This window comes from Gobio gobio (genome assembly GCF_949357685.1).
Source record: "Gobio gobio genome assembly, chromosome: 4".
Lineage (NCBI taxonomy): Eukaryota > Metazoa > Chordata > Actinopteri > Cypriniformes > Gobionidae > Gobio > Gobio gobio.
Window position 1 is genome coordinate 6304404 of NC_137100.1, and position 144179 is coordinate 6448582.

The 144179-nt window shown below is 38.2% G+C and overlaps 2 protein-coding genes across 3 annotated transcripts; one reads left to right on the forward strand and one right to left on the reverse strand.

The window, feature by feature from the left end:
* The first annotated feature begins 12452 nt into the window (after window positions 1-12452).
* ephb4a (eph receptor B4a) lies at window positions 12453-75689 on the forward strand. 2 transcript variants are annotated; one of them, XM_079815477.1, is made up of 17 exons: window positions 12453-13359; window positions 42234-42304; window positions 42404-42685; window positions 44099-44489; window positions 54053-54208; window positions 56659-56994; window positions 57116-57240; window positions 59457-59625; window positions 59813-59912; window positions 65771-65835; window positions 65929-66042; window positions 67261-67508; window positions 68791-69006; window positions 69135-69284; window positions 70330-70523; window positions 71879-72037; window positions 74514-75689. In XM_079815477.1, exons 1-17 carry the CDS (start codon window positions 13281-13283, stop codon window positions 74620-74622), a joined length of 2964 nt encoding a protein of 987 aa, XP_079671603.1. In that variant the 5' UTR covers window positions 12453-13280; the 3' UTR covers window positions 74623-75689. The 2 variants fall into 2 exon arrangements, with proteins under 2 accessions (XP_079671603.1, XP_079671604.1); XM_079815478.1 differs by having other exon boundaries at window positions 59816-59912.
* Window positions 75690-93863: 18174 nt separating this feature from the next.
* On the reverse strand, window positions 93864-97625 carry h1m (linker histone H1M; the record flags this gene model as incomplete). Its single annotated transcript, XM_079814761.1, has 5 exons — window positions 93864-94136; window positions 94236-94282; window positions 96965-97082; window positions 97175-97455; window positions 97547-97625. 5 exons carry the CDS (start codon window positions 97623-97625, stop codon window positions 93864-93866), a joined length of 798 nt encoding a protein of 265 aa, XP_079670887.1.
* Between the last annotated feature and the right edge of the window lie 46554 nt (window positions 97626-144179).

The window sequence follows — 144179 nt, forward strand, 5'->3', positions numbered from 1 at the left end:
ATACACTTTTGAATGTTGTTGTTGTAGTTGTGGGCTCCCTATATTATTATTGACATTAATAATTATTGTGATTTAGTTTGATTATTAAGATTCTTGGTATGGATTTAATGCAATTCAACACACCTGCAAAAAAACTACATAAAAACAATGAAAACAGTTAATAGTAACCATTGTAAATAACAAGCAGTTCAAAGCAATATTATAACATATTATAACAAAAACACATTACAAAAATAAAACAACAGAAATATGATAAATAAAACGATTTAACAAATATTTTAACATTTTATCATTGTATTTAAGTTTATAGGCCTACTATATAAATTACTTCTTTTTTTTTACTTCAAATGTTTTATGTTTGTGCTTGAAAATAACTCTTACTAGCTTTAATTGGTCTAGTTATTTTGCGTTTTAGGCTTATTTTAAGCATGTGTTTAAGTATGTGTATTCTGCACATTATTTGTTGCAAGTGTAATCGTAGGTTGCCTTTGTATTTATAGTTCAGATGTGGTAATCGCTGCGTTGCGGAACTTTTGGGGATAAAACAATCTCCCTGTTGAGGCTCTGTTATAAAGCACATGCAAGCAGTATTACTTTAATGTAACATGAATAGTTAGTATGTTACTACCTTGAAAGTGATAAAGATGTTTCTTTTGATATTTGACGATAATGGCGCTCTGCGTTCTTCATGAAGTAGTAGCGGCGCGCGCACGACCAAGTAGAGTCAGCGTATCTCACAGCGCCATCTGCTGGTGAAAATAATCACTACACAATTGCTCCTATATTGTCTTTTTTGCGATGTATAAGCGGGTTGTTTTGAACGAGCTGTAAAACGGGGACATTTCCAGGGACAGCTCCAGTCGGGGACAGAACACCAAAAACCGGGACTGTCCCCGGAAAACGAGGACATCTGGTCACCCTATGTTATACGGTAGGGGGTGCTGTTACACATCTGAAAGAATACTGAATCTCCGACTCCGGTTCAAAACACAGGCGAAGAAGAAGCAAAAAGCAGTAAAAGCATTGCTTATGCTCGTTGTCTTTGAAAAAAAACAACAACACAATTTTCTTAGCTTTTTGTTCAAAATGTTTTTTGTGAGCTTTTTTATGAAACCCACATTCAAGTGTTGATAAAAAAAAAGAATGCATGATGCTAGAATAAATCGTGTTTGTAGTCTAAAAGCAGAGGCTCTGTTCTTTCTTTTGATATTTGCATGTTCAGATATTCATACGACAAAATATTCTGGGGGCCATAAAAGTTTTGTGAAAATTATCAAAAAATGATCTGGCGGTGTCTGGCAACTTAAAAAAAAAATTAGTTGGCAGGGAAGGAGTTAAAGAAGAACACTTTTAAAGTATTTAAGGCCTTTGTATTTGAATTTAATTTAATTTTCCATCCATTTGGATTTCAGTTTTTACTTAAACGAATAAACCTAAAATTGTGCATATTTGTCAGTCTGTTATATAAATGAAACAAATAAGAATTAGATTTATGTGTTTTAAATACACATTAACCATGTTTGTAATAGAATTATCAATAACAATCTTGTTTGTTCCATAGCCACTGTTGAACCATCAGACTTTCTTAACTGTATGGATTTAATTGTTTTCACAATTTACAGATTAATGCAGATCCTAAGGAATCTCAAAATAGGCTATACATTTTGAAAATATGAATTAAAAAATTAAAATAGACGCAAATACTTTTATGCTTTAATATGCGCGTGTGTGTGTGGTTGTTTTTGTAAATGTGGCATTCTGATATTGGAAACAAATGCATGGCATCACCCAACTCTAGTTTGTGAGTAATTCCTAATGGTCTCTGAGGTCGAGGGGAACCTTCCCACACACACATTCTCACAAACACAGTTTCCAGTGCCATCTGATTGGGTCATCTGCCCATTGTTTGAAACAGGAAATAGGTCATGCAGTGTGAACAGCAGGGGGTGGACGGTGGTAAACGTGTGTGTTTGAGTGTGTGTGTGTGGGAAGGAGCTGCTCCATTGCCCTTTCTCTAGACGGTGTCACAATTGGGCTTGTAAAAAAACAAAGGTTCTTCAATGGTTCTTTGCAGACTCAAGAACCGTTCTCTTTTATCAAGAACCATTTTATATTGTTCTTGATTTGGCTATTTGATTCTTTGCAGATTAAAAAAGTTCTTAGGGGTGAAATATGCAATTTTTCCAAAGTTAAAATACGTAATTGAACTATTCCGTTCTCTCTTTCTCTGTTTGAGGACCAACTAAATATTTCTCAGGTTTCAGGTTATTCTTTCTGCTCTTGAGGTGTTTGTAGTCAGAATGGGGTCAGTCTAGCCCAGCAGTGTGTTCTGGGTAATCCTGCCGGGAGAGAGAAACACACACAGACTTTTTTTTCTTTTCGGTATGCCATCAAACAGGTGATACCGATACATTGCCCTGATACCTGTCACCAGATCAGGTTAAAACACGTGTTTTGACATTGTGTATGTATGCATGTGTGTGTGTTTGTCCCACACACACACACGCACAGAATATTCCCCTCACTACACCTCTCGTTCCTGGCCGGTCACCATGGCAACAGAGCATTTTCATGTGTCGTCTCCATTCCGACGTCCCTGATTAAAATGGGTCTGGTTGGGTGTAAGCCCGTGTGTACATTTTGCGCAGACATGCACGCCCGAGTATGCAGATGTGTAAAGGCCACTAAGGAAAAGCATATGTGGCGAGTTCGCTGCAGTAAATCTGCATACTCAAATGGACAGAAACATTTACATAACATTCCTGAGGACTGCTACTGGTGTAAAGCACCAATCACACGTTGGGCTCTCCCTCAGGCACAAGTGACCATCTACACCTTTAATGTGTGCAATCCATCCATTTGAAATAAATGCATAAATAACTTTCATTTTAATTGCATCTAAAATTTGCAATCATAAATATATTTTCACATTGAATCTCAATGCCTTAACTGCAAATTATGTAAGAACATTTGTACTGTTCTATGTGGGTTGTAGTCTTGCATGATCCAGTGTTTACCCCAAATACTAGCGATCCTAAGAGGACGCTCAGAGACTTTGGATAAAATAATTAAGGGCCTGAGTTCACTAATTATTGAGGCAATTACCCTGGAGTAATCAAGGGCGCAGTGACAACGGCTCATGGTTTGTTTCTCGCAGGGATCGCTGCAAACGTTCCAATATGCCACGTCCGATGTCACTGCCGTCAAACCTGCCACGATGCATCTTGACATGCAGATTTACATTTACGCAAATGCACATGAGATTGAGATTACACATTTTTAGAGAACAGTAAATGTGGGCAAGCTATCCTATGACTTTAGAAACCAGAGAAAAAGTGACATCACCTTTTATGTATTGTGAGAAACCAGTTCAATTTGAGGCATTTTCACTGGCATTGTATGTAAAAGAGTGATTTAGACAGTCTAGTTCTGCTCCTCAAATTTGATTTGATTTTCTCAGACGCATGCACAGGTTGTTTCTTCTTTGGAGCAAAAGTAGGCAAAGGCTGAATTCAGAATAGCATATTACCATTCTGCTCGAGAGTAGTGTGCGATTCCGAATTCAGCTAAAGTAACTGGCTAGTAGCGGATTGGACCCGGTTTTGCCTTCAGAACTGCCTTAAAGGGTTAGTTCACCCAAAAATGAAAATTCTGTCATTAATTACTCACCTTCATGTCGTTCGACACCCGTAAGACCTCCGTTCATCTTCGGAATACAAATGAAGATATTTGAGTTGAAAGCTGATGGCTGAGAAAGGCTTCAGATAGGCCTCCATTGGCATTCAGTACATTCACACTTCCAAGATCCATAAAAGGCACTATTTACTTTAATTCTTTGTGGCAGAGATTCCTCCGAGGCTTTAGTCCATATTGTCATGATAGCATCACTGCAGATTTGTCGGCCGCACATCCACGATGTGAATCTCCCGTTCCAGCACATCCCAAAGCTGCTCTATTGGATTGAGATCTGGAGACTGTTGTAGCCGTTTGAGTTTAGTGAACTCACTGTCATGTACAAGAAACCAGTTTGAGATGATTTGAGCTTTGCAGGAATAGCCATCACAAGCTGGTCATAAAGGGATGGACATGGTCAGCAACAATACTCAGGTCGGCTGTGGCGTTTAAATGATGCTCATTTGGTACTTAGAGCCCCAAAGAGTGCCAATATCTCACACACCATTACACCACCAGCAGCCTGAACCGCTGATACAAGGCCGGACGGATCCATGCGATTATGCTGTTTACGCCCAATTCTGACCCAGCCATCTGAAAGTCACAGCAGAAATCCAGACTCATTAGATCAAGCAATGTTTTCCAGTCTTCTATTGTTGGTGAGCGTGTGTAAACTGTAGCCTCAGTTTGCTGTTCTCAGCTGACAGGAGTGGCACCGGTGTGTCTTCTGCTGCTGTAGCTCACGTGTTGTGCGTTCAGAGATGCTCTTCTGAGGACCTCGGTTGTAACAAGTGCTTATTTGAGTTACTGTTGCCTTTCTATCAGCTGAACCAGTCTGGCCATTCTCCTCTGACCTCTGACATCAACAAGGCATTTTCACCCACAGAACTGCCACTCACTGGATTTTTTCTCTTTTTCAGACCATTCTCTGTAAACCCTAGAGACGGTTGTGCGTGAAAATCCCAGTAGATCAGCAGTTTCTGAAATACCAACCCATTCTCACTCCCAAGGCGTCAAAATCCGAAGCATGGTCAAGTGCCTTCCACGTCACAACGAAGACATTTCAGTTGTTTACCCAATGCGTCAGATCAAGACGCATTTAATTCTTTGCATTTGTAAAAGCATGATTTTATGAATATTTTATGAATATTTAAAGGTTACTTTTATATTTTGGAGCAGCTAACCCAACTCCTACCCTAAACCTACCCACTTCTAAACAATATAAAACACGTAACAGGCAAATACAAGTACAGTCACATCTATTTATTGCAAAAATTTACTTAAAACAGTATAGAAGTATTAACTCATGTTGCATTCCAAGGCTTCTGAAGTCACAAGTCTTCATGTGAACAGAGTTGATCTTAATGTTTTAATCGTTGAAATGATGATCCGTGTACACCCTCATTCATGTCTCATTCAAATAATACACATGACTCTTTAGCATGACGCGATCGGTCACGAGACATTCGAGAGCCAATGACATTTCACTATGAAAACTGACGTAACGGGCGGCAATATTTGAAATTTAATGTGTTTATGATCTTCGGCGGATGGAGACGCTGATCGCTTTTGGGGATTTCCTTCACACAAATCAATCGCTTGGACTCTGAATATTTGTACTTTTTGAATAAATTGTGAATGCAGTCGTATCTGCCTGTTATATCTGTGTTTTATATACCGCACAAATGGGTAAGTTTAGGGCTGGAATGAGGTTGGGTTACATGTTAAAACGTGTCTAGATAGCGTAAATAAAATTATGCTGGCTGATTAAATTGAGAATCACACTCCAACATGTCCTAATGGCAAAATCATAACCCAATATATGATCATCATGACGATAACGTTCCCATGCCCAACGCCTCTGTGTCTGACGCCAAAGGTTTCTCATTGAAATGAATGGAGCACCCAGTGCATCGATATAGTGACGCCTAGGGGTGACTTTATTGTGACGCGGAAAGCACTTGACCATGCTTCGGATTTTGACGCCTTGGGAGTGAGAACGGGTTGCAACCACTCAGACCAGCAACAACCACGCCACGTTCAAAGTCACTTAAATCACCTTTCTTCCCCGATCTGATGCTCAGTTTGAACTTCAGCAGGTCGCCTTGACTGTGTCTACATGCATAAATGCATTGAGTTGCTGCATGTGATTTGCGTTATGAGCAGTTGAACAGATGTACTTAATAAAGTGGCCGGTGAGTATAAAACGATGACAATTGTTGCATTCCAATTCTTATACTATCCATTCTAAATTGTATTCAAAAATAGAATTAGTGTGTCCCAAATCGTAGTGTGTTGAAATGAGAATTCCAAAGATAACCGGATGGTTAACTTCTTCCGGTTAGAATCCGAAGTGCAGATCCGTGCACACTCTAACGGCTGATATTGCCCACAACCCATTGCGAGTTGGACGAGGATTCGATTAGAACTACAAACGTGGATAAATAAAAGAGTTTAAAAAACCCTACAAATATGGCGGATGTGGGAGTCCGACGATTAACTATAGAGATTTAGATCAAGGGGTTCTAACCTGACAAAAAGATATTTATTCAATGTTATCCATTTACAATAATACGTTTGGTCATTACCTTTTAAATGCATAATTATATTCAAATTGCAAACATATCAGGAGAGTCTCCGCAAGAAGGACCCATGACTCGCAGATCAACGTGCTACATTTTTCTCCGAAACGGTAGGAAATTAAATTAAATGTGTGCTGATGATTGACAGGGCAGTTTAAATGGTGATAGGATGCCCGTAACTAAGTGACAGCTGTCTGTTAAAGAGGCAGGTATGACAAAGTATTTGTCCCAAAGCTTGCCTACTATGCTACACATTCAAAAATATGTACGTTTTCTTCACAAGAAGAGTGCATACTTTTAGGGCGTAGTATAAGTAGGTGAATTGGGATGCAGCAATGGTTTACTTTTGGGTGAATTATCTGTTAAAAATGCAGTTTCACCATTTAGAAAAAAGTTATCAAACTGTTAGCAAATACTACAATTAGTGATATGATGTTTATTATATCAGTGAGGAAAAAAGCCTGAAGTCAGAGTGAGGGTAGTTTCATTAGATCTGATGGAAATTGCTCACAAAATAGCAAGCATTTTTATAAAACAAACAGCAATCAATGATCTGATTGGCTGGCAATTTTCGATCAGGAATTGGGTTCACTTTTTATCAGTCAAACAAGTTGTAGTTAAGGTTAAGCATGGGAGGTATATGGTAGAAATAGTTTTGTTTGAGACTATCTGTGGCTGTATATTCCATGATCATATCAATTTCATATTTCTTTTCCTCTAAACATTCCACAAAACCAACAAACTGTGGTTGTCGGTTAAAAAGGCTTGTCTTCCTGTCTGTGTGGGCCGTTCTTGATTAGAAAATGTGGACCAGACTTTATGTGAGACGAGAATGAGAATAACATACACTGTTAGTGTACGGCAATGCCGTCATATGAGATGCAACTGTAGCTGCATCCCAGAGGAAACAGTAGCTGCGAGCAGAACTCAAAAGTTTTAGGGTGTGATCAGTGCTAACCGGTATAACCGGTCATTCCACTTGAACTGTAGTTGAGTGTCGTGGGGTGCTATTACATGCATGTGAAATATCGTACATTTTTTAAATCACAGAATATGTCACCCCTGGAATCTGTAAAGAAAACTATAACAATGCAGGTTTCTATCCGTCTTGTCCCTTGCCTCACACACACTGTAGTTGAACTAGTCCATTCACGCTTTCCTCTCGCACCTCTCTCCTTGCGACTCCCAAGTCTTCACACTGGGTTTCTCCTCACGCACGTTAGTCATTATCCCGCTTTTCACACTTACTGGAGTCACCACACACTCCAGAGAGCCAGAGAAACTTCCATTGAGAATTCACTCAAGAGCTGACCACAGACTGATACTAGTTTGATCTTTACACTCTAAAAAATGCTGGGTTAAAAAACAACCCAAGTTGGGTTGAAAATGGACTAACCCAGCAATTGGGTTGTTTTAACCCAGCGGTTGGGTTAAATGTTTGCTTAAAACAACCCAATTGCTGGGTTAGTCCATTTTCAACCCAACTGGGTTGTTTTCAACCCAGCAGTTTTTTAGAGTGTATGATCGGTGCATTGATATTAAAGTCAATATGAAACAAAGCTGCTAGATGGCGTAACATACTCAATGGTTGAGGGAATGTCAGCCATTATGAGTTAGTCCCAACACACACTCTAAAAAATGCTGGGTTAAAAATAACCCAAGTTGGGTTGAAAATGGACTAACCCAGCAATTGGGCTGTTTTAACTCAGCGGTTGGATTAAATATTTGCTTAAAACAAATTAACGCTGGGTTAAAACAACCCAATTGCTGGGTTAGTCCATTTTCAACCCAACTTGGGTTATTTTTAACCCAGCATTTTTTAGAGTGCAGTCTCATGGAAAATCTGTGACCAATTTGTATGAATTGTGCGATCCCAATCATACAATCTGCTTATGTACTTATGAATCAATAAAATAAAACAAAAATGAAACTGGATCAATTTTGATTCTATGTTGACTCTAAGGGCAGAGCTCTAGCAAACCTCAAATATTGGAAATGTCTCAGTCACAATAATTTCTGTCCTCCCCCCCTGTAATATTTGCATTAACTACAGTTATATGTGATGGTGACACCAGATAAAGTGAATGGAGGAAGCGGTTAAAACAAGTTTGAATATGCTGCATGGAGATGGAAAGTCATTTTCATTAAAGATTATGAAGACAAAACTATTGAATAGAATAACATGCACCAATGAATTAGAAAAGTATCATATATTTTGTTTTCATGTTGACTAAGTTTTGCGAATGCATCTCTGGGATAAGGTCTGGATTCACATCATCTACTGGTTTCGACCCATATACTCACCAAAACCAAGGAGGACATTACCTCAAAAGAAGAACCTCATGCACATTACATGAGGTAACCTCAAATTTCTCACACTTAATATTGCCCTCATCTGCATTTAAAACTTGTTAAACATCAAATAAAACGTGTCACGGCATGATTTCGCTTCCTTTTCCAGTAGCTCTTCTCTCAAAGGTCCTCACACTTTCTCTCTGCAAGCTTTTTGAGTCTCACACTTTTCCTTTATGCCCTTCCTGCAGTGTCTAATGATTTACAGCGAGAAGACAAGTGCTTGAATTAGCATGACAAGAACCCGAGTCAATGTGCAATCCTTGAGCCAAATAACACGCCAATCCGCATAGGTGTGATGAAGAGGGCTCCAGAGATGCATTAGCATCGGAATTAAAAGGGGGGGGGGGGGGGGGACTCACTATGTGTGGTTTCATCCTTACTTTTGAAAGAAAAAAGGTTGTGACAGCTTATTTGAAGATGTTATGCTCTAAAGTCAGTGGTTGCTGTGGTCTGGGTTTTCAACAGAAGAGCTGATGTAAGTGCTGATAAGAGTTACGACCAGGGTTTGACCAGCCACTGTGGCTAGTGGTTTTCAGCCTTTTCACTGGCCACCAATTTTGACTCTGTTGACTTTTGGCTCAACAACAACAAAAATTAACGCAGCAGTTTGCAACAATTTTTTTGAGTTATACCAACTTTAAATTAATTTACGTTCAACCAACAAGCTACACTGAGTTAGTGGAACTTCATCATTTTCTAGCATAAACACAATTTTTTTAAGTTGATTACTCAAAAAAATGAAGTCGCTCCAACTACCAGAGTTGTACCCTGGAACCAATTTATCTTATCTATTTGAGTTCAAATCAACAGCTAGCACATGTTAATACAACTTATTTTACATGTATATTTAATGAACAAGTAAGATATTACTTGTCACTGGCATTAGTGCAGTCATTGCTAGTAGTCAATGTTTACCTGCATGTATCTCTTCAGCACAATAGTAACCACGCTGTAAAAAAATCTCACCGTGGTTTTACTAAAAAAAAATATTGAGGCAACTATTTGCATCAGACTTCTAAGTATTTTGAGCTCATCTAATTTGTGTTTGACCATATAGACTTTACATGTTTTCAACAAGCACCCTTAAGTAATTTCAAACACATCTCAAATACTTTGTGTAGCAGAAACATAATTCAACTGAGTGAGCTAGATGTGAAAAATAACGAAAGCGAATACACTTACGTCATACATTACTATGAACCACAATACTGGTATAGACGGTTTTCTCATTGAGCAAAGCAATTGATATGCTGCACTGCGCCTACCTGTCGTCAGCCTAACGTCAGGCTCCACTCGTCACCATGATGGTAACTCCCAAAACTCCAGCATGACAAAAACCTTTCTAAATCCCAACTTAAAAGAACATTAAACAATAATAACAAGACTTCTACTTCATTTATTTTGCCTAAAAACACATGAAGATAAATAAATTCAACATTTTCTCTTCCAATTAAATCTCACGCAAAGCATTCTGGGAACTAGAAATCTCATTACCCCCAGTAAGTAGATTGTACACAGTAAAATTAAGTTGTGACAAAATGTTAATTTAAATATAATATTGATCAAGCAGCAAACATCCTCGAAAAAACAACAGTCACGCTGTTGTAAAATGACCCTAAAATATGAAATATGAGAAAAATTGCTAGATTTATGTTGCAATATGGAAAAATATGTCGTCATCGTGTGAAAAGGGTTCATTGCATCAGGCAAATCCAGCAGTAAATATTTTAGGTAAATGTAACTTAAATAGTATGTTGGAAATGGACATGTCTACAAAGCCTTGTCTAGATTACTCAGGATAAAAAGTGTGATATATAATTATACAAAATATGTTTTTTGCTACAAATCCAAATTAAGTGAGCTATTCAAATTGTCCAAGTAAAGTGACAAACAAAGATTTATTTGTAAAAAATAAGGATTTTTTTTTTATGTTACGCTTACAGCCTCAATGATTCATTTGTATCAGTGCACAAAAACTTCAACATTAAACAGAATTAAACACTGACAGGTCTTTCCCTTCACTAAAAACATAATAAATGAACACTTCATTTCAACATTTATTCTCTGTATCCTATGTGAAGCATGCTGGGAACTAGAAATCCACGTCCTAATTTCCGAACTTAGCAAGAAAATTACGTTAAGGTACTACAACCTAATTAAAAAAAAGAAAAGCCAATTAACACAGAATGTTTAGTTTAAATTACAGAAGATATTAAGTTTATTTAATGGTCAACATTATTATGTCAACAGAACTTAAAACTTTTAAATAAAACAAATTCGAATTTTTAACTGTTCAACCATGCATTTATTTAAGTTGTGGTAACAGTTCCCCTAAATTACTTTTTATAGTGTTGATAGGGAAAAACTGCCAAATAGATATTTTTAACATTATTTCATAATTTGGCAAGAGGTATATTAGGCTGCTGTCACTTTAAGACCTGATGCACGGATCCATTATACTGTTACACATGCGTTTTATTTCTCAACTGACTGTTGAACACTCGCCGAAACCGACATTTGACATTATTTTGTGTGTATTTGACTGTTTAAGTGCAATACGCAGCGAAAAATAACTCAATTTAGTACTGAGAGGCGGCTTTATGTGCATGAGCACAAAATCTGCGGGATTGAGTAAAATCCTGCGCAATCCCATGCCGAAATTCAAGCCCTGTTACACCAACAATATTCATCCGGAGCAAAGGAAGCGAGTGAGTGAGGGGAGACGGGTTGCGATGAAAGAGCGAGAAAGCACAGCTGGTATCGTGTATCTGCAGAAAATGAGTATTGGCAACCCGATCTCACGGCAATCCGTACATATTTTACGAGGTGGCTAATTTTTGCTAATTCGTATACGTATTTGACAAGTTGCCAAGAGTTGACAAATTCGTATGAATTCGTACGAATGACCTACCTCAAACCCTCACTGGGGTTTAGACAAAACGTACAAATTCGTACATGTAAAGTTGTACAAATTCGTACGAATTAGCCACCTCGTAAAATACGTACGAATTGGTTGTGAGATAGCGTTGGTATTGGAAGCATTTCAGATATTTCTGTATCGATATGTATTGAAAAATCAATATTTTTGACAACACAAAATTGCTCTGTTTATTATTTCAGATGCCTTTTAAAAGACTACTACAAATGAAAATTGTATATTATATATAAAATTGGCCGGTGTTAATGTCAAGCCCTGGATACTACTATTGTGTAGGCTATAAAAGTAGGCTACAGTAGTGTTTCCATGGTACAGTGATAATATCAGTAATAGTCTGATATGATAATGCTATTTACTCCAAGGCACTTGTAATAGACTATGCTTTTCCAATTTTTATAGAGAATGATTTTTGTAGAGATATATTCCATAATTTGCATGATTTCCCCAGCCTTAGACAATGGACAGCACAATTTTAAAAATGTCCCTGAAATTTCTAAATTGTCCATGAAGGGGAACCCTGTAAGTAGACTACATAGGCTAGCTATCATGCAAAATGCCCAAAACAGCTAGAAAAAGCAAGGAAGAAATGTATTTCAACATTAAACTTTCTTAAAAACACCAACACTATTGATTTTGTCAAAAGGAAAAAAGTCAATTTAAAGAGTGGTCTAAACAGTTCGGTATTAATTACGGAGCATAACTTCAGAACAAAATGTGCAGTTACACACCGTAAAAACTAACTTGCCAGAGAAGACAGACAAAATATTATTGTAAACATCTATTTTTCGTCCTAGAGATTGGCTTTTTTTCGACCGGCATGGTGAATTGTCCTATAGTGGAGGGGTGCTCGTGGAGGAGGTGCTTTGAGAGGAGGAGACTGCTCCTCCAGTCGCATTGACCACCTCACATCTGCTGCGAGCGGCTGAAGACTGAACGCCTCGTACTAACTTCTTGGATTTGCCGAGATTTTCTTTCTCATCTCGAACGCGCTCGCAGCCGGTTTCGCTATTATTTTGACGAACTACTGCGCGATTTTCCTGCATTCGCCATCGGATAAGCAGCACGATGTTCGCTCGTTGAGTTGGCATATGGTTGCATTCAAGCGTCGCTTTTATTTCGCAGGATATTCGTGTTTTTTTTAAAGATACAAAGGTCGTGGTGGATTCACTGACGGAAACATTGGACGAGGACGTCGATGTGATTCAAACCCCAGACGAAAACGAACATTTATTTTCACACTGGCATATCGGATTTGTTTTATTAGGTGGATTTTTAAAAAGCCATCCCATTTCGGAGGGGAAAATTAGGACAAGTCGACCTACACCCCTCACAAAGGGGCTCCACGAACGGCATGTTGTTCCTCCGTATGTTTTTGGCAAAACTAGCACATGTTTGCGTGTAGATAAAGAGGTCGTTTTGTGTTCTTTAAAAAACATGGACATTGTTTTGCCATTCGCTTAGCTTAGAAAGATTTTTAAACTAATTTTCGCTTTAAATTTGTATTTCTATAACCAACTTCATTGACACAGTTCTCCATATGATTCAACTGTTTTAGTCTGAAGTTAAAAGTTTTTTCCCCACTCATGACTCGGTGGCTTTTCTCTGATCTGTGACGACTCCCACCGCGCGATTGTTCATCCCTGATGGGTACAAGACCCAGCTGACGATTCTTGAACCTTCACACTGTTTGCCCATCTTTAAACGTTCACCAGTAAAACACTCGTGATTCCACGATGGAGCTCTTCTCCAGGAATGTGGCCGTGCTCTGGATTATCCTGCTGGAGTTCCTGCTCAAATCAGTGGCGGAGGAAGGTAAATCTTTTATTAAACGCAACTACCTGTTGGCTCCTTAAAGATAAAGACGGATTGCTCCATATAAAAGTGTTATAACATTGGCTGTTATCCCATATCTATAAAACAAGAGCACTTTTATTTTATTCACGGTGCATAGCGTGTATCTGGCCATCCCTGATCGCACACTAGACGTCTATTCGATGGAATGTATTATTTTATTTGTTCATCTGCAATACGTCTCTATACGACGTCTTGGGGACGTGGGTGTTTTATCTGGGATATGTTTTATAAGCTCAGCGAGAAAGCATGAAGGTATGCGATTAGCACTGGGTTATAAAGACTGAATTTATGGTCTGGTTCATTAGGCTACTTTGTTACGAGAGGCACTGTGAGATTGAGAGTTATTAAACGCACTTGTTTGTTGTAGTTGGCGTGGAACAATGGAATAGATTGGATTTGTTATTGTTTTTTTCTTTCCGTAAACGAATCCGTTTTACAAAGGGACTTCCAAATGGGTTGGTTCGGGGTGTCACTTTAAAAGTAATAGGCTAATTATCTCTTAGAAAAAGCGAATATAACGTGGAGACAACGTAGAAGTGCACTTATACCAGTCGCTACACCCTGCTTTCACATCTACCCGTTTAAAGTGCTCTTTAATAATCAATATAATTACTATACTCCTGTAATCACTATAGACTATGCACGTAATAACATTGATTTCATTCTTAAGCCATTCCTTTGTCTTTCCACTCTGAAAATTGCCGTTGGGTGGATCAAACAGAGTGCAGCTCAAGTAACACACGCAATGTTAAATTACAAAGAGGATGGGCGATATATGGACGTCTTGGGTCGATAGAAATTTGAGTCCTGTATTGTCAGGGGACATTCCATCCAGTAACCTCAATAAGTAGTCGTTTGATCAATAGAATGATGAATGGATGTTCATGGAGGTTTCAACGCCTGCAATGGAAAAATGTGGTGGATTTGAGGAGATGTGGTAAAGGTGAATGCATAGATAGATAGGCTAGATACCTGTTGTAAGTCTTTCAATTTGCCGCGGGCTGCTTAATCGATGGCGGACGGACGATTCGGATTAGTTCCGCGTTACATGGCGGTGTGCACACACCTGCTCCCCGCATGCCGAAATCAATTAACCGACCCGTGTGACAGACACACGCAGGTGATGCTCCTCCAACATCAATTAACGAGTTATTGACGCATTTCTGTCGCGGTAATTTGCTGATGAGTGTCAGAAATACCGCTCTCAAGTGAGCAAAGTTTTCAAATCCGGAACGGAGACGCTGTCTGGGCCTGCAGAAGAGATCTGTTTGTTATTTGGGTTAAGAAGAACTTTAAAGGACTGCCAGTATTTTGCATTACTTGAAGTGCTATATTTTTCATGTAGGGGGAAACTTTGACGTTTTAGCACCTAGGTCAGGCCTTTTTCGCGGTAAAATGAATCGTTTATTTAGTTATTCAAATGGAAACGGTTGGTTTCCATTGAACAACTCTTTTATTACTTACTGTATTGGTGTCTGTTTACAGTTCTCACATTTTTTGTTGTTGTTGTTTTACACAGGGAGCTTTCTCTGGTAAATTCTCTCTTTTTCTTAACCTAAAGAAAAAGTTAAAAACTTCCTAAAAGTAGTTTGAAGACGAGCATTTAGATTAGTTTATTTAAAAAAAGAAAACCAACTATTACCCCCCCCCCCCCTTTTTTGTTGTTGTTGTTGTCATTTTTAAAGGGATAGGGGAGAGCAGGGACGAAAGTAATTTTAAAAGATAATATTTTAGACCAAGATATTTTTGTTGTGGTCAATAACTCACAAGTATGGTATATCAATAGCAGGTGGTATTTTGTACAAATGTAGAATGACTACAGTATATTTTCACTTTGAACATAAGCTGCACATTGTTACTTTTGACCCCATCAGGTGGGACGAAAGTAACACAACAATACAAGCTAGATTTTTTTGTGTTACTCTTGTTTTTATTTAACATACCTGACTATGACCTTGTTAATATGTAACTGCAAACATATTTTGTCCTTTATCTTTGCAAAAAAAACTATTTTCATTTTAAATGTTAAAGTTCATTAAATGTTTCAAATGTAACCTGACAGTACAAACATGAATTGTTTAGAATATTGTTTTATTTGCAATGTAAATCAACAGTATGAACAATATAAAAATTAAATTAAATTAAATTAGCATAATATGCATTGTATATATAATTGCGGGGCAAAAGCAACAAGTGTTACTTTCGTCCCGACAGGATGTCCTGACATTTAAACACAATTTACTTTTATTCTGAAAAACTCTGAAAAGACAAACCTTCAGGGTGTGTAACAGCACTAAATAACCTGTAGATCATTACTGTGACACATGAAACAAGAAACACAACTTGTTATTAGAAAAAAAGTACCGATTCATTAATTTACTTGCCGTACTTGAAAACTGCATTTCGGACCTAACCGCGGAAAACGATGACGGAATCATGTGATATTTGGCAGATCCGTCAAGGGTTGTGTGCTGAACGTGCTGTCATAGCTTGGAATGCAAATGTAGTCAAGGGCTCTGAGAAAATCGCTTTGTTACTTTCGCCCCGGTTCTCCCTTACCTAAAATTTAAAGTTCCAAAAATTAAAATTCTGTCATCATTTACTCACCCTTAAGTTGTTCCAAACCTGTATTTCGTTGATCTGCTGTACACAAATGAAGTTATTTGGAAGAATGTTTGTAACCGAGAAGATGTAGTACTATGGTAGTCAATGGGGTCCGAGATCTGCTTGGTTACAAACATTATTAATTTAGGCCCTGGTTTCACACCAGACTTTTGCTATAATGAATGTGTCCGACTCGCTAACTGTACTCAATAATTCGCTGAGGTTGGGAAGGGGGTTGCTTTGGCTGTTGTAAAGACTAATATGGTGAAGTCAGTAACAGAAGCAGCAGGGGGGAGATTGGATTTGATTCTGTAGTAACTCAAACCCCTGCGTGAGATTAAACTAATGCCAGATCTGTGAGGATCACTGCACTGATCTCTAATTCCCTTTGTGAGGAAATATCAGCTAAAAAGAGAGAGAGGTAACAATGGCTTTCATGTGAGGTCAGAGCTCAGGAACTCTTCTGTCTTCCGTCTTCTGTTACCCTGGAGCAAAAAAGAGCTTATCCATTTCACCTTATGCCACTTATTTCTCACTGTCTTACTCATTTCATCTGTGTCTCCTCTGTCTGTTATACGCACACGCATTCATCATACTCATGGATCTGCTATGTTTGGAATGGAATGCTAGTGTGCTATATAGCCTACTGTCTTTTTTTTTTTTGCTTGTGAAGTGGCATACAGTGAACTTTTCAAGCAGCTACACTCTTATCACATGGCCACACTACAAGCAACAGTTGATTTCCTTTTTTAATCCAATTTCAACAGTCCCATCATGTGATTTAGTTTCAGTTTTACAAATATCAGGTCAACTATGTAATAAATGCATACAAGAAACTTGTTTAATGTGCATTATTGTCATGTGCCCTTCTCAACATACATGTTAAAGGGATAGTTCACCCAAGAAAGGAACATTTTTAGTTTTTACAAGCCTGTATGGTTTTCTTTCTTCTGTTGAACACAACAGATATTATGAAGAATGTTTGTATTTTTTTTTTCTACTGTGGAAGTCAACTGTCTGGTTACCAACACTCTTCAAAAGATCTTCTTTTGTGTTCGACAGAAGAAAGAAACTCGTACAGGTTTCCAACAACTTGAGGGCGAGTAAATTTATGACACAATTTTTATTTTTGGGTGAAGTATCCCTTTAAGAGGCATTTATGTGTGTGTTACACAACGCGCGGCCAGCAGATACGGTAAAACGCATTTTAGAAAGAAGTAGTATATAAAACTTTATGATTATTGGTGTGCGTTTTATTTATTTTCTACTTTAGAATTTCATGTTTAATTCAAAGTGTTACTTGCCGCTTCATTTTAGCAATTTATGAGTGAAAATAGTTTCTATACCAATTAATTTTTTTATGTGTAGTGACGTAAAAAATTCTCTTTTTGTGGTTTTGGCCGTGGTGAAAGTTCCTCTACTTCTCTCCCGCTGCAGAAATGCACATCCCTCCCTAGAAATCCTATTAAATGGAACTGATTTTTATAAGACAGGGATTTGCATTTAAAGCAGCGCTCTCCTCTCTCCCCCGCTCCTCTCTCTCTCTTTGGTTGTTAATCCTGTGATTAGCCGCTTGAAGATTTAAACTGCAGCTCTGCGTCTCATCTCTAATCATCAATCCCGCACCTTTACTCTCTACAGAGTTTCAACAGTACGTTTGTCTCGAACCCAGAGAGCTTCCTGTGTGTGTGTATGCATGGCGGATCTCATGTGGAAGGAATCCTTTTTCAACTTTCATTCTTTCATGTGTGTTTTTTGGTGTTTGAGTGTGTGGTTGGCATTGCCCCGGTTGTTGATCCACACACTGTGCAGATTGATAGGATGATAACAGCGCTCAAGCAGCTCTTGTTGGGATTGGACGCTCTCTCTCTCTCTCTCTCTCTCTCTTGCTTTCATGTCTCTTCAGCCAGTGCATCAGTGTCAATACCGCCCTGATGGATGAGGGGCTGACAGCATAAGAGTCTCTCTTTTTATCCCTTTTCTCTCTGTCGCCATTATTCCCTCCTACACGCCTCTACAAGCGGTTGAGAATCATCATTTAGCATGAGAGAAGACCTTTGACCCTTCACAATCAGTGCAGAAGGAAGAGAACCGATCAGGTGATGGAGGAACTCTAATAATGTAGTGGATCATTTCTGTAAGTGGACAGGCATTTGTGTGGTGACACATTTCACGGTAGAGTCGCAAAGAAAGGTTTAGCAGGATCATGGTCATGTAATCCAACCAATTACAACTTGTCACACTCTTCCAACAATTGTCCAGGATTGATTTAAACCATCCTATAGAGCCGATTAAAGACAGTTTATTGGATTCTTGGCAACCCTCACACACTGCATGTCCTTAAAAGAAGATATTTTGAAGAATGTGTGTAACCAAGCAGATAGAGCAACCACCATAGTAGGAAAATAAATACTATGGTAGTCAATGGTTGCTCGATCTGCTTTGTTGCAAACATTCTTCAAAATATCTTCTTTTGTGTTCAGCAGAACAAAGAAACTCATACAGGTTTGGAACAACGTGAGGGTGAGTAAATGATGACAGAAGTTTCATTTTTGGGTGAACTATCCCTTTAAAATGTTTTGACTAAATGACTAAATATCCTCAAAGCAAGATAACTTTAGCTGAGTTGCAGAATTATGTAACATAATCAAATTTGCTTTCAGAGAATCTTGAATTAAGTTTTTCTTGCCTCACTGGCAAATTATTGTATCTTGTTTTATGTACGATATTTGTAGTGGCAAATAATATTTGTTGAAGTTAGGGGTTCTGACGCTGATTATTTCTGCCTCTAGTCAACATGTCAGGTCTAGTTGTAAAACCGAAATCAGCTTGTGCCAGACTTAAAAGGTTAGTTCACTCCAATCATTCTGTAATCATTTACTCACCCTATGAGTTTTGTCATCTTTGAAACGCAAATAAAGACATTTGAATGAAACCTGAGAGATTGAAATATATCGAGCAGTTTAATCCAAGCATTGATCAAGCCGCATACATAGAGCTCATTAAATATGGTCTGTATACATTTTGAAGAAAGTTGAACCAAGCAATTTTGCATTTAAAAGATGTCTAATAGCGTCCAAACACAGCCCTGACGTCTAGGCTAAAACAAAATTTGGGCTGTCAGTGGAAATGTAATAGTTGTCTAACCAAAGCCAAATAATAGAGTCATCTAGAACATGAACATGTCAAAGAAATGAAACCAAACACTTTGTAATCACTGTTGACTTTGCTTACATGATGGGATATCATACATCTCACAAGTTATTGCGACGTAACCAAATCAAAGGTTATTTTGGCTAGAAATGGGTTACTCATAGCCGGACTGTATCGGGTCTATAACCGAGATGCTGAAATGACGGCTATTGCTTGCTGGGAAAGTCTTATGGGTTTGAAACAAGACTAGAGTGTGTAACAGTGATGACAGAAAATGTTCACTTTAACACCAGTTGGTCAAGTATATGATAGCATCATTGTCAGTCCTGGAACATCATTCTAATCAACCAGGGATTTTGGTTTCAGACTTACAGCTGCCTCTAAGGTTTGTGGTATGGCTAGGGTCATGGTTAGAGTTGAAACTGATTGTTTGAAATTAATGTTGTTCCTGAAACCACATGTTCCCTTTGCCAGAGAGTCAGATGCTGCGCTGTTAGTCTTTTTCGCCCTTAGGAGTGCCTGAAAATAACCCCTTCGCTTCCATTTTCAGTCTGTCAGATACTTCATAGCAATTTACTGTTGGTTCTAGTATTAGAGCAGCTCAGACAGCTTTGCTGCTCCTGCAATATATCTGCGCCAAACGCTTGGCTTGTGTGACTTAATATTTGACACCAAAATGAGTTTGTCAAAGACATCAGTACTCTGAATTTGTTCTCTCCAAAAACAAAACCTAGCATTTAGCTTGATTGGCAAACACTTTTCTTCTTACATCAAACTCATATTGTGAAAATCCTATATACACTGCCCAGCCCCCCAAAAGGTCTCAAATGTTTAAGAGTCTAAGACAGGATTATAGCAGTGATTATTGTGTTTCTAGCATGTGGCAACAGTTCTTCTAACCCTAATTGATGGAGCTTTTCACATCATGGCCATATTTCAGGATCACAATGTCCAGATTCATCAGGCTCAAACTGTGAAAGAAAGAAGAATCATTTCCACACTAGAATTGGTTCCTGGTCCTCTGAGTCCAGACCTTAAACTCACTGAACGTCTTTGTGCTGTGCTGGAGGAGACTTTACAGAGTGCTGGTCTCTTGTCCAAAAATGGAAATAACATCACAACATTTATTTCCATCAAGAGGTGCATCAATTTTTGGTCAAGATCTTGCAATAACTGCAATAATGATCCAATCATTGACACTTAAGCATTTGCCTATTTAAATCCAAACAGCAATTTTGTTTGGCCGGCCAGTGTATATCCACAGCAGATTTACTATAAGACACATTTACCTTGCTACTCCAGTATTTTGTTTAGTATCCGTTAAACACTGGCCATGTCCTATTGCAAGCGCTCTAAAGAGTTCTTGACATTTTTCAACCTTTTTCAATTCATTACAACTCAATGTATCTCTTAGTTTCAACACATTCGTGTTGCACAATTTTCTCCAAGTATTGTATCATGTACATCAACAAATCTGCAAACCATTAACGCTTTGGAGGAAGTTTCATAAGAAGATAAACAATGTATTTCCAAGTAAGGAAAATGAACCTTTCCACTAATCTTGTCATACATCACATTCTACTTTCCAAACACAGCATAGGCTTTCTTGTCTGAACCATGTGTTAGTTCTCCCATTAGTGCCCAGTGTGGGATCTCGGTTATCCCTAAAAAATGAGCCTCATTCTGGTCTTCTCCCGAGCTTGCACTCCCCCACTCGCCCCCCGTCGGTGACTGCACATTCAAAGCCATTCGTCTTCTCTGCAGTTCACAGCACGTGCCTCCTGCTTCTGCGCTCTCCTTCTCTTCTCTCTCCATCCTGTATACCTGTGCGACCCCCTCCCATTTCCTTCCCGATGCATCCTTACTGGATGCGTTTTGTGAATTGTGTATGATAAGAATGATAAATCAAGGCAAGACGCTACAGGCAAAGCCATTGTTTTTTTTTCATGCACTGGTCAATTTTGTGCCAATTTGCTTCCATAACTTCTTCTTTTAGACTAGCGGAAAGAAAACATCTAAAATACACATTTAAGTGTTTATTTTATTGCACTTTATCTATTTGCATCTGCAGATTCAATTAGAATACATATATTTAAAGGCCATTTTCTCAAAGTGAGTTTTTTTTCTCCTGCACTGAGCCAGAAATCTCCACTTCAGCAGCACTTTACAATTCACACCATACAGTTTTATTCCTATCCATATTCTGAAGGTTTTTATAGAGGTTTTTTTTTCATATAACACTCACCTGATTCATGTAACGCTTACTATTATAATAATAGTAATAAGAGATATCCAAAATCCTCCTTGTAAACACCTTTAACTCTATTTGTCGTCAACCTGGCTTTATCCAATGTTCATATTTCTGTTCTGGAAGTTTATGCAAATTAGTGCATATTTAACTCTTTCCCCACCAGCGCTTAAAAAAAAAAGTGGCCAGCCACCGCCAGCATTTTTGATCATTTTCACAAAAATGTCATGGTACCCAGAATATTTTGTTGTATGAATAACTGAACATGCAATATAACAAAATAAAGCAAACAAAAACTTGCAAGCTTCATGCTTCATGCATTTTTTTCATGCATTTTTCAATTGACTTGAAGGGAAAGTTTCATAAAAAAAAAGCAAAATGCAAACAAAATTCAAGAGAAAATAATTTTTTTTGTCAAAGATTACAACTTGCATTAGCAATGCTTGTATTGCTTTTTCTGCTTCTTCTTCACCTGTGTTTTGATCCAGAGATTTTATTCTAGAAGATGTGTAATAGCGCCCCCTACACTATAACAGTCTATAAAAGACGGAAAGAGTTCATTAGAAATGCATAATTTGCTAATTTAAACAACATTTCAGAAAGCTTGTAAAACAAAGACATGTCTTAATGTACTGTGATTTATCTACTGGGGAAAGTTTTTTTTTCAAACCCTATTCACATGTTCTGTCTTGCCTTAAATCCCTAGCGGCCCTATAATCGTAATGTAAAAATCTGATTGGTTGATGTAAATGTTGTACACATCCTATTTTGGTAAATCACATTAAACACCATGAACATGGGCCTTTGTGAATTAATAACACTGATTAATGCATTCACAGATAAACCGCGCGCATAATTTAATCATGAAGACCCTTTGTTTAGTTAGATAATGAAAAACAGAGATGAGACACATTACTAAAAGATCTGCACTGAGGTCTCTGGGTGCTCTTAAAGCAGGTCAGGTGTGTGTGTGTGTGCGTGTGTGTGTGCGTGTGTGTGTGTGTGTGTGTGTGTGTGTGTGTGTGTGTGTGTGTGGAGCAGATAAAGTGTGGGCATTGACAAAAACATGGAGGCTTGTGTTTCCATACACAGAGTCATGTAAAAAGGAATTGTTGAGAGAACACAAAAAATCAACGCAACAAGATGCATTCAGGTTTTTAGGTTCTCTCTCTCTGTCTTAAAAATGCTCCGAAGTAGCACTACTTTTATTGTCAATTTCAATTTGTCCGGAAACTAAATGCAAAATGCCTCATTTATACAATAAATTCATTAAGGCAGCTACAGATTTCTTGTTAAGGAAATGTTCAATTAGTAACAGTTGATGCACACACACACACACACACACACACACACACACACACACACACACACACACACACACACACACACACACACACACACACACACACACACACACACACACACACACACACACACACACACACACACACACACACACACACACACACACACACACACACACTCTACAATGCTCTACAAAAGTATTGGGACACCCCTCCAAATCATTGAATTCAGGTGTTGCAATCACTTCCATGGCCACAGGTGTTTAAAATCAAGCACTAGGCATGCAGACGCTTCTACAAACATTAGTGAAAGAATGGGTCGCTCTCAGGAGCTCAGTGAACTCAAGCGTGGTACTGTGATAGGTTTCCACTTGTGGAATAAATCCATTCGTGAAATTTCCTCACTACTAAATATTCCACGGTCAACTGTTAGTGGTGTTATAACAAAGTGGAACAGCAACTCAGCCCTGAAGTGGTAGGCCACGTAAAATCACAGAGCGGGGTCAGCGCATGCTGAGGTGCGCAGAAGTCACCAACTTTCTGCAGTCAATAGCTACAGACCTCCAAACTTTGTGTGGCCTTCAGATTAGCTCAAGTGCGTAGAGCTTCATGGAATGGGTTTCCATGGCCGAGCAGCTCATCCAAGCCTTACATCACAAAATGCAATGCAAAGCGTCGGATGCAGTGGGGTAAAGCACGCCGCCACTGGACTCTAGAGCAGTGGAGACGTGTTCTCTGGAGTGACCAATCATGCTTCTCTGTCTGGCAATCCGATGGACGAGTCTGGGTTTTGCGGTTGCCAGGAGAACGTGCACTTGCCTGACTGCATTGTGCCATGTGTAAAGTTTGGTGGAGGGGGGATTATGGTGTGGGGGTTGTTTTTCTGAGGTTGGGTTTGGCCCTTTAGTTCCAGTGAAAGGAACTCTTAATGCTTCAGCATACAAGACATTTTTGACAATTTCAGTCCCGACTTTGTGGGAACAGTTTGGGGACGGCCCCTTTGTGTTCCAGCATGACTGCGCTCCAGTGCACAAAGCAGGTCCATAAAGACATGGATGAGTGAGTTTGGTGTGGAGGAACTTGACTGGCCTGCACAGAGTCCTGACCTCAACCCGATAGAACACCTTTGGGATGAATTAGAGCGGAGACTGAGAGCCAGGCCTTCTCGTCCAACATCAGTGCCTGACCTCACAAATGCGCTTCTAGAAGAATGGTCAAAAATTCCCATAAACACACTCCTAAACCTTGTGGAAAGCCTTCCCAGAACAGTTGAAGCTGTTATAGCTACAAAGGGTGGGCCAACTCCTTATTAAACCCTACAGATTAAGAATGGGATGTCATTAAAGTAAATGTGCATGTAAAGGCAGGCGTCCCCAAGCGTTCTTAATAGTCGTGACTCAATAGGTTCCATAAAACTTTATATAGTTCAGAAAAGCTAACACTTTGACTTGTATACACATTTATTTAGCTGAATGAGGACATGTAAGATTTGTTTTATATAAAGTTAATTATAAATTCTTCACAATAACTTACACCATAAGTATATCCCATTTTCATTTAATTAAAAGAAAAGCATTGTTTTTACAAAGTAGCAGGACATTCCCAAAGGGGGAGGTTTTGTCATATTTAGTTCACTTCTTGGTACAAATGTGTCCCCAATGAATAGCTAAATAAACACATACACATGACTTGAAGAGGCAAATATTAAGTCATAATGCGTAAAATGTTTGTATGAGCGTGAGATTATAGATTTGTTCTGTGTAAGCACACATGTTGTCTTCATGCTCCCTCTCTCTGATCTTTAGTGAAAGCTGGGTAAGAAATTGAGGGATCAGGAAAGAAAGGAGATGGAGGAAACAAAAGATTGAAAGAGGAGAGTCATGCAGAGAGTGTATTATGTATCAGATATCTGCTGGGGTTATGCCAGGCCAGTGTGTGTGTGCGTGTGTGCAATAGACAGGAACAGTCTGCTTTCTCTATTCACACACTGATCAAACCAGCACGGCTTCTGGCTCCCACTGACACTTACTCAATGAGTGTGTGTGTGTGTGTGTGTTGGAGTGGATATGATTAAGGGTCAGTTGTGTGTGTGTGTGTGTGTGTTCATAATGTACCGTGTGAGCAGCCATATGGGGATGTAATGATAATGAAAGCTGTGATGGTAGCTGATGGCCTGCACATCAATAGAGCTCAAGAGTTCAACAGATTGCAAAGGAAGTCCTTGGCTATGCTGGGAATTAAATATTAGCTTACAGCATACTTTGCATTATATACTGCCTGGTGTGTTTTTTTAATAGTTTTTGCAATTTTATCAAATTTTGTGTAAAAAAACTTTGCTTAAACAGCTTATCGATGAATAAATCAAGAAATAGGTGTTAGAAGTATTCAATGTTGCTTCTGGTTCATTCGTCACACAGGAAATGGAAGGTCAAGCTCAGTGCATTGCCGTTTTATATACAGTTATGCACATTTAAGTGAATGTAGATGGTTATACAGATACTTTATGCCAACAGATGCTGTGCACAGTGAATATATTCTCTACAATAATAGAGTAATATGATCAGGGCTTGACATTAACACGCCAAATGCGTGTGGATTTCAACACAGTCATTCCTACTAGCCACTTTGGCGGGTTGAATTGTATATATAATATAAGTATTTCTCAATTGTTGTCTTTTAAAAAGGCATCAATGTAGTGTTGTCAAATATATAGATTTTTCGATACATACTGAAATATCTGAAACCACAGAATAGATACACAATACCAGCTGCTCTTTCTCTCTCTTTCAAATGATCTCTCCGACAGCGAGCGACACACAAACCCGCCTCCCCTCACTTGCTCGCATCATTTGTTCCAGATGAATATTGTTGGTGTTCCAGGCATTGAATTTCAGCGTGGGATTGCGCGTATTGCACATAGTTTTACCCATTCCCGCAGATTTTGTGTTCAAACCCAAAGTGCACACACATAAAGCCGCCTCTCAGGACTAAATGTAGGTATTTTTCGCTGCTTATTGCTCTTAAACAGTCAAATACACACAAAATAAATGTCAAAATGAAACACTGTCAGTTCTGTTTTAAATGAACGTAAACAGTTGAGAAAGAAAACGCATGTGTAACAGTATAATGGATCCGTGCGTCATGTCTTAAAGTCACAGCAGCCTAATATACCTGCTGCCAAATTATGAAATAATATAAAAAATATCTATATGGCAGTTTTTCCCCATGGTATCGATGTCAAAATTGTGGCTAGAGAAAATACTGAGTGGCTAGTAACTTTGGAAAACCACTAGCCACAGTGACTGGTGAGCAAAAAACGTAATGTCAAGCCCTGAGTATGATGATCTGTTTTTGGACATGATTGCTGTTTCAGATAAGAAAAACATTTAAGCCCTAAAAAATGCTATATTTAGGTCTGTGAACTCAAACCATCCTAGCTACCCAAGCTTGATTTCAAGCATCTTCCTTCCGAATGAAATTCTTAATGCAACGGAAGTATACTCAATAGCAGAGATTCTTCTTCAACAGTCGGTTTTCTCTTTCAGGTCATATTACTATCATACAAACATTTGAAGCAAACTCGTATATTGTGCTGCAGGGATGACGTATTTTTGTAAGGCAAAACCCGAGTTTAGCACATCCGGTTCCTTCGTCCTGAAGTCAATGTGTGTTTGGTTAAACGTCTGAAATAAGGTCTATGGTGAATCAAATCTCACAATATTTTTCACGTTTTATTCTACAACATAAAATACATCAGTAATACCACTTTTTTACTTGTCTTGAAAAACAGTGGCTCACAGACCCAGAGAGTGATATATATCCAAAAACTATAAAATTGATTCATCATCATTATTATTATTATTATTAATAATAATAATAATAACAATATTGTTATTTTGTATTGCTGTTATTGTTATTATTACTACTAATACTGCTGCTGCAACTACCATTGCTACTATTATTATTATTACTATTATTATAACTACTTTTACTACAATTATTATTATTTGGATTGTTCTAAATTGTTTCGAAATTGATTTCTCAGTCAGTAACCCCATATTCATAAAAATAATTCAATAAATAAATAGTGAAGTCACTAATAACAACTCACACTAAATTAACCTACTGCCTAAACTTATAAAGTACCTGTATAAAATATATTATCTATACATCTATATATTGTGCTGTTTTTCTTTCTTATTATTTTTATGTATATATATATATATATATGCATATATATATTTTTTGTTTTAATTTTTAATTTTTTATGTTTTTAATTTTTTATTTATTTTTTGTTTTCTCCCCCAAACTGTGTGTATATGTTTGTGCCTTGTCTCTCACTTTGGATAAGCAGCTGTGTGGTGTTAATAATAAAAAAAAAACTTGTCTTAGAATCCTGTGTAGGTGTAGTTCACCTGTAGCCTAAGTTTATTTAGGCTTTAAAATTCATAAAAATTGTGTTCATTTGTGAAGATTATCATGATGGACAAAACGTGTAAGAATTCTAAACTTAACACAGAGCTTCTTTTCTGCAGTAATCCAAAAGCCAAAGGAAAAATCCTGTTGGGTTTTTTCTCGAGGGAACCAGGGTGATCCTAACTTCCTGGTCGGCCTACAAAAATAGGTCATCACTGCAGGGCTCTATTGCCCCTTAAGTACTGAAGTTTGCCACTGCCACAGTAACGCAACAACGCAAGTTAAATATGAACAACAGGGACATACGCTTTCAATGCACTTGGCAAACATTTGCATTCGCATGCATACATAGAGGCAATTTTTTGTGTGTCAAAAGGCAAACAATTTCTGCATTTTTTTTTTCTCTTTTATTTTCTCCCAACAGCAATACAAGTGCAAACACTGTCTAGTGTGTGTTTGCTCATAGGCTGACTGCTAGGAAACGAATCCACATGCAAAGATGCGTCAGCCCAAATGAAGTATGTAAACAAGTTGAGACGAGAGAAGTATTGTTCATTTGTTTAGCGTGGACTTAGGAGCGGTCCTCTACTCCTCTTTCCTTTCACATGTCCCTGTCCAACAACGCTATAGTGACAGAGGCAGATCATTTCTAATGGTGGTCTCTCTCAGAGACAAAGCCTTGTTTGCATAAGAGAAGTTGGATTTTGTCTTTGCAAGTTGCAGATGTCTCATGGCTTTCAGTGAGTTAGGCAGGTCGGCTTATCTAGGTTGTATGTTTTGATAAGGTTTTTTTTTCAAAAGCTCACAGGTTGCTTTTTCATAGCTCAGTAACCCATTCAAAATAAATATTTCTTAGGGGTGTAGAAGCTAATAATCACATGGTCAACGTTCTGTCCAATACATGGCTAAATGATTAGTGAAGTCGACTAGTGCGATTATCTATTAATTATATTGACTGTGCTAAAACCTCTGTAAAAGGTTTTATATTTTCTATATTATCTTAACACACTTAAGTACAGTTTTAAAAGTGCACTCTGTAATTGTCAAATTCAAAGTTTTCTTTAAAGTATACATTTTAAATCACCGTTTTAATAATCTTTTGTCGTGCTTTAAAGAAGTGCACTTATTTTGATGTGTCGAATAACTGTCATTTTAGCTGTAATGTGTTATTCAGTATGACATTTAAAGTTAATATTTTTTAAATATACTGAATTGCAAGAAATGCCAGGAAAGACATGACATTTAAAGTATATTTCAGTTTACCATAAATGCTTTAACCATATTTCTAAGACAATAGAAGCAATTATGAAATTATTTCAGATGTCCAACTTTAGTAGGTCAAAAAATCTGGATAATTGCATTTAATATAATGCGTCTGAAAATATTTACATTCAGCTCATACTTGAGTATTATTATTATTTGTCTTCTATTATTATTTGTGAAATTGCTTAATCGCGATTAATTGCATCTAACATAAACGTTTTTGTTTATAATGTGTGTATATGTGTGTAATATATGTGTGTGCACACACACATATATATATGTATATGTGTATATATATATATATATATATATATATATATATATATATATATATATATATATATATATGTGTATGTATATATGTATGTATATATATATATATAATATATATATATATATATATACACACACACACACACACACACACACATATATTATAGAAACAAAAACTTAAGATGCAATTAATCGCGATTAATTGTGATTAATCGATTTTTCGAGTATTTTATATAATATTCTTTTTAATAATAAGTATTCTTCTTAAAAGTATGCTGAAGTGTAGATCTTTTTCACAAAGGTATTTGTGTTATCTGACGTATAGATCTGATTATAGACTTGATTTGATTAGGCATTGAAATGTGAAAAATGGATGTTACATATGAAAGTAGCCTGGTGGTTGGAGCGATTGAAAAATGAAAGAGTTTGATTATGTTAGCCGGAAAGCAAAGTCATTTGAGAGGCTGAATAAGTTATCGCACTTGATGAAAGATTACAAGGACAAACTACTGTTTTCTTTGGAATAACGTGAGCTGATGAATTGTTCACAATAAGAGGAGGAATGCTTACTGAGAAAGTAAATACGATCCATTTTGATCTCCTGTCGACTTTATCACGACTAATCGTTTAGACAGCGATTTTGCAAAGGTGTAGTTTTGTGCATCTGTAGTCCAGGTGTGCTTCAGTAATAAACGATTAGACACACAAACATGCTGTCACGCTACAGTACTCATATTAAATGCTCATCTCTCTTCACTATCTGTTCATCTCCATCCATCTATCTCTCCCTAATCCCCGTTTTCCCTTTCATCTCCCCTCTGACACTCTTTCTCCTTGGCCTCTTTTTTTCACTCCCTTTCCACTTTTACATCCCTCCCCCTCCTTTCACTTTCTCCCCTCTCTCTCTCTTTCAGTAATTGGCACTGTCTCTCTTCCTTAATTAATGTGAAAGACTAATTGTAGCCCGGTGCTGGTCTTCTGTCATTTACCTTTGCGAGAAAGTGAGGATGTGTCTATAATTAAAGAGGTTTGGAGTGCAGACAGGAAACACTCAAGGCATGATATCCAGTTCAAGGTCACTCAACACAGTGTTTTACAAAAAAAAAAAAAAAAATCCTGTAAGAAAAAACCTTTACATTTCTCTAAGATAGAGAGCGTAGATAGAGGGTTTTTGCTTAACTGTTGGGAAAAATATCCTAGTAATTTCACAAGTAAGTTCATCTCAATAATGTCGGATCTCACAAAATACCAAGGTCTGGAGACTTTGGATTTAAATGGTGGAGAAATTTCTCATCAGAATCTCCCAGGATTTAATGGGCTTGTTCTCTTGCTTTATGTCAGCAGCTTTATACTTCTTCTGTATATCAACAATTGTTTGATTCTGAAAGATTTTGAGAGCTCCTGGGCGGTGAAAAGCAACCTCTGAGCAATAGTTTCCCATATGTTTTCTAGACACACACTCATATATAAAACAGTCATGAACTAGACAGACAAACACTCATACTTAAGTGCAGAGGTGAGAAACAAACAAGTCACACATACACGCGTCTTAACATGCCAACATGCTCAGGAGATATCAGATTATTCAAACACACACACACTACTGTTCCAAATGGGTTTTGTGTGTATTAGAAAGAAATTCATACTTTTAATCAACATTAATGCATTAAATTAGGGGTGTAACGGTACATGTATTCTAGGGTGGCCGGACAGTCCGGATTTTAAGCCCTCTCAGCCTCAAGCCGGACACTCATTTGTCCTCCATTTTGGAGTTGCGCTGAAAAGTTGTTAAAAAACCCCGCTCTAGAGTCTTTATTGGGAAGCAGCAGCATAGCGTCTAATGCCGTAAGATCTCTGGTCAAACAAATGATTGGCTGAAAGCAGTGTCAAATAAATATCTGATATATCATTGGTTAAAAACGTAAACAAGCCTCCACGACATGCTTGCTACGTCATATCATAACGTTAACATGCCGAAACGCCAGACCTCTTTTAGTCCGGAATGGACAAAAGAACACAAATTTTATATCAAAAAGCAGTAGAGATGCTTTTCATGGATTTGGCACTGTGCCAGATTATTTGTTTATTTATGTATTTATTTTATTCCCAGAAAGTCTAGAAATGTTATGTTTTCAGGCACTTAAACAAAAAATAACAACAACACAGAGAATTTTGCCAAAATGCCAAATGTTTTCGTCTCGGCATGTTTTGTCGAGTATTCTCATATTAGGAGTCTTAAATTAGTTACATAACATCTTAATGAACTTGTGAGAAAATGAGATTTGCGTGACAGCGCGTCATATCCGCGTCTTAAAGTGACAGCAGCACTGATGATGCCTGTCATTCATGTTCATCAAAGAACAACGGGAACAGAAAAAATGGTATTTCATTTATTATTTATGCAGTTAAGAAAGGTGTTGATAACTTTATTCAATTTCTGTGTAGACTATGTCTGACAGGGAAGGCCATGGGTAAATATACCATTTATTATAATGGGTTTATGTAAAGATTGTTTTAAGTTCAATTAAATTAAAAGTTGTTGTTTTTTAAAGCCTAATAAATGTTGAAATTGGCAGCTTTCAGTTATACTGTAATGTAACGCCATTAATGTTTCATAGAGACATTAGTAGCGGTCATAAAAAGATGCCATTACAACAAATATTTAAAATATGCTGTCTTTAAATTGTTTCTACGTTAATTTGGAGAGTAACTGAAATTATTACAATATCAAAATATTAAAAATATTTTTTAATTGCGATTAATCATGATTAATTACAGACTTTGTTTGATTAATTAGTTAATTTTTTTTAATCGATTCACAGCACTAATAATTTTATAATTAGATTTAGAAGTTAATGCAAAATCTGCCTTATGTGAAGTTTAAATGTTTGCATACAATGTGTTGTTCGAGTGTTGATTATTATATCTAAAAATAAATAGCTACTGGATTTAGGCTAGTTTGGGCTCTGTTATTATATTATAGTAATGTGCAAGCAAGGGCTCACTATATAGTTCACACTTTACAGCATTAGCAATAATTGAATTCATTAAAGGACAGACACAAATTGGTTCAGTAAACCACTGTTTAATAAAAAAATTCAACAGTACCGAACCGTCAGTTTTGTGTACCGTTACACCCCTACATTAAATGTATCGAAAGTGACAGTAAAGACATTTATAATGTTACAAAATATTTATATTTACAGAAATAATCAGAAATGTCAGAAATGTTTCTTGAGCATATTGAAGCAGGATCATGTGACACTGAAGACTGGAGAAATTATGCTGAAAATTCAGCTTTGATCACAGGAATAAATTACATTATACAATATATTCACGTAGAAAACAGTTATTTTAAATTGTACAAATATTTCACAATATTACTGTTTTTACTGTATTTTTGATAAATAAATGCAGTCTTGGTGAGCAGATAGACCAATATATTGCAGACTTTGGTATGTTGGCAAATTTGAGTGTAGTTTTAGACATTTAACGGCTCTGAAACTCCAGCGTGATGAAACATGTGAGATTATTGGGGTCTTTTTCCTCAAAAATTGACTTTAAGTCACCATTGGCCCTCCATTTAATCTCATTGCTTTCTAGGAGACACAATTGAGATGTGAAAGTGAATTTGCTGCAGGTTTATCACTAAAGCAGTTTAAGGTGGGATTGAGTGTTAGAGCCACGCGGTACAGTGTGTCTAAATGGGACCACTGCATTAAACAGGTTAAAAAAACAAAACAAGCTCGGACAGAAATTGCCCACCGGGAGCTTAATCCATCAGAACAGCATCCGGTGCTGATGATATCAGGCCAAAGACTCACTGACAGATGGGCAGGTGTGTGTGTGTGTGTCAGGTGAATGATAATCCTCGTGTCAACTTTGGAGTCTCGATGTGTCTAACCTATTTTTTTTAAGCGAACCATAAGGGGAAACACACGCATACACTTTTCCTGCCCCATTACAAGTAATGATAGAGTAGACAGCAGGATGTAGACCACTGTAATTACATACAGGTGAAACAGACCATAATCTATCACATCACACACCGTAGTCCTCACTAACCTGGTGTTCATGCACACAAACTTCATGGGTGAATGTCCAGGTCATATTTCACACCAACAAGAAAAGAAAAGAAAAAGCCCCTATTATGAAAAAATGCCCCTATTATGCGATTTTAAAGGCTCCTAATCTTATTTTGGAGATCTCCTACAACAGGTTTACATGCGTCCAAGGTCAAAAAACACTTTATTTTTCTCATAATATACAATGAAGCATCACCTCTATATTCCCACAGTGTCTGAAACGGTTCATTAAAGGATTCAGGTTCTCTATCCCCCCCCCCCCCCCCCCCTCATCCTCCTCCATTCTCTGCTGTGATTGGCCCAGTCTATTCTGAGTGGCCTACTCTGCTCTGATTGGTCAGATGATCCAGTCTGTTTTTATTGGCCTACTGTGCTCTGATTGGTCAGATGATCCAGTCTGTTGTTATTGGCCTACTGTGCACTGATTGGTCAGATGATCCAGTCTGTTGTTATTGGCCTACTGTGCTCTGATTGGTCAGATGTCCCAGTCTGTTGTTATTGATTTACTCTGCTCTGATTGGTTAGATGGAACAGTCTATTGTTATTGATTTACTCTGCTCTGATTAGTCAGATGATCCAGTCTGTTGTTATTGGCCTACTCTGCTCTGATTGGTCAGATGGCCCAGTTTGTTGTTAATGATTTACTCTGATCTGATTGGTCAGACGGCCCAGTCTGTTGTTATTGATTTACTCTGATCTGATTGGTCAGATGGCCCATCCTGTTGTGATTGGTCCACTGCTTACAGCGCATGTCGGAAAACAAACACCCATAACCACATCTGAATTTCTGCTCCTCACACTTGATACACAGTGATACGAACAGATCTTTTAGATTCACAAACAGCTATATTACAGAAAATATCCAAAAATAATAATAGGGGCTCTTTAAGAAAACTCTTTAGGACTATTACGATTAGTATATCTCTTGATTTGTGGGGTGAAATATGACCTGGGCATGTTGTGGACAGGTTTCATGAGATTCATTTTTCAATTATGTTTTGTTTTTTTGTTTTTTTCTGTGATGGGTAGGTTTAGGATTAGGGGACATAATATACAATTTGTACAGTATAAAAATGATTGTGTCTATGGAAAGTCCCCATAAAACATGAAATCTCAACTTGTGTTTGTGTGTGTGTGTGTGTGTGTGCGCATTTTAATTTAGATGAGTCTGTAATTAGTTTTCCTTCTGAACTCGGAGCAAAACTCACAGTGGGAAAACACCGTCAGATTTCCGTCCTGTCTCATCCCTCTCTCTCTTTCCCTCTTTTTTGCCCTCTTCTCCAAAAGCTCCCGCCCTGTGTCCACCTCGCCCGGCACTCTTCTCCTCTCATCCCTCTTTCATCCTCCCCTCCGGCCTCCCGGGCGTCGCTCGCTTTGATTCTCAGAGCTGGACGGCGGTTATCAGCCGTCCACAGCCTCTCGACATCAGAGGGAGAAAGAGACGGGCGGGAGGAGGATAGAGGGAAGAGCGGAGAGAAAAAGAGTGTGACGGAGACATATGGAGTTATTGAGAAGAGAAATGAAAACGGACGGATGGCAAGAAAGGAATGTGAAATCTGAAAGCAGGAAAAGCAAAAGTGATGGGGAAAATAATGAAAGAGAGAGGGAGACATGTCTGGAAGATGGATGGCGTTAGGGAGGAGTGTGTGTAGGTGTTACTGAGTGAGAGAAAGCACATGCCGGTGTTCTCCCCGAGGCCATACTGGCTTAAATAACAGTTTTTGATTTTGATTTTTAATATTGATGCGATTCTAAGGGTGAATACCAACAGCAGGAAGTTTCCAGTCCCCAAGACAAGTTCCGACCCAGATACATACAGATAGAGGCACATCGGGTGTGTGGAGTGGCGTACTACTACACTACTCAGACTAGTTATGCAGCATGTCAACTTTGTGCAGTATTTGAAAAAGTGTGTGAACGGCGCCATCTGAACCCTGGTGTGCACCAAACAAGCAAAAATATGGGTCTTGGTCTGCTTCCAAACAAATTCTGGTGCGGTTCGAATGAAATATGAACGCAACACGAACCAAAGACATGTAAACGGAACAAAAACAGGACGTGATGTCACAAGATGCGACCCTAAAAAGCCAGTTTTTTCTCGTCATAGTCGTGATGTTGCCCATCACAGTTCGGTACAGGCGCCAGAACCGCGTCTCCTCGCAGCAGATCTTGGTTTGTGTGTGTGACGGAGGGATTCCTGCCGCTGTTTGACTACTTTACACATTTTATAAGCTCTTCACGAGTTCCCAGCTGGTCAAAATACTACCATATGTAGCTACACACATACAACGAGCACATTTAGTCGAACACACAGCATTGTTTAGGATGTTCCATCACGAAATACGTAATAAAAGCCGACCAATTAGGTTGTGAACACATCCCTATGCCTTTAGGTTCGGTATGTTTGGATACGGAGTTAAAATGCCAATGTGAACGCTAAGCGAACCGAACTACAAGTGTGAACACAACCTTAGTTAATAACAATCCTCTACAATGCGAGTATAACACTCGCATATGTGAGTAAATCGTCACTCTGGGCGATTAAATAATATCTATCATTAGCCATTGGCTAATACATTCTCAGATTTTACTCGCCAGTGTGTGTGTTAGATGCTAAGAATAAGTTTAGCATAAATATATTTTTACTCGCTGAACACTCTGAATGAACGCTTGAGAGTTTCGCTCTTGTCAAGCGATCTACACAATTTCAAATCAGCTCATCTGTACCGTGAACTCTAGTGTGAAGAACTCTGCCGCTTTGCTGAGTGCGTTTCTCTCTCACACACACACACACACACACACACACGAGCGTGCGAGAGAGTCTTTAATACCACGAAAAGTCGACGCGCTACATGTTAACAATATTCTTTGTTGTATTTTCCTGTCAAAATAACGGCGTTCATTTGGAATTATTCAGCTTTTAAGAACAAGCAGAAGATGTGCCGGTTTTTTTTCGGTAGTGGGCGGAACTAATGCGCAAACGGCAATCTCATTGGCTGGCGCTCATCTTTTCCTGTCCCTGTTTTGATTTCAGCAAATCAGTTTGAGCGAATGCTGTCAATGTGATTAATATTCATGAACCCAGCAGCTCATCAATCCTTAGTGCTTTAATATTGTTATTAGTAGTAGAATTAGTAGTAGTAGTATTATCTTTTAATAATATAATATAATTACTATTATCTATTTTTTTTGGCAGAAACACCAACAATATCTTAAGCACCACCACCAGTCCAAAGTTCAGTTAAATGACAAATATGCATTAATACATGCTTTCCATAAGTTTTAGTTCTAATTACTAAAGTTCTATCATTATATAGTGCTTGATTATCATAATATCAGAACATAGTCTAATGCTGACTGATGTTATGTGTGTACGTTCAGATATTTAAAAAGCTGTGCCACCATTTTACAAAGATATTGATACATTTGGTGATACATATATATATGTAGTATAATATAATAAAGTATATCAGTCTGGCGATTAAAAAAAAAATGTACTAGCCAAAGGCGATTCTATTGCCAAGGTGTGCGTAGAGTGTTGAATAACCCTAACCGTTGAATACTGTGTCCCACAATGCAATACACATTACTCTATATTAAACTATATTTTTCAGGGTGACAAATAAGACAGAAGCAATTTTTACATAAATCTGGATTTAAATAATCGATTTTCTAATTGCATCCCATTGGAATTATGAATGACTCATCCATGCACGTGTTTGATTTTTATAAATTTTTTGACCTCGTAATTTTGAATCAAAATGTCATAACTTGATCTTCATTCTTACTGTTGACGTTGCCGGGCATCTCCAATTATTTAGTCCTCTTAATCCCCGCCCCTTTCTTACAATCCACTGCGTTCAGATGCCTCCATCTACTCAACAACCGATTGAACCACGTCCCTATTCTAAATTTTTTAATTTTCAATAATCTGTTTCACTCTGATGTACAGCACAATGCGAAAAATGTCTGAATGAAACATTCAACGTAGTGAAGTCATGTAACGATAGCGTAGCATACTAAAGTTAGATTTTTACATACAATATCTCAATATCATAAAGTATACTGCACAGTATGTAATATCCATTCTGAACACTTCTCCCTGAGGCCATCTGGGCTTAAACGTCATCTTTTTGTTCTTGTCATTGATGCTTTTCTGAGGTCTAAACCAACAGAAAGCTTCCAGTCCCCAAGACAAGTCTCGACCCAGATACATACAGACAGAGACACATTGATTCCATCTCTGTATGCTAAACGCCAGCACTCGTGGGAAAAGCACATGCAAAAAAAAAAAAAAAAAGAGCAATAAAGGTGTTTCTCCTTAGAGACAAGAATAAGAAAGGAGTTTGAACAAATAACAGAAGAGAGAGGGAGAAATTTATTCTGTGCTGGTATTTTTAGATCAAAGAATCTTTGTGATTGGAGCCGGTTTGAACCGTGTGGTGGCTTCGGGTGGTCACATGACCAGCGCAGCTCCCATGGCAAGAACCCTGGGGCCAGATACGTGCGCCGAAGCCTGGAGGGGGTGACTGAATGAATGCCTGATTAAAACCCATCACCACCATCAATAAGTAATGACCAACAGCCAGTTCAAGCAAAAACGCAATCAAGAGCAGAGAGAGAGAGTGGAAATGGATAGGAAGGATGTTAACTGGTAATTAAATGACCACCATTCACCGCCGAGTTGAAACGCTGTATAGTGATTTTGTATTGTCACTGTATATGTGTGCGAGTGTACAATTAGGCTTGTTCCCATGTCCTTTGGTTTTCCCTGGAGCTATGCAAGTCAGTATGAGAAAAAAAAATCACCCATAGTTTCTTGTTGTTTTTGCTAAAGCTTCTGTTGGCCATGATTCGATAACCAAACCATCAAACCTCAGGGAACTTCCCTTGCCCTGTTTGTGCTCGGAGGAGAAATGTTATTGCTCAGATGTTGCTCTGTCATACCGTGCTGAAAAAAAAATAGATCTGCATGAATTCCGATGGGTTATGATGTTTTCTGCTGTTTTAGTATAGTTATGCGAAAACAAATGGTGAAGCTGGTTGACTAAAACCCTATTCGGACGGTAATTGTTTCTCGTGGGGTTGTAAGGTATTTTCATCATTGACATTGGACAGTCAGTGATTTTATTGCTGTCCAAATCCAGAATGTCAGTTTTTTTCTCCCACCACCCACGTAAAAATCCCTGGCCGAATTACCTACTGTTTTTAGACAGTGGTAATTTAATTGCCGTCCGAATCCACATCTCTGAGTTTTCAAGAATATATCACTTCAAAATTCACTGTTTATATCCTTTTTGACCCTTGCAGAGCACCGTACGGCTGCCCTTCGCTGTAATTTGGATGGATTTTACAGATCTAGACTTTTATGACTGAAATGCTGGCAGGTATTTATAAGAGTAATATATTTCATCACCGCTCAAAAAATAAAAATAAAAGCACTTAAACATTTGAAATGGGCCGTTATTACGGCAGCAATTATATAACCGCAGCATTATGTTTACCTTGTATAAATAAGAGGCTGTTTTCACTTATTTCTGCTCATTTCCATGTGGAATAAAATGACATCCTTTATTTTGACCATTTGAACCATTTGGACTATAATGTACGTCTATATATCTTCCTATTTTTAAACAGATTTAAATAATTAAATAATAATTAGGATATGATTTTCCTGTTATTAAATTAAATATGCATTTATTATTTTTATAGCTACCGAGCATATGACATTTTATTACAGTAGAGAATCATGTTATTGACCACGTGAGCAGGTTCCCAGGTGCGCAGGATCACAAAACTCGCTCCTCCACCGTGGCATCCCAATGCAAGAGTTTTATCACTGAGGTGGCATGCAAATGCATTTCTACGGATGTCCACATGAATAACAATTACCTACTGTTAACTACTGTTATAATTATAATCAAGTACTTTACATGTGCTTTAGTATGTTTGTAAACACATCAAAATAAGTGCACTTCTTTTAAAGCACGATAAAAGAGCAATAAAACAATGATTTAAAATGTACTTTAAAGTAAAACGTAGAGCCCGACCGATAAAGGATTTTTAAGGCCGATACCGATACAAATATTTGGTCACTTAAAAATCCGATATTCCGATATATCAGCCGATATATAAAAAAAATAAAAAAATAAAATAACAGAAACGCGTAAAAACACACAAACAGATTTCCCTTATACATCAGTTATTTGTAGTTATTCATGATCCCCAGCCTCTCTAAAATAATATGATAATGCAGTTTAAAAATAAACTTGTTTGTTTTATTGTTACAACAGAACAGAGGAACATAAAATATATTAAAGTTCTGATAAATAAAATGTATAAAAATGCAAACTTAAGATATGAAACTTAAAGTCGTTTGGACGAAAACACAATAGGCTAACAAAAACAAAAAATCAAAGTTACCAGTATTAATAGATGTGGTAAGCTTTATAAATATAACTTTTAGCAAGACTGGAAAAAAAAATATTCAGTTAAGTTCTAGAAGTTCTGATAAATAACAACAACAGCAAAACATAAACTATATACAGTATAAATATGAGCCACCTTATAATTACAATGTCAACTTGCTTATCCCTTTACATGCACTTTTAATTCTATCCATCAAGCTACCACAAACCATTTTCAATCATCATTTGCTGCCTGCCTTCTAAAATCTACTAACGTTACTGATGATGACTCGTGTAATCCATTATTTGACTCGTTAATGCGGCGTCTGAACGAAGTCACGCACTTTCGTTCACTCTTCACGAGCCTAACTTACGATTTACAATGCAGAGACTGGAACTACAAATATACTAGTTATAAATACAGTAATCATTACTTTATTTAGGCAGAATAAGTTTGTTGTGTTTTTCAAGGCGCATTAATGTTAGCGGTCTCCCACTGATAGCCATGGCATTAGCTAGCTTTGTGGTTAGCGTCTATGATAAGTTATAATTTAGAAATATGTATACTTTTTCAAAATACCGGGCAGGGGAGAGATGATACGTCTCATGATGTCAAACTGTCAGACTATTAAAGAAATACATTTTATTCAGTCACATTGTCCGAGGTAAAATAAGTCAGTCAACTGTAACCTAGCGTAATTACCAGCTCTCTTGGCTTACATGTAACAGCAAAACTGGACTTGGCAGTTACAAATTGTGTCATGTTATTTGAGTTAAGAGAACTGATGGGGATGTTCTTTTAATTGTTATTCAATTCAAGCAATGTATGTCTCGTTGCCAACTTACATGCATTTCGCGGATGATCTGTGTTGTGAATGCAGCGCTCAGAGCGCTGCAGCTCAGCATGACTCTGCTGGATCAGCTGGTGGTGTTGCCAGCCGGCACGTTGTAGAGCGCCCTCTGGTGGACAAACTATGAAACGCCAACACTCAATGTGTTAGAGAGGTGTTTCGTCCGGTTTTTTTATTTTTTAAAAAATATTCATTTATCGGCCATCATAAATGCCGATACCGATAGTTTGGAAAAAGCCTAATATCGGCCGATAATATCGGCCCGCCGATATATCGGTCGGGCTCTAGTAAAACGTTTAAAGGGTTAGTTCACCCAAAAATGAAAATGATGTCATTAATTACTCGCCCTCATGTCGTTCGACACCCGTAAGACCTCCGTTCATATTCGGAACACAAATTAAGATATTTTTGTTGAAAGCTGATGGCTGAGAAAGGCTTCAGATAGGCCTCCATTGGCATTCAGTACATTTACACTCCCAAGACCCACAAAAGGCACTTAAAACGTCGTTACAAAGTCCATCTCACCACAGTGATTCTACAATAATTTTACGAAGCGACGGCAATAGTTTTTGTGCGCAAAAAAAAATCTAAATAACGCATTTATCCAACTTGTTCTTGTCTTCCGTGTGTGACTCCACGACGCATGCGCGAGAATATGACGTAGCGCCGGGGTTCGGACACATGACCCAGAAGCGATTTGTTTACAAGCAGAGGAAGACGGGCGTATCTAAGCTGTTGAATTCTACATTGATCGTGCTTTAGGTCTCGGCGTAGTGCTCAAAATCGGACTAAAGTGTGCATTTCATAGATTCCCGAACCCCGGCGCTACGTCATATTCTCGCGCATGCGTCGAGGAGGCACACACGGAAGACAAGAACAAGTTGGATAAAGTCATTTTTGGGTGAACTAACCCTTTAAGTGCACTTTTTGAAAACGACTTAAACATTGTCATGATTGTGTACTCTCTTTAAGTACACTTAAGTGGCCTTTAATAAAGATCTGAAGTACATTGAGAGTGCACATTCAATACAATTAAGTGCACTTCTTTATTACAACAGTAATAAAGTACAGAGAGAGAGAGCGTTTATTTATAACATGAATATGATAGCAGCAGCACATCATTTGGGCTTGGGAAACTTTACTTATTTGAGCGGATCTCTGTACAGTTTGAGATATTGTTGAGTCCTCTGCAAGTCTTTAGTTCTGTCTGTTTAAAGATAAAGAGTGCACATTGAACACAGCTTCTTTTTCAAGGGGGGATATTTATGGAAGTGGGTTTCTGCTACAGAATAAAACGTTTTAAAAGATAATTGCAACTTTCTATCTCACAATTGTGAGTTTACATCTCGCAATTCTGACTTATTTTCTATAAACTCGCAATTCTTATCTAGTTATCTCACAATTCGGACTTTATATCTCGCAGTTGTGTGTTATAAAGTAGGGCTGCACAATATATCGAAATGAACGAAATATCGCAAATGTTCATATCGGGATGTATATTGCATATCGCAACAGCACGCAATATCTGAATGATTTTAATAGGCTTCTTCAACATTGTGAAAAGTGTAAGTTTTAGGTCAACGGATATAGAGAATAGACTGGGCACACGACTGTTACTTATGTGACTTGTTTGTTATTTTTAATAACAAAGAAAGATAAATTAAAAAACAAAAATAATCGTCCACCCCTAGTTCAGGTGTCTTTGTTTACCTGGATGTTCTTGATGTTTTAGGTTGATATAACTATATATTACCAAGTCAAGCAAAGAGTTTTTGGTATTTACATTTTGGCATTACATTTTTTGTTTGTTTACATTGATGTTAAAATTATATTGTCTGATTCGTGACATTAATTTTTGCTAAAACACTGCTGGTCACTTTCAGAAGTTGACATTTTTGCCCAAAACTGATAACTGATGATTCTTTATAATTGAAAGCCGATAACCGATATATTATACTGAGATACTATTTTTTCCTTTCCAATCATATTTCGAGCAATTCGAAACCATCATGACGAACTGGGCGCAACTGAAGTGTCTCAGCTGAAGGAAATAATCCATTATTTATCGGTTTTAATATATCGGCCAAACGTTCTTATCGGACCGATAACAATAAAATTAACATACATCAGCTGATACTGATATGGTGGCCGATATATCATGCATCCCTAGGAGATATTAAAGCTTGTGGACTCATTTATGTATTCATTTTTTTTTTTGTGTTCGACAGAGGTCCTGATGAATACAAAGACTGAGACATCAGATCTGAAGTGGACGACATACTCTCGAGCTAAACCTGAGGTGAGACCTGCGGCTCCATCATTTGACCCTACATGTAGTGCAAATGCTCAGTGCAAACTGTAAATGATTACACAACTGATCTCCCTCGTCTGTGTGCAGTGGGAGGAGGTCAGTGGCCTGGATGAGGAGAACAACAGCGTGAGGACCTATCAGATCTGCCAGGCTGACGGTGCGTCCAGTCATTGGCTGCGCAGCAAGCTCATTGAGCGGCGAGGGGCTTCGCAGGTGTACGTGGAGCTGCTTTTCACCATGATCGAATGTTCATCGCGGAGCACACATCACCGCTCCTGCAAAGAGACCTTTAACCTTTACTACTACCAGAGTGACACGGATGACGCCACGGCAAGCCACCCCGCATGGATGGAGAACCCCTACACCAAGGTGCTCGCATGCAGACTATCACACACTATACAACTGCTTAAACAGACAAGGGGTTATTAACGTTACTGAAAGGAAATTAGATTTCATATCAGTTTTAGACTTCTGAAAAAGTACACTTTGGCATATTTTAAAAAGAGTACTTTTTACAGAAAATTATATACTTTGAAAGAATATATGAACTGAATGTAATGTTTACGGACACTTAATTGCGTGTTAGTTGCAATTAGATGAAAATGTTCTAGATTAAATGTATAGTAAATGCAATTAAATAACTTTTTTGACCCTATTAATTAGTACATCTTAGTAAGTAATTTTATAATTGCTTCTATTGTCTTTGATCTTATTGTCTCTAATATAATAACTTTTATTGTCTTAAATATGGCAGACAAGCATTTATAGTAAACTGAAATACACTTAACTTTTATTTCATCTATTTATGTTATGTGACATTATGTGAAGTTGCAATTTAGTACATTTAAAATATATTAACTTGAAATATTAAATAAAACACTACAATTAATATTATAATCAAGTACTTTACATGTGCTTTAGTATGTTTGTCAACACATCAAAATAAGTGCACTTCTTTAAAGCATGAAAAAATATTATAATGATTTAAAATGTACTTTTAAAGTGAAAATGTTCATTTGCCATTATTTCAAAGTTAAGTGTCCTTAAGTGTGTTAGGAAACAGTCATGAAAGTGTACTTTAAGTGGCCTTTAATTCAATAATATTGTTATCTGCAAGTATATTTAAAAAAATATATACTGTTAAGATTTAAAGTACACTACAAGTGCACATTCAATACATTGAAGTGCACTTGTTTGGGTTTGGGAGACTTTGATGAGAAATGTTTGAGTTCATACTGAGACCTCTGACTTTGGTATCTTGGCAAATCTCTGTACAGTTTGAAGTATTGTTGAACTCTTTAAAGACCAATGAAGGTCATGTTATAGAGCAATGAGCAATTGTTCTCAAGTGCAAATGAATGACAGTTGAGTTAATGACAGATTCTTAGGGATAGTTCACCCAAAAAGGAAAATTCTGTCATTAATTACTCACTCTCATGTCTTTCCAAACCCGTAAGACTTTCGTTCTTCAACACAACCCGTAAGACTAGATCTTCAACACAAATGAAGATCTTTTTGATGAAATCTGTCCCTCCATTGACCGCTTCACAACTACCACTTTGACGCTTCAAAAAGTTCATAATGAGATCGTAAAACTAATCCACATGAATTGAGCGATTTACTCCAAATGTATGCGTAATTAATGACAGAATTAATATTTTTGGGTGAACTATCCCTTTAATGAATTAATGAAAGTTTGAGGAGAAAAATCGAGATGTAATATTCGTGATATTTCTCTTCTATGCATCTCACCAGTCTTTGCCGTATCTCCGTTTCCGTTAGGTCGACACGGTGGCCGCAGACTTCCTGCTCCGTAAAGGTGGAGAGAAGAAGTTTAACGTCAAAACGCTGCGTTTGGGCCCATTGACCAAGCGTGGATTCTACTTGGCGTTCCAGGCCCAGGGAGCGTGCATGGCCCTTCTATCCGTGCGCGTCTTCTTTAAGAAGTGTCCGGCTCTCACGCGCTCACTATCCGTCTTCCCGGAGACAGTTCCACGCTCGCTGGTGCAGGAGGCAGTTGGCCAGTGTGTGGCCAACGCAGTGCAGGCTGGACCAAATCCCAGACCGCCCAAGATGTTCTGTGGAGAAGATGGACAGTGGGTGGACCAGCCCACCACCACCTGCACTTGCCTGCCGGGCTTTGAGTCCAGCCATGGAGATCTGGAGTGTAGAGGTGAGTGAGAGGGAATACAACAGTTTTCTTTGACGCTAATTTGAGCTCTACGTGAAGACGATGAGCTGTAGGCCAAAACATAGCACATTTCAGTTAAACTAAACTACACAAAAAAATGCAGCTTGCATTATGTGCACAGTACGGGACAGAAAGCAGTATGTCATTCTGAACATATACTCCCATCCAGGGCTTGACGTTAAATCCCGCAAAACGCGAGTGGATGGCAACATATCGACACTGAAATATCTGCTTCATTTGCTCCGGATGAATATTGTTGGAGTTATAGCTCCGGAGGTTGACGTCATGCTATCTAAACTCAGGCAATCAAGGGATCGCTAGAGCGGCTGTAGCATTGGTATCTGTAGTGGTCGAACAATCATTTAAAACCAGACTGTTTAAACCTTACTATTTCAACATGGTGGACAGCTGCTGTGCGGAAAAGCAAAGAGGATATCATTTTATCTTAGTAAATTGTTGAAATGCCGTGATTTTCAGTTTATTCTTCATTTGTAACTACTTTTGCCTCACGTAACTAATGATAAAAATAAGTTCCCATTAAATACGATACTTAAGTATCGTACCAACAGCCATATCACCCTGCAGCCCAAGACTGGTTTCACACTGAAGCTAAGCAGGGCTGAGCCTGGTTAGTACCTGGATGGGAGACCAACTGGGAAAACCAGGTAGCTGCTGGTAGAGGTGTTAGTGAGGCCAGCAGGGGGCGCTCACCCTGTGGTCTGTGTGGGTCCTAACACCCCAGTATAGTGATTGGGACACTATACTGTAACAAGCACCGTCCTTCAGATGAGACGTTAAACCGAGGTCCTGACTCTCTGTGGTCATTAAAAATCCCAGGATGTCCTTCGATAAAGAGTAGGGGTGTAACCCCGGCATCTTGGCCAAATTTGCCCATTGGCCCCTCTCCATCATGGCCTCCAAATCATCCCCATACACAGATTGGCTTCATCACTCTGTTTCCTCTCCACCAATCAGCTGGTGTGTGGTGGGCGTTCTGGCGCAAAATGGCTGCCGTCGCATCATCCAGGTGGTGCTGCACATTGGTGGTGGTTGAGGAGATTCCCCCTTCTATATGTAAAGCGCTTTGAGTGCCTTGAAAACCGCTATATAAATGTAACAAATTATTAAGTACTTTTATGTATAAATCACATTCAGAAACTAAACGAAATTAAGGGTCAATAGATAAGTCCTGAAACAAACAAAAAAAGAAATTACATCTATTGATTATGACTGATTTTATTTGACATGCACAACACGGACCGATGGGACAGATGCACACAGCGGGCGCGCTGCTTTGGATGGGTTTGTGTTAATCGTTAACATAGTAACGTTAATCTATTCACATAATGGTTTCTCTCTTAAAATGTAAGCGCATATATATGTTAGCATTATCATATACGTGTAAAGAATTGAAGTCTGTCATGTAAAACAAGAGCGTATTGATGCAGTTCTACCTGCTATTCTATCTGTTAATGTTACTCCTGATCGGAGGCTTCCGTAAATATTTAGTTTATACGTAGATTTAAGCTTCAGCTAAGTTTAATGGTGCAACGCAAAAATATTTAGTAATGCAAAAGTTGTAACTTAGTGGCCATTTACGTCAAAACTAGGCTAGTTGTAACTTGCGCACAGCTGGTGCAACCGGCCCCAGGATACTGCAGGTCAGGAAAGCTATCCGTTCCTTTATCGATACACATGAGAAACACACCCGGGGTTATGTTTAATCTATTAAGTTTTGCTATGTTCAGGTCTATATGTTTTGAATTAAAGTGCGCAGTGAACTCTGTTGCCTTGAAACTCAAGCCGACTGTCCCTGCCTGTCAATATGGCATTGTAAACAGAATGGGTCACGTGACGTCCACAGCTCTACAGGGCTTGAATTTCGGCGTGGGATTGCACATATTGCGCATAATTTTACTCATTCCCCTAGATTTTGTGCTCAAACCCAAAGTGTACGCACATAAACCTGCTTCTCAGTACTAAATGTAGTTGTTTTTCGCTGCTTATTACGCTTCGACAGTAAAATCCACACAAAATAATGTCAAAATGCCGGTCCCCCTAAACAGTTGAGAAAGAAAACGCATGTGTAACAGTATAATGGATCCGTGCGTCAGGTCTTAAAGTGCCTAATATACCTGCCGCCAAATTATGAAATAATATTAAAATCTATCTAAATGGCAGTTTTCCCCATGGTATCGATGTCACAATTGCGGCTAGAGAAAATGCTCAGTGGCTAGTAACTTTAGAAAACCACTAGCCACAGTGACTGGTGAGCAAAAAACTTAATGTCAAGCCCATCTATATACTATCAAAAATGTATGAAACTGAGTCAGTTTTGAGTATATTTATATGTCTTGTGGTTAAGAATAAGTGTTGAGGAAGTTTATATTGACAATGGCTGCAACTTCAGCACTGATAAGAGGTCACGGATGGAGAGAGAGAGAGACAGGAAAGGACAGATGGGACTGAATTAGACAAAGTCTGTGACACGGAGAAGGAGAGAAAACAGTGACTGAGCGAGGTGAGATGAAGGTCTTGCTTTAAACTAGAGAAAAGAGGCAGGAAGTTGAGAGATCAGGAGAGGATTACTGTGAATTTCATCAGTGTCCTACGGCTGGACACATTTTCATTACAGTGCTGTGCACATCTTGGGTGCATTTACATTTCTGCATTTGACAGACACTTTTATCCAAAAGCTACTGTACAAGTTTCATGGTGAAATTGCAAAAGATTTCTTTCATCGTAGGGCAAAATCACCATTCTTTGATCGCTTAATGTGACATGCTCACAAATGGCAGATTAGTTGTCTTTCTGATCAATTTTAGTCTCCAATGTGTCCAAAAATGTGGGTCACAGTCTTGCAGTGTGATTGCAAGACCACAGCAACATATATGAGACATAAACTACATTCAAAAGATGTTTTTGAAAGAACACCTGCACACCAAGGCTGCATTTATTTGATCAAAAATACTGTAAAAACTGAAATATTGTGAAATATTACCAAAACAGCTGTTTTCTAGGTGAATATATTGTAAAAATATATACTCTCAGAAAATAGGTACAAAAGCTGTCACCGGGGGGTACCTTTTCACGTTTGTACTTAAAGGGTGCATACTGGAACCTTAAAGGTACATATTAGTACCTAAAGGAACAAAAGTGTACCTTTTGAAAAGGTACCGCCCCAGTGACAGCTTTTGGACCTTTTTTTCCTGAGATTGTATATATGCTTTTAATTATGCATCAATTTGTGGGGGAAAAAGTTATGCATTTGCAATGGAAGCCCCCTAGTAGGCAATTGTGAAGCACTAGTATAAATATACATGAAGTATTTCATTGTCATTTGCTGCTCAAGAAACATTTCTGATTATCAATGTTGAAAACGGTTCATATTTTTGTGGAAACCGAAGTCTTTGATGAATAGAAAGTAAAAAAAAAAACAGCATTTATGTGAAATAGAAATATTTTGTAGCATTATAACTGTCACTTTTGATCAATGTAATGCATCCTTGCTGAATAAAGTATTAATTTCTTATATATATATATTACTGACCCCAAACTTTTTGAACAGTAGTGTACATGTTACTCCAAGATATGTCAAAGAAAACCATGTTACAATGACCAATATTCGATTGGTACACACACATTGGTGACCACATTGGTTTCAGCCAATTAGCACAGTTTTTAGGTAACATTTTATTATAAGTTGACAGTTGCGTGTACTTAATATAGTACCTAAAAGGAACAAACGTGTACCTTTTGAAAAGGTACTGCCCCAGTGACAGCTTTTGGACCTTTTTTCTGAGAGTGTATATATGCTTTTAATTATGCAAAAAAAAGTATGCATTTGCAACGAAAGCCTAGTAGGCAATCGTGAAGCACTAGTATAAATATACATTCCTTATTTCATTGTCATTTTTTCCGATATAGAATCATAACATAAATATTGCACGCATTAAACACTAACAGGAATTATTGCAATGCACAACTCGTATGCCACTCATAAAGCAAACGGTTTTTATTAAGTGCATGAACGAAACGACACACTTCACATCTCTAGAAATAGACTTCCATTGTAAGTTCATTTTTACAAAGTTCAGCAATGATTTTCTGTGGTAATCGACAGCATATGTTGCATGCGTGTAGGTTTAGCTCAAGTTGACCGGGAAAACGATTTAGCCCCGGAAAATTCATTTAAGAACATGACTGATCTACTTTAATTCAAGTAATCGCCGTCTCTCCGTGGAGTGGATCAGTCCAAATCCTCCCCGTTTTCAAATATGACTTCAGCTCTTTAATGATGTTCCTTGGGCTGGGTGGGGAGAGCGAGTGTTAAAGGCCGTGCTTGTCTGTTAAACACTGCAGCTGTGCTTTCTGTGGGCGTGAACCCCTGGAGTTCACACACACACTCAATGACTTACTCAGCATTCAGCCACTCAAACACACTACATCTGCTGTTCATCCCTTTCTTTCACACACCCAAACACACAAAGGCAGCGCAAAGCCATAATAGTGGCGCCTGCGGGCAGGGTTGTGTCCACTACAAAGCCGCTCTAATGACATGACCAATTAGGTATGGGCAGAGAGAAAAAGAGAGAGACAGAAAAAGAGAATACTGAAGTCTATTGGGCAGGTGAAAGGCCGAATGGAGAGTGTGTGGTCACGGGGTCACAGGTGAAGGGCTGAAAGAGCAGAAAAGATGTGCGTGTGTGTGTGTGTGGGTGGGTAGGGTTAATGGTACTAATGACTGTAATTAGCCGCATTCGGATGCATACATGTACAATCTCTTTACTGTGTGATGGTGTGACATGGCATACAGCAAAATATTGTGAAATATTTTTACAATTTAAAATAACAGTTTTCTATTGTAAAATGTAATGTATTCCTGTGATCAAAGCTGAATTTTTAGCATCATTACGCCAGTCTTCAGTGTCACATGACCCTTCAGAATTTGCTGCTCAAGAAACATTTCTGATTATCAATGTTGAAAACGGTTCATATTTTTGCGGAAACCGAATTCTTTGATGAATAGAAAGTTCAAAAGAACATAGAAATATTTTGTAACATTATAACTGTCACTTTTGATCATAAAAGTATTAATTTCTTATATATATATATATATATTACTGACCCCAAACGCTTTGAACAGTAGTGTACATGTTACTCCAAGATACGTCAAAGAAAACCATGTTACAATGACCAATATTCGATTAGTACACACACATTGGTGACCATATTGGTTTCGGCCAATTAGCACAGTTTTTAGGTAACACTTTATTATAAGTTGACAGTTGCGTGTACTTAATATAGTAATAACAGTAAATTGTGCATAATTACAAGTAACTAATCCTAGCCATAACCCTTTAGTAAGTACATTTAGTTAATTAATATTACTCAGTGCTTATTTGCGTGATTACACTGTAAAAATGTCAGGTTGACAATTGAATTGAATAAAATAAGACTTTATATTTAATATGAGACCTTTTCTATAGCTCTGTTTGGACTGGATTCATTTTCCTGATGTTCAGATTTGGAATATTTGCGGTTGTTATTAAGATGGGAGTGTCTGTAGTTTCAGAAGATCATGTGCTCTGGATGTGTGCATCACTAACCCAATGAATTAATTCTATAATTATATCATTATGTATATAATTAAGGGAAGGAGTGGATTAAGATAATGATCACACCTGACACTGCTGGTACAGTTTCTGAGATCAGACTCGCCATGTTAATGTAATTGTCTTTGTACGTCGGATGAAATGCCATCAGCACTAGCAGTACCACTAACTCAGAAAGTTGGCAAAAATGGCTCCCCAGGCAGTTTAACAAGAAAATTAGCTTTAGTTATATTGTCCAACGAGGGTTTGTATAAACGAGGAGAAGAGTTACAATAACACACCGCAATCACTGATTCCTATCTGGACAAGATTAGTTTTCTCGAAGGACCCTCTGGTATGAAAAAAAGAACCATAAGTAATTTGCTCCGTAATTCTTTCCTGAGGTTGTGCGAGAAAAACAGACATGTTCAATTTAAATGGGATTCAACTCACAGTGTGTGTCTATGAAACAAATTAAGGCAAAAGTACTTGAGTCCTAAACTGAACACCACCGTTCAAAAGTTTGAGGTCAGTTAAAGAGAGAGTTAAATTAGTATTTTATTCAGCAAGGACACATTCAATTGATAAAAAGCTAAATTTAGGACATTTATAATGTTACAAAAGACTTCTGTTTCAAATAAATGCTGTATTTTTGAATGTCCTATTCGTCAAAGAATCCCAAGGGGAAAAAATGATCATGGTTTCCACATGAAAACGTGGAACTGCACAACTGTTTTCAACATTAATAATAATCATATAGAATTCTTGAGCAGCCAATCATCTATTAGAATGATTTATGAAGGATCATGTGACACTGAAGACTGAAATTGTAATAATATTTCACAATATTCCTGTTTTTACTGTATTTTTGATCAAATAAATGCAATGCTTTTCAAAAACATTCTGTCGTGTATACTTATGTTTTGGTTACTCTGTTTTTGTTTGACTGTAGGTTCAAACATTTAGTTAAATGGTATAGATTCATAATTTAATAATTTTTTTTTTAATCTATCCATCTCTAGTACACTTATATGAATGTCAAAGGATGTCCGTATTGGCATCTTCATGTCTGTAAAACCAGAGCGCTGAAGTTAGAAAGATCTTTATCCTTCAGCTAATAAATTCAGAGACATTCATTATGGAAATGTTTCAAATGACACACACACACACACACACACACACACACACACACACACACCCCAGTGTAAAGCTGCTTTAACTAGGAGGATAATTCAGACCATATGTTTTGGTCTGAGTGAAACTGATGTTAATCAAATCCAGATGTGTTTCCATCAATACAGGGGTTGTGAAGAACTGATTATAAAATGAAACTGGTCTGTAAGCCTGTCTTTTCCTGTCTCTTGAGACTCCGCATTGCTCATTTATACATGTGTGTGTGTGTGTGTCTGTGTGTGTGTATCGATGTGAGTACATGTCACGTTGGAGAAAAAGACTTGAGTTTCTTGTGCAAGCTGAATGTGTGTGGGTTTTATCTGCTGTGTCAGTCGGGCGGCTATAAATCAAGTGATTGAGTAGCTAAACATGTAGAAGAACATGATCATTTTCCATATCATACATACAGCAGACTTTGCCACACAGAGATTCAGAAGAAGCGCTTTAAATCCTAAATTACACCAGCGTCAACTGAAATAGACACCGGCACTTGTTTGGATTGTTGTCTAAATGATTGTTCAATGTTGACACATAAGGACAAACGAGGTTTGTGCTTAAGGCAGCAAGTTCTTGAGAGTGTGTGTTTATTTGCTGGGAAAGTATGTTTGTTTAATGATAATTTAGTGCTTATTCTCTCAAAACATGTTGTGTTTTTCTCTGCTTTACTGAAAAGTGTCCCAGACAGTGGGACATGCTGGTTTGTGCTGGTTTTGCTAGCAAAGCAACATAGCCATGTGAAAAATTTTCAGTAAAATATCCAAAAACCACTAGGCCAGTGTTATATATTTTGTTCAGTTGAGTACTTACAATATCCCAAATGTTTCCAACTATTTGTAAATCATGAGAAAATTGCTATTTAACCAAGGAACCGGGACGTGTGAGGGAGTCGCCTGTCAATGGCGTCATTTCTGCGTTTCCCTCGGTTTCCGGTTTTATTTTGCAGAAACGCTTTACTCTCACTGCAGTGTGAACAAGTGTCGTATCAGCCGCCGAGAGAACGCACAGATTAACGTCATAACATAATTTTCAACACACTCAGATGTGTCTAATTTGATAAACAGAGCTGCGTTACCTCACACTCATGACCGGAAAAGCGGAAATGGCGACTGTGTCATAATAAAAGTCCTGCTGCTTGTGAGGCGTGTGTTGCGTTCATCTTATTACCAATCGCTCCAGCGGTTCCTCAGCTCCACAACACTCAGTCCTGCTCTGCTTCATACTACAGTAACGTTAATAATCACATCCATGAACATGATTTCTGCCCGAGTCCTATCCCGATTCTTTTCCACCGGCTGTGAGGTGAAGACCACATGTCCCAAGATTCTGCGCTCAAACGTGGCATTATCAAACTACGCCTTTAGCCCTATTCGCATGTCTTTGATCTTAATCCCGTGCGAATCGGCCATGTCTGTAATATGTAAAGTAAAAATTCCCCCGCAAATTACCTACCATATTTCGCCAAACACCGAGGTCCTGTGATAATATTAGTCCCGTGCGAATCTGCATCTCTGTGATTTGGCCGGGATTAGGCGGATCGTATATAATTTTTGCAAGGTTTTTGTTTCCTGTGCGAATTTTTATCTTTATCTTTCACGAAGAATGGAACTAGGCTGCATATAATGCGCACCATTATGAATTCTCGTGCGGCCGCGCAGATTATACTTTAACTTTAGAATGAGCACCAATTTGGGAGTAAATTGCTTGAATGGTGTTTAATATTATTCTTAATGAAAAACACAAAAACAGAAAAGGACAATGACAAACTCACTTAAATGGGCACTTTTACATTTAGGTTTGAAACTGAATCTTCCGCCGTATATTGTTATATTGCTCAGTTCAGTTTTTAATTGTAGCATCTGTTCTCTAACTGAACTAAATTATTTTTATTACTATAAAACAATCAAAATGATATCGATATGACTGTTTATAATTTCATACAGCTATATCTATAACGAAAAAAACATTTACAAGTCTTGACATCATATCTGGGAGATAAGTCAGTAAATTCGAGTAAAATCACAGGCTTGCTTATCCCGTGCGAATGCGCCATGCAAAATTCAGATGTGGGGGAGTAATTTCTAAATCACACGAGGTCCCCAGATAGCCTACTTATCCCGTGCGAATAGGGCTTTTGTTTTGAACAGGCGACCTCTAGCGGACGGAAAAGTTACATAGTGCACCTTTAAGCTCACTGACTAAAGTCCAAATCACACCACTGTTAAAAAGTTTGGCTTATATTCTAAAAAAAGGATGCATTAAATTGATCAAAAGTGACAGTAAAGACATTTGTAATGTTACATAAATGCTATATTTTTGAACTTTCTCTGTTCATCAAAGAATCCTGAGGGGGTTTTCACAAAAACAAACAAAACTATTTTTTCAGCATTGATAATAATCATACAGTTTCTTGAGCAGCAAATCATCATATTAGAATGATTTCCGAAGGATCATGTGACACTGAAGACTGGAGTAATGATGCTGAAAATTCAGCTTTGATCACAGAAATGAATTACATTTTACAATATACTCACATAGAAAACAGTTATTTTAAATTGAAAAAATACATCACAATATTACTGTTTTTACTGTATTTGTTTTTGATCAAATAAATGCAGCTTTGGTGAGCAGAAGAGACTTTTGCAGGTGACCATACTGAACTGTTCAAACTAAAGCAAACCAAATGTGATGTTTTGATGTGTAAATGTGTGTGTGTATTCCTTTCCTGTAAAGGCTAACAGTTACTGATTATAAAAACGTTGTGTCTCTGTCTCTGTCCAGCGTGTCCTGCGGGTCATTTTAAGATGGGTTCGGGTACTGGCCCGTGTTCTGCGTGTCCTGACTCCAGTCACACGGGAGAGACGGGCTCTGCCTCGTGTGTGTGTCGCCCCGGTTTCCACCGCGCTCCCACCGACAGTCCAGATACACCCTGCACACGTGAGTACAGCTCTTTTCATGGCTCCTCACATCTCTTAAATGGATAGTTCACCAATAAATGACTCACCCGTAAATTGTTCCAAACCTGTATGAGTTTCTTTCTTCTGCTGAAGACAAAAGAAGAACAAAATACTATGGAAGTCAATGGGACCATCAACGGTCTGGTTATTGACATTCTTCAAAATATCTTCTTTTATGTTCAGCAGAAGAAAGAAACTCATACAGGTTTGGAACATCTTGAGGGCGAGTAGATGTTGACAATTGAGTGGGTGACTATCCCTTTAAGTACCCTATAAATCCAATTGTATAAAATGTTATATGCAGCTTTCTGAGGCCTTTCATTATCAACATGATCATAACTGCTGGAAAAACCTGTTGCACACAATCTACTACATGCCTTTTGGCGTCTGATTGATAGCTCGCACTTTTTTTGCAAGTAAAAGGCCTTTTAGTATAATTGTTCAAACGTCCACCTTCAGGTATCTTTTTGCTGTAAAACAAAGTAACAGTAAGAATAACTATTATTAGCGATATTTCAGGAGGAACGCTTACTCTGCTGAACAGCTTAGATTTACATGATTATCCATTCATAATTTATTAGAAAAATCATGTTATAATGTCAGTATCAAATATGATCCATCAGGCTTTTGAGGAAGGTTTATTTGTTCGTCTCTCAGTCATCATTGTATTGCATTACATTATACACTCACCTAAAGGATTATTAGGAACACCTGTTCAATTTCTCATTAATGCAATTATCTAATCAACCAATCACATGGCAGTTGCTTCAATGCATTTAGGGGTGTGGTCCTGGTCAAGACAATCTCCTGAACTCCAAACTGAATGTCAGAATGGGAAAGAAAGGTGATTTAAGCAATTTTGAGCGTGGCATGGTTGTTGGTGCCAGACGGGCCGGAGTATTTCACAATCTGCTCAGTTACTGGGATTTTCACACACAACCATTTCTAGGGTTTACAAAGAATGGTGTGAAAAGAGAAAAACATCCAGTATGCGGCAGTCCTGTGGGCGAAAAATGCCTTGTTGATGCTAGAGGTCAGAGGAGAATGGGCTGACTGATTCAAGATGATAGAAGAGCAACTTTGACTGAAATAACCACTCGTTACAACCGAGGTATGCAGCAAAGCATTTGTGAAGCCACAACACACACAACCTTGAGGCGGATGGGCTACAACAGCAGAAGACCCCACCGGGTACCACTCATCTCCACTACAAATAGGAATAAGAGGCTACAATTTGCACAAGCTCACCAAAATTGGACAGTTGAAGACTGGAAAAATGTTGCCTGGTCTGATGAGTCTCGATTTCTGTTGAGACATTCAGATGGTAGAGTCAGAATTTGGCGTAAACAGAATGAGAACATGGATCCATCATGCCTTGTTACCACTGTGCAGGCTGGTGGTGGTGGTGTAAGTGTGTGGGGGATGTTTTCTTGGCACACTTTCAGCCCCTTACTGCCAATTGGGCATCGTTTAAATGCCACGGCCTACCTGAGCATTGTTTCTGACCATGTCCGTCCCTTTATGACCACCATGTCCCCATCCTCTGATGGCTACTTCCAGCAGGATAATGCACCATGTCACAAAGCTCGAATCATTTCAAATTGGTTTCTTGAACATGACAATGAGTTCACTGTACTAAAATGGCCCCCACAGTCACCAGATCTCAACCCAATAGAGCATCTTTGGGATGTGGTGGAACGGGAGCTTCGTGCCCTGGATGTGCATCCCACAAATCTCCATCAACTGCAAGATGCTCTCCTATCAATATGGGCCAACATTTCTAAAGAATGCTTTCAGCACCTTGTTGAATCAATGCCACGTAGAATTAAGGCAGTTCTGAAGGCGAAAGGGGGTCAAACACAGTATTAGTATGGTGTTCCTAATAATCCTTTAGGTGAGTGTATTTTGCAGTGCTTTACCAATTGAGCTACGCAAAACCCGAAATATGGTGCAAATAAAAGGGAACAATGCATTAAAAAGAAAGTGTCCTGTTGTCGATAGGGGTACAAGTAAATTAGTAAACGCTCCCATGGGTCGTATTTCAGGGAAGGGACAAACGACCTATATAGGCGTATTGGTTGGAGGACATGTTGCTCATTGCGTCTGCCTCCGAATGCAACATGGACACATTTATTGCCCTTCGTCTGTATGCTCCCTTGACACGGTTACTTGCAGCAACTTCCGTTTTTGTGACAGATATTTGCACCAATTTTCCAGGACGTGGCGATTTCGTTCTCTTGAACACATGGGAGGAAAACAGTGCTTTATTTGCAAATGTTTTATGCGATATTTCAAAGCTAAATTGCCAACTTTGGATGGAAACATAGCTATTCTGGCTTTAACGTTGCATTCTGGGTATTGCAGACATTTCAAACAGATGTATGAACTGTAGCTGTAATTCAAGCACCCTGTATTTGTTGTCTTGTTCAGGTCCGCCCTCGTCCCCTCGCAGCCCAGTTCCTCAGGTCAATGACACTTCTCTCACGCTGGAATGGAGCGAACCGTTAGACAGCGGGGGCCGCTCGGACCTCACCTATAGCGTGGAGTGTCGAATGTGCCTGACCCCCAGGAGCCCCTGCGCGCCGTGCGGGGACGGTGTGAATTATCGGCCCTCTCAGACTGGGATCCAGGGTCGCCGCGTGAGCATTTGGGGACTCCGGCCTCACACCACCTACAGCTTTACCGTGATGGCCCTCAGCGGGGTCTCTCCTCTGAGTCTGCAGGGGCCCGCGGGGGAGACCATAAACATCACCACCAGCCCTAACGGTGAGACACAGAGACACTGCAGCTGCATATGAATGAGGCTTGATATCAGTGAATGTTTTCAGTGCTCATGTGTATGTGTGTGTGTGTGTGTGTGTGTGTGTGTGTGTGTGTGTGTGAGCAGTTCCAGTACTGGTGTCGGGTTTGAGGAAGAACACAGCCACAGAATCCAGCCTGACGCTGCACTGGAACACACCGACCCAATCGCACTACAGGATCCTACAGTACCAGCTACGCTACTGTGAGAAGGTAAACTATACTACACTACACTATAAATGCTATAACACTTTAAAACTAGAACACTATAAAATGCTATACTGCATAGATAACTGCACTGTTCTATACTAAACAACACTTGATTGTATTGAATGTGCTCCTGTAGTTCACTTCAAATCTTATTTTACTTGCAGTTAATATAATATAAATTATAAAAGGCCACTTAAAGGGGCTATATGCGTTTTTCTGAAATTTAAACTCGCGACTGACACCTGTGGCCAAAAAACAGAACTGCTCTCATTTTCTGCTCGCTCTCGCAGCGGTGGTGACGTCACATCCGCAGACAGCGCGGGAAAAGACGACCCGCCAGAAAATAGGAAAAATAGGATACAGGCTTATAGGTGCACCCACTGTGAGCGGACAAGGTGTCAGTATGCTCATCAGGAGATGTTTGAGTCATAAATGGTCAAATAAAAAGGCAATTGTTACGTTTATTTTGGGGAAAAAGTTGCATATAGCCCCTTTAAGTGTACTTAAAGAGAGTAAACTTTCATTTATTAACAGAGTTAATTACACTTAAAAAAGCATTTTAAATCTTTTTTTAATAATCAATGCAATACTCGTTTGTCATGCTTTAAAGAAGTACACTTATTTTACATACTAAAGCACATGTAAAATCATTTGAAATGTGTAATTACAAATATATTTAAATACATGACATAGGCTACAAGTTTCAATAGAAACTAGATTAGTAGTTAAGTTTGATGATGAACTTTGAAGTTGACTTGAGGAAGCCAGAAAGTTTTAAAAGCTTGAAGTTTGAAGTAGTTTGAAGTTTAAAGTTTATATGTTTTGAAGGCAATAACGTCTATCAGTTGTACGCATGAATTAGCATGTTGCTAAAATGTTTTAACATGTTGTAGGCATGAATTAGCGTGTTGCTTGCATGATTATCATATCGCTAGCATGTTTTAACATGAATTATGTTGTTAACATGATTTAGCAAATTGCTAGCACGTTTAAACGTGTTGCTAGCATGAATTAACATGTTGCTAGCATTTTTTAACATGTTGCAATCATGATTTAACATGTTGCTAGAATGTTTTAACATAAATTGTTATTATCATGATTTAGCAAATTGCTAGCATGTTTAAACTTATTGCTAGCATTGCTAACATGTTTTAACATGTTGTAATCATGAATTAGCATTTTGCTTGCATGTTTTAACGAATTAGCATGTTATTAACATGTTGCTAGCATGTTTTAGCACATTGTTAGCTTGAATTAGCATGTTGATAACATGTTTTAACATGTGAGCATGAATTAGCATGTTTCTAGCATGATTTCACGAATTATCATGTTGTTAACATGTTTTAGCAAGTTCGTAACATTATTTATCATTTTGCTAGCATGAATTAGCATATTGCTAACATGTTTTAACATGTTGTAATCATGATTTAACATGTTGCTATAATGTTTTAGCATCTTGCTAGAACGAATTAGGATGTTGCTAGCATGATTTAGCCTTTTCCTAGCATGTTTTAGCACACATTGCGAGCATTAATTAGCATTTTGCTAACATGTTTTAATATGTCCGCATGAATTTGCGTGTTGCTTGCATGATTAGCATGTTAAGCCAACTTAATGACTAAAGAATATTTTAGTTAAATGCTTCTCAGTATATTCATACATTCAAGACAATAGGATGATTATGAAATTACATATCCAGATGCACTACCTAAGTGGGTCAAAAAGCACTAATTTAATGCAATACAATTTGAACTACAATTTTCATTTATTTGAAGTTAACGTGCATTTATGTGTCTGAAAACATTATATTCAGTTTCCACTTGAGCATATTCTTTAGAAGAATATTATTTCTGTAATACACTAAAGCTTACCTGTTTTGCTTGCACTGCATTGGTTACAGTAAATAAGCCCGTGCGGCGTTTACTCGGGAAAATGTGAATTCTCTCATAATTCAGTATTTTTTTTATACCTCCATTTCCTCTGCTCTCCTCAGACAGTCTATTTATATGACCTCTCCCTATTTCTCTTTCTCCGTCCTCCCCACTTGCTCCATTTTTCTCACCGCTTGTGTTTTATTGATCGCTCTCCGTGGCGCAGCTGTTCACTGTTTACACTGCAAACCTGCCAGACTAATTAACAATTAATATATTCAAACAGCTCAGAAATGGTACGTGAAGAATCAACTAAATGGAAGATATTGGTGTGTGTTCTTTTGAAAGGAGCGTGGCTTTGAGGAGAACTCCTGTCATTATATGGAGAGCAATGTCAACGAGGTCGTGCTGAGCGACCTGCGCCGGGCGACCCAGTACGAGGTTCAGGTCCGCGCCCGCACTTTGGCCGGCTATGGCAGCTTCGGTCAAGCTACCGTCTTTCGAACCCTGCCAGACGGTAAGAAAAGGCTAGCTCAATATTAGTGGCCAACTTTTTGTGCCCTAGAGTGTTGTTTGAGAAGGCACTTTATAGATTTTTTTCTCTCCTTGTGCAGATTTTTTTTTTTGAGATTGTATCACACCTTTTGCCGTTTTTAAACCCTCTTTCTCTCACTTTGGCCGTCTGCCTCTCTCTGTTTCCCCAGAAGATGATTCCTCGTCTCCGCTGCTTGTTACTGGGATCCTCATAGCCATGGGCATGCTGCTCCTCATCATCGTCATCGCTGCTGCAATCTACTGCATAAGGTAAAACAAGAGACCAACAAGCAAAAGAGAGTGTGAGGTTGTTATAATTGGGCCTGCGTGCCCGCAGAAAGCTCCTGAGACTTCCACACAATTCAAACAGCCGTCATTCACACATTCCCTGTCCCTTGCATTCTTGCTAATTAAATAAATTGGCTATTTTTAATAATGCTTCCAATCAGCAAGCAATGAAACTGTAGGAATCTCAGCACTGTGTAACACATTTGACTATGTTATGATAGGGCAACTGTAAGTAAATGTTAAGTAAGTAAGCTCTTTGTAGGTTAATTGGTTGTTGGTTCAAACAACATTTATTTTATGTCATCTGGTTCAATCTATAGTATGAGTTTAGGACTACTTGTTTTATTGAGTAAGGAATAAGGAGGGAAACCTGTCCGGAAACATTCATTATGCTTGCACTGAAACTATTAAAATAATTTTCAATAATTGAAATAAAGTTAAAATAAAATATAAATATTAGATTAAAAAACGACTTAAATGATTAATTAAATTAGAACTAAAATGAAATAATTTTAAGCAGAAGTACTACAATTCTTAAAACCAAAACTGAAATAAAAATAAAGAAAAGCTAAATCAAAATTTGAACATAAACTGAAAATATAGAAAATAAACGCTAATTCAAAATATGAACAAAAAAGTGAATCAATGATACTAAAATAACACTGACTAAAGTTAACATTTTCAGTGACTAAAATAAAGCTGAAATAAAATAAGTAATTAAATATAATAAATAGAAATTTTGCAACTAACTGAAATAAAATAATTTTAAGCAGTACTACAATTACTAAAACTACATCTGAAATACAAATAAATGAAAGCTAAATCGAAATTTGAACATAAAATGAATACTGAAAATATAAATAATAAACACTAATTCAAAATATATTCAAAAAAAATAAAATCAATGAACTCAATTAAACTAAAATAATTAAATTAAAATGTTCAGTAGCTAAAATAAAATAAATAATTTAATATAATAATTTAATTAAATACTTAAACTTAAAAAAACATAGAAATTTTGCCTTGGCAACTAACTGAAATAAAATCATTTTAAGTAGAAGTACTACAATTACTAAAACTACATCTGAAATAAACATACATTCAAATGATCAATAAATACTATAATTGTACATAAATAATACTAAAATAACGCTTTACAATAAGGTTCCATTCGTTAAGGTTAGTTAATGCATTAACTAATATTAACTAACAATTAGCAATACAGTCGTTACAGTACTTAATTATTAATCTTTGTTAACATTAATTATTAAAAATACAGCTGTTCATTGTTAGTTCATGTTAGTTCACCTTCATTCACTGATGTTAGGAGATGCAAGATTTGATTTTAATCATCTATTAGTAAATATTGAGATTGACTAAATGTAGATTTAATAAATGCTTTAGGAATATTTTTCATGCTAGCAAATGAAACTTATTGTAAAGCGTTACCAAAATAACACACCTTTACATCACTTATGCAGAACTGCATAGATTATTCCACACAACCATTGCAGAAAAAGTGGTAACAAGTCATTTTCTCTGTACCTAATTATATGGATTTTCTGGAAGTGACAATAAAAAAAGTGATTTAATGTGCCTATAGCTTTACATACTTTACAGCCTGTTTGAGCCAAAAGACCTGGTGTACCTTTCCAAAGTGATCGGACTCTCTTAACAGTAATTTCAGATGCATGAATTTGTGGGAACTATGAGAGAGAGAGAGCGCGAGAGAGAGAGAGAGAGAGAGAGAGAGAGCGCGAGAGAGAGAGAGAAAGGGGAAGTGGAGACAGGATACAGTTGTCCCACCCCAGTCTCCACAGGCCAAATCAGCAGAACAATAGTCGTGACCCTGGGGTAGCACACACACACTTCTTTAAGCGCAAGTGTATTTACACAATGAACATACACTCCAGTGTACATGCAAACGCAGATATTGCTGATAAATAGGCTGTATATATGCCCACGTATGTACAGCTAAGATTACAGGAGCGTGCGTGTTTGGAGATTTACACATATTGTTCGCACACAGTACATACACACATTTTCACACCCGGTTAAATGGAGAGTCCCTACAATCAATCTCACACACACACACACACACACACACACACACACACACACACACACACACACACACACACACACACACACACACACACACACACACACACACACTGGGAGCCTCCGGTCCAGACCTGCCATCAGCCACTGGGAGGGACAAACGTGGCTATTTTAGTCCTGGGAAATCGGGGAGAAAGATGGACGACGTGGAAAAATTTCCAAGCGATGAAGTTCTCAGTTATGTTTTTTATCTAGGTATTAACTTTTGTTTCAGATGTTTCTCCTAATATAGGTATAAAATGAAGATATAGCTCAGATCTTTTGGTCATGAAAGACTCTAAACTTAAGAATACAGACCTGAGGGTAAAAAAAACAAACTGAATTATTTGAATCTTGTGCAGTTGTACTTTACTTTGAATGATAACTTTTAAGCAAAGTCTCCATTCATTCCTCTGTTAACCTTAAGTCGCAAACCAATGAGTGTCTCTGAATGCAGTTTTGAGCCGTTAGCGCGCGTCCACAAGTGCAAAACACAAAGAAGGAATGAGAAGGACATATGCTGAGAAAGAGTGAAGAAAATAACAAGAATAACAAGGAGAACGGCTATGTAATTTAAAACTGCATTCGAGTATAATACACTATGAAACTGAATAAGGAGCCAGGGGTAAGAGACAAAGACAGAGGAAGCGGAAGAATGGGGCGGAGAGCGGGATTTAATGTGCATTCAGTTCATTCTTTTCTCAGAGTAATATGACAACAGAAAACGAATAACAAAAACATGAAATGCAAAAGCACAAAGCCTCACACCAAACCCAAACCTAGCATGACGCAACAAGTATTTTAATATCTCAGCTGACTCATCGATACAAACTGACATTAGCACATTGCTACGCTAACAACACACGAGCATAAATACATGGCACGCACAATTATTGGATGCTGCATTTTAGTATTGAATGAAATATTATGTTTATTCAACATTTCTCTCAACTCAACTAATTAGCATTTTTCACTGTGCATTCAGGGATTTGGTTTTCCAATCTTAGAATTTGTCCAATAGAAGGTACGTTTGGAACAGCCTTCATGCTGGAAGTGTGCTTGCGATCCCTTAATCTACACCAATCAGGCATAACATTATGACAGGTGAAGTGAATAACGCTGATTATTGCACCTGTTAGTGGGTGGGATATATTAGGCAGCAAGTGACGGTCTAGCTGGGACATTCCCAAAATATAGTTGTAAAATGCTTACTTGAAGTATCCTCTGAGATTTTAAGTTAATATTTCTATAATTTAACGACACGTTCTCTGACGATGGTTGCTGACATGCAAGTAAAATGTTTTTATTTAAAAAAAAAAATTAAATAAAATGATTATTAGTAGTAGTTTTAACTCTAAAAATTAACCTGAAATAATATATTACTGTAAAGTAAAAAAAATATATATGTGATGATTATAAACCCTACTTTTATTTTACACTACAAGTACTAATATTTGTGTCTTAAATTCTTCACTTGCAAAAATTCTAACCCTTGAAATGATTAGATTTGCTTGATTAAATTGCAGACTGATTTATAGCACAATTACTGATTTATTTTGATTTATTTACATATCCCTTCGCCAGATAGTGTGCTAAACAGCTTTTTTAGCACACTATCTGGCCACAGAGCAAGAGAACTCAAAAGAACTATTCACTCACCTAAAGGATTATTAGGAACACATACTAATACTGTGTTTGACCCCCTTTCGCCTTCAGAACTGCCTTAATTCTACGTGGCATTGATTCAACAAGGTGCTGAAAGCATTCTTTAGAAATGTTGGCCCATATTGATAGGAGAGCATCTTGCAGTTGATGGAGATTTGTGGGATGCACATCCAGGGCACGAAGCTCCCGTTACACCACATCCCAAAGATGCTCTATTGGGTTGAGATCTGGTGACTGTGGGGGCCATTTTAGTACAGTGAACTCATTGTCATGTTCAAGAAACCAATTTGAAATGATTCGAGCTTTGTGACATGGTGCATTATCCTGCTGGAAGTAGCCATCAGAGGATGCGGACATGGTGGTCATAAAGGGATGGACATGGTCAGAAACAATGCTCAGGTAGGCCGTGGCATTTAAACGATGCCCAATTGGCACTAAGGGGCCTAAAGTGTGCCAAGAAAACATCCCCCACACCATTACACCACCACCACCAGCCTGCACAGTGGTAACAAGGCATGATGGATCCATGTTCTCATTCTGTTTACGCCAAATTCTGACTCTACCATCTGAATGTCTCAACAGAAATCGAGACTCATCAGACCAGGCAACATTTTTCCAGTCTTCAACTGTCCAATTTTGGTGAGCTTGTGCAAATTGTAGCCTCTTTTTCCTATTTGTAGTGGAGATGAGTGGTACCCGGTGGGGTCTTCTGCTGTTGTAGCCCATCTACCTCAAGGTTGTGCGTGTTGTGGCTTCACAAATGCTTTGCTGCATACCTCGGTTGTAACGAGTGGTTATTTCAGTCAAAGTTGCTCTTCTATCAGCTTGAATCAGTCGGCCCATTCTCCTCTGACCTCTAGCATCAACAAGGCATTTTCACCCACAGGACTGCCGCATACTGGATGTTTTTCCCTTTTCACACCATTCTTTGTAAACCCTAGAAATGGTTGTGCGTGGAAATCCCAGTAACTGAGCAGATTGTGAAATACTCAGACCGGCCCGTCTGGCACCAACAACCATGCCACGCTCAAAATTGCTTAAATCACCTTTCTTTCCCATTCTGACATTCAGTTTGGAGTTCAGGAGATTGTCTTGACCAGGACCACACCCCTAAATGCATTGAAGCAACTGCCATGTGATTGGTTGATTAGATAATTGCATTAATGAGAAATTGAACAAGTGTTCCTAATAATCCTTTAGGTGAGTGTATATACGTTTTAAAAGAAGCCATTTTCGGCTTCAGTTTCGGTTTTCGGCCAAGTGCATCCTACATTTTCGGTTTCGGCCCAGAATTTTCATTTCGGTGCATCACTAGTAAGTACATTTAGTTACTTAATATTACTTAGTACTCAAATGTGTAATTACACTTTAACAATGACACCTTAAAATAAAGTGTAACCATCTAGTTTAATGTTACATTTCATTTGATTAATTATTGGCTGTTCATCAACTCATGAACCCATTTGGGAAACCGTGAGCTAGACAATAAAGTACCAATAATGTACTTTTGGCGGCCATTGAATGAATACAGCACCCCTAAAATGTCAGTGAGACCCAAAAGCAGTTTATTGGGCTTGCCTGTTCCTGTATGTGTAAAGGCATGAAGCAAAATGCCATCTTAGACAGTGACCGTCCAACATCATTTCCAAGATACATGATGCACTTATTTGCTGAAGAGACAAGCATATTTTTCGGTGGTCAAGCAGCCAAAAAGACCTTTCTAAGTGGCCAAGATCAGCTAAACTAGCACCAAACCAGCAGTTAACATGCAGCGTTAGGTGACTTGGGATGTGGAGAAAGACGGATTGAACTGAAAAGCTAAACACTTTAAGTCAAACTTTAACTCGCTCAGCTGTGAAATGACTAATAGCTTGAAGCGTCATGCTGCCATGGGATTTTCCACAATCCTTGAAAATGTCATTACAGTTTTGCTGGGTATTAATGTCTAAAAACCTAAAACAAGTTTTGTTGTTTGTGCATATTACACTGTTCACCAGTGCTTACCATTGAAAGAAGACCTACATAATTGTGAATGTTATGTTTACTCTAACAAGATGTCCCTTTTGTGTTCACAGGAAGCAAAATCATTTCAAAGATCCAGAAATGAGTGACAAAAATGGCCAATATCTCATGGGTCATGGTGAGCACTGCAACATCTTCTCATAATGATGCATTCTGGTTAAGTTGTGGCTTTTTTGATTAATGGAAGAACTGACATTATTTTCTTTCCAAGGAGTGAAAGTTTACATTGATCCATTCACTTACGAGGACCCTAATGAGGCCGTGAGAGAGTTTGCTAAAGAGATTGATGTCTCATTCGTCAAAATCGAAGAGGTTATCGGGGCAGGTAAGTCTTCCTCCCTCACAACATTCATTTCTTTTGGACACATCATTTATTTTCAGACGGTGCGGTCACGGATTCGGTTTCAGTCATTTGCAAGATATAACAAAGGCGTATAGATATTTTTTCTGTCCGCACAGAAAGCTTTGATATTTAAAGTCCCCCTGTGATGATGATGTTTAAATGTCTATGTGTTGTTTTTAATATGCTTTAAGACAAACCATGTGCAATTGAATGTACCATTGCTGAGTATTTTCTTCGTAAAGGAACACGCCGACTTTTTGGGACTTTAGCTTGTTCACCGTATCCCCCAGAGTTAGATAAGTCCATACATACCATTCTCATCTCCATGCGTGCCATAACTCTGTCTGACGCACCCACCACTAGCCTAGCTTAGCACAAAGACTGGAGGTAAATGGCTCCAGCTAGCCTACTGCTCAATAAGTGACAAAATAACGCCAACATTTTCCTATATACATGTTGTGATGTGTATAGAATGGTATGTATGGACTTATCTAACTCTGGAGGATACGGTAAATAAGCTAAAGTCCCAAAAAGTCGGCGTGTTCCTTTAAAACTGAGGGTGTTTCTGACATCACAAACTACCTTGTAATCAATCACGTCAGTGCGTGGGCGGGGCTTTAGCATATCATTAGCTTCTCAAGAGAAGCCAGTTTATCCCGTTTTTCTGTTGATATGAAAAACTGTGTTTATTTAGCAATATAGCGGGTGAATTATGTATATGATGTAAATCACAATGTTATGATGAACTATATGCCTTTCTCCACTTTCCAGTACTAAGTTGTTCAAAGCGTTTGTAAGGATTTGAGCATTATTAGCTGTTTGAAAACATAGTCAAGCCAAAAGGCTTATCATTTGAATTACCGTTATGTGTCCGTCGTTGTAGATAGCGATACATAAAACGCGAAATACCATTCTGATACATGGACTTGTAGACGAGCCTGTATGAGTGAGTGGAGGCGGGGCTCATTTGCATATTCATAGATCCACGTATACTAAATGAAGCAAGGGTGTAGAGTTACATTTTTCACAGGAAAAAACGTTTAAATATGTCATTTTTGTGATCAATGATGTGTTTTAAGGGATAAAATGATCAACTCCAGGGGGACTTTAACATGCACCTAAGAGATTTCATGAAAAATGTTTTTTCTTATTACAGCTGAAAAATTATAAAAAATTGGATGCTTTGTTTTGCCATTTCAGGCGAATTTGGTGAAGTCTGTCGGGGACGGCTGAGAATTCCTGGGAAGAAGGAGAACTATGTTGCCATTAAGACCCTTAAGGGTGGATACACAGACAAGCAAAGGCGGGACTTCCTGTCTGAGGCCTCGATCATGGGCCAGTTCCAGCACCCCAACATTATACACCTGGAAGGCATAATAACAGCCAGCTGCCCCGTCATGATCCTCACAGAGTTCATGGAGAACGGAGCTCTGGACTCCTTCCTGAGAGTAAGTATGCGAAGGATCTAGCGATACATGTTTGTTGACGTAACCATCTCAATGGCCCGGTTTACATGCGTTTTGGTTGATCGGATCACAATTAGACGAGGGAGACACATTCCCGTTTACACCTTGTGTTTTAATCTGTCTCTTGTGTCCACTTTTGACCCCTTCTGTCCTGATTTCTTCGAGGGGAGGGTCTATGGGCGGGTAAATGTATGGTTTTTTCAAATCTTTCGATCTAATGGACGAAATAAGCTTGCACAATTTACATAACGCACCGGAGATGACGGAAAAACACACGGAGAGCATCAGCTTTAGTTTCTGCTACGACAGCCTCAAGACCCGCCGAACGCTGTGAGTGTGTGTTACAAATGAGGAATGGTGAGAGAACATTGTGCTTGGTGTGTTTCTCATCTTCAAACCTTCAAACTTGGATCTCCAGACATATTTTAAATCTCGTCTGGCTAGCGTGCTTCCCATAATGTTTGGTGAGTAGGCGGAGAGTAGACAGTCTTTTGCGGCTGTTCGAACACATTCGACCACATGAGCGTTCACACTACGAAAGCAATCCAGTCTGATGTGTTTTCAACAAGCAGCAACCTCCCGCAGTTTCTCTTGAAGCCAATACGGAAGTGACTTAAACTGCAATTCATCGACTGGCCACTAGGGCTCCAGAAGGGAGCAGAATCTCATTGAGCCCCATGTTAAAATGCCCATTTTTTTCAGCAGAAGAACACATTTTTACAGCCTGGTACAAATTGTGGTTTTAGTCTAAACGGCAAATTTTACCCTTCATGACAACTGTGAGGGGGGTGAATTTTTTTTATAACTCATTTGTTTACATTATATAAAGCCTCAAAGTTCTACATAATTAACCCACTTTGAGTGACAGATGGATAGCCGTTTCTCTGCTGTCTGTTAGTCATCGCGTCACCTCAGCTCCGCCCACGTCCCGCCTCTTTGCCCATTATCTTGGAGGGACGCGCGATGACGCTCTGCCAAAATGGCAACGGCCAGCTCGACCCTACTTTACGCTTCAAAACTGCTCTTCAGAATCCTATGGGTGACGACACGGACACTACGTTCCTTTTTTTTTTACAGTCTATGGTTTTCAACTACCTATGGAAGTGGTCGAAAGTGGACAAGCTCAAAACGTTTTAGACCCCGTTCACACCCGTCATCCACTTGTGATCCGATCGACCAAAATGCTTCTTAATACCAGGTGTGAACAGGGCCAATGACTCTCATACACCAGGACTCTCTGACATAGATCTTTCTTTCTCTGCAGCTCAATGATGGCCAGTTTACTCCAATTCAGTTAGTCGGTATGCTGCGCGGCATCGCATCGGGCATGAAATATCTCTCCGAAATGAGTTACGTACATCGGGATCTTGCTGCACGGAACATTCTTGTCAACAGTAACCTGGTTTGCAAGGTGTCCGACTTCGGTCTGTCGAGATTCCTGCAAGAGAATTCGTCTGATCCTACATACACCAGCTCACTGGTAAGAGCAAATGCTTAGGCAACGTTACGCACTTTTTCACACGGGCTCAGTATTTTTAGGGGAGGAAATGCAACCAAGCATTACTAGCAACATGTGCATCATGAACAAAACTGATCTGCTTGTGTCAGGGTGGGAAAATTCCAATCCGTTGGACGGCACCCGAGGCGATCGCATTCCGTAAATTCACCTCCGCATCAGATGTATGGAGTTACGGAATTGTCATGTGGGAAGTGATGTCGTTTGGAGAGCGACCATACTGGGACATGAGCAACCAGGATGTAAGTGTTTTGTATTTTAATGAGATTACATTTACATTGGATTGAAGCAGATGCAGTGATATAGAAAAGTATCCAATTATTTTTGTGATGCCAATAGTCATAATGTTTGCAGATATTGCTTTTAGTTACACTACTGTTCAAAAGTTTTTTTTTAAAGAAATGAATACTTTTGTTTAACAAGGATGCTTTAAAATGATCAAAAGTGACAGTAAAGACATTAATAATGTTAATGTTAACTATACATATTTCAAATAAATGCTGTTCTTTTGCTCTTTTGTTCAATAAAAACAAATAATCACAGAAGCAACCGCTTTCAACATTAATAATAATTTATTGAGCATCAAATCATCATATTAGAATGATTTCTGAAGGATCATGTGACACTGAAGACTGGAGGAATGATGCTGAAAATTCAGCTTTGATCACATGAATAAATTACAATATATTAACAAAGAAAACAGTTATTTTAAATTGTAATAATATTTCACTGTTTTGTATATTGTTTTTAGTGTGTTTTTGATTGAATAAATGCAGCATCGGTGAGCATATTTTTTTTAGACCCCAAACTTTGGAATGGTAGTGAACATTACAAAAGATGTTTCCAATATCAGCCTAATCTGACTGAAATTTAAAATAACATCTTAAAAGTGCTAATATTGACATGTATACATTTAAACATATATTTTCACGGGCACACTTTAGATTAGGGTCCAATTCTCACTATTAACTATGACTTTTCCCTCAATAAACTCATAATTACTGCTTATTAATAGTTAGTAAGGCAGTTGTTAAGTTTAGGTATTGGGTAGGATTAAGGGATGTTGAATATGGTCATGCAGAATAAGGCATTCATATGTGCTTTATAAGTGCTAATAAACAGACAATGTCCTAGTAATATGCATTAAAATAAGCAACTAGTGAGAATTATTCCCTAAACTAAAGTGTTACTTTTTTCACTAATACATCCTTCGTCCCTACAGCTTTTTCAATTAACTTCCTGACTTTCATCCTCCCCTCATTAACACAATCTGTCTCACCCAATCAGGTGATCAATGCCATCGAGCAGGATTACCGGCTGCCGCCTCCCCCCGACTGTCCCACATACCTGCACCAGCTGATGTTGGATTGCTGGCAGAAGGAGCGGACGGCACGGCCACGCTTTTCCAACATTGTCTCAGCTCTCGACAAGCTAATTCGCAACCCTGCCTCGCTTAAAATCACCGCCCAAGAGGGGGCAGGGTAAGTTTCACGTCCATTACACTTCCATATCGTCGCATATGCAAGCAGATGCTTATGTGAAATTACATTAAACACCATATAAATCAAAACTACAGTCAAAACACAATTTATTCAGACACCATTTTCTCACATTCTCACAGTTTATTCGCTATGGTTTAAAAAATGATAATAAAATATGACAAGAACTCAGAGTTAAACTGAACAAATTCAAATTGATAATGTCAGATAGAAAGGGATGTAATGGATTACAATCAACCAATCAGCTGTTAAATATAAGTACACAATCAGATAATACCAATTTAGCTCAACCAATGACCAAGCAAGGCTTCATTTAGTTCAGTCTGTGGTGTCAAAGATCATATTAGCAATTAAAGAAAAAACACTGAAGCAAAACATGATCAGGTCAAAGTGTCGGAATCATTTTGCTCCCAAATTTTACTGGTTGTCACTGTATGAAGAATTTTTGGGTATAATATGTCACAGTTTGCTTTAGTTTGCACTCCTCACTTACATGAATGAACAATAGTGTCCTGCACACACTAGTAAACAATTATATCTGGTGTCTGAATCATTTTTGGTTTGACTGTGCCTAATATTACTGAAAGAAATGTCAACGCTATAGGACTATGAAGCTTTGGGGAGTGTTTATGTGTTCATCTCTGTTTTGATCATCGTTCTGGATGCAATTTCTCTCAGCTTTTTGCTCAAAATGTTGCTTTTTGATGAAACTTACCCTCATGGTGTTAATGTGTTGATAAAAAAGAATGCATTACACTAGGCAGAAGGTCTGTTTTTTCTTTTGAGATAATCATACAACAAAATATCCTGTGGGCCATGAACATTTTGTGAAATCCTGGCGTTGGCTGGCAACTATTAAAAAAAAACGCTGGCGGGAAAGAGTTAATGTGGTGCAGTAACAGGATTACTGAAAAATAGTTTTCAGACATTACGTGGTCACAGGAGAAGTAATGTGATTACAGTAATGCATTTACCCCAACAATGCCTGTCAATCAAGAACATGGCAGTTTCTGTTTTAGCTTCAGTCACATCTCATTCCGTCCATCATTTCATTAGCTTGGCTCTCATCCACACAGTGTGGCATCTTGTATGTTAGTCTTGCCCCTCCCCTCTCGGCATGTTGGCCTGTCAGCCTGTCAATCAAGACCCAGTATGAGCGCATATATCTGTCCGTCACATTTTGGTGTCTCCCCTCCCCCTCCCCTCAAGGGAAAGCTGTTAGATTCTTCCTCTCTTTGGCAGCCTTTCTTGATTTGTGTTGCTGCAGGCTGACTCGAGACGTCATCTTAATATGGGAAATGACATGCATTTGAACACTTTCCTCTCTTCCTCCTCAGACCCTCTCACCCTCTGTTGGACCAGCGGTCCCCGCTGACGCCCTCATCCTGTGGGACAGTGGGTGACTGGCTCAGGGCCATTAAGATGGAGCGTTACGAGGAGAGTTTTCTACAGGCCGGTTACACGTCCATGCAGCTACTCGCCCACATCAACACAGAGTGAGTACAGATAACATCACCTTCATTCAACAACATGCTAGACAGCAAATTCTGACATACAACCGAATTACAAGGAAGAATAAAATCGTGTCTTCCTTGGTGAAGAGTAAATCATTGAATTCACAATCAAATTTGTGTTACTAAACAGAAACAAAGAAATGACATAAAAAGGACTAATTATATATTATTATATTTACAATAAGGTTTCATTAGTTTACTTTAGGTAACTAAGAATGAACAAAGTATTTATTAATCCTAGTTAATTTTAAATTAAACATTTACTAATACATTATTTTAATCAAAAGTTGTCTTTGTTAACATTAGTTAATGCAGCGTGAACTAACATAAACAATGAATGACTGTATTTTTACAGACAAAGATGAATAAATACTGTAACAAATGTATCGCTCATTGTTAGTTCATGTTAGTTAATACATTAACTAATGTTAACAAATGAAACCTTATTGTAAAGTGTTACCATATATTATATGACATATTGTATTATATTATATTATACCGATCAAAAGCTTGAAGTTGGTACAAAGTCTCTTATGCTTACCAAGGCTGCATTTGATAAAAAATACAGCAAAAGCAGTAATATTGTACAATGTAATTACAATTTAAAACACATGATCCTTCAGAAATCATTCTAATATGCTGCTTTGCTGCTCAAGAAATATTTATTATTATTATCAATGTTGAAAACAGATGTGCTGTTTTTTTTGGTCAGGATTCTTTGCTGGATAGAAAGTTCTAAAGAACAGATTTTTTTATTTATATATATATATATATATATATATATATATATATATATATATATATATATATATATATATATATATATATATATATATATATATATATATATATATATATATATATATATATATATATATATATATATATATATATATATATGTGTTGTAACAATGTAGTTATAACAATTTGTCACTTTTGATCAATGTAATGCATCCTTGCTGAATAAAGTTTTAAATTAATTTCTTTAAAAAAAAAAAACTTTTGAACTGCAGTGTATATTTATAATTTTTACTTATGCAAACAACATAATATAAGCCTGGTTTCACAGACAGGGCTTAGATTAGGCCAGGATTAGTTACTTAAGATATTACTGATAACAATGGCACTGACATATTTTAAGATATCTCAGTGCAAGTTGCTTTCAGTTAAAACAGCTCAAACATGCGTTTTAGTCTTAAGCTTTGTCTGTGAAACCAGTGGCCTGTTGCACAAAGCTGGTTTCAGTTGTTCGAGATTAGTTTGAGCAAACTCTGGTTTTACGGGCTCAAGAAGGTGGATATAATTCTGTGGCTGGGCCTCAGTTGTGGAACAATTTGCCTCCAGAAATTAGGTTAGCCCCTGCCCTGACCATTTTTAAGTCTCTTCTCAAAACGCACCTGTTTTCCATAGCCTATAATACATATTTTTTTGTGTTTTATGTTTAAATGTCTCTATCTTGCTTTCTTTGGTTTCTTCTTTATATTCATTTAGTTTGTTTAAACTGGGGTCTGACTCCGTTTTATTGTGTTTTAGCTGTTTATCGTTTTATACTGTTTTTGTTTTTTTTCTGATCATGTGTACAGCACTTTGGTCAGTCGTGTGGCTGTTTTATAAGCGCTTTACAAATAAACGGAACTTGAACTTGATTGGTTTTTAGCAGTGTTTATCACCATAGTAACTTACACCTCACGGCTAACCTGCTCTGTAGCAGGTTTTATTCTGGGTTAGAGATCGCAAACCCAAACTGGACCAATCAGCTGCAAGTAAAGAAGCAATAAAGCCACACCCGCTGTATCTCTCGTTTCAAACGAAACCAGTTTATAGTGAGAAAACTTTAGAGACAAAATTGCTCATCTTTTGGTGCTAATTATTTATTATATGAATTATAATTACTTTTAATTCATATAATATATTCATATAATTATTATATTAATTGACAAGTAGCCACATTTTAATATAAATATAATACGTGCATTCTTTTAAACAACGTGTATTCATTTGAGCTCTTTGTGAACCTATAATTATTGGACATATGATCTTTGATTCACATCATGCGCTGATATAGTCAGACATTCTTTCAGCTTCCTTCTCAAACTTTCGCAGCAGCAGCCGCAGTGTGTATTCCAGCTTTGTAAACGATCTCACAATCTTCAGAAGAGAAGTGACTCAAACGGACACTGTGATTGGCTGTTCGCCGCACGTGACACACTTTCAGGTGCATGCGCTTCCACAAACTCTGGATTAAACCTGAGTTGACCGAGAACGTTTATATCAAGCTTTGAGAGACCGTTGAACTTGATCTAAACCAGGTTGGATTTGTCAACTCTAAACCTACTCTGAAACTCCGAGTTTGTTCAGCTAGCTTCATGCAACAGGCCTCAGGGGATACTCTTTTCTGTGTTAATGCTGTCATTTTATAAACTAAGGTCTAATTCTGTTTTTTATTTCTCTCTCTCAGGGATCTGCTGCGTTTGGGAATAACTCTGGCTGGTCATCAGAAGAAGATTCTGTCCAGCATTGAGGCTCTTGGGATTCAAAACAAAACTCCAGGGAATGTGCTCTACTGAGTGTGCCGTACACACTCACACACACGCAAACGCTTGTCGTGTTTGAACCTTCATGTAACCTACCCACTCACAATCAGGAACCTATTTCGAATTCCTTTTTATCGGGTCACTTAAGGATCAGGATTGTTTACTTGCTTCCAAGAAAGACTACCTAAAGGGGACCCGTCCAGGAACCTGTCGGAACTGTCACTGTAATACCACTAATATTACAAAGCTTCATTTGTGATATCAAACGGGTCTCATACGGGATGTTACCTCACCATTTCGGGGAGCTACATGATGTAATCCAAAAGGAAAGACTTGCTCTGACATCATAATGCAATGAAGTATTTCCATTTTTGCTGAGTATTTTTCTAAAGGAGACTTTCGTACTGAAGAGACTGAAGGAGGATAAGACGAGGCAAATGACATGAACGTGGACACAAGACTTCTTCATCCTTCGTTTTAAGGATGTGTTGTGTGCGAACGGTCACATACACAGATACACACTACGTGGCTAAAGTGCTAAAAAAATGATATTTTTTATTAAATGATGCACTGTGTGTGTGTATGAGAGCAGCAATAAGAAAAATTAGCACAAAAGTCTTAGCACTTTTATCAGAGGAGAAAGACATTGGTGAACAAAATATGCGAAACATACGTTCTTATACAAACACACACATAAGTAGAGATCTGCAACACTTGACTGGCACTAAAAAGAGACCAAATAAAAGACTGTCTGTTGTTTTATGAGTGGCTGAGAGACTCGAAACAACCTTTGAACGTGTGCCATATTGTTTTGTTTATTACGGGAATGTTGTGCTGGTTTGACTCACCAACTTGAAGCTGGTGTTCATCATCAACTAACCACATGATTCAAAACCACCCTTTCGTACCACGCGTGGGTTCATGGGTAGGAGGATTTGGTCTTCACATTGGAGATCCGCAAGAACAAACCAGGGACTTTTATTCTGTTGCCTCTTTTTTTTTGTATAAATATATCTTGATTTATGTAAAAAGATTCACTTTCTTTGTCAGTGTAATCTGTGTTTCCGTTACAATAAAAAGTATACATTTAGTCTAGTTTTAAAAATTATTTCTTGCTTGCTTCTATTAGCCTGGATGCCCACGCACAACATTTGAGGTCGGGAAGTTCGGTCTGGACTTGACCCGTTGTGGAGCAACTATGCTGGAACCAGAGCTGTTCGGACCAATCAAATTGTCAGGGCGGGCTTTATACGATGATGGACAGATGATCAACAGTAATGTAATCATCCACGTCACCAAAGAGCGTTTGGGTTGAATTCGTTCTAATCCTAAACGGAGAACTAGTTATTATATGCATTCACCTTAACTATTTCTCTCAAAAATGATGATCGAATTGGTTAGTACTCCGTGTATCCTTAAATTCTTTTTACAACACAGGCAAAGATCGTTTTCACTCATCTTCTTCTTCTACTTCTTCCAATGTGCGTGCAGTTGAGTTCTGTTGACAACTATGCTCTGATTGGTTGTAGGTCTATCCAATTGAGTGCAGAGGCATTTTCTTTCCTGGTTCGGTTGAAACACGCCCCATAATCACAGCCCAATGAAGCAGCATCAGACTCTGACTAGAATCTGAGTATGACGACGTCAGGCTATGCTTCTATTTTAATAACACAAGGAATTGAATTGCGCCTTATTATAAAGAGTTCATTAAGGCTCTGTTTACACCTGGTATTAAGATGCGTTTTGGTGGATGACGGGTGTAAACGTGGTCTAAAAACGGGGTTTTGAGCTTGTCCACTTTCAAACACTTCCAGAGGTAGTTGAAAACACATTCAACCGGATTGCTTTCGTAGTGTAAACGCTCATGTGGTCAAATGTGTTCGAATAGCCATAAAAGACGCCGCTCTCCGCCTACTGACCTAACATAGACATTATGGGAAGCGCGCTAGCCAGACGGGATTTAAAGGTGTCATGAACTGGCTTTTAAAAAAAATTTTATACTGTTGTCTGAGGTCAACTTATGACGTTTGTGTGGGTTTTACATTCAGAAACATCATAATGAAAAAGTAATAGGCTATTTTCTGCCTTGGTTTTGAGGCTCTCTGAAAAACACTCGGATTTGATGGGCGTGCCGCACTGAACACTTGGAAGTAAACGCCCACGGCTAGGATTGGATAAGATTTGCATATTTAATGAGCTTCAGCTACCGGCAGTCCACATGGGTATCGTCTGGGGAAATGCTCAGAGGACTCGCAAAAGAGTCGGTGGGCGGGGCTACAGAAGCATATTTATCTGTAGAGGCGGCGTCTAGGTCCTGTTACGTAAGAGATCCGCATATTCTGAGAGCTCTCGTTTTCTGGGCCTGGTGTCAATAAAAGCTTTTCTTTGACTAACAAGGACGTTTTCAGCTCTGAAACTTACAGGATATTCTTATATTACCATGACCTTTTATATATCAAAAGCTCAAGGGAAAGTTGATTTCTCAGTTCATCACCCCTTTAAACTTTGTCAGCTGAAGACTCAAGTTTGGTTTGAAGAAGAAAAACGCACCAAGCACAATGTTCTCTCACCATTCCTGATTTCTAACACACACGCACAGCGTTCAGCGTGATCTTGCGTCTGTCAGAGCAGAAACAGAAGTGGGTGAAAGTGGACAAAAGAGACGGATTAAAACATCAGGTGTAAAATGGGAACGTGTCTCCCTCGTCTACTTGTGATCCGATCGCCAAAACGCATCTTAATACCAGGTGTAAACAGGGCATTAGATACTGTAATGTAAAAAAAAAAAAGAATTTGTTGAAACTAAAGTGACATGGTAAATTTCAAAACGGTCCATTGTTCATTATGAATAGTGTAGCGATGTATGAAGCACAGCTCTCACAGAAGTCACTTTCAAACCAATCAGCTTTTGCATTTTTGAGCTTTTTTTTTTTTTTGGTCAATCAACTTGAACCCACTGCAAAATCTGCATGGGGAAATCTTGGTTACACTTTTTTTCGATAGTCCATTTTAAAAATTCTACTAACTATAAGTAACTTTGCAACTACATGTCAAATAACTGTCATTAGAGTATTATATGACTGTGAGTAGACTGGTAGGTTATGCTTAGGTGTTAGGGTTCGGGTTAGTAGAATAAGTTGAAATTGTAGTTGCCAAGTTACTTATAGTCAGTAGAATGTCTGTTGGGGGACCAACAAAATAAAGTTTTAGTAAATATTATTCAGACAGTCTACAAATACTCTAATGACAGTTAGTTGACATGTAGTTGCAAAGTTACTTATAGTTAGTAGAATGACTAAAGTGGACTATCAAAATAAAGTGTTACCGAAATCTTTTGCTCTCTGAAAAATTCCCAATCACGTGATTTCCTTTTGAAATGATTGGATTTCATCAGCAAAAATTCATCTAACAATGGTAAATGTTACTCAACCTTTGAAGTAAGCAGGAAGTATGATTTTTCTATTAGAGTAAAGTGTATTAAAGTCTGTCAGAGCTTGTGATTTTCCTGTGTGCAGTGCCTTGTGCTTTGCAGAACCTTTTGAGGGATATAAAATGTTCGAAATGATCATTTCGGTTTGATCTCAACCACTTAAGAGGACCATTTTGGATTGTTTTGTGAACATTTTCCCTATGTATTGCAGATTTGCAAAGAGGATGTTATTGAAGGATGGGGCTAACATTATTTGTGACTCGGCAGCAAACTCAAATTTGCATACTGTATGTAGTCAAGGCACAGCAGAAATATAATCTTGAATTAGGAAGCCCGTTTAATTCTGAGGTTCAGAGAGAGGGTGGAAAATGGTCATGACGAACTAAATATGTTTTTGGCACATAAATCTCTCACAAACATTACAAGCCGGCCTCGAAGAAAAATCTAAATTAATACAACATTTATACGACCCTTTTAATTCTTGCTCTCTTCCCGTTCTCCCGGGTTCCTCCTTCATCCTTTTATCTGTGACTGACTGTGTTTCTGTCTGCACACACGCACACCTGCTGGATGCATATTTCCATAATTGTTTTGGGGTTATCCGATTTCTTGGACATTCTTGTTTTAAGCATTCCTCCCTGAAGATACAATGACCTTCTCTGCTCGGCTGAGGTACAAGTGAGATTTGGGAATGGGGCTTAGAGTTCCCCTCCCCCATCTGTGTCTCTTCACCAATGGATCTCTTGTCCCCAATCCCTTCAGAAGAAAGAGCCAGTTTCATTCCCAAGACTCCTTGAAGATGTCCTTGACTTAAACCTCCGTTTGACTTCGCCTCCTCTCTCTTTTTTCCACATGTTTCAGTTTCCTTGCGTGTCTGTTTGTAAGTTTATCCATCATATCTTTGCAAACACGTCTGGGACGCAGTGTTATTTGGTACATCTCATTAAAATGTGTCCAGGTACACTTTCAATCCTAGAATCAAAAGATGATCATTTATATTTTGCATAGACACAAAATCATTTAGAACAGTTATAATTGTTGACGTCTTTTAGAGACAATTATAAGCAACTCCCCCAGGAATTCTAACGTAATGCACCTTGATGTTTTACTTTTAAATGTTATTTCATAAGTAATTATCTATGTTCTCAAAGATAATTATCCTCAGACTCTCATTACTGGAATAATGAAAATCATTGTGTCCTGACTAAAGATACAAAGATGACAAAATACTTTTCTAATCAATCAGTTATAACTTTCTTTGAAACTGTGTAAAAGTGTAAACATAGCCCAGAACAAATAATATAGTCATATAAATATAATAACAAATGCAGCAAAAACAATAATCATAACAATTATAGCCGCAAGCAACAATACCGGGGCCAAGCGCAAATAAGATGACAAGACATGCCAACGTGGCTAAGAGTGTCAGACCAACTGCAACAATGAACAATTATACAGTTTAAGATGATTTTAGGCAAAATTGCTGAAATATCATATATAGAGTCACTTATAATATGATGTAATGGTTTATCACTTTTGACCAATAGGTGGCACAGTAAATTGATGTGGTGTGGTCAGAATAAGGGAAGAATGACATGCAAAGTTTGGTGTCAATATGTCAAAGCATTGCAGAGATACAGCCTCAAGAGTCATTTTGGCATCATGCCTCAACTTTGTTGCTGTGGTATACAAACAGTGTGGTAAACAGTTTCATCTATCGACGCAAAATCCATAACTTTTTGTCGGCACGGTCGGAAGGTGATATGATTAGATTTAGGTGAAAATCGGACAAACGGTCTAGGAAGAGTTTGAAAAAGACAATTTTCAAATAAGATGGAGGACAGGAAGTTTGGCCAAATATGGCAAAACTGGTATCTATGTTCCCGGCACGACCCAAGGAATGTATTATGACCCGTTTCATTAAAATAGGCAAATTTAATCAAAAGTTATTAGCATTTTTGTAAATTGTTATAACTTTTGACCACAAGGTGACGCTGCTTCGAAACTTTTTGAGTACCTTCAGGGCATGGTCCCGAAGACACATACCTTGTTTCGTAATGACACACCAAAGCGTTATTAAAACAAAGGCCTAGAATTTTTTTTTTAATCATAATACTATATTGAAGTCAATGGCAATTTCATGTTTTTTTCTCTTATAGCGCCACCAAGAGGCACAATCCCACCATTTTTTTTGGTGTGAGCCCATACATATGTGTGTCGATTTTGGTGAAAATATCTCATTTTGTTTTGGAGTTATAGACATTCACATAAAAAAAAAAGTTACAAATGACTGACACCTGAATTTGATTGGATTTTACTCCCTTACTATCAATATTTTGACATTTAAGTTGAGAAATATAGCTATCGACCTATGTTTACGAACTTCTTTTAGCACATAATTCAAAATAGCAGACAGCCAAAATGGCCGATATGGTAAAATTGGATATCATGAATCTAACAAGACCACATTTATGCAAACCCAACAGAAGTTATAAGCAAAAATAGCTGCGCCGAAACGCAGCATACAACCTCAGGTTATGCTTTTGACAACATGTACCGAATTTGGTCTGAATACGATAAAGCGTTACAGAAATATAGCCTAATGTGTATTTTTGCAACCGCTACGTAAAATTTGTTCGCGTGTTATTCAAAAACAGTTTGAATTTTGGTTGGCATTGTCTGAAGATGATCTGGTTAAATAATTGTGCAAATCGGTTAAACCGTCTAGGAGGAGTTTGAAAAAGTAGGTTTTGCGGAAAATTCAAAATGGCTGGAAAAGGAATCAGAGGAAAAAGGAATTTTGTTTCTAGCCTTTAAGGTTCAAAAGTTATTAGCATAAACATGAGTGGAACTTTGGATAGTTGGTGGCGCTAGAGGGATTGAGTTAGAGACACTAAATTTGCTATGATGACAGTTCAGACTGTCCTCTATCAGTGTGCCAAATTTTACAACTTTCCCCACAAGCGGTTAAATGGGTTGCCATAGACTCCCATGGCGGAATAATAAGAAATCTATTTATTTACAAGTCATTTACCAATATTTTGCTACAAATTGTCTATTAATCTATTAGTCTGCCTTTACATTGCTTTAATGCGTTACTGGTATTTTAACATGTCATCTTCCTGGGAGCCAGAAAAAGTGAATTGTTTTTTATTTATTTTTTATTCCTATGTTATTGGCTACGCTATATCCTCTGCTCTGTAGAGCAAAATTAATGAATAGACAAACAATGGGATTTTTTTTTGTCATTCACCAAACAATTTTTATGCTTCAAGCTTTTTTTTTAATCCAAACTTTGTATAAAGATGATTCTCAATGTTATGAAAGATACAGAATCATTTGATATACCATTTTACTTTATGCAATATGTGTGTAAACATGGCCATAAATGCCATTCCCATTCTATAGGCAATGCATCTATACACTGTATCTAATTTGCATATTAATGTGTTGTAATGTAAAAAGACGTGTAATAATATTTTCATAAGAATGTCTTGTATTTCATAAGAATATCCAGACTTAAAACTGTGTATGTTGTCAGAGAAATTCGTTAAATAATGTCTCTAATCTGGGTCTCAGGAGGATATTTCTGTCTCGTGCAGAGTGGCATTCATAAATAAATATTTATATAGTATAATAATAGTTTATTCAATGAATGACTGTAGCCTCGAAAGTGAGCCAAGATCGCTACGATCACTAAAATGCTGTTTCTTTGTCAGTTCATCGCGATCTCACAAAGTTCCTTTATAAAAATGAAGTCGTCTCATCAACAATACTTACATCGTGTCTTGACTTTGTTTGTTAGAGATTTAACACAGCACTGAATAAAAACTCTGAGCGGTGAGATTCTGATCGAGTTCGAGAGATCAACAACTATATCTGTGATTGGCAACATCACTCACCGCTGCAAAAAGTCGCTGTAAATAGATGCATTTGACGCTCTCCAGAACTCGGACATAAATGTGCCCAATCTGTTTGGCCTATATTATTACAGTATCAACTGAGGGTGCTTTTGCTTGCATTTGAGGGTGCTTAGCACCGGGCCTGTAGATATTCATAATGCATATTGTTTATTAGAATTAAAAAAATTGCATTATGAGAGTTGCATCACAGTAATATGATGGGGGTTGGGGAGTTGTTTTTGATTTTGGAATGAAATATGACTCCTGACAGCCTTTTTGAGGCTTCATTTGAAACCTATGTGGCCCAAGTGGTTCATCTGTTAGAAACTGAATCAAGGAGCCAACATTAGAAGCTATTGTCAAATACGAATAGTTTTAATGCTGTGTCCGTATTATTAGGGCGGGAGAGTGGTTAAGAGATTATGATTGTCCTTATTGTGCTAAGATCCTCTGAATGCTTCAGTAAATTACATGTTGCTGTGCTGAGTTTTTGGGGTCTGTGATTGTCTGTCTGAGTTGCGTGTCTGTTTGCTCCAGGAGCCTTTATCTTTTGAGGAAGAACACAAAGCACATTCCTCAAGTGTCCCACCCCACCCCCTACTCCAATCTTTGTCTCTAAACAATGCCTGCCAGCCTCTCTCCTCTTACCATGCATCCCTTTGCAGGACAAAAGACAGAAGTCAGCACACTCCTCTCTTCCTTCGCATATGGACTTGTCATCTTCCTCGGTCATTACTCAAGCCAAAAAGCTGAACATCCCATCTTTAACAAGCAGTCCAGATTAAGTGTATAAGGTTGCCTTCTCAACTCTCATGCTAAAGCAATAAGCAATTAAGTATGTTTTATGTGCCAAACGACGTTTAAAAAGGGACAGTAATCCATTGACAATTTCAGTTCAGATACTGTGGGCTAGGAAAAAACATGAAGCCAGCATAGCCTTCAAAATTAAAAATGCTTTTGTGGCTTTAGTCATTTATTAGTTATAACTCCGTAGATGTGTTTGATAGTTCGATTATGAAACCGAAGGATATGATTTAAGTTTAAAATGAATGATTAAGTGTTCAAGGTCAATATGTTTGCTGAGATGATGAGAGCAGGGTTCATATAGGTATGCTTTGCAGTCTTCAGCTTTAATCGTATGGGATTCGTTTTACATGGGTAGATGGAGTAATATCATTTTACAACGGGACGTCTGTAATATTAATGGCCAATTCGTACAGGATAAGAAATCTCAGTAAAACTAGCAGAAGTGGGAGGGTAACTCGATTTATGCACTGCCGGAGGTGTCCCTGTCGTCATGTGCTTATTAAGTTGCTTCCTGATATCATGTGCGCAAACATATATAATCTATAACCTATAACAGGTAGGTCCAGTCAAACTATTTATTATTTAGAATAATTCAATTCTGATTGAATTCAATTCTGATTGAATTATGTTGGTAACAGGCACTCACCTAAAGCTAAAAGAAGTTTTGTGCCTCCGACAAGTGCTTTCGACCTTTTAAAAAAAAGATCTTTATGGATCTTTAATTTGCCACTGACTTGTCCCACTGCCTAGAACTCAACTAAATGCTTTTTCAAGCGCCTCCATACCTGAAAAACCGTGGAAAACTCATATTAGCATACATATTTACGGCGGGTCAATTTGTACAGGATTAGTATTACCTGAGGTCATTCAGTCACTTTAGAGGGGTGGAGTTATGAGGTTTACTGATCAGTTTGAGGGTCCAACAAGATTTGGTCACAAGCCCTTTTTAACCTCTTAAGCTCTGGGACCATTTTTGGGATTTCCTGGATTTGGCCAACCCAAATTGACAAGCTTCCCATACCCACATTAAGTGGTCTCTAAATACACAATTTTGGTGTCATTCTAAAGTAAAACCTTTGACGTTTCTGCTAAAAATGATAAACATGTAAGTATATGTTGTCTGAGCTTTAATAACCCACCCAAAAAATAAAAACTTTTGGTTATAAATTCAGTTTTGAAAGTGTGTAACTCAGTGAGCTCTAGCACCCTGCAGACAGTTTGGGCTGTTTCCACTGGAAAATACTGGAAAAAAAAAAAAGAATTTTGGCTGTATCATGTATGCAATATTTATACAAATGGATCTGAAGGGAGGACCCCCCCCACCCCCACCTCAGCCCCCATACCAATATACAGTGGTATAAATGCGTGCTGGGGGTGCTTTACATAAAAAAGGTCATATTCCTCCATTTAGATCCATTTGAATAAATCTTGCATACATGATCCAGACAAATCTTTTTTCCAGTATCTTCTGGAATCTAGTGGAAACAGCCCAAACTGTCTGCAGGGTGCTAGAGCACACAGGGCCTGAGTTACACACTTTCAAAAATTAATTTATAACCAAAAAAATAAAAAAGCGTCTCTTTTTGGGGGGGTTATTACAGCTCAGACAACATATAATCACATGTTTATCACTTTTAGCAGTGGTTTATGAAACTTCAAAGGGTTTCCTGTAAAATGACACCAACATTGTGTATTTAGAGACGACTGTATGTGGGTATGGGAAGCTTTTCAATTTGGGTAGGACAAATCCATGCAGGCGGAAATGGTACCAGAATAATTTAGTGTAAATAAGTTACTTTGTGTAAAAAAAATGCCAAAGTGATGCCAGTCTCCAGAAAGTAGAGACTCTAAGCTTTCAAATGGTACCACATATGAGGTCAGAGGTCCTCCACAGACATTTAAAATTGAAAGTATATACATGATGATGTCATTCCAGACCCTGTTCGTAAAGGATGACCAATAGCACTGATTTATAGAAGAAGAAGACAAAAAAACATCACCACCACCAAAAAAAGGGCACTTCGCAGTGTAAGGGCAAAAAGGGCATGTGCTCTGTACAGGTTGAGCCCTAACTGTACACGTGCCTGCCTGAGGTAATTTTTCCTGACCTTTTTACTGAAGGTAAAAGTCACCATAATCTTTACTGACATTGTCCGTAATGATTACTGAGATGGCACATTCGGACAGGACTAAAATCACTGAGAAGCTCTGGTAATAATTACTTTATCCCATCTCTCCATCCCATCCAAATATGGCTTTACTGGTGGATGGCAGCGGTTTGTTATTCACAAAGTCATTTTATGATCAATGACAATGACATGAAAATATGACAATATTTTGAATAAAAAGCCTTATATCTTTGGAACTCTAGGTGGGGCTGATATTGAACTACTCAGATACCTTCAGGTCATGCTGTGGATGATTCCTACCAAATTTCGTGCCAGTATCTCAAAAGAAATGAATATTTGCATCAGATGTTTGAATGGTGGATGGATTGACTAATTCTGGCAAAATTGGTATCAACAGATTCAGCATGACCCAAGGAATTCATATTTTCTGACAAACATTTTCCATGCTACAAGCAAAAATAGCCATTTTTCAGATTTCATGACCTGTAGGTGGCTCTGGCATCAAATTTGGCATGTACACTCAAGTTATGGTACTAATGAAGCATACAAAATGTTCAATTTGAGGACAAATGGTTGAAGAAGAAAAGTGAATATTTAAACTGATGGTGGTTCTATAGAGTAGGAAAATGAGCCTATTTTCAAAAAAAGTGGAGAGTTCCTTTAAGGTCCCGTTTACATCTGGTATTAAGATGCGTTTTGGTCGATCAGATCACAAGTAGACGATTAATCTGTCTCTTTTGTTCTGTTCTGATTTCTTCAAGGGGAGGGTCTATGAGAGAACATTGTGCTTGGTACGTTTTTATTGTTCAAACCAAACTTGGCTAGTACTCTTACCATAATGTTTCCGCATTAGTAGACGGTCTTTTAGTGGCTGTTTGGACGCATTCGACCACATGAGCGTTTACACTATGAAAGCAGTCCCGGTCGAAATGTGTTTTTTTTTCGATTACCTTTGGAAGTGGCCGAAAGTGGACAAGCTCAAAACTTTTCTCAAAACTTGTATTTAGTGTTGTCCACTTATGATTCGATCGACCAAAACACATCCTAATGCCAGCTGTAAACAGGGCCTCAAGCTAGAAAGCTAATGGAAAGGAAATCATTCTCAAAAATGCCTTGCTCAAACACAAAAATAATGTAGAACACTTTTGTAAATCGAGCAGGATACTTTTTATATAACATCACTAAATTATGGGTATTTTAAAACAAAGTTGTTTCACAAAATTCAACAAACTCCATGCTCTTTACATAATGACAGATATCTCTTGAAGTCTTGCAGTTTTAAGCCTTTTATGTCGTTATTCCAAATATAGTGAAAGGAAAGTAATGACATCGTTTTGTGGCTGAAAAAGCATTCTCGTTGACCAACAAACTGAAGCGCTGTAATTTTGTTTTACTGGTCTGTTTTATAGGAGGTCATTGTCTTGTGCTTTAGCGTGCGTTTAGTGTATACTTCTGTGTGTGACACACTTGTCAGAGGGACGTCTCTGGTGCCTGAGTGTTGACAGAGTGTGTATGTGACCTTTGTGTGAATGGCCATCCATTATAGAATGACGGGGAAGATAAGGACAGAGGTCTGTCCTATTAGAGAGCTGTGTGTGTGTGTGAACACTCGGCTCTTTATGTCTAGTTCATTCTTGTGTGCAGTGAAGCATAGGGTAGACCTGACTGAGAGGGGACGCAGATAAGAGTGATATAAAACCAGACACTCCATGTGTGTGTGTGTGTGTGTGTGTGTGTGTGTGTTTGAATGGTCTGTGCATTATTAACATTCCATGCTTTAGGGGTATTTGCTGGTCATTATAAGGGTTAAAATAATGTTCCGGGTTAAATACAAGTTGAGCTTTGTGGACAGCACCTGTGACACTGCTGATTAACATAGAAACAATTAGGACTTGTGCAAAATGTTGCTATTTAATACAGAGAACAATCCACCATGTTGCTAATGTACAGTCACAAATGAATCTGCCTAGAAAAGAAGTCCTACTTTAGCATACTAGTTGATGAGATCTAGAGGAGGAAGGCAAGTAAAACATATGAAAGCTTGGCCCGAAGCTAACCGTCCTAACTGTCCTAAAAATTGGTTTGTTTTGGCCTCCAAACCTTCAATAGCTCTCATTATTATCTGGTACACATTATTAACGTACAAGCTGCACATTTCAGCTTTTAAACTCTCCTGTGCACTTGCCTGATAAGACATCCATTGAAAGTGCATTATTGTGACATCTTTAGTTCGTTTTCACAGACAGAAAGTCGAGTTGAAATAATTTTCACCGCTATATTAAGTCATTCACAAATCAAAGCCATAAGCACGACCAAAACTAGTTTTTATTTTAAAATATGCACACGTTCACTCTTAAGACCCGTTTAAAACGAGAACAATAACTATAAAGATAACTATATAGTGTCCAACGATGATTCCAACGATGTCGTTATCATTATATTTGTGGTGTGAACTGATATTCTTTAATGATTTTTAGAACTATATGTTTATCGTTATCTTTATAGTTATCATCCTTGGTGTGAACGGGCCTTTACTCGTATGCCTTACATGACGAAAAAGAGGAAAAAATAGCCTGTCAAGAGACTGAGATGACCAATGTAATCAATGACATAGTAGCCTAGTGTTTTAAATGTACATTACTTTTTTTTAAATGAAAATGTAAAGAAACTTTGCTAGATTTACAATATTAATGACTGTGGAAACGTATCATCAGTCTGGGAATTGGGTCCATTAAAAAAGGCGAAATTTGAGAAAAAATATAATAGTTGGAATTTCTGGATATTACTGTCAGCCATTTAACAATTCTTTGATGATTCTGGTGAAGTAAATACTACAGAAAAAAAACAAATGGAATTTCTACATGAAAAAGTTAGTTCAGGCAAGAATTAAGTAGAGTTAAGTAAATTCTATATTCAGTTCAAGCTTGTAGAAATTAATGCATAAATAGCAATGTTATAAAATTAAGTAAAGCTAATAAACATTTCTGATACCGGTGTTCCCATCATGCACTGGGGCTTAAATAATAAAGTTTTTTTGTTGTTGCTGTTTTCCAGCTGTATTCACACAGTTTTATCATTGCTTTTGTTGTTAGGTTTAGAACTTGCCATTTTGTAACATCTGGAGTTAATTTTCTACTCAAAATGGTACATTCATACTGAAAAAACGATCCGTTGAATGTTACCGTCATTGTGTATTGTGTAACAAGTATTAAGATCTCTGTATTCAGTTAATTATATTATGTTGATATGATGTCTACAATACCTATTGTATTATTTACTTAGATGTTTCTATGTAAAGCGTACACTTTAAAAGTGTGGTTTAATTCAGGGTTATATTGTTTGAGTAAAACGTATTGCAAAGGAAACTTCAACTAAGTAGAAATTAGACTACTCAACCTCTTACTGTTTCAGTTAAAATGACTTATTTTCTTTGCTAATTTTGCTTAACTTAGTTAAGTACATTTTACTTAATTCCATAAGTGAAATGTACTTAAAAAAATCTGTGTGCAAAAGAAAGTACATTTTACTTATTGTTTTTTTTTTGTGTGTGTGTAATACTAAATGTTTAGCTATTTACATTTTACCTTGCACTCTTTCACCATTAAAACTGAAGTGTCATGCTGGCATTCAACGTTAGCTTCTGTGAACAGTAGGCCCCGCCCTCTTTGATTTGATTGGCCATCTCAGTCAGTTTGACATTGACAAGTGCTGTTAGACCACACTGAGTCCATTCTAAAACGTTATTTTGTCATCCTAACAACAAGTAGAGTTTTGCATAATTTCATGCAGCAAAGCACAATCAAGAACATCATATATTGGGGGGGACAATTTGTCCCCATCTGACTAATGTTGGGATCTTGTCCCCCTCAGTGTCTATGGTGGTTAAGGCCCTGCCAAATCTCACAGTAGCCCATCATACACACAGGAAGAGTCAAAACCCCTTCAACATCGCTTGCATTTCAAGAACAGCAGACTCGCTTCACTCTCAGCCTGAGGTTATCTTTCCTTCTCTCCATCAATCTGTCCATGCCTCCCTCAGTCTGTGTACGGTTTAGTGTTTGCCCACCTCTATCATTCTTTCAATCAGTCTGTCTTAACTTTAAAGCCCAGTCTATTTGTCCTCTTTCATATCACTCCATTTGTTTTCACTTCCTCAATCCGTCTTCCTTGTCCACACATCCACCTCATCAATCTGTTTTCCTGTCCTCCCTCTGTCCACCTGTGGTCATTTAGTCTGTTTTCCCTCTACTTCCACACCTTCCCACTCTTTCACCTGAGTGGGAGCCGTACACTAATGAGAGGGTAATCAGATTTCGGGGATTTCGGGTGCCCTGCTGCCTGAATTGGCCCCAGGCTTTTGCAGGCCCTCGGGGACCCGAGTGTGGTGGAAACTGCAGAGTCTTATTCAGAGTCTTATTAAACTTCCCTCAAGGGGCCAAACGTTCACAAACAGTCTCAGTCCCAGAGTGAAGAATTCCATTGTCAGCCGACCTCTGATCCGGGGCGTCTTTCCTGTGGATCAGCAAGTCTTAATGTGATTGTCTTGACTGCTCAGGCTCGGCCCAGAGGCCTGCCCTCCCTTAACCTGGGTGGGGGGGTTGGCTTTAAACTCTGATACGGGATCAGCTTTAGCTAGCCTAAATACTTTTTATCCTTGTAAAGATAGCATAGAGATATCAACATACATCCCTGTTGAGTGAAAACCCACACTAGTCATGCAGAAGCCTGTTTTATGAAGGAGCTATTGAGTTGATAAAACCAAATGAATCAAATCCGGTTTAGATCGGGTTCAGTACCTCACAACGCTTGCTCTAAACTACCTCAGGATTTAATTTGTAAGTAAAGTGCAACATGTGCACCGGAAAGTGCAACCTGAATGGCGAACTGCCAATTGACCTTGATCGGTAAGCCCCTCCCCTTGGACGCAGATGAGCCAATGGCAGTTGAGTATCAGTTGCATGGGGACTGGAACTCGGACATCTTTAGGTTTCAGCGCTATTGAGAAACATTGGAAGATCCGAAGCTCATTTTGATGGTGTTTATGCTACAAAAATGGTAAAAGGGGGTACTGCAATACTGATTGTATGGTTGTCATTCTCTCATTAAAGGACAACTCCGGTGAAAAATGAACCTAGGGGTAATTAACACATGGTTACCGAGTAGATCGTTCTCTGGGATGCGTTTTCATGAAAATCGAATGTAAAGAGCTTTATCTCTAAAAACAGATTAGCTTATAACGCTAGTATATGGGGCACAGAATAAGTCAAATTAAATCGCTAGTTAATACCACTAACAAGGCTCAAAATAGCCTCACACTAACACGGTAGCATAATGAGGGCCCCTACATGCAAACCGAAGCATTGAGAACTTTGTAAGTGTACAAACAGTTTGATAAGAAGATACTTTATAAAGACAGTACATTACGCGTATACAGACAGGAGCCATCTTGGAAAACAAGACAAGTCGAGCCACGAACGCTGTGCTAAGTGATGAACTGTGACTTGGAATCTCATATGGTCCGTTGTTTCCGGAGGAAAGCACTGAACGCAACAGAGAAAATAAATAAATAAAAATACAAAAAAAAAGAACTGAACACAACAGAGACTAGTGCTTCCAAAGGATACACACTAAAGAGATGGCGGATTATTCAACCGTGGCTCGACTTGTCGAGACTGTTTTCCAAGATGGCTCCTGTCTGTATACGCGTAATGTACTGTCTTTATAAAGTATCTTCTTATTAAACTGTTTGTACACTTACAAAGTTCTCAATGCTTCGGTTTGCATGTAGGGTCCCTTATTAGGCTACCGTGTTAGTGTGAGGCTATTTTGAGCCTTGTTAGTGGTATTAACTAGCGACTTATTCTATGCCCCATATACTAGCGTTATAAGCTAATCTGTGTTTAGAGATAAAACTCTTTAGATTCGATTTTCATGAAAACGCATCGCAGAGAACGATCTACTCGGTAACCATGTGTTAATTACCCCTAGGTTCATTTTTCACCGGAGTTGTCCTTTAAGTACATTTCAATTTAGTGAGTCCATGCTACAAACCGAAATAACGAACTGTTCTCACGTCATGTACAGTGCAGGTCAAAAACACATAAACGAAGGTCTACATTTCAGTGCCTCTCCATATTAAACTGGTTAAATGTACATGAATTTAATCTCACCCTACGGTACATGAACAGTGTTGATCCTGGATGTTGTGCGATCGGGACGAGCGTAACCTGAGGCTTCTCCCGCTTGCATTGTGATCTGTAAACCCTAGCTTTCAAATTAATCTTGTTACCCACCATATTTATTTTAAAATCTTTGATATGTCCCTCCACATCGTATTCAAGTCCCACTTGAATGTTCCTCGACGGGAGGTGGTCCTTTTGTGTCCAAAAACATGTTGGGACAAGGTTTTCACACTGACAGCTGTCATTGTAAGACAGTTAGCAACTCTGTTTGTTTGTCCGAGTTAGCAACAGTAACTAAGGGCCGGGGGGCAGGGCTTACTGATATAGGTCAACTGCGTCAAACATGAAGGGAATCAGTGTGTTTCACTAAGCGCCCTCAAATGAACTCAATTAAAACTATAGATGCAATGGTGACGTATTTTGTTGGCAACAACAGAAGTTAGCATCACCCTGGTTTTCTCAACAAAAAACCAATAGGATTTTTCCATTGACTTCTGGATTATTGCAGACTAACACACGGCAGAAGTAACAAAGAGCACCACGGTCACATGAAAACATCACCACCATTACGCTTCAGTCAACAATTTCAGTATTAAAAAAAAATGATTATAGCCTAAACAATGAGGCTGTGAAAGCGACTAGCGAGTAGATGAGTTTACCTGTTAGGTGCGACAACCTCTGGGGTCCCATTTAGCCACTTGTTAGAAACTGCCTTTTTCAAGACACAGCACAATGGAGTATTACTGATGTATTTTATGTTGTAGAAAAAAACGTAAATATATACATAGAGACCTTAATTCAGGCATTTAACCAAAAACCCATTTAAAAAGCCAACTGACTTCAGGACGATTGAAACCAGAAGTGCTAAAATGTGAACTCTGTGATTATAAAGAGTGTTTGTTGCTTGCTTTCTATTTAAACAGAGGTTGTTTTTCCATGGCAGATCCAATGCAAAGCGTCAGGGACCAGTTGTTCAAAAGTAATCTAATCGGATTTTGCCGGATCAGATTGGATCAAATGGGTTGTTCAAAAGAAAAAAAAAAGGATTCTGAATTCGAATTGGAGCACAAAATCCAACCTTGCTTTTGATCTGGATCAACTAGTCAGTCTGTGCTGTTACATTTTTTTTAGTATGATCGGGATACCTTTGATCAAAAAAAAAATTGGATTATGTGTGGATTTCAGGGGCCAGTTGTTCAAAAAGTTGAATCTGGATCGGAATGATCTGGATTTGGAAATCCCATGTTTTGCTATCCAGGATCAGGTAATCCATCTTTTGTACCTGTTTTTCCGAAGAAAAGCCTAATCCCTACAGAGTACCTAAAGGGACATGGTGATGGAAAAAATATGAGATGGGGAAAAAAGTTTTGCGTAGCGTTCACCAGAGATACCTTGTGTTCGCTCACAAATAACTTTTGTCTGGTTCATCTCGTATTAACAGTGATAATAAAACACACTTTAAATTAAATGTAACATTTTTGTTTGATATTTACAGCTGTTAGGGATTATTTTATATCACTAAAAAAAACAACTGACCTGGTTGCCTTAAAATTTTGAGTTCATTGAAATTAAAAAATTTAGTTAATACAAAGAACATTTGAGAATCAACATCACCCTTTATTCAAAGATAAAATTTTGAAAGCATATTGCGTAATTGTGTTTTATTTGTAATAATGCAGTGAAACTGCAAAATTGTGCTATTTTCATGATTTATCAAATTGTTTTTGTTTATGTGGTTCAGATACAATAATATTTTAAGTTTCTATTTATTAAACCAATTTCCTTCATTGAATTAACTTAAATTTTGAATTTCAATGAACTAAATTTTAAGGATATCAGGTTACTTACAAGTTAAACCAACAATATTTTTTACAGTGTGTAGACTACAGAATGGCTTAATAAGTAGCTTAATGTTTACTTCTAATCTAGTACTTTAACAGTTAAACTAACCAAGAGCAAAATAAAAAAAAATGTGTATACTGTATATTACATGATACACATGTATTTTTTGAACAGTTTTAAAGTTTACACGTTCCTGAAATCCACCGTTCTGCTGGGGTCCTGATATTTTTGGATCAAAGGTATCCCAATCTTACTAAAAAAATTTGGACAACACAAACTGATGATTTGATCCAGATCACAACCAAGATAGGATTGTGATCTAATCTGATTTCAGAATCATTTTTTTGAACAACCAATTTTCAAAATTTGATCCAATCCGATCCAGATGATATATCCTGCCCCCCGAGATATACCCACACATTTTTTACTTTGCTCTTGATTAGTTTAACTGTTCAAGTAATAATTTAGTAGTCATTAGGCTTCATATTAAGCCTTTCAGTGCCATAAGAGATTTCAATGCCATGATTCAATGATGAACCAGTCAAAAGTAGTTTCTATAACAACTGCATGCCTTATTGCATGTATATTTGTTTTTATTTGTTGTGGGTCAGATGAAAGGCATGATGGGAACGCCAGTATCAAAGTTGAGTAGGTTTTAAATTATTGTATAAGAGATTTACACCATTTTGAGAAGCTTAGAGTATTAATTTACTTGCCTGAACTAACAGGCAGAAAGAAATTACATTTGTCCTGTAATCAGGGTACCTACTCCGAGCAGGTGATTTTGGACACAGCCAGTGTAACACTGAGGAACTGGTTAACCATCAGCCATTACCTGAGCCCTAACCACTCAGTCACCAAACTGCTCAATGAGAGCCAAGGGCACACATTTCTTGAACATACGTAAAATGCTTTATTTGGTATACAAGTGCTTGAATAAAAGTCACTACACAAGAGTAAAAACAGTAAAAAGGTCCTGCAATCACTTCTTTCCTCGTTTCCCCGGGGCTTTTGCAGCGGCTACAGCACCTTTCTCTCCCGATTCACCCTCTTCTGCCTTTGCTGCAGTTCTCTTTCCTCCCTTCTTAACTGCTGGCTCCTCAACTCCCTCTTTTGATGCTTTAGAGGCTTTTTTAGCTTTGCTCGGTTTGGGCTCTGTTCCACCCTCCCCTGCAGCATTCTTCACCTTTGGCTTCTTAGCAGGGGCCACCTTTGAGGCGGTGGCATCGCTCTCAGGAGTCTTAGGCTTAGCATCCTAAGAGAAAGGGAGGAAAGATGGAAAGGGGGTGGATGTGCATTCAGACTTCACAGCTTTGAGTGTCTGCATGCAGGAAGTGAAAATGAGACAACTCACATCTGCAGCCTCCTTTTTCTTTGTGGTCTTCTTTTCTTTGCTCGTCCCTTGAATGGAAAGGGGGGGGGGGGTCCATTAAAATCAAGGACTGAAGCAGTCTTGACATTAAAAATAGTTATTCTATAGAAACAAGGGCAGAATTTTTTTTTTTTTATTAAATAGAAAGCCCTCTATACCCTCAAATAGGGCACTATTTGTATAAAATAGGGCACTATTTGAGGGGACAGCCATTTGTAATAGTGTCCGAAACCATAGTGGACGTTATTGAGTGCCACATTCGATCCCACAATGCACCGCAATAACGGGTGCAACCGATGTACACGCAATGGCTGTCCAAATTCACTCACTCGTTTTATTTCACTCCTTCAAGTGAACTGTATTAGTGCACTAACATAGGGAATAGTGAATGAGGGTTTAGGGAGCGATTTCGGATTCAGCCATGGCTACACAAATGGCTTTGAGTTCCAAGACCTGTTCACCAAGAACAAACTAAATATCATAACCAGCTACACCAATGATTGGTTTATTCAAAGCACAACCAGCAGTGATGTCAACATAACCGCAGCACTGTGGTTACTTTACCCCCCAATCAGCTTGAAGAAAAGAGGAGTGTCTATTTACACAAAGTGCAATAAGTCTGCATGTTGGCAGAGGCTAGTCACACCAACTCCACCCACTGAGGTCTGATTGGGCCAGAAATTAGAGTTAACAGTAGCGATAGTTTAGGAGAAGAGGCATGTGGCAGAAAGTTTAATAAAAATAAAAAGGAATTTGCCTTTTGCCGAACTCTCTACTCCCTTATACCAGCACATAAGAGCGGAAAGGCGTTTATTGTCAAAACTATTCTCTTAACTAGAACAATTCTTAAAGGAACACTCCACTTTTTTGGGACTTTAGCTTATTCACTGTATTCCCCAGAGTTAGACAAGTCCATACATACCAGTCTCATCTCCGTACATCCCATAACTCTGTCTGACGCACACACCGTTAGCCTAGCTTGGCACAAAGACTGGAGGTAAATGGCTCCAGCTAGCCTACTGCTCAATAAGTGACAAAATAACACCAACATTTTCCTGTTTACGTGTTGTGATGTGTATAGTCACAGTGTGTACAAATAACAAGGTTACATGAGACACAGCCATATTATAAACGTATACACACTGGGGACTATATTCTCAGAAGGCGCAGCACTGCTCTACTTCTGCGGAGTGCGGAGTGCTTTGCCTTGCAGGACCGGAGAAGCCCTGCGGTTACGTCTGTCAACAAAACCAACGTGACTAGGAAGATAGTAGCGAACAGGGGCAGTTCTAGACCCTTTTTAGGGGGGCTTAGCCTTTAAACCTTTAAAGCATATAAAACTGGCGGGAGGCTTCGGCTTCGTCCCGTCTTTTAGTCTGCGTGTTCTTCAATCCGCTGTGACGGCGAATATAGCGCACGTCAGAAGCAGAAGTGTGTGCGTTGATCTGAGCCTCATTGGTCTGTCGTCACTGGTCAATGTCAAAATATTCAAGAAAACCAATCAAATCAGAGTAGGCGGGCCTTATGCCCTCACAGAACCTGCTGAGGCTAGATGCGAATTTTAGCAGCACGACTCGACGTCAAGTGAGAAATGCAAGCTAAGACTCGGCTTCTTTAAGTCAGAAATGTTAAAGACAAAAATATTCAGGCAAATAAATAGCTGACGCTTGTCTAATTTCGCCAATTTGAATTGAAAGTAGGCCAATGTGATTCATAATGTAATTAACAAACAAGACATATTAAAAAACCGCTCTCTTCAGATTAGGCATAAGATTAATAATGAATGTACATATTGTAAATTAATTTTATTCCATTTGTAGCCTTCAGTAAATAAATAAAAAGCCTCAGCTCTTTCAGCCTGTATTGGGCATAAGATTAGTAATGATTGTGTTTATTTTGTGAATTAAATTTAATAAACATGTCTAAGAAAAGTATTCATAAAACATAAATGTCAGTATGTTAATATGTAAACCATATTTACTTTCCTCTGACGAAAATGGAAAAACTATATCAGTTAAAAGCTCAGCGTTAGGAGGGGAAGAGACTGGGCAAGAAAAACAGAAAAAAAAAAAATTTGTGGAGATAAGACAAATAATCTACTGCCCAGTGACATGGTTTAAAAGCTACTGTTATTTAATTTTTTGGCCTTCAGAACATCTTAAAATGCACATATGTAGATCAGAAAAAAAAAAAACATTTTCTCGGGGGAGCTTTATAAGTATTAATAAACAGCCATCCTATGGATATGCATGTTAGTAAGCTACTAGTTAGTGCAATTTGGACCCTAAAATACCCTCACTGGGGGCTAAGCCCCCCTAAAAAAAAAAAAAAAAAAAAATTCCTAGAACCGCCCCTGGTAGCGAACGTGACTGTTGATCATGGGGAACTTTGAGGAATGGTCAGAGGATTTTTTTACTTTGTATCAAACCAAAATTCAGAACCATATCGTTGAGCCAGAATACACAGACAAGGGGTTACAAACTTTGGAAGCTGAGACAAGACGCCGAATTACCTCTAGCACTGCTCATTTATTACGGTGACAGTCAGAGCGCGTTCATGACAACACAATACTAACATCACAGGGGGATACATGGAGCACGGGAACAACTGCAATACAGTAGTGACCACCCTATTCATGTAATAGTGTCACTTTAGTCTAAACATGCCTTGAAAGACAAGTTTAAAACTTGAATAGCCTACTTAAACTTTACCTTCTCCCTTAGCTTTAGTTGCCTTGGCCTTCTTAGGTTTGGATGCTTTTTGTACATTGGGATCAGCATTTTCCTTTGACTGCGCCTTGGGCTCCTTTGCTTTGGTCTTGGTAGCAATCTGAAAGAGGAAATGGTGACCATTCAGGCGTTTTGTTATATTGAAATTCCTAACAATGATTCATAGAATGGTGCAAGAAACATGGAAGTTACCCGAAAGCGCCCTTGAGCACCGGTTGTCGTTGTCCCAGAATTTGCAGGTCTCACAAACACACTCGTCTCGATGCCTTTGTTCAGAGCTCGCCGCACCATGAACTTCAGCCGGGTCTCATCGACAGTCTTGTACTTCTCCTTGATGTAGCCACGGATTGCTTGAGCTGAAACACCCTTTCTGGAGTCCAGCTCTTTCAGAGCTTCCTTCACCATCTCCATGGCGGATGGGTGTGGAGAAACCTTCCGTACAGTCGTCTTACTGCTAGAGCTTTCAGATGCATCTTAAAACAACATTTAAACAAGTCATATTCAAACAAATCCTGATAGGCTCATTCTAGAATTTGACACACGTCACAAAACTTGCTTACAAACCTGGTTTTGTGTCAGTTTCATTCGCAGAATCCTTTGGGATTGTGGCAGTTGGCTCTGCAGAAGCTTTTTTGGGAGGCATTTCAAAATCAAATGAAAAGACAATAAAGATAAAACCCACTGAGATCACAGTAACATGAGTCCAAGCAGCGTGTGTCTCTGTTTTATCCACAGAAAGCATGCTTTGCTGTCAGCTGTCACCTGTTCATCATCAAGTCGTTTGTCCCCGATTAATTAGCCAGGTTAACGTGATTGGCCAAGTTGCCAGATAAATAATTAGCTCAAAATGAATGTAAATATGTCTATCTTTCTTTTCGAAGTGTTTTGTTTGTATACCTGGGACTATTTGAAACTTATTCAGTATTCTAATGAGACTGTTTTCCTCTGGAATGTGAATATTAGTTTAGATTAACATGAATTAATGAACAATGCTCCTACAGCATTTATTGGTTTTTAGTTAATGTTAATTTTACCATTTACTCATTTAAAAAAGAAAAACATGTTAACATTAGTTAATTCACTGTGAACTATACAGGCAAGTGTTTGTCTTGCAATTAACAAAGATGAATAAATGCTGTAAAACATAATTATTTCTTATTGTCATGATAGCTAATGCATAAATGTTAACAAATGAAACCTTATTCTGTTACCTCGGGAATTCTTACATACACAGAAATTAAACATTTGATAATAAATAGCAGTACAATCTTCTTGCATCCTCATTTAATCCCATTATGACCGTTTTAGGTTAATTAAAAAAATTATGATTAATAGACAAACAACACAATTCCTTTATGAATGCGTGCAGTTTGTAGGATTTCATAAAGCATACACGCTGCTCTATATGTAACTTTTGGCCCTTTTCTAGCTTTTAAAAAATAAAACTGAATTTGTCTCGCGGAAGAACATTGTTTTGGTTATGTTCGGCTCTGCTCCTCTGCGCGGATGAATGAGGTTCGAGGCAACGATGGAAACAGGATCTTATCAGAGCGGGTGGACACATAAATAACTGTTTCAGTGTTTTTACAACTGGTAAGTTTTGCCGTTTTAAATGATCCATGGTCCATTTTTCTTGTTCGTTGTGACAACAAACTTTTCACTTCAAAATATCCACAGCCAGAGCTACTTCTCTGTCTACAGATATGACGTGACACGCACGTGTGAATGACGTATGTATGCAATTTCCCGTCCTCGACAGCTCTAAAACATTATATTAAATCCATATCTACCTCTTGTAACAAAAAGGCTACTAAAACTCTGAATGTATGCTCAAATTTTGGCGTTTTTGTTTAATTAATGTATTGGTAATTAATATAATGTTGTTGTTTCTTTCTGTTTTTTTTTTGTTTTTTTTTTCTTATTTCATTATTATTATTTTTTGTGGGAAGACTTGTGTTTAATTGATGCTTCCTCATCTGTTTATTTATTTTCATTTTTATTTATTTATTTTTCTCCGAACTCAAATTATGTTATGTTTCTCCGTCCCTGAACCTCTGCCTATGTTTTCTGGTTTATGGCTTCACCTTTGCATATTGTAAGTGAATTTTTAATAATAATTTTAAAAAAAAATTAAAAAAAAAAGCTCTAAAACATAAATCGCTATTCAATTTTTATCAAATTTTATTTCGGTAAAGCCGTAGGTTTGAATGAAACGTGTATTTTTGCACTCTCTCATTCATAATATTATTTTTTATATAACCTATAAAAAGTTACATGTAGATTTTCACTTAGTTTTTTTTTTTTCATTTTCAAAAATGCACTTCCTGTAAAGTTTGTAATGTTATGATTCACACTGGAGCGGCTGATTTATTTCAAGGCTCTTTTGTTGAAGAATTGTTAGAAATCCCTTTGGAGAAAATGGAAAAAGACAATATTTCTGGAACCAAGTCTGCTGAAAAAAAAAAGCCACTGCTACCTTCTGATCTCTCTTTTTTCTGTAACACCTCATCTTTTCAGTTCTTCGTTTACCATTATTCTTGTCAGAAAGTAGTTTACCATAAATTCTTAAACCTCCTCAACACTGACCGCAAGTTGACCAAACGCCTAAACTTCTCTTTGAAAACCCAACCCTTGTGCAAATAACTGCCATACACCCAGAACGTCTTATTAAAGTTGATTTACTACCTTGTTTTGGTCCTTTAAATTGACTTCAGCAAAGACAAATTGACAAAATCCCATGTGAAGAAAGAAAGAAAGAAAGAAAGAAAGAAAGAGAAAATGTTGTTTCATTTGGAATTAAGCTAGGAAATTAACCATAACTTAATATACATAGCCACTCTGATGCAATTACAAACAGCGGATTGGGTTTAGTGATAAGATGAGTAATCAGAGAAACCCTGATTAATATTATAATGAGCTGAAATGTACTGGCCTTAGTCTCATGAGTTAAATTGATCTGTCTGTCTGTTTATTATTCCATTTCTGTTCAGTGGCAACACATGCTAACTCATAACTGAGGACATGTAGAGCTTGTGTATGTGTGAGTTTCCATAAGTTTGTGCACACACACGTTCAAGGACGGATCATTTGGTTTAGATTTTTCCCAACATCTGGATACAATATGACTGTTTGTCCTTCAGTGAGTGCCGTTTGTGTGTGTGTTTGTGCAGAGAGCGAGTTCAGTGCTTGAGTGTGTGCATACACATGTTGGGCAGATCACAGGGATTGCGAGCTTACGTGTGTTTATGTTGCTGGTTTTTTTAACCCATTTATACGAGAGCCATGTCACACTCCCAATGAGATGCGATTACTGATTACTGTTTACTGTTGCTCTACGATATTTTGTGGTAGTCATTCCAGTAAGAGTCTGTGTGACTCACTCATAAATACTTCACTTGTTTCATTACTGGATGAATCAGCGTTTTTGAACGAATCGATTGAATGAATGATTCAATGACTCACTCATAAAGGCTACACTTGTTTCATTAATGGGTGAATTAGTGTTTATGAACGAATCTCTTGAATTAATGATTCAATGACTCACTTATAAAGGCTTCACTTGTTTCATTACTAGATGAACAGCTTTTTGGAAGAAATCTCTTGAATGAATGATTCAATGACTCACTCATAAAGGCTTTGCTTGTTTAATTAATGGATGAATCAGAATTCTTGAACAAATCTCTCAAATGAATGATTCAATGTCTCATAAATACTTCACTTGTTTCATTAATGGATGAATCAGCATTTTTGAATGAATCTCTTGAGTGAATGATTCAATGCCTCACTCATAAATACTTCACTTGTTTCATTACTGGATGAACAGCTTTTTTAATGAATCTGTTGAATTAATGATTCAATGACTCACCTGTTTCATTATTGGATGAACAACGTTTTTTAACAAATCTCTTGAATTAATGATTTAATGACTCACTCATAAATACTTCACTTGTTTCATTAATGGATGAATCAGCGTTTTTGAACAAATCTCTCAAATTAATGATTCAATGCCTCATTCATAAATACTTCACTTGTTTCATTACTGGCTGAACAGCGTTTTTGAAAGAATCTCTTGAATTAATGATTCAATGACTCACTCATAAAGGCTTCTCTTGTTTCAATAATGGATGAATCAATGTTTTTGAACAAATCTCTCAAATTAATGATTCAATGACTCATAAATACTTCACTTGTTTCGTTAATGGATAAATCAGTGTTTTACATTCTTTAACAGTCAATTTTACTTTCTCAAGGTGATTTGTTGTATTTTGATCGTTACCACATCAGTGTTTAGATCTGGACTATAAACTTTTATCCCAGTGGTTCTGTGATAATATGAATATTTGCAACACAGAAATAATGATAGTGTGATGTTGAAAAGACTGTTTGTGAAGCTGTTTCAAACCTATACATGACAACTGCTCTCTCTGGCTCACAACAGCGACAACATTTTACATTTTGAATGTTCTGGTATGATTTTGTCAAATGTTTAATAGAGAGGCAAATCGCTTTCATTTATGAATCAGATCGCATGGGTGTTTGAATCAAGATCACAATCTTTTAACGATTAATCGTGCAGCTGTGTTCAAATTAGTCACATGAATTTGCTGTGGTTTGAAAGTGACTCTGTGTGAGCAGTGTTTCATACGTCGCAACACTATTGACAGTGAAAAATCAACCTATTTGTCCGAGAATTTTTAAATTGTTTAAATTTCACCAAACTTTTGTGAGCCAAAACGGGTCCATTGTCTGAAACAGGGATGTCTGAGCTCACAAAGAAGTCACTTTTGAAGCAAGGTACTTTCTGTTGTGTGACAGACTTGAACATGAGCGAAATCTGCATGGGAGACTTTTTTTGGTCTCAAACGAAATACTGGATTTTGGATTCCCACTAATTTCACAGAGCAGAGGCCTAACCGCAGCTTTACCTGGGATTTGGCCCTAACAGAAAACCTGTTTTCAGAATAAAAAATCTACAACATTATTCCCAATTATAAGTTACTTATACATTATAAGTCCCAATTTGAGCTTTTTTTGTAATATTTAACAAATTTCCGGGGACAAATTTGTCTTGTGTAGCTATAAACAAGCACACATGCTGTACAGATATGTTTCTCCTATATGTTTTCATTTCTAGCGGGAGTGTGTTGTGTTGGGAAAGACATTTTGTAGAAGTGTTCAAGCTCAGACGTTTGGCCAGGCTATCCGGGCCAGTGTATAAATGACCGGTGTTGATCAGTGATGCCTGGGGAGGTCACAATCTCACCATTTTCTCACATGTGTGTATTGCGAAAAGTGAATTATGGATATTTTGACCTTTGCAGGCTTATTGGGGCCCCCAAGACACCATTTGTGTGTGTGTGTGTGTGTGTGTGTGTGATTGTCCTCTCCTTTACCCCGCTCTCTTTTTCCAGAGTAATAAAAGCCAGGTTTATCTTAACTCACAAAACCAGCTCACTGCCCAGAAAGTTTTTTTTTTTTTCAAAACCTAAACTTACAAGCCCTATGACATGATTCCATACACTGTAAGGAAAACGGCAAAGGTACAAGTAGTTTTCTGCCAGGACATTATCCATTCATTTTACAGACATTTTCTTTGATCCTAAAACACAACACAATGTACACCTGTGAAAAATCAATACAGAAGATTCCTTCAAATTAACAGTACACTGTCCCTATTTTGACAGATTTTTCTTGGGGGCTTGTTTACACGACACCACTGAAAACTTTTTATGCTTTTTGGACGTTCATTTAGAGGATGGCAGCAAAATGGGTTTCAAAGTATGCGTTTTTGAAAATAATACTGTTATCATCTCAGTGTGAATTTGTGAAAACGGTGATGTCATGCGCATATTACGTGTTCAGTCTATATGCGCTTAGTGTGTATTTACAAAGTGACATCGCCACCTATTAGCTGTCTACATTTTTAGTACATCACTGTCTTGTAAACGTACCCTTAGAGTGTATTTACAAAAGAATCGGCCCTATTTTAATGATATAAACACATGGTCTGAAGCACAGGTGCACTTAGGGCATGTCCAAATTCACTTTTGCTACTTTAACGACATGAAAAGCGGTCGGCCTGCCAGGCGCATGGTCCAAAAGGGTTGTCCCTAGTCTCTTAAAGGGATAGTTCACCCAAAAATGAAAATTAGCCCATGATTTACGCACCCTCAAAGTGCATCTGTCCGTCAAATAACGCGCTCCACGCGGCTCTGGGGTGTTAATAAATGCCTTCTGAAGCGAATCGATCCTTTTGTGTAAGAAAACTATCCATATTTAAAACTTTATAAAGTAAAGTTTCGGCCGACAGCCTTCCATATTCAATTTATGGAAAAGTGTTGAAAGTGCCTCTACCGATCGAAAAACTAACGCGACCAGGTCCGCTCGTCATGACGTCACATACGCATCTTGAGTTTCACTTTCAACTTTCAACACTTTTCCATGGAAGGCGATCGGCTGGAACTTTACTTGATAAAGTTTTAAATATGGATATTTTTCTTACACAAACGCATCGATTTGTTTCAGAAGGCCTTTATTAACACCCCGGAGCCGCGTGGAGAAGTTATATGACGGACAGATACACTTTTTATGGACTTCAAAAACAGAGCAACTATTATTGCAATTCTAATGCTTGGATTAGCCAGGACTTTTGTAATATAACTCTGATTGTGTTCGTCTGAAAGAAGAATACACACCTAGGATGACTTGAGGGTGAGTAAATCATGGGCTAATTTTCATTTTTGGGTGAACTATCCCTTTAATGAGGCATGGGTGTGTTTTGGGCGTAACAATAAACCAATCAGAGTCTCATCTCCCATTCCCTTTAAAAGCCAGTTGCACTTGCACAATGGCAGATTCGCTATTTACATTGTGGGATTTGCGAACGGAAAGACTGAATGGTTCTCCAGAGAGGAATCCTTTTATCTTTAATATTTAAAAATGTGTGTGCTACTGCCCTGTGTGTGTGTGTGTAATAATAATAAGTGTACGCGCATTGTGCACTCGCCTATAGGCGCATATTAATAACGTGCCTTTTAAATAACACAAAAAAACTGCGCTATTGACTTTACACCCGATTTATGTTGGTCAATGACGCAGTCGTTTTCAGTTCCTCAAAATAGAAACATGGCAACATTGCACCTGAACACACCTGGTTTTCAGACCAGCATGCCCATGGGTGAACAGATGGAGTGCATTTGCTATTTAAACACATGGCGCTGGACGTGAAAATGATAACTGTGTCGGGCTGAAACTAGCAGAAAACACTTGCATTGTGCCGGGTGTATGATAGGGCCCGATGTCTAAAAGATGCTTCTTTTTTTGTTGTTCAAGACAACCAGTTTCTCAATGTAATGTTCTAATTTGATTGCTTGATTCAGAGTATTACTGTTGGTTACAGTGCTACATCTCATATTCTAATGTGATTTTCCCCCCTTGATTTATGTATATTTGGTTTAGGTATACACTTGTTTAGTTAAATAAATTTCATTTAAGTTCTTCTTTGAAGTTGCATGTGCGGTTAAGCTGCTTCTCTTTGATTAACGTCCTTCTAATGGACGCTGTGTTTACTCAGCTGCCTGTCCCTGTTTTGGCCAAGATAGTGATTTGTGCAAGTTAATATAAGTTGTTTTGGAAAGAACACATCTGCTAAAAATCTAAATGTACAGTAAGCTCAACCATTCAACCCTGCTATCAAAATTATTGTAAGAAAAATGATAAAAACATATTTTTAAAAGTACATAAAAAGTATTTTGGTAACACGTTACAATAAGGTTCATTAGTTAAAATTAGTTAACATGAACTAATAATGAACTGCACTTATAAAGCATTTATTTGTCTTTGTTAATGTTAATTTCAACATTTACTAAAGCATTATTAAAATTTTGTTAACATTAGTTAATGCACTGTGAACTAACATGAACAAACCATGAACAGCTGGATTTTTATGAACTAACGTTAACAAAGATTAACTAATGCTGAACAGAGGCGTTGTTCATGGTTAGTTCATGTTAACTAATGCATTAACTAATATTAACTAATACAATCTTATTGTAAAGTATCACCATATTTTTTTTTAATATTGGGAAATAAAAGTTTATCAATAACAAACCTTTTGATGCCAAATTAGCTAGCACTTACTGAGCGACAAATTTAGGCTAAATCTGCAACCCTATTAATGATTTTGATGTCATTAAAAAAATGTATTAGAACTTTTAGATTAGAATTTTATAAAAAAAATTCAGTTTTAGCTGTTCTCAGATGTGTCAGATTGTGTAAAAATGGCAAACCTCATTTAAAAATAAATGTAAAAATATAGCTGCAAGCAGCAATACCGGGGCCAAGCGCAAATAAGAAGACAAGACATGCCAAAATGGCTGGGAGTGTCAGATAAACGGCAGCAATGAGCAATTAAACACATTTTAATATGATTTTAGGCAAAAAGGCTGAAAAAAGCATTGTAGTCTATGAGAATTTCCTGTTTTGTTCTATTATAGCGCCACCAAGAGGCACAATCCTACCAATTTTTTAATGTGTCAATACATTTGTGTGTCAATTTTGGTGAAAATATCTCATTTCGTTTTGGAGTTATATACTTTTATATGAAAAAACACGTAGAAAATGACACCTGACTTTACTGATTTACTGATTTTACTACCCCTTAATATCAATATTTTGACAATTGGGTATTAGCATTTAGCTATCGACCTATGTTTTCGAACTTCTGACGCTGGTTTCGTCTCGATCGGACTAGCGGTTTCGAAGATGTCAGCTAACGTTTTATAAGCGCTAAATTACCACACTGCACAAACCATACGTCGAAACCTGGCAAATCTAGTATCGTTGGACTCGGCAAGGATTCAGGAGACAAAAAAAGTTACTCCCATGAAAATAAGTCAATCAATCACACCCAAAGTTATATGCGTTTGAAAAAAAATTTATCCACTAGGTGGCCCTGTTTCAAAACTTCTCAGGCTCCTTCAGGGCATCGTGCTGATGACCCATAATGAGTTTCGTAACAATCTGTTTAATGTGTTCCTAAAATACAGCATTTTAGCACATAATTCAAAATGGCAGACAGCCAAAATGGCCGATATGGTAAAATTGGATATCAGATGACTCGGCATGCCGTCCCGAATCTAATGAGACCACTTATGATTTTTGGGCAAACGGTTCAGAAGTTATAAGCAAAAATAGCCATTTTCCTATCTTCATCGACCAGTAGGTGGCGCTGCGCCGAAACATTGCATGTTGCCTCAGGTCATGCTTGTGATGACATGTGCCAAGTTTGGTTCGAATACGATAAAGCGTTGCGGAGATATAGCCTGAAGTGTATTTTTGCAACCGCTACGTAAAATTTGTTCGCGCGTTTATCTAAAACAATTTGACGCATCAACTTGAATTCCATAACTTTTTGTCAGCATGGTCTGATGATGATCTGGTTCCATTTTTGTGAAAATCAGAGCAACGGCCTAGGAGGAGTTAGAAAAAGTAGGTTTTTCTGAAAATTCAAAATGGCGGGAACATTTTTATGACAGAAAATGATGTCATAGGGTGTGGCTGGAATCGAATCGGCTTGAGCCAAGGAATCAAAGAAAAAATCATTTTGTTTCTAGCCGTTAGGGTTCAAAAGTTATTCGCATAAAAACACGAGTTCAACTTTGGACAGGTGGTGGCGCTAGAGAGATTGTTTTAGAGACTCCAAAATTGGTGTGGCAAATGTTGGGCCAGTCCTCTATCTGCGTGCCAAATTTCATAACTTTCCCGCAAACGGTTCTATGGGCTGCCATAGACTTCAATGGCGGAATAATAATAAGAAATCTAATGATTTCAATAGGCCCCTAATAATGGCTCAAGTCAAGTCACCTTTATTAATATTGTGCTTTATACAATACAGATTGTTTCAAAGCAGCTTTACAGTGATAACAGGAAAATGAATCAATGATGCAGAGTTCATTTCGGCAGTACAAGCAGCTCTAAAAGAAAAGCATCATCAGTGATTCCGTTCCATTGTAATGATCATCAATTATTAAATGAGTTCATTTCATCTATAAAGTGTTCTGCAGAAAAAATAGTGATGTCATCGTTCAGCTCATCCAATAGTGTCAGTGCAGTCAAATCAATAATATTGCTGAATATTAAATGTCCCCAACTAAGCAAGCCCAAACTCCATCTGGTGACAGAATGGAGAAAAACCTCAAGAGCCATGCTATTTGATTTGACCTCCTGAGGTAAGCAAAACGCTTTTTTTAGGGTTCAGGTCATATTTTATTATTCACCTATCATTCCTCTCTGATTTTAGGGTTAAATTATGGCCGGGTAGGGGTAGATTTAGCATAGGATTAGGACATTTTTCGGGCAGGAATATTAATACATGAACATGTCTGTCTTGGCAAAATCATGTGACCATGTCGGGAAAGTGCATATTTACATGTATTAATTTAGCAGATGCTTCTAATCAAAGAAACTTACAAATGATGAATACAACAAGAAACATTTTTTAAATGATGAAAGAAAAGATGATTGTTGTTCCTTGCATTGCAAACAGCAAAACAATCTTTCATTGCCTTGATAAGAATTGATAAGTCAATATACTGGCTTTTACTCAAATAAAACAAGAATTCAATTCAGAAACCATTTTTTCTTAGTGTGAAGAATATTTTAATAATCTAAAGAACCCTTTCCCTCTATAAAGAACCTTTTGTGCAATGGCAAGGTTCCATGGATGTTAAAGGGTACATAACACACACAGTTTCTGCCAGTCTCATGTTAATCTTGAGTCCCTATAGAGTAGTGTTGCATCCTTCATATCTCTTCAGAGTCTTTAGTTTTATCATATTTACAAAAGACAGATACGCTGTACCCATTCTTTCTGAAAACAGCTGAACTCGTGAAGGCATGCAGTGGGCGGAGCTAAAGAATCTTGAGCGCACACACACACACACAATACATCGTGGCATTATCCCTGGTTAACTTTCGATTCACTGTTCGTGTTGTTGACATCATATGCACTTACGCGCCGATTGCCAACTAAACATTTGATGCAGTTTCGACTCATAACCGGGAACAAACAAACACACTCCATTGCTGCTCTGCAAAAACAAACTGCATCCACTGTTTCCTTAAAGCTGGGTTATTTGGGAAGCTGAACAAGGTTATCTTTCCCTCACAACCAAAAACACACTTCTTTAGTAGGGGTGTAACGATACACCTATGCCGCGGTTCGGTTCACATCACGGTTTTGGAGCCACGGTTCTGTTTGCAGTGGAGGCAGGGTTCATGGCAGGGCACCAGCAATAACAACACTAGATTCACTTTTAACTTAATAATAACAACAATAAAGTTTCTCTTGCTCTTAATATATGAAGTGATACAGCGCGCTCTGCCGCGTTTGCGCGTGCGGTTGAAGTGTGTGCGCTATGAGCACAGTATAACGGCTGACAGTACATGAAAGTTCGGTTTTCGAAGCTGAAAGAAACGTTTTGTTTCGTAAAAAGCTACGCAAATGACGCCGACATAATAGCCCTACAACATATCATCTGACCGCAGATACTGAATCAGGACAACACGTTTTTCTCAAGCACTCCGCGACCCACTCAGAAACATAGAGATATGTATATGTTTATTTTATCTATGCTCAGAACGGTCTCACGACCAAACCAGTTGAGAAACATTGCTGTAGAGAACACCCTCTCACTGGGACTCCAAGGTAGCATTTAGCCAACCTGGCTCTCTTTGCCCTTCCACCATGCAACGTGAGAGATCCCCCAAGGCACGTGACATGCACTTAGTTAGTGTACATTCAGTAAATAATATTATTATAATAATATTTTGTAAAATACATCTCTTGTTAGTTGTTAAAAGTGTACTAATTACTAGGGCTGGGTATTGACACAAATTTCACAATTCGATTCGATTTTGATTCACAAGTTTTTCGATTCGATTTTCGATTCGATACGATTCAATCCAATATAGATTATTTTACATATATCAGGTATAATACATGGCCAATTTTCTCAAGGAAAACAAATCTCTGAACTAATGTTGTAAACAATGTTGTAACATTAGCCTACTAATATTGAAGGTAAAAATTAACTGATTTGTATACAAACACTTAAATTACACTACTTTTTTTAAATTTATTTTTTATTTAATAATAAAGTTAAAATATTAACTTTACAATTACATAATCATAATTCCACTCCAATTATTATAATTTTTTTAAATATAAATATTTGGCTGTCATAAAAACTTGCCAGATTTATTCATAGGCTACATACATGCATTAAATATTGAAGAACATTAAAAATGACAATCAATGTCCTATGTAATGTGGTGCATAATTAGCAAAATGCTCCTCTCTAGATTTAATTTTTCTAGCTGACTAACGAGTTTATGGACACATTATTTTTCTGAGGTAAATGTGACGTTACATGACATTGTTTACAAGCCACTTTACTGACGTCTTTCTGCGGTCGAAACACTTGAGCTATTCTAAATGCGACATGATACGGATTTCGGTAAGTTGTCCTGTACACACTTTCAGAAGCTCATTCATGATTATTTTGCGCTGTAACTGGTATTAAGGCGGAAGAGAAGATCCGTTCATGTGCGCTCTGCGCTGCCAGTTCTCGAGCTGTGCTGCGGCAGAGCGATCTCGTGCCACAGCGCCAAAACGGTATTTATGAAAAATTCGGCTTTTTTTGTGAATGTTGCAGGCAAAAATCCTTGATTATGCAGCACGTTTTCTTAAAAAATGCGATGGAAAATGCGGGATATTTATGCAATTTTATGCGATAAAATTGCGGGAACTTGCAAAAACTGCGGTTTGATGAAAAAGAGAAAAAAAGCACTACATCACAGAGAGTGCTGGGAATATTTAAGTTCTCATCTTGTTTTATTGAAGACCTTAAACACATGGCTCAAATTTACAAAACATTGAGTCAAAGAAGTTCTGTAGCTTTACAAAAGGAATATGCTACAACTTCTGAAAAAAATGAATAAATAACTTAGCTAGCTATACAAAACAGACATTTGAGTGCTTCCAATGCACAAAGTGGAATCTCTTAAAGGGTTAGTTCACCCAAAAATGAAAGTTCTATCATTAATGACTTCCCCTCATATCGTTGGACACCCGTAAGACCTCCATTCATCTTCAGAACACAAATGAAGATATTTTAGTTGAAATCCGATGGCTCAGAAAGGCCTCCATTGGCACAATGCACTGTACACTCTCAAGACCCATAAAAGCTATTAAAGACGTCGTTACAAAGTCCATTTCACTACAGTGGTTCTACAATAACTTTATGAAGCGACGAGAATAGTTTTTGTGCACAAAAAAACCCCTAAATAACGACTTATTGTTACAAACAGAGGTGACACGGATAACAGAGGCAGGTGAAAGCAGAGTTTATTTGCAGAACCAGGATGTGAGCAGATGAGGTGAGAGTCAGATATGGCAGTTCAGGTGAATGCTGGATATGAAGGTGATACGATACGTTTCTTGATTGTAGAACAGTGAGACAATGGATCGAAGGAGACGAGGACCAGGAGACAGGATGAGACGAGAAGACACTCAGGAGACGAAGGAGATCAGGTAAGTAGTCAGGTGAGTCCGAGGAAGCAAGCATGAGTAGTAGCATATGCAAACGATACCGGACAGGGACTGAGTGTGAGCCATAGACTGTAAAAAAATATGGACGTAGTGTCCGTGACGTCACCCATAGGATTCTGATGAGCCGTTCTGAAGCGCAAAGTATGGACGAGATGGCCGTTGCCATCTTGGCAGCGCGTCATCGCGCGTCACTCTCGGATAACAGAAAATGGGCAAAAAGGCGGGGCGTGGGTGGAGCTTAAGTGACGCGATAACGAACAGACAGCAAATAAATGGCTAGGATAAATGGTCACTCGAAGTGGCCACGCCCTTAATTATGCAGAACTTTAAGGCTTTATATAATGTAAACGAATGAGTTATAAAAAAATTCACCCCCCTCACAGTTGTCATGAAGGGCAAAATGAGCCGTATAGACCAAAAGCACAATTTGTACCAGACTGTAAACATGTTTTATTCTGCTCTAAAGTTGGCCATTTTAACATGGGGCTCAATGAGATTCTGCTCCTTCTGGAGCCTGTCCCTAGCGGCCAGTCGATGAATTGCAGTTTGAGGCACTTCCGTATTGGCTTCAAGAGAAACTGCGGGAGGTTGCCGCTTGGTGTGAGCGTGGGGCTTAAGTGCAGGTGGTGATTGCTGTGATGATGACGTGTAGGTGTGTGTGCTCAGTACTCAGGTGATTGGGATCGTTGTGGTTGTGAGAGGGTGGAGCCTGGCGTGCTTGTAACACTTATATAGTGATGACCGATTTCAAAACACAGCATCAAGAATCTTCGAAGCGTTATGAATCAGCAAGTCAATTCATGATTCGGATCGCGTGTCAAACTGCTGAAATACGTAGGCGTTTCTCAATGTCAAGGAAGGATCCTCGGAAGCCAGAATTCCGAGGATGCTACGTCATGGACATCTGTCGAAGGACTGTTCCAATGTCGAGGATCCTCGGAATTTCAACCAAGGTCTGAGTCCTTCGTTCGAAAAATATGCCATATACAGGAAAGGATGCATACGTGTAGCTTTCGTGCTTTCAAATCACCCACAATCCTATCCGCGCAGCTTTGCTATCTTGTTAAAAAAATACTAAATATCGGAAGTTGGCGTAGTCGGAGCGTTAAAGGGGCAATATGCTTTCAAGTGTAAGTATTTACGTTACCAAACATTTGTTATAACCGTAGTAAATATAAGTAAAGTTTAACGTTTAAATGCCAGTACAAATTACTACCGTATTGATATTATACATTGATGGCTAACGGACCTTTTCACTGACGTAATGACGCAATGACGTGCACTTGCTAGCCTGTTCCATTTACGTGTTCTCCGAATGCTAAAGAGGAGCCTCGCCTAGCCTCTGAAGGAAGTGACTTGGAAGGACCAGTCCTGCAGAGGAAGGATCCTTGACATTGAGAAACACCTTGTGACTTTGGCGATCCAAACCGCTGAATCGACTCACTGATTCATAACGCTTCGAAGCTTCATGATGCAGTTTTTTTAAATCGGTCAACACACCGGAAAACTGCTTTGCGCGGTCTTTTGCTGTTATTTTTGTTGGCAAATGGGAATCATGGTTTCACCGATATCTATGGTTTCATCACGGGGTTTGCAGCTTTTCGATGACGTTCACGTCGGGTAATAACGTCACTTCAAAACGTTCCCATGGCAATCGGGGGAAATGGCAGCTCTTGTGTGAAGTAAACAAACATTTTTCAACTTTCTGCTAATATATGACTTTTTTGCAACAAAAATGCGGGGATTAAGAAATCATGCTAGCCCCGCATATTTTGCACGTGGAAATAGGCAATTTACGTGGCGAAAGTGCGGCGTATTTGAAAAAATGCGGCCCCCGCAAAAATATGCGCGGTCAACACACCGGGAAACTGCTTTGCGCGGTCTTTTGCTGTTATTTTTGTTGGCAAATGGGAATCATGGTTTCACCGATATCTATGGTTTCATCACGGGGTTTGCAGCTTTTCGATGACGTTCACGTCGGGTAATAACGTCACTTCAAAACGTTCCCATGGCAATCGGGGGAAATGGCAGCTCTTGTGTGAAGTAAACAAACATTTTTCAACTTTCTGCTAATATATGACTTTTTTGCAACAAAAATGCGGGGATTAAGAAATCATGCTAGCCCCGCATATTTTGCACGTGGAAATAGGCAATTTACGCGGCGAAAGTGCGGCGTATTTGAAAAAATGCGGCCCCCGCAAAAATATGCGGACTTTGGCTGATTATGCGTTAAATCATGCGATCGCATAATCGCGTTTTTCTGGAGGGACTGATGAGAATCAACTCTTTAACAGTGTAAATAAGTCAGAATGCATAAAACCCTCTTTAAACCATCAATGCCAATAAAGAACTTTGTAGAACCTAGAAGAGTGTAGATCATTTATCATTTTCTTTCATCTCTCTGCTATCCTCCATGATCAATTATCAAATAAAAAAAATCTGAAAAACTTGCAGGGGCCACCAGAATCCCATACTGGGCAAAAACATCCCCAACACAACATATCCTTTTGTCCATCCACAGTGGCCTTTTCAGCAGAAAGGTCCAGGGTCTAAAGGATTTGGTTGACATATTCACACGTTGGGCCAGAAAGAGCGGCACATGCTTTAGCTGCCACTGCTTTTGAACACCTGCATTCCTGGAATGCTTCAGTATCAGATGTTTTGTGTGTGTCCCAGAAGACACTGGCCCACAGTGGGCATGGCAACACCGCAGTAATTACATTCTTCCCCGGTTGAGGCGAAGAATGAGGAAGAATTTCTCTCTTTCTCCACTGCAGCAGCTTCCTCTGAGGGCCGTCCCCTCTTTCATCTCCAAATGTTAATATGTCACTGGATTCAGGCTATCTCCCCCAACACACACATTCACTTAACAATCTCATTCACCCTTATATGTGTATCAGGGCACATAGTTGACCTTTCACTCTCTCACTAGGGGGTTCAAATCCTTACCAGGCCTGTAATGTTGTTTTCTTTGACTGTTTCCGCTCTCTAAATTTCACATCAAAGTCACCATGAAAATCAAAATGGACAATTCTTTGATGGATTATTGCAGTATTTATTATAAATGACTTATCTGTGCACATCATAGATTTTTCATTCATGTACCCAATCTTTATTCAGAATATCTTCCCCTCTCTCTTGTAACATGTCTCTTCTCTGATGACATGTTTACTGGCACGAGGGCGGGGCAACCTGTCACTCACATGAGATCCACCAATAGCAAACCACCACCATCCAATCAATTCCCCATTGACAAAATCAAGCCCCGCCCTACATTTCTCATTGTCCGAGAAGCCATTTCACTCAGATATACGTGACCGTCGGGAAAACAAGACTACCACAACTTCTGTTTCACACCGACTTCAAAGCTGGATCATTTATTTATAAAAAAAATATTTATTTTCTGGTAAATACATCAAATGTATATCTCAGTGTGGTGGTATAATGTGTAAATGTGCTGCTTGCACATGTACGCCCATATGGCACAGCGATACAGATTTTGTTTAGTTTGTATGTGTGTTTGTTTGTGTTTAAGAGCGAGAATGTGAGAGTGTGTTAATGGTTTGACTTCAGTCATGTTTTCTCATGAATAATAAGCCAAGATAAACATTGTGCAGTTATTTATGTATGAGGCTTTGGTTCACTCCTAGAGATTTTATAAGCTTTTCACTGTGTGTGTGTGTGTGTGTGTGTGTGTGTGTGTTCATTTCATTTGAGCATTCTGATACTCTTCATTCTGCATTCAACTCACATTAGGAATCATTTCCTTTATGGATACTTACATTCACATATTCTGGGCTGGCAAAATCACCATAATGTTAGCTTTAGTGATGAGGATGACTTCCTCAATTGCCTATGCTTTTACTTTGGATTTCCCCTCCAAATAATATCTCCTTCTATTGTCATTGCTTGAACATCCAGCAAAAAAAAGAAAAGAAAAAAGGATTCTGACTATAGCTGGTTTTACATGGTTTCTAGCTATGGTCATTATAGTCTAGATGGTTTATCTACCTGGTTTTCATGGATCAAAAATGGAGAATTTTTGTCAGGCTTTAGGTAGATTTTTTCCCCCATACAACAACAGTTTATAATCTCTTAAAGCTACACTGTGTGATATTTTCCCCCATCTAGCGGTGAAAAGGTAAATGACCATCCAGTGAATATTAGTTTCTGTTCCTCTCAATTCCGATTTCGTTTTAACTCCTACGGTGGCCGATTTAGTCCAAGATTAACATGGCTTCCAGTTCGACCTCGTCCACATTCGACACGGTGCCATCGAGTGTTAAAACGCGAAAGGCGAAGCTTGAATTTACGGGTATGTCCCTCTTTGGCTAATGTACTTTCAAGATGGAGGGGCAACATGGCGAACCCGCATTCGAACCCCTCACCCGTATGTATTTTCAATGGCATATTATAAACTTACGAGAATACTTTATTACTTGAAAGAAGTAAATATACATTAATGAGCACATATATTTTTGAAAGAACTAAGTGTTTTTAGCTAAGAATAAACTAAAAAAGTTACACAGTGTAGCTTTAAGGGATAGTTCTTAAGAGATTGTTCCAAACTTGTATGAATTCCTTTCTTCTGTTGAACACAAAAATATATTTTTAAGAATATGGGTAACCAAACAGTTGATGGACCCCATTGACTTCCATAGTAGGGAAAACAATACCAGTGGGGTCTATCAACTGTTCGGTCACTGGCATTCTCAACTCTTTACATTCACTTAAGAAATAACAGACGAGAATATTGCCAAGATGGGTATTTTAACACAATTTTGTATGCATGTGTATGTGTCTGTTCAAGCGCAAGGAGATGCAAAAGAAGAATCAATTCAGTGTTTGCACATTCCAGCGTACAAATACCGAATCGAGTTCTCTTTCACCGCTTAAAGGGATAGTTCACCCCAAAATTGAAATTAGCCCATGATTTACCCTCAAGTCATCCTAGGTGTATATCACATTCTTCTTTCAGACGAACACAATCAGAGTTATATTTAAAAAATGTCCTCTTCCAAGCTTCATAATGGGAGTGAACGGGAGCCCAAAATTTGAAGCCCAAAAAAGTGCATCCATCCATCATAAAGTAAATGTACTCGCCTCTCAGGAGGTCAATAAAGCCCTTCTGAAGTGAAGCCATGCATTTGTGTAAGAAAAATATCCATATTTAACACGTTATAAAGTAAAATAGCTTTTGCCAGACCGCCTTCCGTATACGGAAAAAGAGTAACTGGCTTGACGATGATGTCGGACGTAGAGTAAGCATTTTGAAATGTGAGAGCCGTAGTGTCCTAACTACACGCGACGCCTCGACACGCGTTAAAAGGTACCTTTTCCATGTTATCTAGAGTTTTTGTCCTAACCAGCCGCGACGGCGACACGTGATGAATCTATTTCGCATGGCAATGATAATCTCAGGTAGTGTTTCTGTGCTTTATTTCATGTTAAAAGCGTGTCATTTGACTTTGAATATCATTTAGTGCTCCCAGCTTTGTTAGTCGTACTAAAACATAACAGAGGATAATTCACCTCAGATCTTGAAATTAAACAAATTGAAACAAGAACGTTCAAACTGTGAACAAACAAGTAATAATATAACAAAGATTGTTTTAGCAACTCAGTATGTATTTTTAGTCATGTTTAAATGGTGTAATATTTGTCAATTTGATAACGTACTTATCCATTTCCTTGCGAGTGCAGTCAAGATTAATCTCTGGTGCCATACACTTGCCGCGAGAGCCCGCCAACACGCTGTTCTGATTGGCTGTGGTTTTTGATTGATTTGTTGCATCTCAAAGTCGCGTCTGGTGTGGACAGACAAGTTGGTTGTCGCTGGAATCTTATCGCGTCGCGTGTTACACTTTCTTCATAAGGTGAATATGGTCTGGCGGAAGCTAGATATTTGACTTTATAAAGTTTTAAATATGGATATTTTTCTTACACAGGCTCATTGATACGCTTCAGAAGGCCTTTATTAACCCTCTATGGTAAGTCTATTTTAGTTTATTTGTAATAAAATGAAACAGCAATTTATTGTTCAAACCTATCTCAGGGAAGAAGAACTCAAATACTAATCAATGAAAGTGCAAAAAATTGGTCACATGACCCACAGGGGTCCATTTTGTGTCCTGTTTCAGCACATGTGCACAGGTCACATGGCTCCATATTTTCTCCAATGAAAAGTGCATTTTTCACTAATTTCCGGCCAGTTAAATCCCCCACAAAAAATATGAGTCACATTCACTGGTAAGTAAAGAAGTATTTTCAAGAACTTTACATTATATATCATCAAATGTTTTAGAGTAAATTACAAAAAACTGTGTGTTGCCTCAAAGCAACATTGTACCATAATGGAATCGCATAAGGCCATATCAGACACACTAGGGTGGATACAAATATAGTATATTTGTAAGGAAAAGAGCTAGAATTCTCGAAATGTATTTGCATTTTTGAATGATTTTGTAATGCACTTGTAAGACTAGTAATTCACATACTATAACTGCACATATTGTGATCTGCACATTTTCTGTAGCACTTAAAAAAAGGTATAAAACACAACTGATGAGGGTGAGGATGAGGTGTCATGTGATGAGGAAGATGAGGTCATGACAATCTGGCAGGGAGAGATCGAAGATGGAGATGAGGATGAAGATGGATATGATAACTTGATATGATAACTTGAAATGATAACTTGATGAGATGGTTTGGTAATACTTGTGTTCCACGATGGTACAATGTTGCCTGAGAGCAACAGCTGAATTTGAAATGTTACTTTTTATTAAATATGAAATTTGTAATACATTATAAACTGGATAAATGTGTTTGTTCAGGTGTCTGGTTAAATCAATTGATGTTTTCAATAAGTATATTTCTTTTTTCTACATGAAAATGTCAAATGTTTAAATTTGTCCGTTGTGGTACAATGTTGCCTTGAGGCAACAAACTTTAAAAAAATATGAAACATTTTATTGCTATTGTTATAGTGTCCTATTTTAAGCAGGAAAAACACCACAAATATTTTTTTCCTCATTGAAATCATATTGCGTACCATAGAGGGTTAACCCCCGGAGCCATGTGGAGTACATTTATTAGGGATGGATGCACTTTTTTGGGCTTCAAATTTTGGCCTGCCATTCACTGCCATTATAAAGCTTGGATTAGTCAGAACATTTTTTTTATATAATTCTGATTCGTCTTAAAAAAGCAAGTCATATACACCTAGGATGATTTGAGGGTGAGTAAATCATGGGCTAATTTTAATTTTTGGGTGAACTATCCCTTTAATGGTTTAAAATCACTTTAATGTGTAAATTGGCAAGACAAAAAATGTCCAAATGATAAACTTCCACTCTGGTCCGTACGGATCACGGATGAACTGTGATCTGCGACCTCTATTGCACAGCCCAACTCGTATGACCCACTTTTGTGCTGTTTTTTGACTTTGACAGATGAGTTAAATTCACTCTTGAATGGCCACTGTATAGAAAAGAGCTGCATTTTTGTTTCGTGTTCCACAGAAGTTAAAACCACATACAGGTTTGTAAGGGTGAGTAAATAATGAGGAATATCCATTTAAGCTGGAGTTGTTTTTCCCCGACATGGTTCCTAAGAGAAATTACTGTAAGTTTAGGGCAAACTGCTAAACCGTGTTTTAGGATGTACACTACCGTTCAAAAGTTTGGGTTTGGTAATATCTTTTAATGTTTTTTTATAGTCTTTTCTGCTCACCAAAGCTGCATTTATTTGATAAAAACAGTAAAAACAACGCAATTTAAAAAACTGTTTTCTATGTGAATATATTGTAAAATATAATTTATTTCTGTGATCAAAGCTGAATTTTCAGCATCATTACTCCAGTCTTCAGTGTCACATGATCCTTCATAAATCTTTCTAATATGATGATTTGCTGCTCAAGAAAAATGTATTATTATTATTATCAATGTTGCTTAATATTCTTGCATATAAACAGCATGAAGTAGAATAGAGGTTCAAAAGTACAGCGTTTATTTGAAATGGAAATCTTTTGTAACATTATAAATGTCTTTACTGTCACTTTTGATTAATTTAATGCTGAATAAAAGTATTAATTTCTTTCAAAACAAATTCCAAAACTTATGAATGGCAATGTACAGCTGTCAGCGTTTCGTCTAAAATGTGCTCTGTAAAAATATGACTCTTGTTATTCTTGCAGATTTCCCTCTTCCTGTTTTCCTCTGACTCCCCCTCTCCCCCTCTCCCCCTCTCTCTCCTCATGTGTTCCCTTTGGAACGCTCTAGTAGATGATTACAGTAATTGACTGCAATGACTTCATCTTTGTTTATCTAATTGAGGCCCTTCATATCAATAAACCCAAATCCCTGTTGGGATTTGTGTGTGTGTGCGTGTGGTCCAAACCCTACGTTAAGAGGACAAAATGTCCCCACAAAGATGGCAATGTCCAAAATCCTTGACTTTGTAGGGACATTTTTTGGTCCCCATGAGGTAAACAGCTTATAAATCAGACTGTGATGTGTTTTGAATATATAAAAATGCAGTTTAGTGTGATGGGTAGGTTTAGGGCTAGGGTTAGCGTAAGGATAAAAAACATTATGTCTATGGAAAGTCCACATAAAACATGAAAACCTGTGCATGCATTTGCTATAATGTAGATGATACATTTTTCACACACTTTTCACATACAATGAAGCAGAACTGAGAGTTCTCAGACACTTTTCCTTAAATTTCTTAAGAGAGACAATTGTTGACTTGCGGTAAGAACTATTTGCATTTTTTGGAGAAAATGTAAGTGGTGCTTGAACAGAACACTTCATAAATGGGTGAAAGCTGACTGTATGCTATTGTTATGTGGGGCAGAATGAATTTGACACATTTTGCATAATTTCTATACAATTGCATTTATAACTATTCAAAACAAAAAGATCCTCCTCAGACCTCCCTAAGAAAAAATATCCCAGGAGAAGTATGGCATATGAGAATATGGAATATATAATATCATTAAACAGGATGGACGGCAGCTGAGATCATTTGCTTTTGGGAGAATTTGATGAAAAATGCTAACACTGGAATCAAAGTATCTAAACAAATCTGAGCACAGCTCAAGACATTCTTGAGATCTAGGGAGATTACTTGGGTCTTTGAAAACTTTAGCAGAAGTCTCTATTTACTCTTTCGACTCATTAATTTTCGACGTTTGTTTCTGTTCTCCTTGTGTCTTCCCCGGCCTGTTTTGTTTCTCCTAATTAATTTTGTTTTCTTTCTCTTCTCCTCATCATTTCACAGCACTGAGTGAACCGCTAGTTTAAAACCGCACGGGTTAGGAAACAAAACAACTGGTGTTTCTCTAATATCAGATTAATGAATGAAGCCATCTAATACTCCTCAATGTCACCTCATTCATTTCATGGCCAACCACACACACACACACACACACACACATATTACTGAGAACCGACCGTTGCTGTTTAGCTCCAGTCAAAAATAGCTACTGAGTTTAATGCGGACATTATTCCTGTTAGTCTATGGAGGTATTTTTCTTAGCTAGCAAAAACATTTTCTCAGCCGTTCATTGGGAGAGTGAAACCTTATAGTCCAATGAGACAGGAGTTCTTTCTTTCTTCTTTCTTTCTTTCTTCTTTCTTTCTTTCTTTCTTTCTTTCTTTCTTTCTATGTCAGCCCTTTTTGGTCTTCGCATCTCAGTCTTGGATAATTGGATATTTATGTGTAGAGCAACATTTATACCTTATATACACTCATAATAAAAATGGTGCTATATGGCACTAAAAGTGGTTCATTGGCTTGTAATCATAGGAGAACCACTTTAAGTGCTATATAGCACATATTTTTAAAGGGGCTATACAGAACCTTTGTCAAATGGTGCTACGTAAAACCATAAGAGGTACATTCATTCAAAGACTACAGCCAATCACCATCTTTCTCTCATCCTCCAATTGTTTTCCTCCTTCCACATAATTTAAACTGCAACTGATAGCTCTCAGTATTAGGGTTGGGTACCGTTCACATACCTAAAATTCGGTACCGGTACCCAACGGTACTTTTTTTCGGTACTTTAAGGATGTTTACATCAATAACTGTAAAGAACCTGTAATTCAATCATAGAAGTGTTATTGACATTATGCCAGAGCTGCCCTGGTCGCTGTCTGCCATTGTCTGTGATGTTTGTATACTGTAATATTTACAAATGAAGACATAAGACATTAATTTAATTTATCTTTTAATTTAATTCAACTTTTTTTTTGTCAAACAAAGTGCTGCATAACTGAGCTTTATATGGTTAAAATTAAAACATAAAGAAAATGTTTTATTTATTACTTTAAAAATAAAGTTTTGAGGAAGTTTTAGTATTATTATTACATTGAGACGTATCTAATTTGTATGTATTTGTCAAGTTAAGCCAAACTTTTATTTTTGACGGGTTGCCGTGAAGAGCTTTTTCTGTGTTTATAATATGACAGTAGTTTTTCTCAAATGAAACGGTAAAATGCTCATAAAGTGAATCTCAGTGGCTCTGGAGATGACGTTCATGTCCTCGTATGAGATGGCAGAGATGGAAGCATGAGTGAGTGAGTGAGTGTGTGTGTGTGTGTGTGTGTGTGTGTGTGTGTGTGTGTGTGTGTGTGTGTGTGTGTGCGTGCGTGCGTGTGTGTGCGTGCGAGGTAAACCGCGCGTCTACTGTACGGCATTCATTCGCACAGAGACACGCAGGATTCGTATTTAAATAGTCTTTTTGCGGTTTAATATTCACAGACACTAGTCTATATCACCAGATGCGTTCTCAGGTACCGAAATTTGGTATCGATTGATTTAATGTGAATCGGTACTCGGTAGTACCAACGTAATTCGGTACCCAACCCTACTTAGTATCCAAACTCAGTCTTGTTGCATCCCGCCACCACCCCATTGTCCTCCTTAGATTTTAGAAATGTTACTCCACTCTCATATTTTTGCTATGAATGTGAATTTATAACAATGGCAAAAGCTGCTTTGAATCACTTTTATGCTTTTCTGAGGTAAAAAGTATCGTGTGTGGGCCCTGGAATATTTCCTTATTGGGGGGCCTTGTGGGCAAAAAGGTTGAGAACCATAATATCTTCAGGAAATACAGCGTATTTTAATGTCGTTTTAATCCTTTCCCCAACTACACTAAGAGACTAAGGGCCCTATTTTAACGATCTGAAACGCAAGTGTCAACGCGCGAAGCGCAAGTAACTTTGTGGGCGGGTCTCGGCGCTGTTGCTATTTTCCCGGCGGGATAAATGGCTCTTGCGCCCGGCGCAAATATAAAATGGGTTGGTCTGAAGTAGCTTCATTATTCATAGGTGTGGTTTGGGCGTAACGTGAATAAACCAATCCGAGCGTCATCCAACATTCCCTTTAAAAGCAGGTGCGCAAGTTCCATTATGGATTGCTTTTATTATGGCGTATTTACCAGGCGCACGCCAGGAGCGGTTCACAGCCGAGGAGACTGATGTTCTTGTAAGAGCAGTGAAAGACAGAGAAGTGAAGTTGTAATGTTGTACATTATGGTAAAGTCTTTTTTTTTTTCAGTCTTTCAGTTTTTTCAGTTTTTCAGTCGATTTTTTTTCCTGGTTCTTGACGGACAAACCAATTTGTCAGATGTCCTTATATACATATATGTCTTGCCACTATTGGGCAAACAGGTCTTATCCTTAATTATTACAATTAGCCTGAATCATTTGTAAGCTAGATTTATGCCTATTTTTTCACATCTTCGTGGCACACCACAATGATTTCCGTCATCTCATGTGTTAATATTTTTTTAGTGTAACAATTTATGATTTGCAAAAATAACTGTTGCATCTGTGTAGATTACATGAGCAAAGTGTATGCGCGTTGTGCACGCTATACATTATGGTCAAGCATGCGCCCTTAAAATAGCATAATGAACAACGCGCAACGCGCCACTGACTTTAGACTAGGTTTTTTCTGGTCAGTGGCGCAATTGTTTAATGGAACAGCAAAATAGCACCAGGGATTGTTTGCGCCGGAACACGCCTCCTTTTTTGCGCTGAACCGCCCAGGGAGCGCAAGTTCATTCACTAATTTAGCGACGTGCTTCTGTGGAGGGAAACGCGCGCTTTGCGCGGGTGCAAAATAGGAATGACACATGCGTCGGTGTACAAAGTCAATTGCGCTGGGTGCAAGATAGGGCCCTAAAGCTGCTTTTCCACCGTTGGGCCGAATGGTTCTTAAGGCCCTTTCACACCGGACGCGTAACGGAATAACGAAGTGGAAAAGCAAATATTTCATGTGCGAATAGTTCGCGTCAAAACCCTTCACATCAGCCGTGACACGAATTTGCGACGTCTGTGATGTTTCAGGGCTCCAACATTCCAAAACATTTGCGGCGACAACTGAGAAAACACGGACACTTCCTCATTCAGTGAAGACAAGCTTTTCATTTTCTTTAAAAGACCGAAAAGAAGGTTCTGGGTGCACCCAGTCTTAAAGAACAGAGAGTCTGAAGGGGAGTATGCTGATCTTGTACTAAGAGCTAAAACTTTATCATGGCCGTTTCCGCACTTTCGAATGTCCGTGGGACAATTTGAGGAGCTCCTCCAGAGACAGTAGCACCGCATCTGACGAGACAAACACACACTTCAGGAACCGATCGATCCGGAGCAACTGTGTTTCCAGTTGAGTCACAATGTAAACATTTAAGTGTCACAGTCGTACTGACGGAAACACATTCACTTTCCATAGTCGCGGAAACAATTAGGGTTTAGAAAGTTTTAACTCAAAAGGTTAGGCTATGTTATCGTTGTCTGTAGCCTACAGCGACTTGCATGTACTCGACAGGAGCTGTAATCTCGTGAGAAATGCGATACCTGGCAAAGGTTAATGTTGATCGAATAGCTAGTGACATCTACTGGACATTTCGTCACCTTTGTTTCCTTGTATGTGATTGGTTGAAGCCTTTTCTGTCGCTGCGAGAGTTTAAAAAAAATCGGCATTGGAGCGAAAAAAATAAACGTCGTTTTTTCACCACAGCACATTCGCGTTCGGTGTGGAAGCACTCGTTACACAAACAGCTGATCAAAAAATTAAACCATCGCGCAAATTATTCGCGTGTCAAAATCGCTTCCAGTGTCAAAGGACCTTTAGAATGGTAAGTTGTGTTTGCACTTGAGCCGTACGACACGATTACAAACCGTTCTCGGACCGGAATTTCGAGACGGTTGTCTGGTAGAATCTGTGAAGGACGTCGCCACTCAGGATTGGTCACTCAAGATTGGCCACCGGTTTCTCTGTAGCTGGCTAAGTGCTCTATTTGAGCGACATAAACACACATTAGTAATACAATTACAATAAATATCTGATCATCCTCCATAATGCAGTCGATATTTACATCGCATATCATCAGTAAACCGCTGTGTTGCCAAGCCAATAACTGACGCTTTTGTATTACATTACAAAGAGCGGCCGTTATCAGCCCCACAGTGGAAAACGAAACCAGAACCGAACCAGCTGGCACTGAATAGAACGGTTAGCAATAAGAACCCTTTGGGCTGACGGTGGAAAAGTGGCTTAAGAGAGAGTTAGAGAACCATTAAAGAACTATACAGGGGCTTAACAGGTTATTTGTCTGGCTTTGGTGCTATATAGCACCTTAACCATCCTAAAGAACCGCTGACGAACAGATTTTTTTTTCTAAAAAAATGTGTAAATAATATACCATTTAATTCTCCCTTTTATAAACATTGGTCTACAGTAGAAGCCACATTTTATGTGTAAAATATTAAAATCAAGTTCTAATATGTGTGTTTTTAAGAGGTACATTACTGCCAACAAAAAGGCTAGTGGACCAGACACATTCTTCCTGTGAAGTCTGCAGATAAAAAAAAATTAAAAAAAATACTTGCATAGTTTGAAATAAACAGATATTAAATGATTACAGTGCAGCGTTCATAATTTACATTGCAGTCTGAGTTCAAACATATGTGAATTTGGACTTTTATGACTCTGAGTGTTGTTTGTAAATCCTGTCACAAAATTCATGTGATTGTTCTTATAAAACAACCAATATTTCAAGTTATCTATAAACAATGTTGAAGATTAGCACCCGGGTAGGAAATTCATTACATGATGGACTTACAAAATGGCTTTTTAAAATACTTTTATAAAGAGTACTTATTACAGAATATAAAGAATATACTTACAGTGTGAACTGAATGTAATGTTTTCGGGCGCTGAATTGCATGTTAATTGCAATTAAATGAAAATGTATTATAATGTACATTTATAATAAACACAATTAACTAAGCAGAATGTTTTTTGACCCACTTAAGTACATTCATAATTTCTTCTGTTGTCTTTGAAATATGGTTAAAGTGTACTGCCGATACTGACATGTATGGTAAAATAAAAAGGAATTGTAATTTTATGGTAAAATAATAATAATAATTGTAAAAAAATTAATAAAATAAATTTGATTTCTATCAAACCTTTTCAGTATTTCATTTAGTGCTGTCAAACCGATTAATCACATCTAACATAAAAGTTTGTAAATATATAACGTGTATATTTATGTGTAATGTGTATTTACAGTATGTATATATATATAACTATGTCAGATGCGATTTATCGCAGTTAATCGATTTGGCAGCACAAATATAATATATGCAGTCACACATTAGTAATGATGAAGTACATTTGAAATGTTAACTTTTAATGTAATATAAAATGTTGGATACTTTACTTAGCTTTAGTATGTTAGTCAATATCTAAATAAGTGCACTTCTTTAAAGCACAGCAATAGATTATGAAAATATCATGATTAAAAGTGTGCTTTAAAAAGTGGCCTTGTTTCATTAATATTATATTATCTGTACGCCTTTTTTTTACTTTTAAGTATACACAAGTGCGCATTCAATAAAAATTAAGTGCTTTTCTTTTTCACAAGGGTCATAAACACGCATTAGACACATTTGTGATAGAATATTGTCAATGAAAATGTACATTATTGTATCACCACATGCAAATGAAGCAGTAAATCTTTAATATGTTTAATAAACAGCAGCACTATTTTGCAGTCAACACTAGTATATGTGGAACCAACAACTATAAAGAACCCAGAATGCACCCCTGCAACTCACTTAATTGCATTAATAGCACAGAGAGCCATTTCAGCGAGAGGAAAAAGCAAAATAGAGGGAAAATATGAAGCTTGTGTGAGAATGACACATCACAGGTAGTCTGGATACCATTACCCTCCCGCTGCTACCTGCAGCTAATGTTTACCACTCTTCAGCACTTTGTGGCCTAGTCATCTGTGAAGATACCTTAGTGTTTCTTCTACCATATACTTCTGTCTACATGTCTAGCCTTCTCACTTTCTTCTAAAAAAATGTGTGAACAAAGGACATGGCTTAGGTTCCTCTCCCTTTTATGTATGCATCGCACACGTCATGGTCCAATCAAAGAGCCAGCAGCTAAAAATAGAAATGTTTAGAAATGTCTCTGAGTGGCAGGGAAAAGGCACTCTCTTCACTTTTAAGTGCGGCAATCTGGTTTTGAGGATAGCTTCAGTTAAACCGTCCTTCTAGAAAAAGCTTGAGCTGGAGATACAATCACACAGATGCTGTGAAGTGAGTCCATTGATTATTGGTGAAATACCAGCGGTTAAGAAAAAGTTCATGCTCCAGTCATAAGGTTGCAAATACGAACTACACTTTATATTTTATACACAAATTAAATGGTTGGTTTCCGGGTCGAATCAAAAGACTTGATATTCTGGTTTCTATGCTTGAGACTAGAATTGAGACCTTTCTTCAGTAAAAGTCTGATGTTTTTGTGTATGCTTTATCCATACACTGTTAGAAATAGATTTTTATAGATTTTAACACAAGTATTTTTTGCTAGTTTCTCTGCGTTTCACTTTTTCCACATTTTGTTATGTTACTGCCTTATTCCAAAATGGATTCAATTCATATTTTCCTCAAAATTCTACAAACAATACCCCATAATGACAAAGTGAAAGAAATTGTTGTTTGGAATCTTTGCAAATTTATTAAAAAATAAAAAACGAAAAAATCACATGTACATAAGTACTCACAGCCTTTGCCATGACACTCAAAACTGAGCTCAGGTGCTCCTGTTTCCACTGATCATCCTTGAGATGTTGATTGGAGTCCATCTGTGGTAAATTCAGTTGATTGGACATGCTTTGGAAAGGCACACACCTGTCTATATAAGGTCCAACATTTAAAAGTGCATGTCAGAGCACAAAGGAATTGTCTGTAGACCTCTGAGACAGGATTGTATCGAGGCACAGATCTGGGGAAGGGTACAGAAAAATGTCTGCAGCATTGAAGGTCCAAATGAGCACAGTGGCCTCCATCAACCGTAAATGAAATAAGTTTGGAACCACCAGGACTCTTCCTAGAGCTGGCCGCCTGACCAAACTGAGTGATCGGGGGAGAAGGGCCTTAGTCAGGGAGGTGACCAAGAACCCGATGGTCACTCTGACAGAGCTCCAGCGTTTCTCTGTGGAGAGAGGAGAACAAATAACAACCATCTCTACAGCGCTCCACCAATCAGGCCTGTATGGTAGAGTGGCCAGACTGAAGCCACTCCTCAGTAAAAGGCACATGACAGGACTCTCAGACCATGAGAAACAAAATTATTTCAAATCCACAGTCCAAAAACCTGTGAAAGATCGTTTGGCTGTTCGTTTTTTGGAGCTCAATTACTATTATAATATACACTATATTGCCAAAAGTCTTGGACGCGTGCCTTTACATGCACATTCCATTCTTAATCCGTAGGGGTTTAATATGGAGTTGGCCCACCCTTTGTAGCTATAACAGCTTCAACTCTTCTGTGAAGGCTTTCCACAAGGTTTAGGAGTGTGTTTATGGGAATTTTTGACCATTCTTCTAGAAGCGCATTTGTGAGGTCAGGCACTGATGTTGGACGAGAAGGCCTGGCTCTCAGTCTCCGCTCTAATTCATCCCAAAGGTGTTCTATCGGGTTGAGGTCAGGACTCTGTGCAGGCCACTCAAGTTCCTCCACACCAAACTCGCTCATCCATGTCTTTATGGACCTGCTTTGTGCACTGGTGCGCAGTCATGTTGGAACAGGAAGGGGCCATCCTCAAACTGTTCCCACAAATTTGGGAGCATGAAATTGTCCAAAATGTCTTGGTATGCTGAAGCATTAAGAGTTCCTTTCACTGGAACTAAGTGGTCAAGCCCAACCCCTGAAAAACAACCCCCACACCATAACCCCCCCTCCACCAAACTTTACACTTGGCACAATGCAGCCGACGCTTTGCATTGCACTTAGTGATGCAAGTCTTGGATGAGCTGCTCGGCCATGGAAACCCATTCTATGAAGCTCTGTACGCACTTCAGCTAATCTGAAGGCTACACAAAGTTTGGAGGTCTGTAGCTATTGACTCTGCAGAAAGTTGGTGACTTTTGCGCACTGTGACCCTCAGCATGCGCTGACCCCGCTCTGTGATTTTAGGTGGCCTACCACTTCGTGGCTGAGTTGCTGTTGTTCCCAATTGCTTCCACTTTGTTATAACACCACTAACAGTTGAGCGTGGAATATTTAGTTGTGAGAAAATTTCACGAATGGACTTATTGCACAGGTGGCAACCGATCACGCTACCACGCTTGAGTTCACGGAGCTCCTGAGAGCGACCCATTCTTTCACAAATGTTTGTAGAAGCGTCTGCATGCCTAGTGCTTGATTTTATACACCTGTGGCCATGGAAGTGATTGAACACCTGAATTCAATGATTTGGAGGGGCGTCCCAATTCTTTTGGCAATATAGTGTGTGCATATTATGGATGCACCGGTTGACTGGCCAAAAATCGGAACCGGCCGGTTTACTTTGTAATTTTCTGCCGATTTTTCCGGAAGTGCGCCCGCATGCACATACGCCTATATTGTAATCATTCGCGAACATGTCACTTGTGTGTTACAAACGGAAAATGGAAAACTGAGGGAAGAGACGAGATACGCTGAAGGGAATGAAGAGCCGCTTTTCAAGCGTAGATAGTGAGCTTGTTCAGCTCAGCTTCTCACGTGTTGGATCGGATGAGAACGAAACAGACTAACTTGTGACAAAGCCGAAATACTTCTTTTTGTAGCCTACAGAAGAACATGCATGCACTTTTGAAATGAAATAGGTCTACTATCAGTTCTGTAGCCTATAGGATGATCATTTTTATTTTACCTTAAAATTACATTGACTTAATTTTATTTAAAAAGCACCTGCTGTAGCATCTTTGTTTTTTTCGTTGCACTAAACATTATTTGATTTAACATTTTGGAACAATTACATACTTTGGTTTTATTTAATTTAACTGGTAAAGACTTTTTTTCTTTACACTGAATTTAAAAACAAGTGCTGATTTAAGTAACATCTTTGTTTGGATTGCAGCATATGCAGTTTTTGCCTTTAATTTCACTTTTCGGCCTATTAATTTACAATTCAATTTCCCGTTAATTTCAGATTGCGGACTCTTTTTCATTAGCCAAAAGCCAATTTAGCCTGTTCAATACCAAATAAACATCTTGTTCATGTATACTTTCATTCTTTTATTGTGTAAAAAAAAAAAAAAAACGGAAATCGGAATCGGCCTGTTTTCTTGAAAAAAAATCGGTATCGGAATCGGCCATGTAAAATCATGATCGCTGCATCACTAATATTATGTCTGGTTCTCAAACCCTTGAGAGAGTAAAATGGGTTTCTCACATGATTTTCAGTGCTGTAACAGATTAGTAATTGAGCTCCAAAAAAACTAACAGCCAAAAAGATCCTTTCACAGATTTTTGGACTGTGAAACTCAAAATGATAAAGAAACAGCGGATTCTCCTTTGATGATTCAGAAGATGAGTCAATTTTGAGTAAGCTTTGACTTTTACATTACATAAGTTCTCATGTATTTCATATTGTAGTGTGTGACAAGCTATACAATAAAGGTTTTTTTTTTTTTATTTTGAATTAACTTTTTCAAGGCAAATTGCATGGAAACCAATAGGGGTCAATTTGAGCACAATCGATTATAACCAAAATTTAAACTGCCTTTCCAAAACACATCTACTGTATGTGTCAAAACTGCACATTCATAGACGCTGAAGGAGAAACAGTCACACAATTTCAAGAACAAATAAATAGCTTATCCAGTTTTACAAGCAAAAGAAGAAAAAAAAGTATATGTAACTGCTATATACTGGATTCCTCAAACCTTTTAGTGATCTGTTCTTAAAATAACCCTAAAATAAACATTTTAATTATCTGAAGAACATTTTTCCACTATAAAGAACCTTTTGTGGAATGGAAAGATTCGGTGGATGATAGAGGTTATTCGTGAAACCATCAATACGATAAAGAAATTTATTTCCAAGAGTATTTAAATATTGCATGATACAATACTGTATACCATTCATGTCCATAGAGCAAACTGTGCAAGATAAGTTGCACACCAGTTTAATATTTGGAGTTTGAATCCTAAACGATTTGTATCCTAAATCATTCGAGTTTGAATCCTGAACCATTAGTGATGTTTCACTTGGCAAACGCCACTAATTAATTCTTAATGACACAGACAGGAATGCCACAGGGTTCTACCCAGGCGCGACACAGGAAGTTTCCAGCACAATATCATTTTTCTGTTCTCTATGAAAGCAAAAATGCTGCACGAGGCAGAAAATAGCAGCCCATCAGAACACATTTGATGTTGCACTGTCATTTTAGATTAAATTAACCTCCCCAAACTCTTGCAACAAAATTGGAAGCACAGGATTTAGAATCTCATTATAAGGTGTAGCATTGAGATTTGTTTTCATTGGAATAACTCAAAGAGCCAAACTGGAAGAGCCAAATTAATCAGAAGGTGGTGTTCACATATGTGTGCACATAAAGTGCAAGTAACTACACCCTTACATGTTCCAAAAGGGTGTTTTCACAGCAATGTAATAGAAGAACCATTTTTGTTTTTCCAAAGAACCCTTTTTTTCTTATCCAATGAACCCTTTTCCACTATACAGTACCTGTTATGCATTGGTTCTCATTGGTTTGGACATGGTCAGGCTACACTCTAAAAGAAATTGTTCTTTATGGCACTAAAAGTGGTTCTTTGGCTCATAATCATAGGGGAATGTCTTTAAGTGCTGTATAGCACCAATCTTGGTTCTTCAGCAGTTCTTCACCGGTACTTTGGCTGAGGTGCTATATAGCACCGCTATCATATACAGAACATGATACGATATGGTGCTATATGGCATAAAAAGTGGTTCCCCTATGATTACGAGCCAAGAACCACTTTTAGTACCATATAGCACCATTTTTTTTTGAGTGTATGATCTTACCTTTGATGGCATGATATTCTGAAAAACTGGTAAACTCTTTCCTTTTACGTTCAGTTCGGTCTGGAAATTTGATGCATCCACATATTTTGCAACGTGGGTTACGGCCCTCAAGGCTCTTTGTGCTTTTTGCCAGCGTTTGGAGAAAAAAAAGAACGGCAGAGTCTCTGGAGGACATACGCTGTGTGCAGAGCTTTTTCCAGCCTCATGTCTGATGTCAGATAAGCAGTTCACAGCTCATTAAACACACACTCTTTGCGAACCCTGCAAACACAACAGAAGTTTATTCAGAATATTTCTCAGAGCACTAGAAGCTGCAGGTATGGCATATGAGTGTGTGTTGGTAAGTATGTTTGTCAGAAATCCAATTTTGAAGTTATTCCCAAAACAGTGAGTTTGAACTTAAAGGAATAGTTTGCATGAAAAAGAGAATTATGTCATTTGTTTACTCACCCTATACACCATAAAGTATCATATAAGAGGTCAATATGACTTGTGCTATATTTCTAATGAAATCACATTAGCAGACCAGTTATTCACTGAAAATAAATATAGTGGAAATGAAAATCATATTTTCTGTATTTTAGAATTTAAAAAAAATTATGCTTTTCCACTTCCTGTTCCAAGGTTCTGCTCCCACAAGAGTATTGCATATTGCACAAAACCTCTCCAAAGTGCATTAAAAAGCTCACACAAATTGCCAAAGCACCTCACATGTCAACCTAGCCAATGAAACAATAGAGTTATGACCTTTATTAAAGCTTTTAATATAAACTGTTCCCATGCTTTGGACAACAAATGACCTGGCATAACGTTTCTGGACGCAACAACAACAACATAATTAAATAAAAAATAAAGATGTGAATTTTGTTGTGTTTCTAACACAAAGCTATATAATATGGCCTAGGAGTGTAGTGCAAAAGTCAGTTTTTTAGTGTAAATTATTTAAATTGCCACTGATATACAGAGAGAATTGGAGATCAGCATACTGTATTGCAAGCTTTGTGCCGCATTAGCATGGAAATATTAAAGGCTGGATGGATGGGCAAGTAGAGCAATAGAGGAAAACACTCACACATAATCATTATAGAGAAAATAGCGGTAATCTACAGCTATCTGTCATCGCTCAGACACTGCATATGAAAACCAAAAGAGACATTAATATTCAACATGGACATTGCTTTCTTGATGCACATTCTTGTATCATCATAGGTGCATGTTATTCAAAGCAACAATAAATGTTTGCAATCATATCTTTTCTTAAAGTATAATAACTTGATCTGATTTCACAAATCCCTATTTTTTTCAAGCCCCTCCAACCACCTAGTTCCACTCTGGCATGATCCCATCAATTTCAGATGGATACAATTAAGTCACATCTTACATTTGTTCCTTTGAAATCCGATTATGAAAGCAAAATGAGTTCCGAACAGTGTTTCACGTTGCCTTTAAGCCCATTCTCGCCTCACAGAAAAGAATATATACTTTCATTATTTGAGAGGTCTTAAGTGAACATTTGATGAATGTTGCAACAGCTTCTTGCATGCTTTGTTAGAGATTTTACCTCATAAGCTCATTGGAAACATTTAACTGTGTCAACATTTGTGCAAAATAATGTTATTTCTTGCATGTTTCGCTACACATCGGCTCTGAACCGTCTTAACGAGTCGTTTTTAATTGGAATCCCATAGTGTTATGATGCTATGTCACTAGAAGACACATTTGCATAATGGCCGTATGTTGTCCACCCACGAACAACTTGACCAGCCCATCATTTTACTGATGACTGCTTCTACGCGGGGTTTGCAAATGGCTTGCTCTGGAAATATGGGTCAGTAGGCCTACCCACAGAGGTGTCAAAAGTATTCATATTCATTACTCAGGTAGAAGAATAGATACTAGGGTTTAAAAAGACTTCTGTAGAAGTTGATGTTCTCAACTCAAGCTTTTTAATCAAGTAAAAGTACTGGTTTCAAAACTACTTACAAAAGTAAAAGTAATGTAAGGGAAAAAATGCCATTAAGGACAAAAGCTTAGGCCGTGCCACAGGGGTCTAAAGTGCACTACCCCACCTAAAAAAAAGACCATAATGACTAGAATGTTATATTAAAGGTCCCATGGCATGTCATTTTTCTATTATTTTATAATGTTTCCTGGGGTGTACTTATATTGTTAGTATGATTTTTACATCAAAAAAAGTCATAATTTAGAAATAAAAGGCATTTTTTCTATACTGATATTACCCCTCTGGCTGAATGCCCTGTTTCAAGGGGCGTGTCTGCTGTGAGACTTCAGTGAAAACGGCCACTGTTGTGATTGGCTGACATCTTTGCATTTGAAATGAGTATTAGATTATGTGGCGGAGGGGGCGTGGTTTAGCGAGGCACTGCACGCACTGACTGCATGCATGAGAGAGAGAGAGTGAGAGACAGACAGACTGACTGGGCACTCGTGAACCACGGAGAGCTGGAGGAAGTTTTATTGTACTGAGTTGTTGAGAGCACTGTTCTGTTAGCGCAAGCTTATTTTGTTTGTATCTGAGAGTTCTGAATAAACAGTCCCAGTCACGTTGACTCTGTCTTCTTCCACCTTATTCTACGAACTTTGTAACACATGTAATGTACCATTACAGCCGTCGAGATGAACGAATCGTCAAAGTGTGGATTATAGCATTATTTTATGATCTATTCCTATCACATGAAAGGCTGCAGTGAAGAACATTGAGTACACAGACCGTCTGTTGATCGCGTGAATGCAGTGATCTCTCATCATTGCAACACGTTTTCTCTCACAAAATGCTTTCACGACAACTAACAGCAAACACGACGTCGACATGAATACAGTAAGAGCATCGCTGTGCTGCATAACAGCGTCATTCATTATAACAGCAGTTTGGGCAAGTGTGCAGATACACTCGCGTCGTGTGATTGACAGATCCGAACATTATAAATGGTGTTCTTTGATCGCTCTCTGTAGTTTAATCACATAAATAACGGATGTGTTTCATGCTACTAACAGAAACGATCGTTTTAGTCACTGGCTTGATTCACTGATGCATTACGCTTAGGGCATCAAGACGGCGATCATTAAACGATCTAGAAAGAAAGTCTGTGTGAACTTGAATGATTAGCTACACATCAGAAATCACTGATCACAGATCAGGCATTAATGAACACTGTTACTCACTGTTTGTCGCAGTGCTGTGGAATCCATATCGTAAAAGTCTGTTTGTAAAGCCTGCGCTGACATAAACTGAATCCATATTCTCAGAATGCTCTGGGCGGGCAAAGCAGAGGAAGGGGAGGTAACCTTTCCTGTTATGACGTCATAACAGGAAAATTCAAGATCAGCTCGTCTGGGCTGTCATTTTCTCAAAGGCAGAGAAAGAAAGCCAGAACTCGGTTTACACCCATCAAAAATTCTAGCCACTTGGGGACCATATACAGGCTAGGGAACTCATATTAATTTTAAAAAACCTCATAAAATGAAATGTTCATGCCATGGGACCTTTAAAATTTTAATGTTGAAAAATGTGGGATGCACTAGGCTACCTGTTTCAACCACATATATGCCTATTGAAAATGAACGCATTTTAGGACAATACAAATACATTAAAGAACCATATGTGTACTACTGAGCATTAACATGTGTCAAACTTTGAGGCATGTATAATAACCTTTATTGGAATGTAAATGTACATCCAAGCTTAGCTGCAGGAATCTGTGAGGGCAACTGACAAGAAAATAGGTGTACCCACTCGGAATGGTATATGTTTCTACTTCTCATTTCTTTTCTTTTTTTGAATGATGACAAGCCGGAATGAAAACATGCCGAAATGAAATAGGGGTAATGAGGCTATTTTTAAAATGTAAGGAGTAGAAAGTACAGATAATTGCATGGAAATGTAAGGAGTAGAAGTAAAAAGTCGGCTGAAAAATAATTACTCCAGTAAAGTATAGATACCCAAAATTTCTACTTAAAGGGTTACTTCAGTGATTTAGCATTAAGCTTTGTATCAGTAGAAACCCGGTAGTATATACAAATTATTGTACTTTTCCCCCTCATGTCCACCTGAGACTAGATAATTATGCATTTTATTTCTGGAAAAAATCCTCAGATGACGCTAATATCGTCATTTTGCGTCATCGGAGGATTTTTGGCCAGAGCCTAGAGACTACAGCCAGTAGAAGGAGCTAGTTCAGCATGTTTTCAACCTGCCCATAGAGGAGAGATCTCACTCACAGAATGTAAATGCGCACGGCTGCTGCCGCTCGGATCGGGCATTAATAACGGAGCGGTGCGGAGCAAATTGAGTGTTTCAACTTTTCAATGAATTCCTATGAAAGTTTAGCTTCCACATGCGATCTGATAACGCGACAGACTGGACACGCGCCGTGAATGACAGCCACGCTTACCTCAGCTCTGCTCAGATCTTCTCTCGTGATGAATGAAATCTGACTCCTGATGCATTTGTGTCGTGACTTTCGTCCGCCTCACTCACACTTTATTGAAAAGACACGTTCAGTTTTTAATTGCAGTGTCTGTTCTCTAACTGAACGAAATTATTTTATTACTATGAATATCAAAACAACGTTGGGGGCGGTGCCGCGGTGGGCAAGTTATAACCAATAGCCGGGGCTTTGGGAGTGGCCTCGTAGGGCAGCAAAGCAAGTGCATTCTGGGAGTTGTTGTCTTTCATCCACATGAGACAAAAATAAATGTTCTGTCTTTTCTCAGTCTAGAAGGCTCAAAATTCGAAAATAATTTCCCATTTCTACTACATAAATTACCCAGTTGAAATGCGCATTCTTCTCCCCAGCGCTGAAGTGCCCCTGTGTAAGGTAAAGAAGTATTTGTACTTTGTTACTTGACACCTCTGCTACTCAGTTTAATTGGACCAGCTCCTCAGAATCACAACCTGTAAGTATGAAGAATAATTGATGTATATATTTTCTACCGGGTGTTCAAAATGCGTAGTTTTGTGTTTTATATTGTGTAGGTCTCCAGCTAACTGGCTAACTCACGTTATTACTGTCTTACTGAAATACTTCTGCTAATCATCTGTGGGCCGCTATTACCTAAAACTGTCTGTTAATGCAGATTGTCTGTCGTTCTTACTACTTTGAGTAATGATAAAGGATGGAGCAAGTTTGTTATTGATACAGTTCCCGCATGTGCTCTGCAATAAATTTGAAATATACACATGGGTTTGTTGGTGGACATACTCTTGTTAATGCTGATTCATTACAGGAATTAGAGTTGAAACATCTCATAACGTACCTCAAAAGAGTTAAGATTTGCACGAGCCGTGATAAAATGTGCGACCCATTTGAACTTGATTGAGAATGTAGTAAAACACTACGGAGAAAGTCCAACATGATCTAAAACAGCAACTAAAATGACTGATGAAAAGAGGGGAAAACATCATCCTCAAGCTTTTTAAACTCATGATGAACACATTTACTAGAATTTATCACGTTCTATTGCATCTATTGTGGTCAATTTTGACTAGTTATAGAATTTATAGACATTTTTTTTAACCCGTATTGTATCAAATGCTATAGTTAAACAATTACAAGAACTAATTGTTAGTTTTAAGGCTGAGTACAAGTTAGAAAGAGCTTTAAAATATGAACCTTCTTGAATTATTGACTAAACAATCCCCCCCCATAACCACACCACCCCCCAACAAAGCCCTGCCTCCTTTTGTGAGTACCGGCACTTTATTTTTTCCACTTCAAGCATTGAGCAGCGTATCACTGAGAATATTTTTGTTTTCAACACCCACTGTAAGCGGTAGACCAGTCACAACAGACTGGGCCGTCTGGGCAATCATATCAGAGCAGGCTCACGGAAAGAAGGGATTTAGAGAGAGGGATTTTTTCATCCGTCTCTTGGAGTCATTTGAGAATCATTGAGAAATGTTGTACTGTGCAATGTACACTCACCTAAAGGATTATAAGGAACACCTGTTCAATTTCTCATTAATGCAATTATCTAATCAACCAATCACATGGCAGTTGCTTTAATGCATTTAGGGGTGTGGTCCTGGTCAAGACAATCTCCTGAACTCCAAACTGAATGTCAGAATGGGAAAGAAAGGTGATTTAAGCAATTTTGAGCGTGGCATGGTTGTTGGTGCCAGACGGGCCAGTCTGAGTATTTCACAATCTGCTCAGTTACTGGGATTTTCACGCACAACCATTTCTAGGGTTTACAAAGAATAGTGTGAAAAAACATCCAGTATGCGGCAGTCCTGTGGGCGAAAATGCCTTGTTGATGCTAGAGGTCAGAGGAGAATGGGCCGACTGATTCAAGCTGATAGAAGAGCAACTTTGACTGAAATAACCACTCGTTACAACCGAGATATGCAGCAAAGCATTTGTGAAGCCAAAACACGCACAACCTTGAGGCGGATGGGCTACAACAGCAGAAGACCCCACCGGGTACCACTCATCTCCACTACAAATAGGAAAAAGAGGCTACAATTTGCACGAGCTGAAGACTGGAAAAATGTTGCCTGGTCTGATGAGTCTCGATTTCTGTTGAGACATTCAGATGGTAGAGTCAGAATTTGGCGTAAACAGAATGAGAACATAGCTCCATCATGCCTTGTTATCACTGTGCAGGCTGGTGGTGGTGGTGTAATGGTGTGGGGGGATGTTTTCTTGGCACACTTTAGGCCCCTTAGTGCCAATTGGGCATCGTTTAAATGCCACGGCCTACCTGAGCATTGTTTCTGACAATGTCCATCCCTTTATGACCACCATGTCCCCATCCTCTGATGGCTACTTCCAGCAGGATAATGCACCATGTCACAAAGCTCGAATCATTTCAAATTGGTTTCTTGAACATGACAATGAGTTCACTGTACTAAAATGGCCCCCACAGTCACCAGATCTCAACCCAATAGAGCATCTTTGGGATGTGATGGAACGGGAGCTTCGTGCCCTGGATGTGCATCCCACAAATCTCCATCAACTGCAAGATGCTATCCTATCAATATGGGCCAACATTTCTAAAGAATGCTTTCAGCACCTTGTTGAATCAATGCCATGTAGAATTAAGGCAGTTCTGAAGGCGAAAGGGGGTCAAACACAGTATTAGTATGGTGTTCCTAATAATCCTTTAGGTGAGTGTATATTATAAGAAAATGTACGTGTTTTTTGAACTTGGATGCATGTAAACCTGTTGTAAGAGACTCCAAAACAAAATTAGGAGACTTTAAAATAGCATAATAGGGGCACTTTAAAGTGAAATGTCCAGTGAGTGGCACTAAAGGTGTGTTCAGTTTGATCCAAAACGAGGGAATGTGAATCTGGTGACGGTTTTTATTATGTTGTTCATTGTATGTGTGTATTAAAATGGTTTTGAAAATAATATAGCACATAGACCTGACCCTGAACCCAACCAATAGTGTTAACAAAAGCAAACATGAGATAAAAACACATTTGCTGAAGCAACCGTGCTATTTTGCTTCTACAGCACAAGAGCAGTGATGTACCAGGTGAGCAATTGAGCAAGTTTGCTGATTATGAGATGTAAACTTCAAAATGTATTAATTCACTAGTGTTTTGAGTTCATAACAGCATTGTGTAAAGCGCTGTATGAAAATAAGTCTGTACTGATTGATAATCTGCCCTATAACCATAATTTGTGTGTAAAGTTCCTTTCACACTGAATGCGATTTTGACGCACAAAGGTTTTATTTTTTGATTATCTGGTTGAGTGCTTCCACACCGAACGCGAATGTGCTGTGGTGGAAAAACGACGTTAATTTATTTCGTTTTGATGTTGATTTTTTTTTTACTCTCGCAGCGACAGAAAAGGCTTCAACCAATCACATACAAGGAAACAAAGGTGACGAAATGTCCAGTTGATTTCATTAGCTATTCAATCAACATTAACCTTTGCCGGGTATCGCATTTCTCACGAGATTACAGCTGTAGTTGTACAGATGCAGCTGTGTTTGCCCACTGTAGGCTACAGACAACAATAACATAACCTTTTGAGTTAAAACTTGATTTTTTTCTAAACCTAATTGTGTCTGCGACTATGGAAAGGGAATGTGTTTCCGTCAGTACGACTGTGGCACTTAAATGTTTACATTGAGCACGTTTGCATGCACATCAGTAAGCTGATAACTCACAAATATCAGCTTATTGAAATAACCAGTTTTCCCAGTTTACATGCAAACCAGTAAACCGACAACGCAAGTAAACCGCGTTTACATGACTTTATTAATAAATCAGATTATTTCCTTGTAGTGACATCAGAAATAATAATTTCCCTATCTGACTCAGAGTATCCCATATGTTAGTTGTGATGTTAAATAAAGCTTTCAATGTGTCAGCGGGAAACTTACGGCTCATATATTTCTCTCTCTCATGCAGTTACAGATGCAGCGTTTTGACTGAACCACTTCTAGTGCACGATAGACGAAAACCCATTTTTACAAATTTCTTGGTCTTAAAAGAGTCTGCGTTTGTGATATATTTCCGTTTTTCTTTCATGCAAAATTCTTGCTCTGTCTAAATCTGTCTTTAAATCTGCTCTAAGTATGCGTTTCTGTCACCTATCACACATGCACATTTCAATAAGCCGCCAGAAAGCAGGTAAATGCGTTTACATGCCGCGCGAAATCGGGATAATAGGAAAAAAACTCCCTGTTCCGACTGGTTTATGCTTAAGCCGTTTATGACCAAACTCAGATAAAATAAATCGGTTACCGCGTTTACATGACCATGTTCGTTGTCGGCTTAATAAACATAATCGGCTTAAGAACGTGCATGTAAACGCACTCATTGTGACTCAACTGGAAACACAGTTGCTCCGGATCGATCGGTTCCTTAAGTGTGTGTTTGTCTCGTCAGATGCGGTGCTACTGTCTCTGGAGGAGCTCCTCAAATTGTCCCTCGGGAATTCGAAAGAAAGTGCGGAAACGGCCATGATAAAGTTTTCGCTCCTGTACAAAACTAGCACACTCCCCTTCAGACTCTCTGTTCTTTTAAGACTGTGGCACCCAGAACCTTCTTTTCGGTCTTTTAAAGAAAATGAAAAGCTCGTCTTCACTGAATGAGGAAGTGTCCGTGTTTTCTCAGCTGGGTCGCTGCAAATGTTTTGGTATATTGGAACCCTGAAACGTCACAAACGTCGCAAATTCGTGTCGTGGCTGATGTGAATGGTTTTTATGCGAACTATTCGTACACGAAATATTCGCTTTTCCGCTTCGCTTTTTCGTTACGCGTCCGGTGTGAAAGGGCCTTAACCCTCTGGTGCTCTTCGGTCATTTCTGACCGGAAAATGTTCTGTTTTGAAATGTTAAAAAACACAGCTTCATCGGAATGATATGAAACTTGGTGACTTTTCTTGCATTAGGTATGTAAACAAACAAAAAAAATTGGGGTCATGATTCGAGCATGCTTATTGGTTGTAAAAAAAAAAAGTAACGTTCATTGTCTACGGTCATAAATGACCGACCATAGGAAATGAATGGGAAACGGCAAAAACACAAAAATTCACTGAATATTTGTGTGTACAATCTACAAATTGGCCACGATGCTGTAAAAAAGTATACAGCAGTAAAGGGGTGACACTCTAAAACATCAAGAGTGTGATATTGACACATCCACTCATACACACACACACCTATGAACTCACTACTGAGCCTATGAACCACATTTAGAATTTTTTTAAATCACAGCTTCATCGGAAAAATATGAAACTGTGACTTTTCTAGCATTAGGTATGTTAACACACAAAAAAATTGAGGGCATGATTCAAGCATGCTAAGTGGTCGAAAAAAATTACTCCCACTTGTGCTCTTTGGTCAAAAATGACACCATAGGAAATGAATGGAAAATCTGCAAAAACACAAATTCACAGAAAAAATATATTTCTAACAAACAAACCAAAAAAAAAATATCTAAAACTTTATAATAAATAGTCTTTGAGATTTATATATATATATATATATATATATATATATATATATATATATATATATATATATATATATATATATATATATATATATATATATATATATATATATATATATATATATATATATATATATATTCAAATTCATCAAAAAAAATAATTAAATGTGTTCAAAAAAAAACTAGGGAATTCTCAAGCTTCTCCATAGAGACCTCTAGTGATTACACCCATGGTTGCAAGATTTCTTAAATAATTCTAAAAGAGGGCGCTAATTTGCCTTCAAAAAAAATTTTTTTTTGAAGGCTTAGTCTCTATTTTAACCTGAAATACTGCAATAAGTAAAACAAATTAATTAAATTTAATAAAACATTTTTTTTTTTATAATTTTCAATGGCAAAAATAGACCATAATTATTGCATAAATATTAAAAAATTCCATCAAATCATCTCAAAATACATAATTAAAAATAAAAAAATATTATTGAAGAAAAATAAATTGCATTGGTTTTACTGGGGTGTAGGAAGTTCAATTTTTAGGTGTCCGGTCACTTATGACCGGGAAGAAAACCAATGCAACCCCTAAACGAAGAGCACCAGAGGGTTAAAGGAACAAAAGTAGTTGGTGTTTTACTGCCACTAGTGTTCATTTCAGCCGGAAACTGCAGTCATATGTATGTAGGCTATAGGTATGTTTTTGGAGTTTTGCAGTTCCTGTATGCAGTTGACCTGGTATTTATATTCTTTGAACAAACATTTGAGGCAAATTTGAGAAAGATCAACCAATCAGTCAGCCTAGAAGAAGCTCTGATTGGCACTGACCTTCCAGTGCATGCTGGGATGTGAATGAACCTTTATAGTTCACTGTGCCTTGTCCAATTACAAACACTTTGCTCTAGTTCTGTGCTATTCTCGTGCGATGTATAGTAATACAGTACTGTTAACATCGTCGGCTCCTCCTCGTTTGCAAGTGGCCTTGGATAAAAGCATTTGCTAAACGAATAAATGTAAATGCCAACCAACAAAGCATAAACATAGAGGACTGCAGCTGACTGAAATATCCGTTAGAACACAAGGCCTGTGATTGTGTGCAACTTAGTGATTCACCAGGTCACCCAGAAATTGCACACATTGATTAAAACAGCATGCTGACCTCCAGAGAGCGGTTTATTAAAGATGAATGCGGCATGCACTGGCTTAAATTGAAACTCGAAATCATTATCACTAAAGAATGGTGCTAATATTATTCTCCAAACTCAAAGGGCTGACAGTTGTCTCCAGCACAGATCCATAAAATGTTGCATTGAAGTGTTTACACACGACACATAGTAGGAAAGGTTCACTCATCCACATGACCCTCGACCTTGCAAGACCTGCAGGAGTCGTCCTCCATCACAGCAGCCCCTCACAGGCTGACCCATCCTAAAATAAAAATGTTGGGCTTCTCCATAGGGAACCCATGTCCAATTTTACTGTGTGTGTGTGTGTGCGATTTTTCTTTTCCGCCACCACCATGCTCTCTGTCGGAGGGTGAAAGGGGAAACAGAGAACTTCAAACCAAATATGAGAGAACGCATTCCTCTGAGGCAGTTTGAAGAGTTTGCGAAAAGGTCGAGGACAAAGTTCAGGAAATGGACACACTCAAGAGGGAAGGACTGAAGACAGAGACGGAAAGAAGAGGTTTACGGTGTCTTTGGTTAATGTGTGTGTTTTTAGATGAATGTTTGCTCAACATGTCTCGAGCCTGTGGTGAAAGCTTGTTTGTTTTTTCCCCCTTTTGGTCACATCCTCAGAAAGAAAGAACAAACAGAAGAAAAAAAGAACAGTTGACAAATTCATTAATTCTATTTAAAGTCCCACTGAAGTGGCTCGAAGCGCGCAGCATTATTCAATGTGTTGACGTAATTTCCAATGAAACAAGAAGAGAGGGCGGGACATATTGAACAGCTCCTCCCCTTTTTAAAAATAGCCAATAGCCGTTGGATTACACAAAAAACTACCCAAACGCTGGGTTGTTACATCTGATCCCAGGATCTGGGTAACACAAAAACTACCTGAACACTGGGTTGTTACGTCTGACCCAGGATCTGGTAACACAAAAACTACCCGAACGCTGGGTTGTTACGTCTGACCCAGGATCTGGGTAACACAAAAACTACCCAAACGCTGGGTTGTTACATCTGATCCCAGGATCTGGGTAACACAAAAACTACCTGAACACTGGGTTGTTACGTCTGACCCAGGATCTGGTAACACAAAAACTACCCGAACGCTGGGTTGTTACGTCTGACCCAGGATCTGGGTAACACAAAAACTACCCGAACGCTGGGTTGTTACGTCTGTTCCAGGATCTGAGTAACACAAAAACTACCCAAACGCTGGGTTGTTACATCTGACCCAGGATCTGAGTAACACAAAAACTACCCAAACGCTGGGTTGCTACGTCTGACCCAGGATCTGGGTAACACCAAAACTACCCAAACGCTGGGTTGTTACGTCTGACCCAGGGTCTGGGTAACACAAAAACTACCTGAACACTGGGTTGTTACGTCTGACCCAGGGTCTGGGTAACACAAAAACTACCCGAACGCTGGGTTGTTACATCTGACCCAGGATCTGGTAACACAAAAACTACCCGAACGCTGGGTTGTTACGTCTGACCCAGGATCTGGGTAACACAAAAACTACCCGAACATTGGGTTGTTACGTCTGACCCAGGATCTGGGTTACACAAAAACTACCCAAACATTGGGTTGTTACGTCTGACCCAGGATCTGGGTTACACAAAAACTACCCGAACGCTGGGTTGTTACGTCTGTTCCAGGATCTGGGTTACACAAAAACTACCCGAACGCTGGGTTGTTACGTCTGACCCAGGATCTGGGTAACACAAAAACTACCTGAACGCTGGGTTGTTACATCTGACCCAGGGTCTGGGTTACACAAAAACTACCCAAACATTGGGTTGTTACGTCTGACCCAGGATCTGGGTTACACAAAAACTACCCGAACGCTGGGTTGTTACGTCTGTTCCAGGATCTGGGTTACACAAAAACTACCCGAACGCTGGGTTGTTACGTCTGTTCCAGGATCTGGGTAACACCAAAACTACCCGAAAGCTGGGTTGTTACGTCTGTTCCAGGATCTGGGTTACACAAATACTACCCGAACGCTGGGTTGTTACGTCTGTTCCAGGATCTGGGTTACACAAAAACTACCCGAACGCTGGGTTGTTACGTCTGTTCCAGGATCTGGGTTACACAAAAACTACCCGAAAGCTGGG

What these genes read in the sequence shown, in the direction of transcription:
- ephb4a (XM_079815477.1), top strand. Translation starts at nt 13,281, where the DNA reads ATGGAGCTCTTCTCCAGGAATGTGGCCGTGCTCTGGATTATCCTGCTG. An exon ending in CATCACCACCAGCCCTAACG is followed by an intron (nt 56,995 to 57,115) that starts GTGAGACACAGA and finishes GTGTGTGAGCAG; the next exon opens with TTCCAGTACTGGTGTCGGGT. An exon ending in CCAATATCTCATGGGTCATG is followed by an intron (nt 65,836 to 65,928) that starts GTGAGCACTGCA and finishes TTTCTTTCCAAG; the next exon opens with GAGTGAAAGTTTACATTGAT.